Consider the following 120489-nt stretch of genomic DNA (forward strand, 5'->3'; position numbering starts at 1 on the left):
GAAAATAAAAGCATAATTAAATCTTGAAAAAAAAAACAATAAACGTGATAGTGAAATTGCTGAACAAAAACTTACCTTCCACTAATTTCTAATTGGGGAACATACTTGATATCCTATCTTTTCCATTCAGGGATAATTGAAATAAATAGATTATTTTATCAAATTGCTGCAAGTGCAATGTGGCTTATTAGGGGAATTAAGGATTTAATGTCCAATGAAGGGAGTTCAGGAGAAACATTTTAGTCCAAGTATACTAAAAAGCAAAACTAGTCACAGCAGATTGGAAAATTGGGCAAATTGGAAATGCAGGATGCTATTCTATAAATGATTAAAATATCCAAGTGCTTTGCTAATAACACTGGACAAAAGGAATATTGATGCTAGACAGTGTGGGTGTCTAGCCAATCAGTCTTTTGGGACAGAATGAATACATCAAAGTTTCATAGATTTTCTTCAGTGAACAGTTTTCAAAGTTAGAAAAGAAAATTGAAGTAACCAGTTTACAAAACCAAGTTGCACAGGTAAAATTAAGCACACAGTCTGTTTTAAATAGTTGGACACATTTTCTTAGTCTGCTTTCCTCCTATGCAGATCTGATTCTTAATCACATTAAACAGAACTATGTTTGTACATTAAAACTGACAATAGAATGTACTGTTTATCAAAACATAGATTTCTAAATCTAAGATCTGTGGCCCCTACAAATGAACGCAGCAACACTTAAGCTGTTTCAGTGGAGGTATACAAAATACCTCTACTCAAGATCTCTATTTGTTGTTTCTAGCATCACACAACACCATGAGCATCAACTCAAACTTTTATTTGTACAAAAAAATTACTTTGAAAGTAAATTGCATCATCAATACTACTGATGCCAGAAACATTACAGAAGAATCTAGTTCCTGGATTCCACATTTTATTGAGCATTTGAAAGGACATGCTTTAAAAAAAAAAACAGAATATGTTGCAGTATGAGAAAAAAAAATTCAATTTCCCCCTCTTTTCAATTACAAATTTCATAAATACAGATGAAATTCAAACCCCCACAAATTGTTTTCAACACTGAATAAATATCTAATCTTTCTTGGTAAGAATCATTCTCACCAGCATGAAACATATAGAGCACTGAAATGATATACAATTCTCACTCATGTGTAGTGTAGCATTCTTTTGTTGGTTTTAAGAGTCATTTTTAATTAAAATAAAAAAAATAACTGGAGATTGGTGACTAATTTTCCTTTAAATTAACAACATATTTCACAAAATAATAACACTGGAGAGCTCCTCAATTAGATTTATAAAAGTATAGCATTTACTCCATGTTTGGTGGAAGACACTACTATGCATGAATGTTACTTCAAAAAAGTACAAAAGTCTTTCAGTAAAACATTACTGTATCCAATATACACAAATTATGAAATCTCTACAAATTTATCATAGCACAATGCAGTTTCACACTACATCTTCCTGAGTGCTTAATAGAAAGAATTTTAGTCCAGTGCAGGTCGCATTTCAATGTTGTAAAACAAGTTATTGCAGTTCATAAGAAGGGCAAGGCAGCCTGTGGCATGATTCTCATTTTAATTTTGGAAAATGGAACATGACAAATTTTGCATGTTCCTAATTAAAATAACACCACTGAACAACCTTAAATTCTTGACCTTTTAGTAACTGGAGGTTGTGGTGGATGGTCCACATTGGCAGGTTTCATTGTCAATCCCAGTTTTTCTACTTGATTGTGAAAGAAAGCTTGAAGTTTTATCCCAGCTTTGGCTTCACTCGTGTTCCGAGGGTTGTATTCAAAGCAGTTTGTAAACATCAATTCCACATCATCAATAAAATCCGCTGAAAAGAAAAAAAAATTACAGTGAATCTTAACCCTTTTTAAGATATATGCATCAAAACAACGTTGAAAATACTCAGCAGGTCAAGCAACATCTATGGAAAGAGAATACTTTAGGTTGATGACCTTAAACTAAAAGTTAGAAATCAAACAAGCTACAGAGGAGGAGTGCTAGGAACAAACAGAATATTTATGATTCAGTAGAGGTTGAATGCAAGATGGCAATACTGACTGAGCAGTTAGTGAGGGCATTTTTTTTTTTACATTTCTAGAGGAGACATAAGACATAGCGAGGGAAGGACAAACATGTTGCAAGGAAATATAGTTGCAAGAAAAAGTTTATGAACCTGGTTTTCTGCATTAAATACTCAAATGTGGTCTGATCTTCGTTTAAGCCACAATAGACAAACACAATTTGCCTAAACTAGCACGCAAATGTACTTTTCATGTCTTTATTGAACACATTGTTTATCCATTCACAGCCCTGGCTGGAAAAGTATGTGAACCCTTGTATTTAATAACTGGTAGAACCTCTTTTAACAGCAATAACCTCCACCAAACTTCTCCTGTAGCTGCTGATCAGATTTGCAGAAAGGAGGAATTTTTGACCATTTCTCCACACAAACTGTTTCAGTTCATCAATATTTCTGTGATACCTTGCACGAACAGTCCTCTTCAGGTCTTGACACAGCATCTCAGTTGGGTTCAGGTCTGGAACCTGACTTGGGCCATTACAAAACACAAATTATCTCCTTTTAAACCATTCTGTTGTTGATTTACTCTTGTGTTTGGGATCATTGTCTTGTTGCATCATCCAATTTCTATTAAGCTTCAGGTGATGGATTGCTACCCTGACATTCTCCTCTGAAATGTCTTGATAAACAATTCTGAATTCATTGTTCCCCCAACGATTGCAAGCTGTCCAGGCCTGAGGCAGCCAAGCGACCCCAAACCACGATCACCTTCCGCCATCCTTCACAGTCGGGATGAGGTTTTGGTGTTGGTGTGCAGTGCTGTTTTTCCTCCAAACACAGCGGTATGCATTTCTACCAAAAGTTCAACTTTTGTCTCATCCATCCACAGAACATTGTCCCAGAAGCACTGTGGAACATCCAGGTGTTTTTTTTTTCAAACTTGAGATGTGCAGCAATGTTTTTTTTTTGGAGAGCAGTAGTTTCCTCTGTGGTGTCCTTCCAAGAACACCATTCTCGTTCAGTGCTTTTCTTATAGTGGACACGTACAGAGACTTTGGCAAGTTCTAGAGATTTCTGCAGGTCTTTTGCTGTTACCCTTGGGTTCTATTTCACCTCCTTCAGCATTGCACGTTGCGCCTTTGGTGTGATCTTTGCAGGATGCCCACTCTTATGGAGAGTAGCAACAGTACTAACAGTACTGCGTTTCCTCCATTTGTAGACAATTTCTCTTACTGTGGACTGATGAACAATAAGGTCTTTCGAAATGCTTTTGTAGCCTTTTCCGCTTGATGCATCTCTCCAATTCTTCTCCTAAGGTCCTCTGAAAGTTGTTTTGATTGAGTCATGGTGCAAGTAAACATACCTTTCTTGAGAAGAGCAGGCTTTGTCAGTAAAACTGACTTGTAAAACAAACAAAAAAAAAAAAATGCAGGGCATCTCTACAACCCATAGCTCTAATCTCATTTCATTGATTGGAACACCTGACTCCAAATAGCTTTAGGAGAAGGCATTACCCCAGAGATACACATTCTTTTTTTGAACGTAAACTGTGATTGTTTAAATGGTATACCCAGTACTGAGATGTCCAATTGTTTGTTATTAGATTAGGCAGATAGTGTTTGTCTATTATCGTGACTTAGATGAAGATCAGACCACATTTTATGAATAATTAATGCTGAAAACCAGGTAACTGCAAAGTATTCACAAACCTCTATTGCAACTGTATATGGTGGAAATACACATAAATACTGTGGAGTATGAAAAACTGAAAAATATTGGAAGTTCGATGCCTTCCATCAGAATTAGTCAGTTCTGATACAAGACCATAAGACAAAGGAGCAGAAGTTGGCCATTCGGCCCATTGAGTCTGCTCTGCCATTCTCCCATTTAGTCCCACTCTACCTTCTCACCGTAACCTTTGATGCCCTGGCTACTCAGGTTAACCTCCACTGTCGCCCATGGCAACAAATTCCACAGATTCACCACCCTCTGGCTAAAAAAAATTTCTTCGCATCTCTGTTCTGAATGGGCGCCCTTCAATCCTTAAGTCATGCCCTCTCATACTAGACTCCCCCACCATGGGAAGCAACTTTGTCACATCCACTCTGTCCATGCCTTTCAACATTCAAAATGTTTCTATGAGGTCCCCCACCTCATTCTTCGAAACTCCAAGGAGTACAGTCCAAGAGCGGTCAAACGTTCCTCATATGTTACCCTCTCATTCCTGGAATCATTCCAGTGAATCTTCTCTGTATCCTCTCCAACGTCAGCACATCCTTTCTTAAATAAGGAGCCCAAAACTGCACACAGTACTCCAAGTGAGGTCTCACCAGCGCCTTATAGAGCCTCAACATCACATCCCTGCTCCTATACTCTATTCCACTAGAAATGAATACCAACATTGCATTCACCTTCTCTACTACCGACTCAACCTGGAGGTTAACCTTAAGGGTATCCTGCACAAGGACTCCCAAGTCCCATTGCATCTCAGAACTTTGAATTCTCACCCCATTTAAATAATAGTCTGCCTGTTTATTTCTTCTACCAAAGTGCATAAGCATACACTTTCCAACATTATATTTCATTTGCCACTTCTTTGCCCATTCTTCCAAACTATCCAAGTCTCTCTGCAGACTCTGTTTCCTCAGCACGACCGGCCCCTCCACCTATCTTTGTATCATCAGCAAACTTAGCCACAAAGCCATCTATTCCATAATCCAAATCGTTGATGTACAAAGTAAAAAGAAGTGGGCCCGACACAGACCCCCTGTGGAACACCACTGGTAATGGGCAGCCAACCAGAATGGGATCCCTTTATTCCCACTCTCTGTTTCCTGCCAGTCAGCCAACGCTCTATCCACGTATGTAACTTTCCTGTAATTCCATGGGCTCTTATCTTGTTTAGCAGCCTCATGTGCGGCACCTTGTCAAAGGCCGCCTGAAAATCCAAATACACAACATCCACTGCATCTCTCTTGTCTAGCCTACTTGCAATTTCCTCAAAAAATTGCACTAGGTTTGTCAGGCAGGATTTTCCTTTAAGGAAACCATGCTGAGTTTTGCCTATCTTGTCACATGCCTCCAGGTACTCCGTAACTTCATCCTTGACAATCGACTCCAACAACTTCCCAACCACCAATGTCAAGCTAACAGGTCTATAATTTCCTTTTTGCTTCCTTGCCCCCTTCTTAAATAGCGGAGTGACATTTGCAATCTTCCAGTCCTCCGGAACCATGCCAGAATCTATCGACTTTTGAAAGATCATCGCTAATGCCTCCGCAATCTCCACAGCTACTTCCTTCAGAACACGAGGGTGCATTCCATCTGGTCTGGGAGATTTATCTACCCTTAGACTATTCAGCTTCCTGAGTACTTTCTCTGTCATAATTGTGACTATGCACACTTCTCTTCCCTGCCACCCTTGAGTGTCCGGTATACTGCTGATGTCTTCCTCAGTGAAGACGGATGCAAAATACTCGTTCAGTTTCTCCGTCATCTCCTTATCTCCCATTACAATTTCTCCAGCATCATTTTCTATCAGTCCTATATCTACTCTCACCTGTCTTTTACTCTTTATATACTTGAAAAAGCTTTTAGTATCCTCTTTGATATTATTTGCTAGCTTCTTTTCATAGTTGATCTTTTCCGTCCTAATGACCTTCTTAGTTTCCTTTTGTAAGCTTTTAAAAACTTCCCAATCCTCTGTCTTCCCACTAATTTTTGCTTCCTTGTTTGCCCTCTCCTTTGCTTTAACTTTGGCTTTGACTTCTCGTCAACCACGGTTGCATCCTTTTTCCATTTGAAAATTTCTTCTTTTTTGGAATATATCTGTGTTGCACCTTCTTCACTTCTCGCATAAACTCCAGCCACTGCTGCTCTGCCGTCCTTCCCGCTAGTGTCCCTTTCCAGTCAACTTTGGCCAGTTCCTCTCTCATGCCACTGTAATTTCCTTTATTCCACTGAAATACTGACACATCGGATTTCGGCTTCTCTTTCTCAAAATTCACAGTGAACTTAATCATTTTATGATCACTGCCTCCTAAGGGTTCCTTCATCTCAATCTCTCTAATCACTTCTGGTTCATTACACAATACCCAATCCAGTACAGCTGATCCCCTAGTAGGCTCAACAACAAGCTGTTCTAAAAAGCCATCTTTTAGACATTCTACAGATTCTCTCAAGATCCAGTGCCGATCTGATTTTCCCAATCCACTCGCATGTTAAAATCCCCCAAAATTATCATAACACTGCCCTTCTGACAAGCCTTTTCTATTTCCTGTTGTAATTTGTAGTCCACATCACTGCAGCTGTTTGGAGGCCTATAAATAACTGCCATCAGGGTCCTTTTACCCCTGCGATTTCTTAGCTCAACCCATAAAGATTCTGCACCTTCTGATCCTATGTCATCTCTTTCTAATGATTTTATATCATTTCTTACCAATAAAGCCACACCACCCCCTCTGCCTACCTGCCTATCCTTCCGATACACCGTGTATCCTTGGATGTTCAGCTCCCAGAGACATGCATCCTTTAGCCATGTCTCAGTGATGGCCACAATATCATACCTGCCAATCTGTAGCTGTATGACAAGGTCGTTCACCTTATTCCTTATGCTGCATGCATTTAAGTACAAACGTTTGTATAACACCTTAAGTCCAGTATTTGGTACTTTTTGCTTTGATCGCACTGCTACTCATCCCAGTGGCTGCAAATTTGCCCCATCACCTGCCTGTCCTTCCTGACATCTTTACTGCTCACTACCTTAGATTTATTTCTGTTTTCCCCTTCCTCTGCTCTATCATTCCAGTTCCCATCCCCCTGCCAAATTAGTTTAAACCCTCCCTAACAGCTCTATTAAAGCTTCCTGCCAGGATATTGGTCCCCTTCGGGTTCAGGTGTAACCTGTCCTTTTTGAACAGGTCATACTTCCCCCATAAAATGCAAAGTCTGACCATTTGAAATCCTTGAATTCTATGTTTGTTTAATATGGCTTAAACTAATATGGCAGGGGAATGGGACCAGTATGATAGAGCCTAGGATGAGCCAGTAGGTTTACAAGTAGATAATGGCTGTAACATGAATGTAAGGAAAGACAAGACAATGATTGGGTACAAATGCAGACAGAGCAAGGAGTTAAATTGTACCAGAGGCAAAATTCAAAAGGGCAAAGAATGCAGGGCTGAAGCTCCTATATTTAAATGCACGTAGCATTCAGAATATAGTGGACACTCGTACAGCAATTAGAGATTGGTCGGTATGACATTGTGGGCATCAATGAGTCATGGCTGAAAGAAGGCCATAGTTTGGAGATTAACATCAAAGGATATACTTTGTATTAAAAAGACAGGCAGGAAGGCATAGGCAGCGGTGTCTCACTGTTGGTAAGAGATGGAATTACATCTTTAGAAAGAGGTGATACAGGGTCAGAATGCTGAATCTTTGTGGGTGGAGCTCAGAAACCCCAAGGGTTTTTAAAAAAAAAAACAACACGTTATGGGAATCATAGATAGGCCTCCAAATAGTAGCCAAGGTGTGGGGCTGAGTTTGCAAAGGGAGCTGGAAAAGGCACGTAATAAGGGCAATGTCACAACTGTAATGGGGGACTTTAATATGCAAGAGGATAAGGAAAATCAGATCAGTGTGGGATCTCAAGAGAGGGAATTTGTTGAATGTCTTATATTTCGGTTTCCGTTAGTCTCATGAGACCATAGATTTACACATTGGGAAGCTTCCAGGGCACAGGCCTGGGCAAGGTTGTATGGAAGACCAGCAGTTGCCCATGCTGCAAGTCTCCCCTCTCCACGCCACCGATGTTGTCCAAGGGAAGGGCATTAGTACCCATACAGCTTGGCATTAGCGTCATCACAGAGCAATGTGTGGTTAAGTGCCTTGCTCAAAGACACACATGCTGCCTCAGCCAAGGCTCGAACTAGCAACCTTCGAATCACTAGACGAATGCCTTAACTACTTGGCCAGGCGCCAACACATGTTGAATGCCAATGAAATGCTTTTTAGAGCAGCTTGTGCTTGGTCCTACTCAGGGAAAGGCCATCTTCGATCAGGTATTGTGTAATAACCCAGATCCTATTAGGGAGCTTAACATAAAGGAACCTTTAGGAGGCAGTAGTCAAATGATTGAATTCATACTGCAATTTGAGAGGGAAAAGCACAAGTCATATATATCAAGAATCAGAATAGAAAAAAGGGAATTACAGTGGCATGAGAGGAGATTGCCCAGGTGGATTATAGGAGGATACTGCCTGGGGATGATGGCAGAGCAGAGATGGCTAACGTTTCTGGCCACAGGATAGGCTTGTGGAGGTAGAGGCTAAAATGAATGCAGGAAAATACAGAGGAGGAAAACCTGATGCAGTCTGCAAGAGAACTGTGACTTGGGAAAAGATTTGTTTTTCCAACAAGACAATGACCCCAAGCATAAAGCCAAAGCCACACAGTAAAGGCTTAAAAACAACAAAGTTCATGTATGGGAGTGGCTAAGTCAGAGTCGAGACCTGATCTAATTGAGAATTTTTGGCTGGACTTGAAAAGGGCTGTTCATTGACAACCTCCACGCAATCTGACAGAGCTTGAGCAGTTTTGTAAAGAAGAATGGGGAAAAGTTGCAGTGTCCAAATGTGCAAAGCTGATACAGACCTATTGACACAGACTCAAGGCTGTAATTGCTATCAAAGGTGCATCTACTACATACTGACTTGAAGGGGATGAATACTTATGCAATCAATTATTGTGTTTTATATTTGTAATTAATTTATATCACTTTGTAGAGATCTGTTTCCACTGACAAGAAGAGTATTTTTCTGTGTGATCAGTGTTAAAAAAAAGCCAAATTAAATCCACTGTGATTCAATGTTGTAAAATAATAGAACATGAAAAGATCCGGGGGGGGGGGGGGGAGGAGAGAGAATACTTTTTATAGGCACTGTTAAAGTGCTTTGACATGATAATATGCAAATTTAGGCATAACTTTGCTTTGCTTCAATGCCTATTATTTTCTGGAACTGTGCAGTCATACAGACAATATTGACAACCTGTCATTGATATAATTTTCTCAAAATAATGAGAACTTCTGGTCTTCATACATGCTGAGTTAGCAAGACAGATTCAAATTAATTTGGAAACTCCTCTGCATTCTTTAGTTTGATCAAAACGCAGTCACTGATGTTAACATGGAAACAATTTACAAGCAACAACATCCTAATAACAGAACAAAAATAACCTCTCTGTGCTTTCAAGTAGTGCTACGAATTTTTTTTTTTAAATACTACTTGAGAAAGGATACAGTGCTTCTGATAAAAAAAATCTCCCCCAAAAGTCGGCCACTTTAATAGGCCTACACTTCCTCTTAATTGCACAGGAGTGCTAACCTATATCATGTTAAACCTCTGCAGAACATTTATCTCTGAGGGGGAAAAGGCTGTCAATTGAACTGTAATAATCAAAATGCAGCAAATTTATAACTGTTGTTATTGATGTCTGCGTCTCCATAGGATGCAATTTGTAGTTTTCACATGCAGAATCAGTAACTTTTAATGTGAATTTCAATCTTCAGAATTTTAAATGAGAATTTCAGTAAAGTTGTCCCACCTGCAGGAAAAAGGTTTAACTGGGCTTCTGAAATGATTATTCATGTTAAAGTTACTCCTCAGAATCCTTTTGCTCTGAACATTTTGTTTCTACACTTTAAACTTTAATGCATCATTTCCTCAGGGCAATGAAAACAAAGATTTAAGAGTTTAAAAAAAAGGATTTCTTTAAAGCTTTTCAACTTAATGCAATTTAAATTTCATGAAATTGTTAAACCATTCTTATAAATTTGCACATTTTTCCTTCCTTATGTGAAGTTGTTTTAACCTGAACTGTTTGTGAACTAGCTTGATTTTATTATTTGTGGATATCACAGAAAGCCTGAACAACACACACAAAATGCTGGAGGAACTAAAAAGGCCAGGCAGCATCTATGGAAAAGAGTATAGTCGATGTTTTGGGCAGAGACCCTTCATCAGAACTGGAGTTTAAAAAAAAAAGATGGAGTCAGTGTCATAAGGTGGGGGGAGAGGAGGAAGAAACACAAGGTGATAGGTGAAGGATGAGCACTAGAGGGAGGCGATGGCCAGGTAAGGAGACTAGGTGAGAGAGAAAAGGGAATGTTGATTGGTATGAGGGGGGTGGGGGGGGGGGGGCGGAGGGGGCATTACCAGAAGTTTGAGAAATCTATGTTCATGCCATCAGGTTGGAGGCTACCCAGATGGAATACAAGTTGTTGCTCCTCCAACCTGAGTGTGGCCTCATTGCAACTGTAGAAGTGGCCATGGACTGACATGTTGAAATGGGAATGGGAAGTGGAGTTAAAATGGATGGCTACTGCATGTCGGAATGAGAATGAGTTACTCCAGCATTTTGTGTGTTGCTTGGATTTCCAGCATCTGCATCTTGTTTGTGACAGAAAGCCTGAAGATGACTTTAGGTTATGTCACACTAGAAAAATGGAAATCCACTATGGAAAGAGCTTTGATCTTTGCTGGTAACTTGCATGTAAATTTGTGAACCATGTCTTTCTGTTCCTGGAGACAAAAATAGTATGATGTCCACCAGCAATATTCTATTATTAATAAGTGAGGTGGCCAGCCATAATGATTTCATTTTTAGCATCAGAAGTCTGACTGCTGGCTCATTGGGACCCTAATTCCCTTTAAACTTACTGGTGCTTAACTTCCAAACTCACTTAAAACTTATCAGGACTACATTTCACTATGTAATCAGCTCTTTTCCAATACATAATAGATTGGCTGGAAAGTTACATTACTGTACAATATCTTAAAAGTGAAATAAAGTGTTTTGGGGAGTAAATTGAAATTGCATTGTAGTCTGAAAAATCTGTCAATCTGGCGTCATCCAAATCCTGAGTGTGTCAGATGAACTGAATTTCACTGTAAACTTAAATCTAATTTTCTGTTGTATTTCAGATTAAGTAAATTGTAGTCAGTGTCAGAAGTTAGTACTGCAATCAAGAAAGTCCCAAGGCTGGCTAGGTCACAAATGAAGGAGACAAGGTCTTTAGAATGATCCCACCTTTCCTCGTCAAGAGAAAATGGCTAAACCAAAGTCTGCAGCTCAAGTATTTCTTACAGCACAGATTTAGAGTGTTATTGCTGGATAGTTAATGAAAATTATGGTTATCCTAAAAGCAAACAAATCACAGGCATTTACTCGAAATACAGGACAATAAGAAAGCATGTAAACCCACAGCAAGCCTTAAACTTACATGCGAAGTTATATTCACATCTGTTTAGTTTCTCCCGTATGATATTTAAGGCAACTGGATTTTTAATAATGTCATAGTAGTCAGTAACCTGTAAAGAAAATAAAGGTACTGTTAGAGAAATTTTAGTTCTTGGCCATACGTATACATTCTGATTAAGACATTAAAACACATTGCAGCAAGTTTTCAATTCATACTGGAAGAATTGCTTAAAGTTTTTTTTTCCCCACTAAGTAATTACAATCCACTTTATACATTGGAACATTTCTACTGAAATGCCCAATTTCATTCAGCCTTTGACATACAAAATTTTAAATAAAATGTTATTCAGGAATGCATTTTTTTCATAAATTGAGGAACAGCTGGTCTAATCCTCATTTTCACAGACTATAACAAACTGGTGCATCAATAAATATGTATTTCTGTGTACCTGAGCTTTGTTTACCAATTTCAGGAATGGCCAACTGTCCTCATGCCGTACTAAATCCACTATCAGTTGTTCACAAAGAGAAAGCTCATGCATGCCAGAGTGCCGACTTGAACTCCTCCGGTTCCCTGTTACCTGTGGTACTTGTATTGTGGCATCTTTTTAAAGAAATTAAAATTGTAGCTTTAAATTCATGTGAACACAAGCTGAGCTTTCCATTTATTTGATAGCTCAGTAAATGTTAGACAAGGATTAATAAATTACGTTAGTATTTGATTATGCAGAGTATCCACAAAAGTATAATAATTTTATGAATCAGCTTTTTGAGTAGTTCAATAATTAGTGGTTTCATATTTACCTCACGAGTATCATGATACTTTAATATACCGAAATTTTAAGTATAACAAAAAATTGGACATTTGAGCAAATATTTTGAACATGGCACACAATGATCAATCACACTATGTGCAATAAATGTACAAGTTTCCAAGAGGCAAGCTAAGCCAATGGCATTCATCATCCTATTATGTACTTAGATAATTATCAGTTTACAGTAATAGACAAAGTAGACTACAATTTAGAGAAACAGTAAAAATCAGGTCATGGTAATGCTGATATATAACCAAGTTTACATGTAAAAACTGACACGCTTTTAGATAATGTTGCTGGTAGAAGAGTATAAAGACATAAAACAAAGGAAGAGAGCCAAGAGTAAATTCTAGTGGGACATGACTAGTAACAGCACGGGTAAAGGAAGAGCAGCTATTGGGGTTAATTCCCTGATTACAATTAGATAAATAAAAATCAAAGCAGGTTGTGTACACGTTCAGCTGGGAGGTTTTGGAGAAGGATGATTTGGTCAATTGTGTTTATGATGAGGTGGGATGCTCATTTCTGTAATAAACACAAAATGTCACGTGATTTGACAAACCAGGGGTACTATATCAGAGGTGGAAAATAAATCAGAGGGTTTTGAAAAAAAGTACAGCACAATAGGTTAAAATTGGAACAGCATTTAAACTTAAAAGAAAAAGTTCCAATTTGCAAAAATGTTGAGGAGAATGCAACAGAATACCACAGGTCTGAGACCTTGAAACGAAACAGCTGCCAGCAATAGAAATGGCTCAGTGGTCAAGACAAACTATATCAACACTTAAACATATTGGTCAGCTAGAAAGAAAAAAAAATGACTTCCTGAACATGGAACAAGCTGAATAATATGATGTAGAAGAGCTTCTTTACATGCAAGTTAAGCAACAAATTGGTTGGGCCAAGTTGCCTCTGTATGCTCTAACTAATGTGCAGGTATAAAATCTCAACATTAAAATGGAGGTAATGCAGTAATTTCCAAAGCCTTTCAAAAGAGAAACTCTTAATCTTTGCAGTAAAGAGTGAAGATATATATATATATATATATATATATATATATATATATATTATATAAAAAAGTGGCCTATTGCTATAAATGTTCTCTCCACATCTCAGCTATGGTGCACTTTAACAATTTAAATGCTGATCATCATTAACAGACTCCCCCTATTTCTCAGACCATTAGATAAGTGGACTTGATAACTTTTAGCTCACTCTTCAAAACTCAACTTAGAGTGTAACCTTATCCTTATGCCACGTTCACCCTCGTGTCATCTCTACTGCAGACTGCCAGATCAGCTCACCGCCTCTCACTCAGCAAAATCACCCTTGAACTTGATCAACCACAGAGACTTGTCAGTCTTCCAGATATCTGAATAAACTGATTAGAAGGCTTACCTTTCATATATATCTGCCTCATTTTTGCTTCCTTTTTGAATACCTCATTCATTTTACTTCACTGAACATCTTTCTTAATGCTTCCCTAATCCCCTTCGTTTCTCTCTTCACCCCATATATCCCCCCTTCTCCCCCAGATAAATTAAAATGACTCTCACAGACCACTGACTTCTATTGTCATTTTATCTTCCCTCCCTTATCCTGGTGTCGATCCTCCCTTTCCCAACCTGATGAGGAATTCATTCACTCAGACATTTGCTTTCACCTATGCGTCAAGGAACTCTTGATCATCTTATTTCAATTGTTATTCTCATTTCATGTACTCCTTTAATTATTTCTTTGTACACCTCTTTTTGTGTATGATATACAAAAGTGACCCCATTAACCCTACTGCCCATTTCAATAAAAAAGTTTTAATCCTGGGTTTTTCCATCAATTGCCTTATCCTTCAGAATTTTTACATCAGCTCAAAAGCATCTCCACTAGCTACTGCTGCTTTTACCCTTTCTAAACCCCATTCAAAATGGTTCTCCAAATCTAACATTTGTTTGATATTTTAATAGTTCAGTAACCAATGGGCTGCTGAACCTCCTAACTTCACTATTCCTACTTGCAATGAGGATTGCTGAACCAAACAGGTGACAACATTCAAATTTGACTGGCTTAATTGGCTCAATTTCTATTATCACCCTATTCAGAAGTCTGGTGGACTGCTGAAACAGGCAACCTGAGTTGTATCACAGTAAGGGATTACTAGAAGGTAAGATGATCTCAAAGCCCCCTTGATAAGCAATATTCTCACCAAATCGTGGGAATCCCTGAAGATTTTAAAGATTAGTTTTATGTGTCACATACATTGAAACATACAATGAAATGCATAGTGTTGCATTAACCGCCAACACATTGAGGATTGTGCTGGGAGCAGCCCAGAAAGCATGGCCACCAACTCTAACTGTACATCTTTGGAATGTGGTAGGAAACCAGAGCATCCGGGGGAACCACACATAGCCACGGGGAGAACATACAAACCCTTTGCAGACAGTGGAGGGAATCGAACTCCGATCACTAACATAAAGCAACTGTACTAATTGCTAGACTATTGTGCTACCCTGACTGACTGTGAAACACATGAGGATGACACTAACAGTTAGAGAAAATGCACACCACTTCCCATACCAGCTCATCAACATCTCCTACCACACTTGTGACCTATACATGTGAGCCTCCCTATTATGGCTGTTCACTGACCAAAAATGTAAATATGGGATAAAATTAAAAAATAAACAAATCTTCCCCCCTCCAATGTGTTCTTGACACACGTGCAGATGATGCAACTACATATTACAATAAACTGTGATAGGGACCTTTCAAAGAACACAACCCCCAACCCACAGTAATAATTTAGTTGCCTGTTTTTGTCTCAAGACACTTCAGAGCCAATAGAATTAGAGTAAAGCCAGTCACCTTTGACCTCAAGGAGCTCCTAAGAAAATGAGAACTGAATCTCAATCTCTGGAAGGGGTATGAATACCTAGAGAAGCCTTTTCATTATTATTTATCATCTATTATCAAAGTATGTATGTTACCACATACGACCTTGACAATAAATGCCTGTGATAAACAGGGGGGGGAAAGTAGAATTTTGCAAAAAAACAATACAAAGATTGACAAACAACCAATATGCAAAAGATGCCTAACTATGAGTTGTAAAGTGTCCTTAAAAGTGAGTCTGTAGGTTGTGGAATCAGTTCAAAGTAAACTTATTATCAAAGTACATACGTATATGTCACCATATAAACCAAGATTCTTGCAAGCATACTTAAGTCCTGTAACCATAATAAAATCAAAGACCACACCAACAGGACGGACAACCAATGTGCAAAAGATAACAAACTCTGCAAATACAAAGAAAAAGAGCTAATAGTAATAAATAAATAAGCAATAAATATTGAGAACATGAGATGAAAAGTCCTTGAAACTGAGTTCATAGGTTGTGAGAACAGTTCAGTGACGGGGCAAGTGACCTTGAGTGAAGTTATTCCCTCTGGTTCAAGAGCCTGATGGTTGAAGGGTAATAACTGTTCCTGAACCTGGTGGTGTGAGTCCTGAGACTGCAGTACCTTCTTCCTGATGACAGCAACAAGAAGAGAACATGTCCTGGGTGATGGGGATCCCTGATGAATGTTGCTTTCCTGCTACAGTGTTTCATATAGATGTGCTCAATGGCATGGAAGGCTTTACCTGTGATGAACTGTGCTGTATCCACTACTTTTTTGTAGGATTTTCTGTTCAAGGGCATTAGTGTTTCCATACAGAAGGAAATCTTGGAAATGAAAAGGCTTGATCGTTTACTGATGTTCCTTCACAAAGGGATGTCCCAGGCAGTGATGCAGCAAGTCCATATACTCTCCACCACACACCTATAGAAGTTTGTCAGCGTTTCAGATGTCATGCCTAATCTTTGCAAACTTCTCAGGAAATAGAGTTCAGAGTTGTGGTAAGTGAAGTTATCCACACCAGTTCAGGAGCCTGATAGTCGTTGGGTAACAACTGTACTTGAGCCTGGTAGCACGGGACCCAAGACTTCTGTACCTCTTACCTGAACGCAGTAGCGAGAAGAGAGCATGGACTGGATGGTCAGGGCCCTGGATGACGGGCACTGCTTTCTTGTGGTGGAGCTCCTTCTGTGGTACTCAGTGGTGGGGAGGGCTTTGCTGGTGATGGACTGGGCTGTACTCATCACTTTCTGTAGCCTTCTCATTCCTGGGCATTGTGGACTTGTTATGCACCCTCACAATACTCCATATGAGACTCTCCCAAATCTATCAATCACCCCTGTAATGTGCTACTTGCCCAAATCTCATCATGTCAATACTCATATATTCATGGTTTCTTTCTACAACCATGCTTTTCCTCCAAATTTATGACCACTCTTTCAATTCTCAAATTCTTTGAAATATTTCTCAGCTCCATATTGTATTTGTTTAATTAACCACACAACAATTACAGCATGGAAACAGGCCATCTCGGCCCTTCTAGTCCATGCCGAACTCTTACTCTCACCTAGTCCCACCGACCTGCACTCAGCCCATAACTCTCCATTCCTTTCCTGTCCATATAGCTATCCAATTTAACTTTAAATGATAACATTGAACCTGCCTCAACCACTTCTGCTGGAAGCTCGTTCCACACAGCTACCACTTTCTGAGTAAAGAAGTTCCCCCTCATGTTACCCCTAAACTTTTGCCCTTTAACTCTCAACTCATGTCCTCTTGTTTGAATCTCCACCACTCTCAATGGAAAAAGCCTGTCCACGTCAACTCTATCTATCCCCCTCATAATTTTAAATACCTCTATCAAGTCCCCCCTCAACCTTCTACGTTCCAAAGAATAAAGACCCAACTTCTTTTGGTCTGGTTTCCTTTTGATCATGATCGCAACATTTTGCTAACCAAGTAAACTAATGATTTAACTCTTTGCAACAGCTATTTTATTATACTTTTATTTCAGTGTCCTTATGCAGCAGTCAAAAATCTTTTAATGCACATACAAAATACCTGTTTATAGTCTCCAAGTGAATGGATGATTTAAAAAACTGCCAATAGGACAAGCAGCGAGATAAATAAGAATCAAATAAATACATTCAAACTGACTGAATTGGCAAAAGTTATTTAATAGCACCAGACAAATGATCACTGATGGAAGACAAGCCAGCAGTAAGACATGGCTGGTGAGACTCGACACATCAGAGAGCATCTATGGAAATGAATAAATCGTTGAAGTTTAAGGCCAAGGCCCTTCTTCAGGACTGGTAAGAAAGGGGGAAGATGTCAAAATAAAAATGGGGGGGGGGGGAGGATGGGTAAAAAAAAAGGTGATAGGGGATATGCAGTCCTCTTTCTCTCCCCACTTCTTTCATCTTCCCCTACCTGTCCAGTCTTGATGAAGGGTCTCAGCCTGAAACATCAACTGTTTATTTATTTCCATAAATGCTGCATGACCTGCCAAGTTCCTCCAGCATTTTGTGTGTATTGCTCTGGACTTCTAGCATCTGCAGAATCTCATGTTTATGATAACTAGAGAGATGCAAATACAGTATAAACTAACTCTAGGAATCCAGTATCAAAAACAGAGTACTGATTACTTTCATGTACTAGATACCACTTACGAAAAGACATGTTGGTTCTGGAGAAGGTGAAGAATGATACAGTAAACAGTAAAAAGAATTTTTTTTTTGCAGAAAAGGCAAATGTGGTAGAACCTCCTGACTCTTCTTGAAATCATGAACAAATGAGGTAATCTGGAGCACATTTGTGGAGTATTCTGCTTAAAAAATGAATTTTTTGACGTCCCTTTGTGAAGGGACAGCAATAACCAGTTAAGCCTTTTCATTTCTAAGATCTCCTTCTGTATGACGTCTCAGTCATATTAAGCTATTAAGTGCTGAAGAAATAGCGTGTTATAGATGCAATGGCAAAACTAATTAATGACTGTTCAACATTCTTATGCTATCATAGGTAGAAAGAAACCAGGCCAGAGTTTTTATAAAATCATTACATAATATTCTACCTGCCATCCCACAAAGATTTTATTTACTTAAAAAAAAAACTGACTGAGGAAATTATTGCTCAGGCCAAGGAAAATTTGAATCTACTAGGTAGCTCAGGTCAAAACAAAAAGAGTAACAGTGGGAATTTCAAAGATGCTAGACAAAAATACACTCCTAATTCCTGTTTGTTACTTGAGCAAATTCAAACAAAACATCATAATCCTGGCATCCACTGCCCAACAGTTGATTCTACATGTCCAGCCTAGCCCTCCTGCTCATTCTTAAATTTCTGCTAAGGAAGCCTATGGTATTGTCAACCAACTACTACTCAGAATGTCCTCCTCTCCGGCTGCATTAATACAGGAAATGTACTTCCTACATCTGTACCAAGTCATATTCCCCAATTTCTATAAATATTCTTCCCCAGTGCAACAAATTCAAAAATCTCTTCTTTTGGCAGCATTTGTAGCACTGTAGTGGTAGATTTACTATATCACCAAACTATATTTTCAAATTACATGGTTCAATATTCTGTAATACTTATTTTCTTCCCTAAAAGATCTCCATGGAGTGAGTTTTAACTTTGAAAGCATGGTTTTTTAGTGTTTTGCAAATACTTAACCAAACAGTGAAACATGACAAATGTTCAAGTTTAATATGACTGATCAGATTTTTAGCATAATGCAAAAAAAATCCTACCTTCAGATTTGCGCTTTCTGCCTCTTCTTCCTGTTTTAATCACTTGAGCTGGTTTCTGATGTATACGACGTGTATACTTCCTTTTTTTCCTTACAGGTTCATCCTTCAAGATGTCTAATTCAGAAATGTCAACACTGTGAGATCCTGAGGTGTTGCAGTCAGGGGTGCTGGTAATAAACTTCCGATACTTCCGTCGCCGACGGGGACGTACCAGTTCGCTGAAGAATTCATCTGTTTGGTCAGATTTAGCATAATGAAATGATCTGGACGTTGGTTTTATTTCAGAGTTTGGTGCAGATTTAGGCTTCCTTCCCAATCTTCTGCCACTATTCTTATCAAAAGATGTTGTTAACTTCGGAGTATTTGACTGGCTGCGAGGGGTATATTTCCTTTTACCTGCTCGATGAGTAACCTCTGCTTTAGGAGTGCTAGATTTACCCCTTTTGCCTTTAATCTGTAGTTTCAAAGGAGGTCTTCCTCTTCGTGGGCGACTAGTGAAGGAAACAGAACACATTGTTCAAAGCATTTGTGTAAGAGAAACAGTCATTTAAAGTATATTTGAAATGTTGGGGTGTGTATAAACACAAGCAGTTAGAATGTCTATATTTGTTTTAGATAATATTCAGCAATGAAATTCAGAAACATTACTTGTATAGTCCCAATATTAACTTCCAAGGCAAACATTCAGCCCATAACGGTAAGAAACTGCAGAGAGTTGTGGACACAGCTTAGCACATCTTATCATGAAAACCAGCCTACCCTCAGTGGACACTGCCCGTAGACCCACTGATGGGATCTATGATTATGATTGCTGCTTTACTGTTGAAGTATAAACAATCTCGTCTCTTTCCCATTGAACAGAAAATACAAAACCCTGAAAGCACATAATACCAAGCTCAGACACATCTTCTATTCCTTTGTTACGGTGCCTTAAGAAAGTATTCAGCCCCCAATTATTTTCACATTTTACTGTCTCATTTTCTAAATTTAAGATATATATTGAAGTAGGATTTTTTGAGCTGAGCTACAAACCATTGTGCATTATGCCAAATCAAAAGAAAAATTTTAAAACCTGTGAACAATTTAACAAAAAATTAAAAACCAATACTGTGAGGCTAAGAAAGTATTCATCCCCTATGCTAACTTCGCTCAGGAGTAATATACAACCATACCAACTCAGCCAATTTGTTGATGTAGAAAATTGGAGGATCACCTGTTTTCAATGAATTCATAATAAATACCTGTCTCTGTAAGGCCAACAGTATGATTGATTTTCAACAGACCAACCAAAATGAAGATAAAAGGCAATTCAGGGAAATGATAACAGAGAAGCACAATTCTGGGGAAAGGGACAAGACCATCTCAAAGGCACTGAACATACCTCAGAACTTAACTTAGTACAGCCCATCATGAAAGTGGAAAAAAAATACAAAACCAAAGCCACACAGCGTAGGTCAGGCCACCCATCTAAACTTAATTGACGGAGAAGAACGGCACTTGTAAGAGAGGCTATTGTGATGCCAATGGTAACTCTGAGTGAGCTGCAGAAGTTAGTGGCTGCAACTGGACATGAAGTTCATGGCTCCACAATCTCTAAAGCTTTGCACAAAAAGGGTATTTATGGAAGAGTGGTAAGGAAGAAATTCTGGCGCAAAAAAAACCTGTATCTATACCTGTCAATACTTTACAAAGCGCCACTTAAAAGGTGCTGAAAAGTTGAGGGAAAAGGTCTTGTGGTTGGATGAAACTAAAGTGGAACTTTTTAGCCTCAACACCAAGTGGTACATAAATACTGCACATCAGCCAGTTAACACCATCCCTACTGTAAAGTATGGTGGAGGTAACATTATGCTAGGCGAAAGCTTTTAAGCAGCAGGGACTGAAAATCTGATCAAGATTGATGGGAAGTTGAATGCTGCTAAATACAGAAAGACCCTGGATAAAAACCTGCTAGACTTTGCCAGAAAGCTTAAATTGGGGAGGAAGTTTGTCTCTCAGAGGAACAACGACCCAAAGTGCACAGCAAGAGCAACCATGGAGTAGCTTCAAATGAAGAAAATTGATGTCCTTGAGTGACCTAGTTGGAGTCCTGACCGTAATCTGACCGAACATCTTTGGTAAGACCTCAAGACTCCTTCCTGTCCACTACCGCTCTCCAACTAATCTGGCATAGTTTGAGCAATTTTGCAAGGAGGAATGGGCAAATCTTGCCCCATCACATTGTGCAATGCTAATAGCGACTTATCCAAAAGACTACTGGCTGTAGTAGCTGTGAGAGGTGGCTTAACTAAGTACTGAGCAAAGGGGGATGAATACTTTTGAACAGCTGACATTTTAGTTTTAGAATTGAGTTTTTCATGCTTTACAATTTTCCCTGTTTTTTTGGGCTCTGCTGAGGAAAAAAAGGAGCATGTGATTCACAAATAAAAATTCTCAGTTAAATTGATCAAAATTCCTGGTTGAAATACTCATTTATGTGAACAAAGGGTTGGGGGCTAAATACTTTTACAAGGCACTGTGTAAGACTACTGAATGCTTCCCTAATTGTTTGGTTCCTTAAGGTTGTCATAGCTGAGGCTGGGGGTGGGGTAAGAGAGAAGTTAAGTAGTGGGGATAAGCTCCTACTACCTATTAAGCTCCCACTGACATGCATCTCAAGTAGCTTCAGACAACTGAATCCAGCTTTTGGAAGCGCACTGGAACCTGTCTACTGACAGAAGGGGCAAAGGCGGGTTACTGGCACCTTAAAACCAATTGCTTCGATGAGATATGGCTCGTCACCCGTAGTTGGCAGCACATCTAGAAGGAAAACTCTGATCTCAAACCTCTATACTCACTCATGGAGAAGGCTTCAGGAGTAAACCCGGAGGAAAATTCTAGAGCTGGAATTCCTAAGGCAGTCCTACATAGAGTTCAATGCTAACTGGGAACTCCTCCGACTCCGCTGGTGCCAAACTGCATCAGTTTCTGCTGGTTCTTTGAATTCATCAGCTATGTAGAAAGGGGGAGCTGTTGCATGGCCAATGGCTTGCTCTCCATATCATACTGCGCTTGCTTGCAACTAGAATACAACATGCATGGTTGACCGTGAACAATGGAGGGCCTACAGATAGATTGAGGTCAAGAACGCGCACGCAGGTAAACAATAAGGTGGAAGATTACCATGAGATCTTGCCCTTTATTGTTTACTTCCATGTTTTCTGTAGCTGTTACACTTTATGTGGCTTTTTGTGACTGTTTTACCTTGTACTACCTCAATCTTCACCACTGTACAATACTCCAGCTGTGACCTAGTTTGTACCATTTCACTGGAATACAATACACAAGAACAAATACCTACCTCGTTCCTCCCTCAACCATTTGGAATAAAGGAATTTCCTCCCACCACCCCTCAGAGACCCATCATTTTTCCCCTCAGTTTATTGCAACAACCCCAGGAGGAAACAGTTATTTTTGACCAATTAACTGATTTTATTTTTCCTACCATATCCAAGCCCTGCATCTGCAATTTCTTGAGATATGGAACAAAAAAATTCCATTTACGTGCACTTAATTCTAGCCTTTGGCTAGTTTTTATTGATTTCTTTCTAGGATGGAGAGGATTTGGGTGGATCAATGATGCAGCAGATGATGTTGATGCTTCATGGTTCCAGACCCAGATTCTACCTTGACATTTGGTGCTCTAAGTGGAGTCTGCATGTTTTCCTTGTGAGCTTTCCCAGGATACTTCAATTTTCTTCTGAAGAACTGCTGGCGAGTAGGTTAATTGGTCACTAAGTTACCTCTTGTGTAGGTGAGTGGTAGGAAAATCAGGTTGGTGTTGGTTGTGAAGAGTTAATGTACATGTGAAATCTGTACATCTGGCAAGTTGATAATCACAGCAAAACCAAACAATACAAGTAAAACCAATAGTTTTTAAACAATTTGGTTACTAAAAATACCTCCTCTCCATTTCAATTTCTTTCTCAGTTTCATTTTCTTCCATTGCCTCGTTTTTAACTTTTTCACTTTGCATCTTCAACAACTTCTTGTCCAATTCAACCAGATCCTCCTCGTCCTCTTCCTCCTCACTCTCCAATGATGGTCTTTGCCTGGCCACTGTACGACGCAACCGTTGTTTTGGCCTGCATTCAGGGCAGAACCAATCATCTTCTGGAATGATCTAAGAGAAATTGACTACATTAAAGGATATTACTTTGAAAATGGCAGGAGACAGATTAAACAGTTTGCTTATTTTTATATATAAAAAGCAAGTTTTAGGCACAAACCTTGACCTTTGGTCTCAAGCAGTATGTGTGATGACCCCTATCACAGCCATCACACAAAAGCATGTTTTCTGCATCGCCCTTCTTGTGACAGATCTTACAGCGAGTATTTAGCAAAGATTTGGCCCATATAATGCTACGATCCAGTGTGGAGAGATGAAGAAAAACCTGAGCTAAGCTGGTGCATGCCAGAAGAGACTCTCTCCAACGATCTAATAATGTCTTCTGTATCTTCCCACAATCGTTAGCATCTAAAATGCAAGAATTAAAATCTTTAAATTAAATCCTTGTCTCAAGAATTTAAAATGAGTTTTCATTTTCAGGTTTCCAGAGTTGCAAAAGAAAACAGTTTTGAGATGTGGGCAACGTCGGCATTTATTGCCCACCGCTGACTACTTGGTGTGATGACTATGAAGCATCATCTCAAACTACTACAGTCTTTCACTGTTGCTTGGTAGGGAGTTCCAGGATTTAGATCCAGTAAGTGATGAGATATATTCCCAAGTGTAACCCTTACCCTAGGGTTTATGCAAGGTTATACGACAACGAGAAGAAAGATATAAATACTATTAGAACCACATGCAAGTTGCCATCGCTGACTACTTGGTGTGATGATTATGAAGCATCATCTCAAACTACTACAGTCTTTTCACTGTTGCTTGGTAGGGAGTTCCAGGATTTAGATCAAGTGATGAGATATATTCCCAAGTCAGAACGTTGTACAGATAACATAACAAAATCCTTTATCTACATTCTTCTACTTTTCATTGTATTCTTCAATTGCTAGCTATTTAAGCATTATTTCAATATCTAGCTCCTATAAGTAAATGTTTCCTGGACACCAATAATACAGGAAACCTTAGAATATTTAAAATTAAATTGGTTTTCTGAAAGATTTACATTCTCAAAAAATTGTCTAAGAATATTTATTTACTCATAATTGTAAACTATGGTCCCTGGCAAAGCATTACAACTTGTTTCTAACATTGGTAGAATTCTGTTAGCTGTATAATCTTCATGGCAACCCACTATTAGTTTCTCCCATGCTTTGAATATTGTAACCCTTACCCTAGGGTTTATGCAAGGTTACACAACAACGAGAAGAAAGATATAAGTACCTTTAGAACCACATGCAAGTTGAGTAGCATTTACTGAAAATTGAATGTCATACAAAACAATGGCAGATATTTACTTCCATAAAACACATTTACACCCATTAAATTGTGACAGTTCATTGCAAGTTGTTCAATTTAATCTCAGACCCCAACCTTTTCATTCTACCATACAAATTAAACAAAGTTTAACGTCTTTAAAGGTTCTAATGGAATATGACTTCACCATCCTTTCAGGAAGTTTCAGAAAATTGAAAAAACTCCGTGTGAAAACAATCCCCAATATTTAAACAATTTCTCCCTGCTTGCTCCATTAAAGCTCATTTTTTGAAATCTTATTAGGTTTTCCAATAAACTTGGGTTCTTCAAGCAAGTTATTTAATCACATACTTGTCTCACATCCCTGGGTTCTCTCTGGTAATCCTTTTCTATAGTTCAGAGATTCTAGCTCAAATATGCACTCTATCATGATCTAACCAGGAAGTTCGTAAAAGTTGAGCTCAACTTGTTTTTATAGCCGAGGCCATAAAATACAAGGTCATGAAAGCATTCAGTGTAATTGCTTTAGCTGCGTAATAAATTTGTATTTTCATATTTGCCTTTCTAGCTTTGGCACTCACTGCAATAAAGAGAAAAAGTACTGATTACATAGTCTCCAACTAAAACACACTACATTTGCACCAGCAAATTCTCCAAATCTGATGGCACCACTTCACCTTTCATTTAGGAATATATTTGATCAAGTCTTGAGTAAATTCAGAGTTATTCACCTTCCTTGACCTATACTTCCCCTTCCCCCACACTCCAAATATCAATATTTAAATAATGATATCCTTCATCACTGGTCCATTTTTGGGCTTTCAAAAATTTTCTTCTGACACACTTATCCATTTCATAAAAATCACATGTGGCACTGGGAGTAAATCAAAAGATTTCCAGATTTTCCAGTCTGCTTAAATAGCTGCCTGCAAGACCTCAACTTCTTTACTACCAACATCATAGATTTCAATTTTGATTATTCTCTTTCCCCACACAAGTGTTCATCTAGCCAGTCAGTGCTATCTGAGGTAATATGTAGTTCAGGATTGACAATGCCTACTGCAGCAAGTCCCACAAATCAACTATCAAATCCTTTACTACAAATGCAAGGGTACAGGAGGGGCAGCCTTAGAACCACTTCTGGGGAAGCTGGCAGCAGACTGAATACTAGTATTTTTTGCTAGGGCATAGTATGTAAGAGCAGGGACATTATGGTACAAGTGTAGAAAACTTTAAGTTACAGCTAGAGAATTGTGCACAGTTCTGGTCATAACACTTTAGGAAGTATATGATAGCACTGAAAAGGGTGTGGAGAGATTCACCAGGATGTCACCTAGGATTAAAAATTTCAACTATGAGAGGCTGGATTTCTTGCCTGTGAAGTAGAGATACTTAGGGGTGACAAATAAAATTTCTGCATGATTCAGTTTAGTTTATACCAGGTTCATAATATGGAACCAAACCATCTCCATTACAGCACATTTTCTCAGGCCTTTCAATATGTGCCAATTCTGCCTCATCTTGTCAAGGCTTTCATGAATTTACACTAGCACAATGTTGACGTCATTGGCCAGTGTGACAGCAAAATTCCTTAAACTATGCATCTGCCTCACCAACCAACAGCTTAGTAGAATAGAGCCTTAAGCCTGCATTTGCAGCCAGACAAATATTTTGTATTATTTTAAAGAAAGTTTTACAATTGTTGCAAATCTCTAACAAGCTCAAGGTACTTGCATTTCAATATACTGAGCATTCTTAGCAATTGATCCAATACACACCATCTTTATCACCAGCTTGATCTTCACTTTTTCTCTTATCATCTTTCTTCTTCTTGTCTTTTGGTTCCTTTTTTATATCATCTGCATCTCCTTTGAAGGAAAGGGATTTCTAATTATATAACTTTATAATATCTAGAGCACTTGAAAAGTCAAGACTAACAAGGCTGAAACTACAGGAAAAGAATTTGTTGACAAACAATTGCTTTGGTAAACAAGTTGTATTGCAGACCTCAACTTTCTAAAAATGCAACTGGAAATTTAGGACAAGCAATGCAGTTAAATCAACTGAACACCGGTGTTTCCATATCTCACAATTCTAAGAGTGCAATGAATTAAATTTGCACCTCGGCCATCACTTTATAGCTTTACATAAGCATATCACAGACATCCCACCCTCCAAAAACTCATTTCAGGGAGGTAGCACCATCAATTTGCGGGAGACTCCCGGAACTTCCAGGAGAGGTGGGATGTCTGCAATAGAGTAGCTCCTTAGTAACTAGCCAGCTAGTTTAAATAACGTTAGCTATGCTAATGAACGAATGACACCTGTTAAACTCACCTCAACATGTCTTTTACAGTCTTAACCCACCATAGGCAATAGAAAAGTCACTGTTGCAAACAGTGCAGCGAGCAACACTGTCATTATCTTTGACCCCTATTAGGCAGGAGTACACTTTAGTGTAGTCTGGGGTGACGTACGTTTCATATTTTCTTTTTCTGGAACTCTCTCGTTCGTGGTCGCTCTCTCACGTTTGCTTTCTCGCACTCTCTTCCTCACGCGCGCTTGCTTTCTCACTCTCTCGCACTTGCTTTCTTGCTCTCACGCACGCACTCTCTCTCGTGGTCGCTCTCACTCGCGCTTGCTTGCTTTCTTGGTCTTGGTCTCTCTCTCTCTCTCTCGCTCTTGCTGTCTCGCGCTTGCTTTCTTGCTCTTACGCTTGCTCTCAAAAAAATCAATTTCCAGGACATTGTATATAATTTACGGGCATTAGGGAGCCACTATTAATATGCGGGAGACTCCCGGAACTTCCGGGAGAGGTGGCATGTCTGATATCAAGGCCGGAAAGGAATCAAGTTGGGGACAGGGTTGAACAGAGAAAGCAGAAAATAGGAAAATGAACAGGAGAAGTAATTCTTGCTAGGAAACCAAAGACTGGAACTACGTTACCCAAAAGTTTAATACATGTATACAGATTTACCAAGAGAAGGAAAGATGTTTAATCAAGATGTCACAGCCAAATTGGAACCCCTCTAAACCTCACTATTCTAGTGTGTAAATCCTTAAAAGCTCATTTGCAATTCTGTAAATCAATAGCCAGAGTAATTTGGGACAAAAAAAAGTGTATGACAAAATAAACTTAAGACCTATGTCAGACTTCCACCAGAATACCGTAGCTGGTTTTAGTCTCATCATTTGGCAAGTGCTTGAGATTTGAGAATAAGAGGAGAACTTCACCAATCAAGACTAGATGAACGAATAAGTGTTCTGCAGTTAAGCAGCCAAAGAGTTCCACCTAAATGAGATTATGTGATCTTTTCACCAAAGACTAGACACCTAGCATAGGCACCAGATTCAATGTCTCCCTTTTTCAATTATAAGGTAACTTTCATGTGCTAAAAAATGTTAATTAAGCAAGTTCCCTGCAGAACAACTAATGATGAATCAATACAAAAGAATGAACCACTATATTCAGCAAGCACAAGAAGGGAAGAGAAATTTCAGGATAATTGGTAGAAAACTCATATTTAAAAATTGGGTGAAAATTTCCAATCTCATTAATTCTTCCATCATGACAACCAATAGCCCGTAATTACTTCTACAAATCTGGCATAAGATTCCAATTAAGAGTTGTGGTACAGAAATAAAAAATAATACAACAATACTATTGGTAGCTACAAGGCATTATGAATTATGCCCTTTTTTAGCAGTAGTTCTAAAATAACCACCTTTTGGTGAATACCAGATAAAACAAATTCCCAAAAACAATGCAAGGTTTTAAAAAGCAATGGGGAAAAACCTTGAAGTCTTAACTGAGAAATACTGACTCTAGCGATCTTATAAACTAGTATTGTTGAATAAGCGTGCAAGTCCTGACCAATTACCTAAAATAATAATTGTACAAAAAATAATTTGCTTCTTTCAGCAGGCTAAATTGGAGCATCGTCTCAATGGCTTAAATTTATAATGAAAAAGTATCACAGTTCCTGTAAATATTCTGCAAAGTTTGAACTCCTCTTGCATGAACACCCTTCTGACAACCTGTAAATATTCAGATACCTTGAGTTCCCAAATGACAGCATCTTAAGAAACAGTGCTACCCTTGGAAAACCATTTATGAATATTCTAATAAGTTAAACAAGTGTAGTATAGGGAAACACAAGTCAAATTACAATGAGGCCTCGAGAAATTACATAAAATCTTTACAAGTAAAGATTTAATATTAAATGCAGTGAGTTAAGCAAAGGATCGATTGAAATTCAGACCTGTTCACTGAATTATTAAAAGTACTAACCCAGTGGAGGCTTCAGGAATTTACGCTCAATTCCCTGTTCTAACTGAAGCAAAGCAACTGCCAGATAATGCACCACAGAGTTTAATTGTTGAGGAAAATTAGCACTGGAAGATATAGAACTTCTTGTTTCACTCCCCGTTTCCAAAGGCCTGCACAAAAAACAAAACTTCTGTATGTCAGTGTCACAAAAATTGAGCTACAGAGTATGAAAAGCTTTCCGTCAGTACATCAATGCCTTGAATTTACATCACAGAATTAAACATTTCTGTACAGTAATTCTCTGACAAGCAGCATTCAATTTTTCACAAATCCCGATGGCCCAAAATGTGAGCTAGGAGCCTGCAGTACAAGTTGAGTGCTAGTACTGGGTGTCTCAGGTGTGTGGCTGGAGCTGGGGTTGGTGTTTGGCAAGTAGGTTGGCTGTAGCAAAGCCAGAGTCCAGAAAGCTTGCTTATTTCCTTCTCTATTTAAACTTTATTGGATCACTAAAATATTATACTATTTTTCAACCTGTTAAGAAAGCTAAACTTAAAAAGTGGGCATTAATATCAGAAACATCTAATAATTCAGAAAATTTGCCAGTCCAGTACTAAGGAAGTTCCAACCTGTATTCAGTTTTACTTTATTCAGTTCATACACTTCCTCTATGGCATATCTTGCAAATTTTGTGTGACAAGTTTGGACAGATCAAAGTTTTAGAAACAAAGCTAACTATATGCATAAACAGCTTTCCCATATTTACTCTGGAGCTTAAAATACATGGAGTATTTAAAAACAACAAAAAAAGTAATTTATAGTACCATATACTGTGATAGTATATACAAATTCAAGAAGTGAAGTAAAATTATGTCAAATTCTTAGTGGAATTCTACTAAGTGAACTGTTAAGAACCAAATAATTAAACAAAAGCTAAAAGGATCCTCGGATTACAAAGGCCCAGAATATCCAAGCAACATTACGTTTGAAGTTTGAGGTTGCAAAATAATATACAGGTATGGACTTTGCTAGAACACCTGCATGGATATGCCAGTCATTGCCCCACAGTGAAAAATATTTTATGTTGAAGAGAGATTGGGCTGGTGAAAAGAAAACTGTAACCCCAAAAATCAGGCTGTGGGGTTTGACTTCAGAGGGAGGGGGTGCACGAAACACCTCAATGATTAGGAGAATCATGACGACACTCAGTGGGGACGGGCGGCGACACAGGGAGTGAGACAGCGTGGAGCAAGAGAAAAAAGGTGTCATGTGACACTCACTCCTCTCCTGAAGCATCCAAGTGAAGCACAGGGTTCAAATCCAGCATTACATTAGTACATCTAGTTGCCCAGAAACACCAATGATTGCTGATCCCAGAACAACAGCCTATTTACTTCACTATGTTCCAAAAAAAAATGCAAGTGCTAGAAATCTGAAAGGAAAACAAAGTAATGAAAATTCAGCACATCCAGCAGCTTTACTGGGGAGTAAGATTTTTAATTCAATGGCTCTTCTTCAGAACTGGGAAAAAGTTAAGCACACTCATAAGAACTTGCCAAAGATGGGGGAAATGAAGAAAGACAAACAAACAGGTACCAACTAGGAGAGGATGCTAATGTCAGCTATTCTCTGTTTGGAACAGAGGTAAAAGAAAATCTGCTGGAATTCAAATAATAGAGCAATGCATTTGATGGAAAATTGAAAAAGACTAGGAAAGCACATCAGGCGGCATTTGTGGGAGAGAAATAACTGGAGACACATCTGAAATGGCCAGGAATTGAGAAGCAATTTCTGAAATAAAAACAAAAAAAAACTGAAAAATAGAGAGAGAGTGAGCACGCGAGAGCGCGCTGCCATTTAGGATGCAGACTTATTCCTCAGTTTCAGCCTTTGTTATATTTTATAAGGTTAATGCAAGCTTATTAACATTCCGGAGCACGTAGGCAGCAAGTTTTAGTCAGCAAAATTTATGCTTTTTTTAAAAATATGTATTTATGAGGTGTTGGCCCCTGATAATAATGTTTTTGTTAATGATCAGATGATGTTTGGGCTAATAATGCTGGAAATTTGCTAATGTAAAGAAAAAAACATTAAAATATGTTCAGATTCAAGCAAAAACCACAGCAACATACCAACTAAAGAATGCAAATGCCCAGTTTTTGATGCCAATACTTAAACCTCTGATTATATTTGAAAAAAAAAAATCAGTTATACCCAGCTTTGTTGCTATATCCATTGCTCAAAACATCAAGCTCCTTGGATTCCTTGCCTTCAATTTTAATAACTCCATTTTCCTTCACATTATTTTCCAGTAACCGAATGCCATTTTGCGTAGGAAGTGCTTTGCCCAACAGTTCATACTGCCCTGTTTCCAGTGCTGCTCGCCATGCATACCGCTCCATCACCTGCTCATAGAAATGTTTTAGGCATGCTCTTTAAATCCAATAGTTTGATTCACTATCAAGGTCAGAATTTAATTTCACAATTGTATAAAAAGCTTGTTAATACATACACACTCCAGAAGCAATATTGTGCAAGGATGTAATTATACATTTTTCATATTGCATTAATTTGCAATTACTTTTGCTTTGTGCTACAACTTAATTGCAGGCAAGTTTAAATAAAGAAAACAGAAATGTTCTTTGTTTAAACATACCAATTAAATTGTAGCATTTTTATACTATCTGTTGAATACATTTGCTGCATACCTTAAATAGCCATGACACGAAAAGGAAAAAAAAGATGACATCATGTATTTGTATTTAATCACTTCATGGCAAAGTCTCCTGGATTCAAATTCCCAAGTACAATGTGCTGAAGTATGTCTTTTTGAAAATTCTTTAGGCATTGAAGCATGTTTTTACAGTCAGTACCATAAACTCTTAAAAGACCCACTTTCCTCACATTCAAAAAATTTTGTTTCTGACATTATTTTTAAAACCATCATGGTCCATTCTCTTATCAGATGCTGCTTCTTCAGTCTTTTACCTTCTCCACCCATCACATCCCAGGCTGTCACTTCATCCCCCCCCCTTCCCCTGCCCACTTGGCATCACCTTTTACCATCTAACTGGTACTCCTTTCCGCCTTCCCTCAGTTTTTTTATGCTAGCTTCTTCCCCCTTCCTTTCCAGTACTGATGACGGGTTTCAGACTGAAATGTTGACTATTAATTCATTTCCATAAATGCTACTGAGTTCCTTCAGCATTGTGTATGTATTACTCTAAATATCCTGCATTTACAGAATCTTGTGTTACTATCACGTCCTCTGGCTTTGACTTTGGCCTCCCCCCACCCCCCCCGATTTTTCTTGCTTTTGTTTCTTCTCCCAATTCAATCTATTTATCCTTCCATTTTTGGTTTGAAAGTCTCCTCCATTTTAATCCAAAATATTCACCTCATTATACATCCTAAATATCAACTTGCCCCTCCATGAGTAGTTTTCCAACAGCCCAAAGACATACACAAATATATAGTGAACTTTTTAGTTCTATAGCTTGTTCGGCATTGAGTGAGATTGTGACTGGTGTGTAACAACTCCATACACCTGCTTTGCTCCAGTCTCAAATATTTATATCAAATATAAATCAATCTTGTGTTTAAAACTAATTGACAAAACCTTTTGTCGTTTGCTGCACAGCAGTCCAAACCCAATCCATCCCTTGCATAAGGGATTTTTTTTTTGTTTAAAAAAAAAACACCATTAAAAGTTCTGATTAATATTTAGTCGTGATTGCATCGGGACCTGGTATAATAACACCAATGCCCTTGTATGGAAAAGCCTACAAAAAGTAGTGAATACGGTCCAGTCCATTGCAGGTAAAGCCTTCCCCACCAATGAGCACATCTATATGGAGTGCTGTAGCAGTAAACCAGCACCCATCAAGGACCCACACCACCTTGCCATCAGCAAGGTGGTACTGTGGGCTCAGGATCCACACCCCCGGGTTCAGGAAACAGTTATACCCCTCAACCATTAGGCTATTAAACCAGAGGGGATAACTTCACTCAGCGCATCACTCAACTGGACTCTCTTTCAAGGGCTCTTCATCTCATGATCTTGATATTTATTGCCCTTTTCTTTTTGCTCTTTTTGTATTGTGTTTCTTTTATTTACTGTGATTGCACCCAAGAAAATGAATCTTAGGGTCGAATATAGAAATATACACATACTTTGATAATAAATTTACTTTGAACTTGAACTACACTCTCTATCAGTTCTTATCATCTTTTTAACTAATCAAACAATCCTTCATTTTATAACCCAGGAATATAACCTCAACTTGTGTAACTTCTTCTGTCTTTAACCTTTGGAATTAAGTATGTTTCCCGTAAACCTACAATGTGCTTTACCAAAAGGTCAAGGTATCCTTTCTGAACGTGGTGTTCCTACAATTTCTCATAGTACTTCGATTGTGCTCCAAACAACATAACCGATGATTGTGATTTCAGAAATCTTGTTGCAAGTTTCATATACATTCAAATATTCAGGGAATGGAAGACCAAAAAATTCTTTTAAAAGATCCAAAGAAAGAAATGTGAAAACAAGCTTAAAAATTGTAATGGAAAAATTGACAGAAATAGACTGAAGAAATACCATACATACCATGCTGGTATGCACAAAGTAAATATCATTAAATTATTGAACTCAAACAAGCCTGCTTGCAATTTTTATTGTATTTATTAATACATACTTTAATTCCTCCTAGAGTTCCTTGCCAGGTTCTATCTTCAATGTCCAGAAGCAAATCCTTCAATCGCAGTTCAAGCTGCTTATCAGCAGGTAATTGGGAAGAATCATATGCACTGTGAACACCTTTCGAAGTATTTCGAGCAGGCTTGCTTTCCAATAGAGTTTTATCTGGAAATTAACATTGAATTTGTTTAATCAGTATACTCTTAAAGCAATTTATCAAGCCATTTTTCCCTTCCATTTTTCTTGCCACCAATTGTTACACCAACATTTTCTTTTCAACAGCTTAAAGTCAAAGATGCAAATTATTTGTGTAGCTTAAATACTGAATTCAATGCAGACATAATTAGAATTAAAGTATAAAATAGAAGCTTGGCAGAATAAGTGTTCATTTCAGCTACTTGGGTATGATGCCACTTGGCAATTGACAATTACTCTGTGAACAAAATGCCTATTATTTGCAATAGCATAGCACCCATGGTACAATTGTTCACGTGTCTTCAGTAATATGCAGTATAGGCCAGTGTGGAGATTTAAATTAGCAAGCCTTTTAATGGCATAATTTTCGAAAGATAACAAAAATTAACTCTTTGTAAAACAAGAAGGACATATTTGCATCCATGTTCATTATTCAAAGGATTAAACTATAGATATTCACCTGGGAACATCTCCAAGAGCAAGAATACTGAACATACTGCACAATTTTAACATAATTATTCCACAGTGGTCGAGAGATTAAAGTTAATGCTTCACAGCAAAGACATGGGTTATATCCTGATCTGACAAGATGTCTAGAGATTGTACATGTTCTCAGTCAACACATAGCCTCTTCAGCGCCCCCCCCCCCCCCACAAGGTGTTGTTTCCTCTCAGGTGCAAAGACTTGTTGATTGGTAGTTAATTGCCTAAAGCAAATTCCCCCTAGTGTGACTGGTAGCACAAATCAGGAGATGGGGAAAAGGGCTAATGTAAATAGGATGGTATGGACTCTAAAAGTCCTGTTTCTATGATATACAATGTGAATAGCTTGCAGTTTTTCTTGCTTTTGTTTAAATAAGTCAGTTTGGAGATTTTCACACTTCATTAGGTTATGGGTATGTAATACTACAGCTGCAGTAACTCCATGAAGCAAAACAATTTTTTATCTCTATGTTCTATGAACAACTTCAATGTTCTTTTTGGTTTAAACCATTTCCAATACTTCCGTACACTGTCTGAAAAACATGGCTCCTGAAAAGGCACAGTGTTGTTTTTTTGATCAGTGGGCAGTCAGCCGTATGAAGTGTGAGAAGACGTAGCTCACTCAGGTTCAACTGAGTACACAGCAAGATGTGGACACATGGAACAAACTACCTAGTTGTGAGGTTGACAGTAGTACCTTAGAAACTTTGAATCTAAACTTGGTAGTTATTTCAACACACTAAGTGACTAGGAATTTGGTAAGCTTTGTTGGGGCCGAATGGCTTGATCTTGTCAAAAACTTGCTAACATTCTAATATGGTACTGATTCCCAGCAGTTTGGTGTTTTGAGCAGCAGTTAATTAGATTAAGATTGATTGGCAAGAACAAATTAAAATAAGGCAGGTAAGAGGAGTGGCCTTTGTTGGATAGTCCTCATACAGGATGTGGGAAGGCAGGGAGACCAGCGATGTCCCTGACAAATTCACCTGCAAGAAATGTATCCAGCTGCAGCTTCTAACACTCTGCTTTAAAGAGTTGGAGCAGGAACTGGATGAAATCTAGATCATTCGCGAAGCTGAGTGGGTGATAGATAGGATATATAGAGGTAGTTACACCCAAGACGCAGAACACAAGAGACTGAGTGACAGGAAAGGGAAGGGGTTAAACAGCCAGTGCACCTGTGACCATTCCCCTCAACAGGTATACCACTTTGGATACTGTTTGGTTGGGAGGGAGAAGAGATGGTCTAGTAGAGGAAGGCTAAAGTGGTCAGAAGGGAAGGGGAGAGAAGAGACGAGCTGTGGTGATAGGGGATTTGTTAGTTAGGGGAACAGAAAAGATGTTCTGTGAATGAGATTCCAAGATGGCATGTTGACTCCAGGGTGCCAGGGTTCACAACTTCTCGGATTGAGTCCTCAGCATTCTTAAGTAGGAGGGTCCATAATGACAGAGGTAGGAAGAGTCACAAAGTTCTGTGAAGTGAGTTCAGGAAGTTAGGTGCTAAATCAGTATATAGAGGGACCAACTAGAGGGGATGCAATATTGGATCTCCTGTTAGGAAACGAATTAGGGCAAGTGACAGAAGTCTGTGTAGGGGAGCACTTTGATTCCAGTGATCATAACACCATTAGTTTCAATTTGATCATGGACAAGGATAGATCTGGTCCTAGGGTTGAGGTTCTGAACTGGAAGAAACCCAATTTGAGGAAATGAGAAAGGATCTAAAAAGCGTGGATTGGGACAGGTTGTTCTCTGGCAAAGATGTGATTGGTAGGTGGGAAGCCTTCAAAGGGGAAATTTTGAGAGTGCAGAGTTTGTATGTTTCTGTCAGGATTAAAGGCAAATTGAATAGGAATAAGGAACCTTGGTTCTCAAGGGATATTGCAACTCTGATAAAGAAGAAGAGGGAATTGTATGAAACGTATAGGAAACAGGGGGTAAATCAGGTGCTTGAGGAGTATAAGAAGTGCAAGAAAATACTTAAGAAAGAAATCAGGAGGGCAAAAAGAAGACATGAGGTTGCCTTGGCAGTCAAAGTGAAGGATAATCCAAAGAGCTTTTACAAGTATATTAAGAGCAAAAGGATTGTAAGGGATAAAATTGGTCCTCTTGAAGATCAGAGTGGTCGGCTTTGTGCGGAACCAAAGGAAATGGGGGAGATCTTAAATAGGTTTTTTGCGTCTGTATTTACTAAGGAAGCTGGCATGAAATCTATGGAATTGAGGGAATCAAGTAGTGAGACCATGGAAACTGTACAGATTGAAAAGGAGGAGGTGCTTGCTGTCTTGAGGAAAATTAAAGTGGATAAATCCCCAGGACCTGACAGGGTGTTCCCTCGGACCTTGAAGGAGACTAGTGTTGAAATTGCGGGGGCCCTGGCAGAAATATTTAAAATGTCACTGTCTACGGGTGAAGTGCCGGAGGATTGGAGAGTGGCTCATGTTGTTCCGTTGTTTAAAAAAGGATCGAAAAGTAATCCGGGAAATTATAGGCCGGTGAGTTTAACGTCGGTAGTAGGTAAGTTATTGGAGGGAGTACTAAGAGACAGGATCTACAAGCATTTGGATAGACAGGGGCTTATTAGGGAGAGTCAACATGGCTTTGTGCGTGGTAGGTCATGTTTGACCAATCTGTTGGAGTTTTTCGAGGAGGTTACCAGGAAAGTGGATGAAGGGAAGGCAGTGGATATTGTCTACATGGACTTCAGTAAGGCCTTTGACAAGGTCCCACATGGGAGGTTAGTTAGGAAAATTCAGTCGCTAGGTATACATGGAGAGGTGGTAAATTGGATTAGACATTGGCTCAATGGAAGAAGCCAGAGAGTGGTGGTAGAGAATTGCTTCTCTGAGTGGAGGCCTGTGACTAGTGGTGTGCCACAGGGATCAGTGCTTGGTCCATTGTTATTTGTCATCTATATCAATGATCTGGATGATAATGTGGTAAATTGGATCAGCAAGTTTGCTGATGATACAAAGATTGGAGGTGTAGTAGACAGTGAGGAAGGTTTTCAGAGCCTGCAGAGGGACTTGGACCAGCTGGGAAAAATGGGCTGAAAAATGGCAGATGGGAGTTTAATACTGACAAGTGTGAGGTATTGCACGTTGGAAGGACAAACCAACGTAGAACATACAGGGTTAATGGTAAGGCACTGAGGAGTGCAGTGGAACAGAGGGATCTGGGAATACAGATACAAAATCCCCTAAAAGTGTCGTCACAGGTAGATAGGGTCGTAAAGAGAGCTTTTGGTACATTGGCCTTTATTAATCGAAGTACTGATATAAGAGCTGGAATGTTATGATGAGGTTGTATAAGGCATTGGTGAGGCCGAATCTGGAGTATTGTGTTCAGTTTTGGTCACCAAATTACAGGAAGGATATAAATAAGGTTGAAAGAGTGCAGAGGTTTACAAGGATGTTGCCGGGACTTGAGAAACTCAGTTACAGAGAAAGGTTGAATAGGTTAGGACTTTATTCCCTGGAGCGTAGAAGAATGAGGGGAGATTTGATAGAGGTATATAAAATTATGATGGGTATAGATAGAGTGAATGCAAGCAGGCTTTTTCCACTGAGGCAAGGGGAGAAAAACACCAGAGGACATGGGTTAAGGGTGAGGGGGGAAAAGTTTAAAGAGAACATTGGGGGGGCTTCTTCACACAGAGAGTGGTGGGAGTATGGAATGAGCTGCCAGACGAGGTGGTAAATGCGGGTTCTTTTTTAACATTTAAGAATAAATTGGACAGATACATGGATGGGAGGTGTATGGAGGGATATGGTCCGTGTGCAGGTCAGTGGGACTAGGCAGAAAATGGTTCGGCACAGCCGAGAAGGGCCAAAGGGCCTGTTTCTGTGCTGTAGTTTCTATGGTTCTATGGTAAGTTCAAGGGCAGGATCTCCAGGGTTATGATCTCAGGACTGCTATCCATGCCACATGCTAGTGAGGCCAGAAACAGGAAGATCAAATAGTTTAACATGTGGCTAAGGAGTTGGTGTTGGAAGGTAGGTGCCAGAGTTTTGGATCACTGGGAAGGTGGAACCTGTACAGAAGAGACTGTTTGCAACTGAATTGGAGGGGGACTAATAACTTAGCGGGAACTTTTGCTCATGCTGTGCGGCAGAGGGGGAGTTGCGGGGGGTGATTTCAACTAGAGTTGCTGGGGGATAGGAACCAGAATGCCGGAACAAATAGTGAAGAGGATGTGGAGACTGATGTTGTTAAGACCTTGGTTGAGCATTGTGCAACTAATGTCCTGAGCTGTGTACATTTCAATGCAAGTATTTTAGGAAAGGCAGATGAACTTGGGGCATTAATCAACACATGGAATTTTGATATTGTAGCCATTTTTGAGACTTGGTTGCAGAAAGGGCAGGACTGGCAGCTCAGTGTTCTGGGGTTCTGTTGTTTTAGACATGATAGAGCGGGGAAAGGTAGCATTACTGTTCAGGGAAATGTCATGACAGTGCTCAGTCAAGCCACACTGGAGAACTCATGAGTGGAAATAAGGAAATATGACCACGTTAACGGGACTGTATTAGACCACCCAAAAGTCTGCAGGAATTAGAGGAACAAATTTGTAAAGACATTGTAGACTGTTGCAAGAAACAAAGTTGTTACAATAGGTGATTTTAACTTTCCACATATTGACTGGGACTCTCATACTGTGAAAGAACTAGATGGGATAGAGTTTGTCAAATGTGTTCAGGAAAGATTCTTCAATCAGCACATAGATTCCCAGTTAGAATCTGCTATTAGGGAATGAGACAGGGCAGGTGGCAGAAATTTGTGTAGGGAAACACTTTGCATCAAGTGATCATAATGCCATTAGTTTCAAAGTAAATATGGAAAAATATAAATCTGGATGATGGGTTGAGATTCTAAATTGGACAAAGGCCAATTTTGATGGTATCAGAAAGGATCTAGCAAGTGTGCATTTGGACAGGCTGTGCTCTGGCAAAGGTGTACTTGGTAAGGCCTTTAAAATTGAAATTTTCTCAGTACAAAGCTTGTATGTGCCTGTCAGAATAAAAGACAACAGGTTTAAGGAACTTCGGTTTTCAAGAGATATTGAGGTCCTGGTTAACCAAAAAAAAGGCCGTGCATAGCAGGAATAGGCAGGTAGGGACAAGTGCCACATTTACGGAGTTTAAGAAATGCAAGGGAACACTTCAGTCAGGAGGCTGAAAGGTGCATGGGTGCCCGAGCAGACAAGATGAAGGAGAATCCCAAGGGATTCTACAGCTATGTTAAGAGCAAAAGGATTGCAAGGGACAAAATTGGTCCTCTGGAAGATCCGAAAGGTAACTATGCATGGAGCCAAAATCAATGGAGATGATCAGAAATGGATTTTTTTCCCCATTTGTATTTACTCATGAGACAGACAGTCTATAGAAGTGAGGCAAAGTGAGGTTATGTACCTTCTATAGATTACAGAAGAGGTGTTTGCTGTTTTGAGGCAAATTAGGGTGTGTAAATCCCCAGGGCCTAACATGATGTTCCCTTAGACCCTGTGGGAGGTGTGCAGAAATTGCAGAGGCCCTAGCAGAGCTATTTAAAATCATCCTTGGTGATAGGTGAGGTACTAGAGGATTGGGGGAGATAACATTGTTCCATTGTTTAAGAAAAGCTTTAAAAAAAAATAAACTAGGAAATTATAGGCCAGAGTCTGACATCAATAGTGGGAAAGTTATTGAAAGGTATTCTAAGGGACCAGATATACGAGTATTTGGATTGACATGGACAGATTAGGAATTGTCAGCATGGCTTTGTGTGTGGTAGGTCATGTTTTTGAGGAAGTTACTACGAAAGTTGATGAAGACAAGGCAGTGGACATTGTCTACATGAACTTTAGCAAGGCATTTGACAAGGTCTCACATGGGAAGTTGGTCAAGCTGCCCAGCATCCAAGACAAGGTGGTAAATTGGATTGGACATTGGCTTTGTGGGAGATGCCAGAGTGGTTGCCTTTCTGACTGGAGTCCTGTGACTAGTGAAGTGCCGCAGGGATCAGTGCTGGGTCCATTGTTGTTTGTCATCTCTATCAATGATCTGGATGATAACGTCATCAACTGGATCAACAAATTTGCAGATGACACCAAGATTGAGGGTGCTGTGGACAGTGAAGACCATCACAGTTTGCAGTGGGATCAGGACCAGCTGGAAAAATGGCAGATAGAATTTAATGCAGACAAGCGCGAGGTGTTGCACTTCGGTAGGAACAACCAGGGTAGGTCCATAATTAATTGAAGGTGGTGTCACAGGTAGATAGGGTCGTTAAGAAAGCTTTTGGCACATTGGCCATCAAAATCAATATACCAAGTACAGGAGATGGGACGTTATGCTGAAATTGTGTAAGACATTGGTGAAGCCCAATTTGGAATACTGTATGTAGTTCTGGTACTCTACCTACAGGAAAGATGTAAATAAGGTTGAAGGAGTAGAGAAAATTTACAAGGATGTTGCCAGGACTGGAAGACGCAAGTTATAAGGAAAGACTGAATAGATCTGGACTTTAGCCTTTGGAACATTGAAGATTGAGGGGAGATTTGATAGAGGTATACAAAATTATGAGGGGTACAACTAAGGTAAATGCAAGTAGGCTTTTTCTACTGAGATTGGGTGGCTACAAACAAGAGGTCATGGGTTAAATGTGAAAAGTTTAAGGGGAACATGAGGGAAAACTTCTTCACTCAATCAAGGGTCGTGAAAATGTGGAATGAGTTGCCAGCACAAGTGGTGCATGTCACGCTCGATTTCAATGTTTCAGAGGTTTGGATAGGTACATGGATCGTAGGCATATGGTCCAGGTGCAGGTCAATGGAAGTGAGTAGTTTAAATAGTTTGGCATGAACTATATGGGCCAAAGGGCCTGTTTCGGTACTGTACTTTTCAATGACCCTATGATAATAATATTCAGAGACTTATTTAAGAATACACTGAGATTCAAGGGTGTAAAGAATTACCTGGAATATGAAATCTTTCCACAGGAAAGTTAGTAAGCAATTCAATGAGGCGGTCTTTCTCCTGGAGAAGTGTTTCTTTTAAGGAGTTCTCTCTGTTTCCCCTAGAGTTAAGTGCTTCAATCAGTTGATTCAATTGTTCTGGTGATGAATAAAAACACCATCTATTCGGTTTGTTTATTGGTCTGTGCAATTCTGCTGCAGGGGTGAAATCAAGAATTTGTTCCTGTTCTGAGGTAGATGGCTGTAAAGATCGTGAAGGAGAAACTGAACAGTTTTTGTCCTGAGCAATGGGCTTTTCATTGTATGGCTCATGCTGCCTTTGGTCCATCTTCCCTGAAGTTCCATTCCCTGAGGATTCATTACCTTGTGCTTTATCGTAAATTTTATTTCCCTGAGACTCCAAAGTTTTATCTAAAGTTTTAACAGGACAAGGCTGTAACATGTCCTCCATTAATCCTTCATAATCTTCTTCCACAAATAATCCAGGCACAGAACTTAAGACCCAGTATCTACGATACATGCGGTCACGTCCCAAAGGGAGAATATTGGTGCATGATGAGGCATTTTGAATTTTCCCTCCAAGTTCTCTCTCTTTTTTCAGCTGCTCAGATTTCAAAGCTTCCTCTTCCTCTGGACTTAAGATCTCCCTCTTTTCCACTGTTGATTCTTCAGCTTCCTCAGGATTCCGCATACTCTTAAACCCAATTTGATTCTTCTTTCCTATAGGTACAAATTAAAATCCAAAATTTCCATGAACATTAAATACCACAGAATATTATAACTTGAAAAGGCAATTAGACACAGTCTCAGAGCTTACACTCCAATTACTGACATCTATACACATCTCTTTCAAGTATCACATCAACTCTATCAACAAGTACAGAAACAAATAAATATTTGAGTTTTACAAATAAGTTATGAATCACCTTGGGAACATGCAATAACTCCTCTGCTGCTGTTGCGACACTGTTTTAGACACTTTTAATCTACATTGGAGAAAGCTGACAGCAACCAACTCAGAAGTGATCAAATTACCCTGTCAAATGCAGGGTAAAGAAAGGATAATATGGGGCAAATTAATAAACATGGTGAGGCTGATGGGTTCAAATGTGTTTATTTCAACACCAGGACTATAATACACGAGGATAAACTTAGTGCTGTGAACGGTACATAAAAATATGTTGTTGTTGGCACTGACTGCATGTGGGACAGGACTAGCAATTCAATGTTTCTCAGTCTTGTTTTATGAGATAGACAGGGTGGTTATAGAGGTGGAGTGGTTCAGTTCAGTTTTCGTTTGTCATTTAGAAATGCATGCATTAAAAAAATGATACAACATTCTTCCAGAATAATATCACAAGAAAACACGGGACAAACCAAGACTAAAACTGACAAAACTACATAATTAAAACAAGTAGTTACAACAGTGCAAAGCAATACCATAATTTGATAAAGAGCAGACCATGGGCACAGTAAAAAAAAAAAAAGTCTCAAAGTCCCAATAGACTCATCATCCCATGCAGGTGGCAGAAGGGAGGAACTCTCCCTGCCATGAACCCCCAAGCGCCGCCAACTCACTGATGCAGCACCACTGGAAGCACCCAACCGCAGCTGACTCCTAGTCCGTCCGAAAACTTCGAGCCTCCGACCAGCCCCTCCGAGCACCATCCTCTGCTGAGCGCTTCAACCCCGCCCGCCGAGCGACAAGCAAAGCCGAGGACTCGGGGCCTTCTCCTCCGGAGGCTCTGGACCACACAGTAGCCGCAGCAAAGCAGGAATTCCAGAAGTTTCACCAGATGTTCCTCGGTACTCTCATGTCCGCCTCCATCAAATCAGGATTGTGCATGTCACCCTACTTGACAAATAACAGACATCACCACCGGAGTGGCCGCTGCGACCTGCGTCGCACCGCCATCTTCCCCATCTTATCCCATCTGGGTTGCACTACAGATAGAGGTCATACTGGAGATCTCATCCACAGAGGCAATTTGGAGGGGGCTCAGAAATAAGAAAGGTGCAATTACACTGATGGCATACTAGAGGCTCCCCAAGAACCACTGGGGTGGAGGAACAGATACAAACACAGATTATGGAAAGGCGCAGAGTCAATAGGGTTGTCATAGTGGGGGAAGTAGTGGTGGGTCTTCTTGAAAATATTAATGCAAACAAGTCCCCACAGCCTAATGGCATATATCTCAGAATATTGAAAGAAATGAGATTGCTGGGTCCTTGACAAAGATCTTTGCGTCCTCAGTAGCAACAGGCAAAGTCCCAGACAACTGTTGTGTCTTTGTTCAAGAAAGGAAGTAAGAATAATCCAGATAATTATAGGCAAATGAATCTCAAGTCAGTGGTAAGGAAGCTATTGGAGAAGATTCTGAGAGAAAAGATTTACAAACATTGGAAAGCAGAGCAGGCAATTCTTTACAAACCTGATCAAATTTCTGAAGAGGTGAGAAACAAGTTTGATGAGGGCAAGGCAGTGGATATTATTTACATCAGGGGTTCCCAACCTTTTTTTATGACATTGACCAATACAATAAGCAAAGAGTTCGTGGACCCCAGATTGGGAACCGTTGACATACAAGGACTTTAATAAGGAGCAAAGATTGTTGAGGCTCCCTTCCATCCATTCCACAATTTCTTTGACCCACAACTGCCATTGAGGTGGTACAACAGCATCACAACTTGGACTGCTAGACTGGATAACAATTTCTTCCCTCAGGCTGAGGTCTTGTCACTAGGGCAGCGAGACATTTACTGCACTGTTTACCTGCGCTCTGCACTACGTGCACTTTGATTTATATTTTATGAACTTCTAGTGTTGGCGCATGGCCAAGTGGTAAGGCATTGGCCTAGTGATCTGAAGATCGCTAGTTCGAGCCTCAGCTGAGGCAGCGTGTTGTGTCCTTGAGCAAGGCACTTAACCACACATTGCTCTACGACGACACCGGTGCTAAGCTATATCAGCCCTACTGCCCTTTCCTTGGACAACATCGGTGGCGTGGAGAGAAGAGACTTGCAGCATGGGCAACTGTTGGTCTTCCATACAATCTCGCCCAGGCCTGCACCCTGGAAACCTTCCAAGGCACAAATCCATGGTCTCACGAGACTAACAGATGCCTAAGAAAGAAGGTAATATTTTGCTTTATGTGGTGTGTGTAAGTTTTACGGGTGCACTGTGGTCCAGAGGGTTGTTGTTTCCTTTGGTTGTATACACGTACAGTCAGATGATAATCTTGAAGGCATTTAATAGGTCTCTCATGGTAGGTCAGCTCACAAAATAAAGATGCAAAGGATTGAAAGCGAATTGTAAATTTGGATTCAGAACTGACTCGTCCATTGGTGAGAGAGAAGGGGTGGAAGGCTGTTATTCTCACTCACGGGCTATGACTAACATTCCCAATGTTCACTACTGAAACCTCTTGTTTATGATGTACATCAACAATTTGGATGAAAATGTAAATAGATGGATGGATTAGAAAGTTTGTAGATGACACAAAGATTAGTGGAGTTGTGGACAGTGTAAAGAACTTTCCAAGAATAGAGAAGGATATAGATCAGTTACAGATATGGACAAAGAAGTGGCAAATGAGAGTTTAATTTAAGCAGGTTGCGGCACCCCTCCTGCACGGAAAAGAAAAAGAAACAGAACTTGCAAAACCCAACCACTCCCTTGCACAAAAGCTAACAGATCACCCACCCGGACACGGCAGCTAAAACAGCTAATCCCCTTAGACCTTGAAAAGATTCATTACTCACTTAATTCGGACATGAATTTCCAAAAGGGGACCTTTTCTTGAATATTTTCATAATTCCCATTTATATTAAGGGTTTATCCCTTTTTTTTTTCTTTTGCATTTAAATCCCTTACTCCCAGCTTCTTTCCGTTAAGACTTACTGTTTTTTTTATGTGTAAACATATAGCTCAGGTAGTAGGCAATATACCTTCTTTTTATAAATACAGCTCTGTAGTGATAAAAGTTCTGATTAACTTTTCTATATATCGTAACGTTGCTTTTGGAGTTGGGTAGTGGGAGGGTGGGGTGGTAACTAACTTTATACAATTCTACTATGGGTGCTTTTCCTTAACTGTTATGAACTGTACATTTGATATGTTTGTTTTGCACTGTACAGTATAAACCTCTTACTGTTTTTTTTGTTGCATTGTAGAAACTTATAAAAAAAATCATAAAAACAGCAAATCCCTAACCTCACCCCCAAATCCACTCCCACACAAAGAAAACAATACCATCAAACACCAACCCCCTCACCCAAAAAAAAAACCAAATGTATTGCACACTCGCTAATTGGCAAAAAGAAAGAAAACAAAAAAAAATGAAGGAGACCAATATCAACCACAGTCCACACTGATAATCGCATACGACTTGGAATTTCAAAAACATCCCCCGCCCGGAACAATAAGAGCAACAGCTTGAACTCAGTCCTTCCATGGGGTATGACCTCCAGCCTGACGCAGCCTCCCGCAGAGAACGACATCCAGATCAGTTCCACAGTTCACTGAAAGTGGCTACGCAAGTGGATAAGATGGTAGATGTGTATGGCACACCTGCCTTCATTCTTAAGCACGTTGTGTACAAAAGTAAAGTCACGCTACAAATATATAAAACTTTAATTAGAGCACATGTGGAGTATTGGATACAGTTCTAGTCACCCCATTATAGGAAGGATGTGGAGACAAAGTGTGCAAAATGCTGCCTGGATTAGAGTACAAGTTGTAAGGAAGAGTTGTACAAACTTCAATCAGAATCAGGTTTAATATCACCAGCATATTTTGTGAAATTTGTTAACTTCGCGCCGGCAATGCAATGCAATACACGACAATATAGGGGGGAGAAAAAGGAAATCAGTTACAATAAATAATGTATATACACATATTAAATAGTTAATTAAAAGTAATGCAAAAACAGAAATAATATTTTGAAAAAGAGGTAGTGTTCAATCACAAACAAGAGAAAATCTGCAGATGCTGGAAATCCAAGCAACACACAAAATGCTGGAGCACCTCAGGCCAGACAGCGTCTATGGAAAAGAGTAAATGGTTGACGTTTCAGGCTGAGACCCTTCCTCAGGACCCTCGCACACCAGATAGCCTGTCAGAATGATCTCCAAGGTACATCTGAAGTTTGAGTGTTTAAGGTGACAAACTAAATCTTTTCAAATTCTGAATGAAATATAGCCACTATCAATTCTTCATTATAGCTGTATCAATATGTTGGGATCAGGTATGATTCTCAGAGATCTTGACACCCAAGAACTTGAAATTGCTCAATGGATCCCTCATGAGAATTGTTTAGTGTTCCCTCATCTTGCCCTTCAAGTCCACAGTCAGCTCTTTGGTCTTACTGATGTTGAGTGCAAGGTTGTTTCTGTGACTCCACTCAACTAGCTGGTACATCTTGGTCCTATATGCCTTGTCTCCATCTGAGATTCTACCAACAATGGCTGTATCATCAGCAAATTTTTTAGACGGCATTTGAGCTGTAACTAGCCACACAGTTATGGGTATAGAGGAAGTAGAGCAATGGGCGCCAGTATTGATTGTCAGCGAGGAGGAGATATTATTACCAATCCACTTCTGGTTAGGAAGTCAAGGGTCCAATTGCAGAGGGAGATAGAGGCCCAGGTTTCTGAAGCTTATCGATCAGGACTGTAGGAATGATGGTATTAAAGGCAAAGTATGGTCAAGAAAAAGCATCCTGACATAGGTGTTTGTATTGTCCAGGTGATCTAGGGCCATGTGAAGGGCCATTGAGATTGCATCTGCCGTAGACCTATTGTGGCAATAGGCAAATGGCAGTAGGTCCAAGTCCTTGTAGAAGCAGGAGTTCACTCTAGTCTTTTCGTCATTGTAGATGTGAGTGCTACTTGAATGGTTCTCCCTAGATCATTGGGGGCTGAAGTGAGAACTGATAGGGGTTTTTCAAATTATGACAGGATTGCTACCCGTACCACGTGCGAGTGAGGCTAGAAATAGGAAGATAATGCAGCTAAATATGTGGCTAAGGAGTTGGTGCAGGAGGGAGGGCTTCATGTTTCTGGACAATTGGGCCTTATTCCAGGGAAGCTGGGCCCTGTTCCGATGGGACAGGTTGCACCTGAACTGGAGGGGGACTAACATCCTTGCAGGAAAGTTTGCTAGTGCTGCTCTGGGGGGTTTAAACTAGATTTGCAGGGGGAGGGGAACCGGAGTGTTAGAGCTGATAGTGAGGTGGAGGAGGATAACGGTCAGGAGAGAACTGCAAGTATAGAGCATGGAGTAAAGCCAGATCTAACATATAAAGAGGCTTTGATGAAAGGGAAACAGAATAAAGTGTGTAAAGGTAGTAAGGTAGAAGGGCTAAAGTGCGTGTAATTCAATGCAAGAAGCAACAGGAACAAAGGGGATGAACTGAGAGCTTGGATACATACATGGAATTATGATGTAGTGGCCATTGCAGAGACTTGGCTGGCAGCAGGGCAGGAACGGATTCTCAATATTCTTGGATTTCAATGCTTTAAAAAGGAAAGAGAGGGGGGGAAAGGGGAAGAGGTGTGGCATTACTGGTCAGGGATACTATTACAGCTACAGGAAGGGTGGGTAATGTAGCAGGATCCTCTTTTGAGTTAGTATGGGTGGAAGTCAGGAACAGGAAGGGAGCAGTTACTCTACTGGGCCTATAGAATACTCCCCCTGGTAGCAGCAGAGATACAGAGGAGCAGATTGGAAGGCAGATTTTGGAAAGGTGCAAAAATAACAGGGTTGTTATCATGGGTGACTTTAACTTCCCTAATACTGATTGGCACCTGATTAGTTCCAAGGGTTTAGATGGGGCAGAGTTTGTTAAGTGTGTCCAGGATGGATTCCTGTCACAGTATGTGGACAGGCTGACCGGGGGAATGCCATACTAGATCTAGTACTAGGTAATGAACCGGGTCAGGTCACAGATCTCTCAGTGGGTGAGCATCTGGGGGTCAGTGACCACCGCTCCCTGGTCGTTACCACTATCATGGAAAAGGATAGAATCAGAGAGGACAGGAAAATTTTTAATTGGGGAAGGGCAAATTATGAGGCTATAAGGCTAGAACTTGCGGGTGTGAATTGGGATGATGTTTTGGCAGGGAAATGTACTATGGAAATGTGGTCGGTGTTTCGGGATCTTTTGCGGGATGTTAGGGATAAACTTGTCCCGGTGAGGAAGATAAAGAATGGTAGGGTGAAGGAACCATGGGTGACAAGTGAGGTGGAGAATCTAGTCAGGTGGAAGAAGGCAGCATACATGAGGTTTAGGAAGCAAGGATCAGATGGGTCTGAGGAGCAGCTGAGGAGAGCAAGAAGGGGGCATGAGAAGGCCTTGACGAGTAGGGTAAAGGAAAACCCCAAGGCATTCTTTAATTATGTGAAGAACAAAAGGATGACAGGAGTGAAGACAGGACCAATTAGAGATAAAGGTGGAAAGATGTGCCTGGAGGCTGTGGAAGTGAACAAAGTCCCCAATGAATACCTCTCTTTGGTATTCACCAATGAGAGGGAACTTGATGACGGTGAGGACAATATGAGTGAGGTTGATGTTCTGGAGCATGTCGATATTAAGGGAGAGGAGGTGTTGGAGTTGTTAAAATACATTAGAACGGATAAGTCCCCAGGGCCTGAGGGAATATTCCCCAGGCTGCTCCACGAGGTGAGGGAAGAGATTGCTGAGCCTCTGGCTAGGATCTTTATGTCCTTGTTGTCCACGGGAATGGTAATGGAGGATTGGAGGGAGGCGAATGTTGTCCCCTTGTTCAAAAAAAGTTCGTACGGATAGTCCAGGTAATTATAGACCAGTGAGCCTTACATCTGTGGTGGGAAAGCTGTTGGAAATGATTCTTAGAGATAGGATCTATGGGCATTCAGAGAATTATGGTCTGATCAGGACAGTCAACATGGCTTTGTGAAGTTCAGATCGTGTCTAACAAGCCTGATAGAGTTCTTTGAGGTGGTGACCAGGCATATAGAAGAGGGTAGTGCAGTGGATGTGATCTATATGGGTTTTACAAGGCATTTGACAAGGTTCCACATGGTAGGCTCATTCAGAAAGTCAGAAGGCATGGGATCCAGGGAAGTTTGGCCAGGTGGATTCAGAATTGGCTTGCCTGCAGAAAGCAGAGGGTCGTGGTGGAGGGAGTACATTCGGATTGGAGGGTTGTGACTAGTGGTGTCCCACAAGGATTGGTTCTGGGACCTCTACTTTTCGTGATTTTTATTAACGACCTGAATGTGAGGGTAGAAGGGTGGGTTGGGAAGTTTGCAGACGACACAAAGGTTGGTGGTGTTGTAGATAGTGTAGAGGATTGTCGAAGATTGCAGAGAGACATTGATAGGATGCAGAAGTGGGCTGAGAAGTGGCAAATGGAGTTCAACCTGGAGAAGTGTGAGGTGGTACACCTTGGAAGGACAAACTCCAAAGCAGAGTACAAAGTAAATGGCAGGATATTTGGAAGTGTAGAGGAGCAGATACATGTCCACAGGTCCCTGAAAGTTGCCTCACAGATAGATAGGGTAGTTTAGAAAGCTTATGGAGTGTTAGCTTTCATAAGTCGAGGGATAGAGTTTAAGAGTCGCGATGTAATGATGCAGCTCTATAAAACTCTGGTTAGGCCACACTTGGAGTACTGTGTCCAGTTCTGGTCGCGTCACTATAGGAAGGATGTGGAAGCATTGGAAAGGGTACAGAGGAGATTTACCCCAGGCAGAGATTGAGGGAGCTAGGGCTTTACTCTCTGGAGAGGAGGAGGATGAGAGGAGACATGATAGAGGTATACAAGTGTACAAGTTTCCTTTTATATTTTATTCTCTATTAATTATAGTTCCAGTAATATCTATAAACTGTAAATCATTTAATCGTATCTGGTGTATTGTCTGTTATTTGGGCGGGGTGGGGTATATCACACAGCATCCACACAAACTAATTATCCAGTTTGGCGGGGCCGAGGGCTGTTTCCCTAGATGACAGCGAGCCGAGCGACCCCGAGGCTGGCCAGGGGGGCTACACAAGTTATTAAGAGGAATAGATAGAGTGGAGAGCCAGCACCTCTTCCCCAGGGCACCACTGCTCAATACAAGAGGACATGGCTTTAAGGTAAGGGGTGGGAAGTTCAAAGGGGATATTAGAGGAAGGTTTTTTACTCAGAGAGTGGTTGGTGCATGGAATGCACTGCCCGAGTCAGTGGTGGAGGCAGATACACTAGTGAAGTTTAAGAGACTACTAGACAGATATATGGAGGAATTTAAGGTGGGGGGGTTAAATGGGAGGCGAGGTTTAAGGGTCAGCACAACATTGTAGGCCAGAGGGCCTGTACTGTTCTATGTTCTATGACTAGCTTAGATAGAATTTCCCCCAGGTAAAATGTCAAACACCAGGTAGAAATGTCAAACACCAGAGGACAAACATTTCAGGGTTTGGGTGGTGGGGAGACAGGAAGTTTAAAGGTGATGTGAGGGGCAAGTTTTCTTTTTACATGCAGGGAATATTAAGGTGCACAGAATAGATTACTGGGGTTGAAGTTTGGTGGTGTTTAAGCAGTTTTTAGAAAGACACACGAATATGAAGAGAATGGAGGAATATGGATAATACACAGCAGGAAGATACTTAGTTACAAATTGGCATCAAAATTGGCACATCATGAACGTAATCATGGCTTATCCAGTGCTGTACTGTTCTACATTGTCATAGTGAAAAGAAATGTAGGGAATTGCAATTCTCAGACTAACCTTTTTGTCCCTTTTTACATGATCCCAATTCTTCTTCATCTTCTGTGGCTGTATCACACCCACGATCTCTGTGTGCAGACTCCTGGCTTTCTGTGCTGGTGCTGAGCTCTTCCTGAGTTGTGTTCCGAATCATATCTTCTTCACTTTAGAAATAACTTATATTGACAAGCAAGCCAAGATATTCCCATAATAATTCAGTAATCCCTCCCACTAAATCTATGACTAGTCATATTCCACACCAAGTCAGGTTCCTTGGCCAGATCCCAACGTACCTTCAAATTGCTTTGATCAAGTTGATTAAACAATACAACTTTATCTATGGTAATTTTTTTTGGTCTGGATAAAAAGAAACTGACTTGAATGGACAACAATTAGTTTATTTGCTGCTGTATGGCATCATTGCCTCTGTAACGATGACTGAAGTTTAAGTGACGAATACTTAAACTAAATAAGCATACAAATATAAACAAAAATTATACAGTAAATCTACATAGACCATGACATCCTTCTTCTTGAAAGCAAAGTAGACCAAGAAACTCATCAAGGGGAGAATGAAATCAATGAACAGTCCAACAAAGAGACTGATTTGAGAGAACTAGATTTTGGTGAACAAGAGATAACTTCAGAATGCTGATCAAAAGCAGTGTTCTATCTTTTAAAATAAGAATGCAACAGCCAGCTAATATGGAACAATGCCACTTTATCCACTGGTCCTGTGCCAAAATAGATGCCCAGGTAATCATTTTTGTCCTTCTTGCATTATTAGAAATGCAAATAAAACATTAAATGGAAGCCCCAGCTGCCTTTTCTGATGGCCAAAACCATATCTAAAGTTTGACTACAAGAAAGCTCTTCTGTCCCAACCTACATTCATTTCTTAGAAGTATTGGAAAGTAATCATGGCCTGCGAATTTGAAAGACTGTCATGTGACTGTTTTTTTAAAGTGATAAAACATCTAAAATAAATTTGTTCACTAGAATATTTCAAGATATTTAAGGTGCTACATAAAATCCCATAACTTTGAAATCTATCCCATTATTCTATTTATTTAGGGTCCATATTTTTGCTCATTTCTGGTTTGGCAATGTTGCCAGCTCATCAATCGCACAACTTTGGTAAAGGTGATTAAATCAAACCCTCTAAGTTACCAATACGTTACTGATGAAAACATTTTACATTTCTTCACAATAAAGAACACATTTGCCAGCTTTTTTGGGCTTCCTATAGAGGTCCAATTTATTCTCGGCTAACAATTCAGTCTTCCAGACTAACAGACGACTGATGCTACAATCTGGAATAAACAAAATGTTAGAAGAACTAAGTGGATCAGTTAGCAACTGGGGAGCCAAAAGATGAAAGTTAACATTTTAAGTTGAGACCTTGCATCAGGACTGAATAGGGTCTTGACTTGCACTTTTTGCTTCCACACATGCTAACTGATCCAATGTGCTCTTCAGCATTCTTTTTTTAAAACCTGACTTCCTCCCAAATCATATTAGGATGGAGTTGAAGACACATAACAAACTGGAAGAATATGGCCCACCTATGAAAATGAGGATTGATTACGATGATAGACCAAAGAAACAGAAAAAGTAGATTTCCTTCTGCATTCAAAATAAAACCACTCCCTTGAACTTGTTGCTTGGGTTACAGCTGAAATGAGAGTATGTCTGAAGAACCAAAAAGAAACAATTCTTCACAGAATAGGGAAGCCAGATAACAATTTTAAATATCGGGGGAATTTGAAAACACACAATATGATTGAACAAACAAGTTAAAAGAAAATAAAGAAGATTTTTGAACTATGTTAAAGAACTTGCTATCCAAGCGCCATGATAATCTGTGTAGAAGCATTGCTTAGAGTGGTGAAAAGTAGCAAATTTGTATAAAAATTTGAAAGGCATGGCAGAAGATAACTATCAAGATTATATGCTTAGACCATCAAAACATAGAGGAACCGTCACTAACTTGCACCGATAATCCTGTAATTTCAGTCTCTGAGGTTCAAATGGGGTACCTGTCCAAATAGACCTGTGCCCTATCAACTGACTGAAGTATTCACTGAGACCTTTAACTTCTCACTTTGGTAGTCTGAGATACCCACCTACCTCAAGCGGGCTTCAATTATACTGGTGCTTAAAGAACATGGTAACCCGCCACAATGGCCATCGCACAGAAGCACTTACATCCAAAGGGATGAAGTGTTTTGAGAGGTTGGTGATGAAACACATCAACACCTGTCTGAGCAGCAACTTGGATCCACTCCAATGTGCCTATTGGCACAAAAGTTCCACAGCACATGCCATCTCATTGATACTCCACTCAAATGGAACAGCTGGACAGTAAAGGTACATACATCAGAATACCCTACAACTACAGCTCGACATTCAATACCATCATTCCCTCAAAGCTAATCAATAAGCTTGAAGACCTTAGCCTCAATACCTCCTCATGCAATTGCATCCTCTATTTCCTTACATGCAGACCCTAACCTGTTTGGATTGGCAACATCTTCTCCACCACCTCCATCAGCACAGGTGCACGACATGGTAGCATGCTTATCCCTCTGCTCTATCACTTTGCACTTACGACTGTGTGGCTAAGCATTGCTCCAATGCCATATTCAAGTTTGCTGACGACACCACTGTCGCAGGCTGAATCAGCATATAGGCGAGAGACTGAAAATATGACTGAGTGGTGGCACAATGACCTCTTACTCAATGTCAGCAAGACCAAGGAACTGATTATTAACTTCATAGGTCCATGAGTCTGTTCTCATCAGGGAATCAGAGGTGGCAAGAGCCAGCAATTTTAAGTTCCCTGTTGTAATCATTTCAGAGCACCTGTCCTGGGCCCAGCATGCAAGTGCAATTATGAAGAAAGCACAGCAGCACCTCTACTTCCTTAGGATTTTGCAAAGATTTGGCATGACATCTAAAGCTTTGATGCCGAGCATACTGACTGGCTGCATCACAGCCTGGTATGGAAACACCAATGCCCCTGAAATGAAAATCCTACAAAAAGTAGTGGAGTACAGGACCAGAGCCATTAAACGTTCGAGTTAACACTTTCATTCCCAGAATCATTCCCGTGGACCTCCTCTGGACCCTCTAAAATGCAGCACATGTTTCCTTAGGTAAGAGGCCCAAAACTGCTCACAATATTCCAAGTGTGGTCTGACCAATGCCTTATAAAGTCTCAACATTACATCCTTGCTCTTATATTTTAGTCCTCTTGAGAAGAATGCTAACAATGCATTTGCCTTCCTTACTACAAACTCAACCTGAAAGTTAACCTTTAGGGAATCCTGCACAAGGACTCCAAAGCCCCTTTGAAACTCTGATATTTGAATTTTCTGCCAGTTCAGAAAATAGACTATGCTTTTATTCCTTTGACCAAAATGCATAATCATACACCTCCCTATACCAAGTTCCATCTGCCACTTCTTTGCCCATTTTCCTTCTGCAGACTTCATGAAAACATTGCACCCACACCACCACCAGCCCCTCCACCTATATTCATATCATCTGCAAACTTGGCCATAAAGCCATCAATTACTTCACCCAAATTATTGACATACAACAAGAAGTCATCCCAACACAGACTGCTGTGTAACATGACTAGTCATGGGTAGCTCGCCAGAAAAGGCCCCTTTTACTCCCACTCTTTGCCTCCTGCCAGTCAGTTTTCTATCCATGCTAATATCTTTCCTGCAATTTATCTACCTTCAGCTTCCCAAGCACCTTCACAACAACACTCACTTCTGCCCCCAACACACCCAAATTTCTGGCATACTGCTAGTGTCTTCCACAGTGAAGACTGATGCCATTTCTTTGTCTTCCATTACTACCTCTCCAACATCATTTTCCAGTAGTCTGATATCCACTCTTGCCTCTCTTTTACCCTTCATACGTATATTTTGATATCCTGATATCATTGGCTAGCTGACCTTGATATTTCATCGTTTCTCTCCTTTTGGCGTTTTTTTTTAAAAAGATGCCTTCTATTGGTTTTAAAAACTTCCCAATCATCTAACTACCCACTAATCTGCTGTATTAAATGCCCTCTCTTTCTTTTATGCTGTCTTTGACTTCCGTATCAGCCACAGGTTGCCTCATCCATCCAAATATTACATTTTCTTTGGGATCTATCTATTCTGCACTTTCCAAGCTGCCTCCAGAAACTCCAGCCATTGTTGTTCTGCCATCATCCTTGCTTGTGACCTATTTCAATCAACTTTGGCAAGCTCCTCTCTCATGCCTCCAATTCCCTTTACTTCACTGATATATCTGACTATCTTCTGCCTATCAAACTGAAGGCAAATTTTATCATATTATGATTACTGTCTCCCAAGGGTTCCTTTACCTTAAATCTGGCTCATTACACAATACCTGAACCAGAATTGTCTTTTCCCAAGTGGGCTCAACCACTCTAAAATGCCATCTCATAGGCATTCTACAAATTTCCTCCCTTGGGATCCAGCACCAACCTTATCTTCCCAATCTACCTGCATATTCAAATCCCTCAATCTCTAACTGCACTACAAGATTATCTACCTTATTCAGTACTGCGTATATTCAAATATAACACCTGCAGTGCTGTATTCTTCACCCTTTTTGATTTTGCCCCTATTTTACACTCCAACTCATCCCACAGACTGCAATTTTGCCCAATCAACTGCCTGTCCTTCTTCACAGTCTCACTACACTCTGCATCTGCTTGTATACCCACTGCCCATCCTCCGCCCTATCATTCCGGTTCCCAAACTCCTGCCAAATTAGTTTAAAATTGGGTTAATATGAAATAAAGCAGTATTCATGTATATTTTTGTACGGCAGAACCAAAAATATGGTCTAGGCCCTGCTGTTGCTACATAAAACATTTAACATTGTACCCACAGCCATAAGAAAAATTAGTTGCGCCAAGTTGCTTTTGAACCATTCTTTACATATCAGAACTCAAGGCTTTCAAATTTGGACTTTTTAAAAGCATGAAATGACTTCACTGAGCCGTCACTAAAAACTTACACTGAATTTCCCTTCAAATTTCTCTGTTCTTCTTTCAGCTGATCATGCCTCTCCTTGAACCTTTGTTCTTGCTCTCTTAGTCGTTCTTCTTTTCTCTTGCGGTATCTGCCAGGTAATGTGAACATTAAATAACAACATTAAATGTACAAGAATATCAATAGTAGTATGCAATTTAGCTCTCAAGACATAATAGATATAAAAATCCTAGCTAACTACAATCTGGGCCATAGAAACCAACCCTGCAGCATACACGTTTTTTCAACTATGTGACTATCTTCCAAAGTCACATACTGCATGATGCAAGCACATTAATTTTACTCAAACCAAATTTCTATTCCTGCAGTATAATCAACAGAATGAAATTCAATGGTGGCATTCTTAAAAATACCTTATTTAAGGCTATCCTTAGTAAGCAATGATTGTGAAAACTAGATCAGTGGATATAATTTGGTAAAAATCAATGATAACACTGGAACTAGGCAGGCTTCAGTTTCACAGCCAAGGTCTTATGGGCATTTATGTAAAACGATGACAGCACAATTTGCTTGTCTGGCATAGCTCAGCTGTCATAACACATGCTTCAAAGCAGACTTGCATTACTTAAGATACCACAATGGTGCATTGTGGATGAAACCTGTCTGCTAGGCTGGGATTTTTCCACTGAAGAGAGGGATTTTTGTCAAATTTGGTTCCTTAAATAACTACAACAAAAATGAAACTAGAGCTTGTTACCTGGAAGACAAGACCATAAGTCATGGGAGCAGAATTAAGCTATTTCTCCCATCAAGTCTGCTTCACCATTTGATTGTGGCCAATTTATTTTTCCATTTTCCTGCCTCCTCCCTATAACCTCTAACGCCCTTACTAATTAAGTACCAATCAACCTCTGCTTTAAATATACACAATAATTGGCTGCCACACTGCCAATGAACTCACAAATTCACACCCCTCAGGCTAAAGAAATTCCTCAGGTCTGTTCTAAAGGGGCATCTTTCTATTCTGAAGCTGTGCCCTCTGGTCTTAGATTCTCTCGCTACTGGAAATACCCTCTCCAGATCCACTCATCTGGGCTTTTCAATATTTGGTAGGTTTAAATTAAATCCCCCCCACTTCATTCTTCTAAACTCCAACAGCTCCAGTCCAGAGTCAAACGCTCCTTAAACATTAACCTTTTATTCCCAGGATCATCCTCAAACTTCCTTTACACTCTTTCCAAGGCCAGCACATTTTCACGAGGCCCTAACCATTATGTTATGCTGTTAACATAAGTGGCATAAATTTGCTCCAAAAGGGTCACTTGTATATGCTTGCATAGTTGCAGCACATTTTTTTTTTAAAAAAAAACAAAACACTCACAGAAATGTAAGTGAATTTTATCCCTCAACTATGGAATTGAAGCTTTGAATGAGATATGATAATACAGTTGGTCCTCCTTATCCGCGAGGGATTGGTTCCGGGACTCCTCGTGGATACCAAAAAACGCGGATGCTCAAGTCCCTTATTCAACCTGTCTCAATGAAATGGACCTTAGGACCCAGCGGAACCCCAGACCTTATTTAACCTGTCTCAGTGCGGTGGACATTAGGACCTGAATCTGCAGTGTTTCTGTTCACGAAAATAATCATGATTGAAAATAAAGTGGAAATAATAAGGCAATCGGAAAGAGGTGAAACGCCATCGGTCATTGGAAAAGCATTAGGCTACAGTCGGTCAACGATCAGAGCAATTTTAAAGGATAAAGTGAGAAAGGCCCTGCCCTGATGAAAGCTACAATTATTACTAAGCAGTGGTTTAATTATTGGGTTTTGTGTTTTTGATCCTCCACATCAACGTGACACGGATGGACAGCACACTCAGGAGTGGTCTGTCACTGGATTGAACTCAGGAACTTCTGTTCCCAAACCCAGCACTGAAACATACGTTTCTTAAGTGTTTTATATGCATAGAAAGGTAAAATATAACTGACGCTAAATAATACCAGATGTACCTGTTCCGACTTACTTAGTAAGAGAATTTCTGTTTTTTTCCCAATCCTGATCCATGATAACCTACGCACATTCTCCCGTATACTTTAAATCATCTCTAGGTTACTCCTAATACCTAATACAATGTAAATGCTGTGTAAAATAGTTGTTATACTGCATTGTTAAGGAATAATGACAAGAAAAAAAAGTTTGTACATGCTCGAACAACAAGTGCTGGAAGAGCACTTCCGGGTTTTCTCGATTCGTGGTTGGTTGAATTCACGCATGCGGATGCGGATAAGCAGGGCTACCTGTACCATTTATAGGCCTTTCTGCATCATTCTAGAAATTTGAGAAGAACATTTTGGTTTCACTTACAGTTGTGGCCACGATGCCATTCCCATGTCAGATGCATATAGGATTATTTCATTCCCCATACAATGCTTTTTGAAACACTGCAGGAGAACTTAAACCATATGTCAAGTTCTCCTGCAGTGTTCCAAACTGCAGTTGCTCCCATGTCATTTCCCACTTTGGCATATAGTCTTAATGAAACCTGCAAATAATGACGTCAAATTTAATGCATTCCCACCCTAACCGTTGATATACTGATGACGCCATGTGACACAAAGTATTGATCATTAATTGACCCCTCAATATCTGCCCTGCCTGCTCTTAAATATTCTACCTGAAGTGGACCACTGATATCTATTCCCTCCAAATCCTTGAAGGCTATAGCACAGAACTGTTAGTCCAATTTCCAAGTTCTTGCAACCCTTCCAACACATCTGTAGGCACAGTTCTATGATAAATTATCATTGTCTACTCGGTCCATACCTTGCTGCAGCTTCCTCTCGCCCTCTGCGGTGCTGCTCAGCTTTTAGTTCTCTAAATTCTTGCCTAGTCTGTTTCAGAATCTCTACATTATCTTCAATGAAGTCCCTTGTGGAAACCAGAGTTAGTAGCTGTCCACACAGAGCATGCAGTACCTTCAGTTTTTCCGCTGGCAAAAAGCAAGCAAAGGGATTATGAATGCATGTGCAGCAAGTTGTGCGCCAAGACTAATTTATTCTTTACTTGTTAATTGTTTCAGTGATGATGCATACTGAGAAGTTGTGCTCCGATTTGTACACTTCAGTTTCTTTGAAACTTTTACTGAATTGCCAACATTTGATTTGTGGTCAAAATAAAATAGTCAAATGTTTATTATAAAAACCTTTTAAAAAAACATGCAATCATTGAATAAACTTTCTCCTTTAGGAGGACTGATAATGACTAAACTGCTATAGGAGCAAAAGTTTTTTTAAAAATGTATACATCGTTACCTGATGTCAAATCATACACTGGGATATTCGTTAGTTTTTTCAGAAGTTCTGGATTATTCATCCTGAATTCAACACAGGCATCATCAGAAGCATCAAATCCACCTTGCTGCTGGTATCGATACTTTGCATTTGCTGGTGTTACGTCAGTCCCCGCTGCCAAGATGTGAAGCCGGAGGATTTCAGACAGTGTGCAGCTATCGAGATCCAAATTACGCAATGAGCAGCCTTCAACAAATAAGCAGGTAAACATTTAATGATCATTAGGCTAGTAAAGCAAGTTTTCCCCCAATGAAAATTCAAACTGCAATTATAAGTAAAGGACCTTGGTAGAGCTGGGGCCATGCAGCTGCAAAAGCTGCAACAGCAGAGACTGCACATTTGGAGGAATCTAGATCTTCATCCAAAGCATCTGTGAATTGAATAAAAAGTCAGAGGTTTGTTGTTAAACACAGAAACAATGTATTAAAGATACCTCAAGGACAGCTTCCAATTAAAAGCAGCACATTTAAAGTATTAACTCTCTAAAATGACTGCTCAGTTTTGCAAAGTATTTGTTAGATTGTATTTCAATACTGTCCACTTTCCCCATTAAAAACATAGAATCTGCCAAGCACCAGGATTGGAATCAGTATTGGGAAAAATAATAACCACATTTCTTTGAATTTAATTCAGCCACGGCCACCAAAATAAACTACTGAAACGTTCGCTATTAAACAATTTTAGGTCCCCCACCCTCCATGCAGAATTGCAATTCATAAATTTTCAGTTTTACACGGCCAGTGGATTACACTGGAAATGTGCAATTTGACCAAGGGCTTCTTGTGCTTTTGTTGACTTTAATTTTATACTTTCCACACCTACAACACATTTTCTGTACCTTCAAATTCATTAAGAATAAAAACACACATTTCATATTTTATTAAAGCTGCATCTAATGTGCATATTTCTGAGCTTCTGAAGAAACACTTCAGAAGAAAAATGATTATGGGTTGAACTTTTTTAGGTTCAGCTCAGGGGTTTATTATAACTACAGGAAAAAGCATCAACTTCCAGTTTCTATAAAAAATTACAACTAAATCAGTCATGACAACAAATAAACAAACTTAGTTATCTACCTTTTATCCCTCCCTTGTGATGAACATTGTTAATGCACAAATGCAATTGATCAACTGTTTATACAGTATTTGACAGCTATAAACTGAATTACAGGGTGATGTTATAAAACAATGCTAATTGGGTTTTAACAGTGCGAAAGAAAAAAAAGCCAAGTAGATTGCAAGTTAAAAAAAACTCATCATTCCTATATACAGTTCAATCTTAGTATTCCCTGGAATGTATTTCTTGTTTAAAATCACCAGCTTGTATGTTAGTGAGATATACGTCAAGAGATTTTGTCTTAACTTATTCAGGAAGTCCAGCAACAACAAGTATAATTTGCTGATTACACCACTAATCTATATCTTCAAACCAATCTCTAACCTTTTGGATCTGGTTCCTTTAATTGTTCTTTGGCTACTTCTTCCTCTTCCTCTGCATGTGCCTGGAAGATTGCAGTTAGGAAAAAAAATAGCAATTCACAGAGTGGCCCTTCCGTGTCATTTCCAACAAGTGCTTCCTCTAGACTTTCTGTGAATTAATCAGAATCATTCCATCAGATCAGCAATTTCTCTTTTTACATTTTTTTATTAATTTTCCAAAATTATAAACAGTATAACAATGTTGATACAGAGAGATTGGAATAATCTTATTGTTGATAAGCATGTACAAAAAAAGATTTCAAATAATACCAGTATTATTTGAACTTCCAAACTCTTGATATAATTAATCATAGAGAAAAAAGAAATAAAAAGAAAAAAATACAAAGAACCGCCCCCCCAATAAAAACTAAACACTAAACCCAAAAGAAAAGCAAACGGAACAAAACAAGGCTAGATCATTATCTTAAATCGAACACGTTCAGTAATGTTGCCAACTCTGCTCCTCTATTCATATATTTTAAGTTAATAAGAAGGATTCGGAAAGGTCAAATTACATCATATGAAAATGTTGAATAAATGGTTTCCAAGTCTCTTCAAATTTAACCGAAGGATCAAAAATGTCACTTCTGATTTTTTCTAGATTTAAACATAATATAGTTTGGGAAAACCATTGAAATGTAGTAGGAGGATTGGTCTCCTTCCAGTTAAATAAAATGGATCTTCTGGCCATTAAAGTATCAAATGCAATCATCCGACAGGCTGAAGAGGATAAAAATCTATGTTCTGCCCTTGGCAAGCCAAAAATTACCGTAATAGGATGGGGTTGTAAATCAAAACGCAAAACTGTTGAGTAATATCAAAAATATCTTTCCAGAATTTTTACAAAAGAGGACAGGACCAAAACATACGAGTTAAAGAAGCCACTTCAGAGTGACATCCGTCACAAATAGGGTTTATATGGGAATAAAAATGGGCTAATTTTTCTTCAGACATATGGGCCCTATGCACTACTTTAAATTGTATTAGTGTATGTTTAGCACATATAGAGGAAGAACTAATTGAAAAATTTTATCCCACTTCTCTATGGGTAGGGAAAGTTGAAGTTCCCTTTCCTATTCATTTTTAATTTTATCAGCTATACCTCGCTGTAATTTCATAATTATATCATAAATTATTCCCTTCTGAAAGGGATTTAAACCTAAAATTTTATCAATGATATCAGTAGGGTACGAGGTTGGGAAGGTAGCAATTTCTCAACAATAAATCTTAAAATCTTAAATATTCTGAGAATATTATTGCACATCTAAAATAGTAGAAAAATTCTGGTTTACTTCAAACAATTAGGCAATTAACACCTGCAGATCAGTTTCATTATCAATTTATAGTCTTTTAAATGAGAACAATAAAATACATTTGTTGCCACCTATTAAGCTGCCTCAGTTCCAATTTAAAGTCCTCCATCGTCTTAAGTGCTCCCTTGAGAAAGTGGGAAACTTGCCTTTGTGCATTTTTGTGGGTCCCGAGGTTACTGGGAAAGCCAATGTGAAACCGCAAATTCTTCTACACAACAGGCCCTAGTCTGATGGAATCAGTGATCAGGAAGTTTTGCGAGAGATGTGCTCCTTCTTTCATGTTCAGTACCATCCAAAATACTAGTTCTCCACTCCTGAGTAGAAATGAATCAGATCTACAGGAATGAGTGGGAATATTGGATTTCAGGTGGCTCTGAGAAGATCACTTGTATCTCCATTCCAGGAATCTAATTCCGGGCAAGCAAAGTATATTTCCATATCAATAGATTTGACTAAGTGTGATTAGATTCTCAAAGCTAGGGATTTTGTCTAGGACGGAACACTGTTAAGTTGCCTTTGCATTTGGCATATTTAGAGACTATTTGGTAGCATTTCTCTAGTTGTAGGTAGAACAAGACCCAAAATAGATAGAAAGGCAGGCATGACATTCTTTGGTTCATGACCAACAGTAATATTTGTTTAGTATGGAATGACATACAGATCATAAATAGGTACAATGATGGTTAATAAAAGAAATCTTCAAGATGTTATTATATTATTGTTGAGTGCAAGAGCTAGGGAAAAAGTTCAGGTATTTTGATGAGCAACTCGCCTCGACTTTTTTTTTAAAAAAGTACACAATTTGCAGCAACACACTACATACTCAAGATCTTGTGGAAGTCCAGCTTCTTGGACTTATGATAATGACATCACTAAACCTGTATTTTAGAATTCTCCGTCTAACAATAACATAGAAACAACAGTGTAAGTAATACTCTGTCATGAAGTCTATTAAAGATAGCAAGAGTGTCAGTAGCATATCCCGGGTCCCAATGTAAATTTATCTATACTTGAATCCACCCATAAGCAAACTTTCACTAATCATTATCTTACTTGCACAAAGATCTAGTTTTACAATTCAAAATAATTACCTAGACTCACACCATCTGGAAACTCATCCTGGAGGTCAAATAGCTCTCCAAATGCATGCAAAAACTCTAGAACCATCAATGCATCACCAAACAGTTCTGATGGTAATCTAGTCTTCACAGGTGTTGGAGAAGGAAGTTCCTATGGATTAAAAAATATTGACAATGGATATTATGCAATATTCATTCAAAAACAATTACAAATTATTTTAATATTGCGAACATTTATCAAAGTAAGAGTTCTTAGTGCATGTGCAAGTAAACAGATCAGATGGTTATCTAATCACATATCAATTTAAAACACTCCTTAGCATTTTTAGCATCTACAGCTCAGAATTTAGGATCATACATTAACATTAAACATTGTGAACTGTCAATATGAAAAACATCAGCTCAAGACAGTCAGCAGCAGTTTTGTGATTCTTGAAGTCAGGCATTTTAGATTTCTTATACAACCAGCCAATATATTATCACTAGACCTTCAGATAGTTGCACATAAATTAGATAATGCAAACAGAAAATTAGTAACGACAGAGGTACTGAGATAATGTATAGTACATTATTGGAGTGCTCACAGATGCAGGAGAGAGTGCCATTTTCTAATCCAGATGCTAACTAATTTAAGTGTTTGCTGTGACATGCACGCGCAGCATATTCCATGTGGATTTCCTGTGCAACTGCTTCTAGTTAAATCAAAGCACATGGTCTCTTAGTTATACCATCTTTGTACAGCAAATTGATCTTTATCCAGTTTCTCTTCTGTACCCTTCTCGTCTCCTTTCCTTGAGAGATGTCATGATACAGAACCAATCTCTGAGCATCTAGAGTGGGGAAACTGCAGTTTAAAATTCAACTGGCTTCTTCTCATTATTGCCTCATTGAGTCATATGCCCATTACTCTAGGTTCCCAGTTTGCAGATCCATTCCATTTAACTCTCTGCAGTACATCCATCTAACACAATCACAAACCACTATGTTGATAGGCCTATTCTTGATACATCAGTCTGGCATTTCATACCCAACCAATGCTTCTTCGTCCCCTTACCCTCAGCCAATTCTACTCATTCAACCTTTATATTACCCACGAAGTGCACTGAAGCAAATCGCCAAATCTCAGCACAGGACAAGGACAAGATCAACGGGTCCATGGAAATACAACCACTTTAGGAGACCCCTTCAATTCGCACAAAACCCTGTATTGTTGCTAATCACTGATTACTGTATCTTTGGTTGAAATCCTTGAACTTTGTACTTAAAAGATTCAAGCGATTAGATCAATTTATCAATTGCAATTATGGACGCATTATAGACATCCTACCCCGCAAAAACTCATTTCAGGGAGATAGCACCCCCCCCCCCGCCCCAGTCGACCTCCAAGGGTGAATGTAATACTTTGTTTAGTGATTTTTGTCTAATCTGTAAACAAAGTTGGGTATATGCAGAAAATGTGACATTAAAATATGTACTTATATTATCATGGAGTCATTTTTTTAAAATTCTATTACAACTTTAAGCAAGTCTACAGGGAGTTGACCTCATCACGTAGGACATCAAGAGTAGCTCCTTAGCAGCTAGCCAGCTAGTTTAAATAACGTCAGCTATGCTAATGAATGAATGACACCTGTTAAACTCACCTCAACATGTCTTTTACATTTAAACCCACCATGGGCAATAGAAAAGTCACTGTTGCAAACGGTGCAGTGAGCAACACTGTCATTATTTTTTGAGGTTGACTGTAAAACTCGCCCACAGAGAAAATTGATAGGTCTACTTTAGCACGAAGAGAGACCAATCAGGATGCTCGTTCTCACTCTTCTTCTTAAAAAAAAACAAAAATCGATTTCTGGGATATTGTATGTAATTTGCAGGCGTCAGGGAGCTGCCATCAACATGCGGGAGACTCCCAGAACTTCCGGGAGAGGTGGAATGGCTGGCATTAAAAAATGTTTTGCTTGCTCTGCCCACGGCCATTGAAAAAGCAATACTTTCAAGAGGAGGGGAATAATGAACCGTACAGAAAATAAATAAAAATGGTCGTATAAAAAGGAAGAATCAATTATGGCTATGGTTTTGACAGCAATTTTTGCAAATGTTATTACCAGATGCAATTTAAAAGATAGACCTGAGAAAATCATAACACAGGAAGAAAACGACGCAATAGAACATTATGTGCCAAAACTGTTACGACAATTTCTAATGGCATGGCTCACGATTAGTCAGAAGAAACAGCATTTGAAGTGGCAGAAGTAAAAGTATACCACCATCTTGTGGAAGGACTCAAGAATTACATCCATTATTATCGCATTTTCTAAATGGCTGTTAATAACACACATGGATTTCAAGAAGTTATTCATAGAAAGTACATAAACTTTAAAAACTGCACAGCTACCTTTAAGTCCTCACATTCCATATCTTCTCGGGGTTTATTCCATTCTTTAAGATATTCAGCATACTTTTTCTTTTCTTCTCGTAGTTTCTCTCTTTCCTGTTTTAAGGAGACTAAATTTTAATTATGCACACCTAAAATCAGTCTTCAATAATTACATAAGTGGAAATTAATTTTAATGGCAACATCTCTGGTGAAACAGAAGCCAAAATCAAGATAGTTAAGGTAAATTAAGAAAACTTCAGGTTTCAATTTCCTCTGATGATACAAAGGAATCAGCTGAGTGACATGTAGGTGGGAGGACAAGGGAAAAAGAAAGAATAGGCAGTTTAAAAATAGTTAAGATATAGGTGATAAAACCATGTGCAGTTTTGCAATAAGAGCATGTATCATTCAACTGAAAATAAATCAAGTCATAAGTAATGAATACACTATATTGAAAACTAGTCTGGATTTTAATTGAGTCAAACTATTATTCATTACCTTCTCTTTCTCCAATTTTAAGCGTTCCTTTTCTTCTTTCCTTTTCATTTTCTCTTGTTCTAATATTTTCTTTAATTCTTCTTTTTTCTTTTCTTTGTCCTCTTTTTCTTTCTTTTTAGCTTCCAAAATCTCCTTTCTTTTCTTTAACTCATTTGCTAGTTCCTCCTCTTTCCTCCTTTTGGCTTTCAGAGGAATAAGAAATTAATTAATCAAGCTGGAAAGTATTCTGAAAATGCAAGTTAACAAAAACATAACTTTGGCAATAATCTTGACTATTTATGGAATGCACCAATTTTTATTTTCCAGATTGTTTTTAACCCCACACTGAAGCTACTTAGCAGATTCTGACCCTTTTAAGTTCTCAAAAGATCTCAAATACAACAAACTAACTTTCTGAAACACCTTTCCAATGTTTCTGGGCACTATTGTCCATGACAAGCTTACCAAACATTTCAATTGTTCAAAAGCATTATCACATGAAACAATGCTGTTTTCTTTAATTGATCTATATTTTGTCTCTTCTGTCTCACTGTTACAAGTGCAACATTGCCAGCAAATAAACTGCAACACCTTCTCTTGTATACCATTATAATTTCCAATTCTATACGCTTTTCAAATGATGCACTCAGATTAACATTCAAGCCCCACATCCATCAACCATGATTACCTATACTTGAATTTCAAGCATGTAGCAACTGCATTAAGGCGGGAAAATGAAAATGGAACCCAAAAACTACACAAATAATCCCCTTTCCTTTTACAATCTGGCAATAAAAGGAAGCTTGGAAATTGACTGTCATTGACTGCTCTTCAGGCTGGAAAACAAAACATGGTTTACCTAGTGCTCTCATTTCTTTTTGCCTGTGCAACTTTTCAATTTCTTGTGCAGGTTTGGTTTTGTGCCTCGATGCATCCTCCCCATCAGTAGCACTATCAGACCGTGACTAGAGAATAAAAGTAGGTTAGTCAGTATTTCAATATACTTAGTTATTTTCCTTCTTTTCACCACCCAGATTCCCACACCCTTTTCAAGTGCAACACAAACTTATCCATATCTCACACATTAATACAAATTTCACCATATATAATGTGGTTTTCTTTAAACTGGAAAGCAGCATTTTGGAGAATGCTTTCAGTGCATCAGGAAATATGACCTAAATGTTGATCAACTTCCCCGTTCCACTTCCATACTGACTTAAGTCCTCAGCCTGCCATGTTGACACAACATATAACTTGATAAACAGCATTTTATCTTCCAACCACCCTTCTGGACACAAAAACCACGTGCAATTTCAAAAATGATTATGTTGCCACTTACACCCTAGAAGGAAGTCTGAGAATCAGAGCGGGAGTGCGGAGGAAGCCATTTTTGAATCCCCCCCCCCCCCCACAAATTGGCGTTCAGAGAGGCGGGACTGCGCAGGCGTGTGACGTCGGGCAGTAAAGCGTGGAAGATTTAAAAGGACAGAAATCCTGATTCGGGTGTAATTCAAAGAAGGAAGTCTGAGAATCGGAGTGGGAGTGCGGAGGAAGCCATTTTTGGATTTTTTGGGTTTTTTTTCGATCAGCGTTCAGAGAGGCAGGCTGCAGATTGAGCCGGGAGCAGAGTGAAGGCTTAAGGGCTTCAGCTCAACAGGGTCAGGCGGAACCGGGTGAGGTGAAGGAGGTTTGGTTATTCATTTTTTATTGTTATTTGAGGAGAGGGGAAGTATGAGTGTGAGGGCAGCTTGTTGTTCTCGGTGCCAGATGTGGGAGGTCGTGGAGTCTCCAAGTCTCCCGGACGTCCACACCTGCGCCAGGTGCGCCGAGATGCAGCTCCTAGGAGACTGCATTAGGGAACTGGAGCTGCAGCTCGATGACCTTCGTCTTGTCAGGGAGAGTGAGGAGTTGATGGAAAGGAGTTACAGGCAGGTGGTCACACTGGGGCCACAGGAGGCAGATAAGTGGGTCACGGCTAGGAGGGGGAAAAGGAAGAGTCAGGTAATAGAGAGTACCCTGGTGGCTGTGCCCTTTGACAATAGGTACTCCTGTTTGAGTACTGTTGGGGGGGACAGCTTACCTGGGGGAAGCAACAGTGGCTGTGCCTCTGGCACAGAGTCTGGCCCTGTAGCTCAGCAGGGTAGGGAAAGGAAGAGGAGGGCAGTAGTAATAGGGGACTCGATAGTAAGGGGGTCAGATAGGCAATTCTGTGTACGCAGTCGGGAGACCCGGATGGTAGCTTGCCTCCCTGGTGCCAGGGTCCGGGATATTTCTGATCGTGTTCAAGATATCCTGAAGTGGGAGGGAGAGAAGCCAGAGGTCGTGGTACATATAGGTGCCAATGACTTAGGTAGGAAAAGGGGAGAGGTCCTGAAAGGAGAATATAGGGAGTTAGGAAGGGAGTTGAGAAAAAGGACCGCAAAGGTAGTAATCTCGGGATTACTGCCTGTGCTACGCGACAGTGAGAGTAGGAATGCAATGAGGTGGAGGATAAATGCGTGGCTGAGGGATTGGAGCAAGGGGCAGGGATTCAAGTTTTTGGATCACTGGGACCTCTTTTGGCGCAGGTGTGACCTGTACAAAAAGGACGGGTTACACTTGAATCCTAGGGGGACCAATATCCTGGCGGGTAGATTTGCGAGGGCTACTGAGGTGACTTTAAACTAGAATGGTTGGGGGGGTGGGAATCAAATTAAAGAGACTAGGAGAGAGGAGGTTAGTTCACAAATAGAGAAAGCTAGTAGACAGTGTGTGAGGGAGGATAAGCAGGGGACAGAGATCAGGAGCACTCAGACCAAAGATGTACAGGAGAAGGAAGAAAAAGATAACAAAGTTGTTTGCTCCATTAAGGATAAAAAGAGAGTAAGAGGTGGAGAGTTTCTTAAATGCATCCATTTTAATGCTAGAAGCATTGTAAGAAAGGTGGATGAGCTTAGAGCATGGATTGATACCTGGAAATATGATGTTGTAGCTATCAGTGAAACGTGGTTGCAGGAGGGGTGTGATTGGCAACTAAATATCCCAGGATTTTGTTGCTTCAGGTGTGATAGAATAAGAGGGGCAAGAGGGGGAGGTGTTGCATTGCTTGTCAGAGAAAATATAACAGCGGTCCTCTGGCAGGATAGATTAGTGGACTCGTCCAGGGAGGCTATTTGGGTGGAATTGAGGAATAGGAAAGGTGTAGAGACACTTATAGACCACCTAATGGGGACCGAGAACTGGAGGAGCAAATTTGTAAGGAGATAGCAGATATTTGTAGTAAGCACAAGGTTGTGATTGTGGGAGATTTTAATTTTCTACACATAGACTGGGAAGCCCATTCTGTTAAAGGGCTGGATGGTTTGGAGTTTGTCAAATGTGTGCAAGATAGTTTTTTGCAGCAATACATAGAGGTACCAACTAGAGAAAGGGCAGTGTTGGATCTCCTGTTAGGGAATGAGATAGAGCAGGTGACAGAGGTATGTGTTGGGGAGCACTTCGGGTCCAGTGATCACAATACCATTAGTTTCAATATACAGGTGTCCCCCACTTTTCAAACATTCGCTTTACGAAACCTCAGTGTTATGAAAGACCTACATTAGTACCCTCTTTTCGCTTTCAGAAGGTGCTTTCACTGCTACGAAAAAAATTCAGCGCGCGCCCCGAGCAGCCACTCTCCCTGGATTCGGAACGGCATTGCTTTAACACGTGCCTGTGAGCTGGATGGGAGACACCAGAGAGTAGTGGTGGATAACTGTGTGTCAGATTGGAGGACGGTGTGTAGCAGTGTGCCTCAGGGATCTGTACTGGGTTCAATGTTGTTTGTCATATATATTAATGATCTGGATGAAGGGGTGGTAAATTGGATTAGTAAGTATGCAGATGATACTAAGATAGGTGGCGTTGTGGATAATGAAGTAGGTTTTCAAAGCCTGCAGAGAGACTTAGGCCAGTCAGAAGAGTGGGCTGAAAGATGGCGGATGGAGTTTAATGCTGAAAAATGTGAGGTGCTACATTTTGGTAGGACTAATCAAAACAGGACATACATGGTAAATGGTAGGGCATTGAAGAATGCTGTAGAAAAGAGGGATCTAGGAATAATGGTGCATAGTTCCCTGAAGGTGGAATCTCATATGGATAGGGTGGTGAAGAAAGCTTTTGGTATGCTGGCCTTTATTAATCAGAGCATTGAGTATAGGACTTGGGATGTAATGTTGAAATTGTATAAGGCATTGTACTGATATTTTAAACATTTCTAATGAGTTTTCAAAAAACTGATTTTGGCCCCTTCAGTGGTCTTAACGAAAGGTGACAGGATTTTCTACGGAAAAAAGTGAGTGGGATAAAAAGTGCATTTCTCAATTTTTATACCTACTCCTGAACAGCACACAAATTTGGAAACCAGAACAAGCAAATGTTATGATGGATAAAGAATGGTTGATTGGAAAAAGACCATAAGAACAGAAGTAAAGTCATGCCTCCAATAGCTACAAACTGCTGTGCCCTTTTTCAACCAACCAGATAAGCTAAACAGGAATACAGAATCTCCTTACAGTCTTCCCTAACAAATGACAAAGACAGCTACAATCTATTCACAACTCTTACATCCATCAGTTTCATTTTTAAAAAAAAAATCAGCTACCTACTTTTTGGGGTAGAGTGAAAGAAAGGGGAGGGAGGGAGGGATGCAGGGAGCCCAACTTCCAAACCAAAACACCCAATTACAGTAAAGTACAGCACAGGACAGATCATTGTTTATTACAACCAGGAAAAAAAGGTTAAGTTTGCACTAGAATCAAATTTTTGACGACAAAATTAATTTATGATTGATGAAAAATTTGATCAGCTAATCAATATTAATTGCCAGGTAAATAGACAGTGCAAAGCATTTGACATACTAACAAAACAAAGTTAGGCAGGAAAGCGAGTTGACAGTTAGCAAAGGGGTAGTTTTACACCAGCTGAGTATATAAGAAGGTGGCAGATGGAATAATGAAGGCATTATGGGCAGATGTAGTTTGTAAATAGTGGATTCCAGTTAGTTGGACCACATCCGGGACCAGTACATTTTGGTCCAACTAAGCAGTTACCTCAATTAGCTGAAGCTCGTGGAAATAGTTAAAAAGGTATTAAAAAAAAAAGACAAACTAATTTTAAACTAGATAATAAATTGAATATTTAAATAACAAAAAACAAATTAGACTAGTAGAGTACAGTACTTTAATGTGTATATTAGTTACTAATAGTTATTGGAGGAATTCATCCAGTGTATACTGCTGTGTTCCTTTCACTGACTGTAAACAAACAAAACCAATGCAGATACCTAGTGCAGATAATGGAACACCTTCATACAATGCTTTTGTTGATTGCTTTGTCCAAATCTTCATTTTCATTGTAACATTCAAGATAATCATCAATACCTTCAAATATTTTTATAGTTCCGAACCTGAAGTAGTGAAATTGTTTTCCTTTCATTCCCAGCCATTGCTGGCATATCCAAGCCTGAATACTTTAAACCACAGCGAACAAAACAGTTTCGAATTATTTTATTGGTTACTTCTCACCAACTATTCATGACAATTATTTAAAAACTGTTCGCTCTCAGCATGGTGCAGTATTTAATGAAGCTAGTTAGAAACTTTTCTGCAACAGTCTCCAGTCTTAATTAAGCAGTACAGTGTCCCAAATAAAGGGAATCCCAGGTATTTTTCCCCCAATTAGTTTTTGCTCTTTAAAAGTTGTTCCAAATAAGCAGCTGCTCCGATTAACCAATGGGCCTATTAACTAGAATTCACTGTATTGATTAGTGGGGAGTCATTAAAAACAATATCAAACACTAACTTCTACCGTAGCATAAAAAGACCAACAGGCTCCAGGACAGCTTCTTCTACCAGGCCATCAGACTGATTAATTCACACTGACACAATTGTATTTTTAAGCTATATTGACTGTTCTGTTGTATATCTTACTATACACAATATTGATTACAAATTACTATAATTTGCACATTCAGACTGACATGCAACATAAGGATTTTTACACCTCATGTGAAGGATGTAAGAAACAAAGTCAATTCAATTCACAGAAATGAATTTAAGATATAAAAATGTCAGTCTTAAATTTATATTCCACAATTAACTATGCATGCTACTTAATTATCAAGCAATTTGGAAACACTTGACCAAAACTAAGAAAGAGTCCAGAGACAGAAAGGATCAGCAACCCTGACCAGACAGGGCTCAAAACCCAACTGAATATAGCAACAGTTATCTGCATCAAAGTCAGCACAAAGATAAGGATGAAGGACAACAGGTGGATAATCTGCAAAAAGTAGTCAGTCAAGACACAATATACGTGAAAACCAGAGCTCCTTATGCCACTGAGACACAAAGATCAGTAGGATACACTTTCAATTTTTGTCTCTGCACTTTGGAGTTTAAACACCCAAAGAATTAGAATTAGTCTAAGAAATACATGAGAATTAAGGATCAAGGATCAATGGTCTAAGATGTGAGAAGATCGGCTATTACGTCTAGGGAGATGAAAGAATGGGAGGCTATCTCCTGCAGATGATTTCATGAAGAGTATGGAACAGTAGACATCCCTGCAGTGAGTCAAAAGAGATGCTAACATTATTGCAATTTATTCACCATCTTTGTTGACATCACTAAACCTTTTGAGGTTTGTTTGAGGTCCTATGGAAGGTCACTGCAAGGTTGTCCTGAAATACTGACAATTGTCCAACAACGTCATGACAAACAATGGCCAGAGTACTGGATGATTGAGTCTTCAGACCCAGTTCTGGTCACCAATGACATGAAACAAGCTTGCATGACAGCTTAAACATATGAAATCTCTACTTAGAATACTTCACATCAAGTGACAAAACAAGGTATCAGATAGATTCTGAACAATGCTCACCACAATATACACACTACAGAAAGAATCACAGATCAAATAGTCAGAAGAATGGCTGATGACAGAATATCAAAGAAACTACTTTACGGAGTACTGACTGAGAGCGAACAATCAAGTGGTAGACAGAAAAAGATTCAAAGACTCTCTTGGAAGAATTTCAACACTGTCATATACCACTGAGAACAAGCAGCACTGGATTGCCCTTTTTGAATATCTGCATAAAAAAGTGCTTGCACATATGAGGAAAGTAGGAAAGAGAAAGCAAACCAGAAAAGGGAATCTCAGAAAACAATAACCATTGATGCTACAGCATCCCACACCTTTGTCATTTGTGTGAAAGGAGCTTCCAGGATCAGACTGCTCCAATCAGTCATCTTCATCGCAACACCGCAGACCAAATGTCATAGTCTTACTTGAGAAGGGACCAACAAGATTTCTGGTACCAGACCAATTCCCAGGATAAAAGGACGATGACAGTCTAGGCTTAAAGGGCTATATGGCCTACTACAGCTAATTCTATGAATTTATGATGGAGATTAACAGGGCAGATAACAGGAGGCTATTTCCTCCAAATAGATAATAAAGGGGTACAATTACAAAAGGATCTGCCATTTATTACTGAAATTAGGACAAATATCTTTATACAGAGATACAAATCTTTGGCATCCCTCATCTCAAAGTTGCAAATACTTTGTCATTGAACGTAAAAAATCTGAGATCAACAGACATCTAGGTTTAAAAATTGAATCAGATGGCTGTCTAGAAGCAGAGACACAAGATTAAGGCAGGGACCTTATGGTTTACCCCTGCTTCTGTAAATGTTCAATATTGTTTTAAGTCACTTGAAACCAGTTTGCACACAATTCCAATGTAAAATTCAATAGCATGAAATTTAAAAATCAGATAACCAAGCAAAAAATATATTTTCAGAAACTACAGCAGCATCTTTAAATCCCAAATACTTCATTCAACAATGCAAAACGAGGAAATCTACAGATGCTGGAATTTCAAGCAACACATAAAAATTGCTGGTGAACACAGCAGGCCAGGCAGCATCTCTAGGAAGAGGTACAGTCAATGTTTCCGGCTGAGACCCTTCGTCCTAAGGTTCTTGATACTCACATTTGTTAATGAAGAACAGTTCTTCGGAATCCTTACTCGCCCTTTGTTAGAACCCAAGGTAAATGTTGATAGATCATCCGGAAACAAATGTAAGAAGTTCTGCTCTGAAAGCTTGTATTTATCTATTGTTGTAGACTGAATAAAAGCAAAGACATTGGAATTAAATGTACCCATAAGCTGAACCATGTACAACACAAGCAACCTTTTTCTCTCAACTGAATATAACCAAATGTATTTTAAATATGCTCTTAGTGAAAAGACATTTGAACTGGATTTTAGAAAAAGAATTTCTGGATAACATAATTAATCCTCAAAACTTGGAATTGGTAAAGCATGCACAATATACTTATTGACAATCAAGGATGACCTAGCATGGTTAGGAACGAGAGATAAAGATCATTTTTAACGTCTTGAGAATATAGAAGTAGTAACTCTACAGAGGAAAGTGTGTCCAAATCTTCATAGATACACGCTGGTTCAGACACAGCACGTCAATGGCAATAAGGGCAGATAAATTTGGATTGCTGTTGTTCCTTTCTGCACCTTGTGGTGTATCAGGTGGCAACTTTGTCATTTCTTTAGCGTGTCGGGTTTTCTTGTACAAGATTGAATTGCTAGCTCAATGCTCAACCCAGCACAGATGGAAGCGAGAAAGGAGCTGGCTGGATTCAAACCGGAGACCACTCACCTCGAATTCCGGTGCAGATGCCACTACACCACCAGCCAGCAAAAAGAATTTGGATTCGGCAAGGCATAAACAGATAGTTTGAATGGATACAGTTCCCCAATAGTGCTTCCATGTACTAGATTATATGAATTTTGTATCTCAATAGTTCACATATATGAATAAAAACAAAATTTTAACAAGGTCATTAACCAAAAGCACTAACCCTATTTTTCACCCTGCACGAGCTGGTCTGATCTGTTGAATATTTCTCACATTTTCTGACTTCAGATTTTTATTACCTGCAGTATTTAGCCTCACACTTCATAAACAGGGTTACGATGAAAACTTAAAACTAAGATACTGGAGAAAGGCAAAGAAGTTGTTCACAATTTGTGGATCTAGTATGGGGTTATTAGTTTTGAAGCAGTAATACCTCAAAACTATCTTTCTCTTGTATTTAAACTTTCAAATGACTTATGATTCAATGTAGCATCCATTTTGAAATTATAAAATTAGATATTGCTTAACTACCACTTACAAGGATACAACTCCTGCACCCTCTAGTGGCAGGTCAAAAGGGAAGTCAAAAGCAGCAAAAACAAAAATCTAATAAGAAAAGCAAAGTGAAAATGAATGTTATAGGACACCATGGATCACATCTCAGTTTATTCTTTATCCTCAGCATTGGAGCAATATAAACCAAATCAGTATCCAAATGTTCAACATTTGAATTTACCATTTTTAAAATATAGGATTCTTTAAAACTGTATTTATATCAGCACGGAGAGTTCATAGGCCTAACTTAAGCAGGATAGTTCTAGTGGAAATAAACTGCAATGAGAAACGGAAGGCTATTGTAGGTTTTCTTCAAGATCTAATGCAGCATACTTGGTATCATTTCAAGATACATACAGTTCAATGTAAAAACTGATTAGAAAGAAAGCCACCAGTGGATGAAAGCGCAAAGCCTGCGCTCATTCTCCAACAATTATGTTAACAGAACATAGAACAGTACAGCACAGTACAGGCCCTTCGGCCCACATTGTTGTGCCGACCCTCAAACCCTGCCTCCCATATAAGCCCCCACCTTAAATTCCTCCATATACCTGTCTAGTAGTCTCTTAAATTTCACTAGTGTATCTGCCTCCACCACTGACTCAGGCAGTGTATTCCACGCACCAACCACTCTCTGAGTAAAAAACGTTCCTCTAATATCCCCCTTGAACTTCCCACCCCTTACCTTAAAGCCATGTCCCCATTGTATTGAGCAGTGGTGCCCTGGGGAAGAGGTGCTGGCTATCCACTCTATCTATTCCTCTTAATACCTTGTATACCTCTATTATGTCTCCTCTCATCCTCTTTCTCTCTAAAGAGTAAAGCCCTAGCTCCCCTAATCTCTGATCATAATGCATACTCTCGAAACCAGGCAGCATCCTGGTAGATCTCCTCTGTATCCGCTCCAATGCTTCCACATTCTTCCTACAGTGACATGACCAGAACTGGACACAGTACTCCAAATGTGGCCTAACCAGAGTTTCATAGAGCTGCATCATTACCTCGCGACTCTTAAACTCTATCCCTCAACTTATGAAAGCTAACACCCCATAAGCTTTCTTACTACCCTATCTACCTGTGAGGCAACTTTCAGGGATCTGTGGACGTGTACCCCCAGATCCCTCTGCTCCTCCACACTACCAAGTATCCTGCCATTTACTTTGTACTCTGCCTTGGAGTTTGCCCTTCCAAAGTGTACTGCCTCACACTTCTCCATGTTGAACTCCATCCGCCACTTCTCAGCCCACTTCTGCATCCTATCAATGTCTCTCTGCAATCTTCAACATTCCTCTACATTATCTACAACACCACCAACCTTTGTGTCGTCTGCAAACTTGCCAACCCACCCTTCTACCCCCACATCCAGGTGGTTAATAAAAATCACGAAAAGTAGAGGTCCCAGAACAGATCTTTGTGGGACTAGTCACAACCCTCCAATCCAAACATACTCCCTCCACCATGACCTTCTGCCTTCTGCAGGCAAGCCAATTCTGAATCCACCTGGCCAACCTTCCCTGGATCCCATGCCTTCTGACATTCTGAATAAGCCTACCGTGTGGAACCTTGTCAAATGTCTTACTAAAATCCATATAGATCACATCCACTGCACTACCCTCATCTATATGCCTGGTCACCTCCTCAAAGAACTCTATCAGGCTTGTTAGACACAATCTGCCCTTCACAAACCCATGCTGACTGTCCTGATCAGACCATGATTCTCTAAATGTCCACAGATCCTATCTCTAAGAACCTTTTCCAACACTTTCCCACCACAGACGCAAGGCTTTAATAATACAAATATTGCCTTGAAAATCCATGATCATCCAGTACACCAACTTGATCAATCTTACCTTAACCTTAAGTCTGCCATGCCGCAATTCACAATGCTGTTTGAGGAAGAGCTTTAGTTTATCCCGGGAATATTGATTTTTCTTGCGACTGGTAAAAGAAAAGAAAATCTAAATCATAGCTACTTAGATACACACACACACACCCCCAGTGGGAGTAGACACCTGCCCACCACCCATCCCTTGTATCTCTTCAATTTCTGAAATCCCATCATGGCAGATTAATTCCAAGTTCCTTAAATTTCACTCTATTTCTTTCAATTCAACAATTTTTCAAAATTAATCATCTCATCTCAAAAAAATGTTCGATCTAGCCTTCAATCCTCAGAATTCTAGAGAATAGCAAACCCCTGCAAGAAATTCCCAAAGTTATGTTCAATTTCAACATTTAAGAGAAATTTCAGTTAGAACATGGCTGGGAGGTATTTGGACGACTATAGCCAAGGTATGGGTTGATGGGACTAGGCAGAATAAGTTTGGCATAAACTAGATGGGCCAAAGAGCCTGTTTCTGTGCTCCAAGCCCATAAAACAAAAACAGAATCAGGCCATTCGGCCCACTGGGTATTCACTGCCATTTGATCATAGCTGATTTACTTCCCCTCTCACCCCATTTTCCTGCCTTCTCCCCATAATCTTTGATACTAATCAAGAATTTGTCAACCTCCATTTTAAATATACCCAATGAACTGGCTCCCACAGTCACCTGTGGAAACGTCTTACACAGATTCACCACTTCCCAGCTGAAGAATTTCCTCCTCATCTCTGTTCTAAAGGGATGCCCTTCTATTCTGAGGCCATGTCCCCTGGCACAGACTACCTCTAATCTTGTACTTGTGTCCTTGATTGAGACATTCTCAGAGGGCATGGTCATGATCTATTCAATTTTGTGTTTCCACCTCAACTTTTCACTTTGCTGCTTATGACAGAGCAACACTCCCATCCCAGGGATTAGCATTGTAGATTTCCTCCAATACTTAAGTATTCTTAAAGACTAAAACTGTCCACAGTATTTCAGGTATGGCCTCGCCAGCATGCTCCACAAATGCAATAACACGGAAAGAATCCTTGCTGCATTATATCATTTTTCTTCCCCAGTGACCTTGATAACTTGATGAGTCTAATCAATATGCACACTGCCAATATTTCCCCAATTTGCTTCCTATTCTACAAGAACACATCAGGGTCTTTAAACACCACCCCTCACCCTTGCCTTTTTTTAACCCTCCCAGAGCTTACTTTCATTACATCCCACAGCACAGCACTCACCACTGCACTGATATTATAGGCATCCATTAGTCTCGTGAGACCATAGATTTGTACCTTGGAAGGTTTCCAGGGCGCAGGCCTGGGCAAGGTTGTATGGAAGACCAGCAGTTGCCCATGCTGCAAGTCTCCCCTCTCCACACCACCGATGTTGTCCATGGGAAGGGCATTAGGACCCACACAGCTTGGCACCGGTGTCGTCGCAGAGCAATGTGTGGTTGGTTAAGTGCCTTGCTCAAGGACCCTCACACTGCCTCAGCCAAGGCTTGAATTAGCGATCTTCAGGTCACTAGACAAATGCCTTAACCACTTGGCCACGCGCCAACACTGCACTGTTACCTTGCCTGATTAATAATGTAATCTCACCAACTTTCCCTTTGGATTATTGAATAACTAGGAGTATTGAGGAACCAGTCTTGGTCACTGTGAATCACCATCAAGGCACCAAAAGACAATAGGATTTCCAAAAGATACATCTTTCAGCAAATATTTCAATATTCATGTAGATTTTAAACTTCTAGTGAAACATCCCAGATACTCACTTCATCTGGGCAGCTTTAATTATGATTTCATTTCCTTCAGTTTTAAGTGGTTTCACCTTGTACTTAAATAAAGATACATCAATCTTGCTTTTTTCCCTGCAAAAACAATATCAAATTTTAACAATATTGTGCTGCTTAACTTCGCAAGCTTTCATCGTTTTTTGTTAAATTAAATACACCACTGTTATAAAATGCAAGTACAAGCCTTTTTGAATTTCTTTTCTAAAGTGGACTGCTGAGCCACACCATTATCCACCTTCTCAAATGATTTGTGTAGGGATTTCGAAAAGAAACTTAAGCAGTTACCAGACTTAGTTTCTACCCAAACCCTGTAGTTCTTCCCTTAGCTTTACTCCAGACTCTCAAGTACTTAAATAAATTTAATGTTTTATACATTTTTGTCAACTGAATTGAAGTAGGTTTGGACCTATGATACAAGATTACACCTAACTGACAAACAGAAACTATAGGGTGACTACTATGAGAAACATGAATTGCTTAATTCAAGATACTAGATAACTGGGCAAATACTGTAATTGCCTCTGTAATTGTTTTTGCTGCACTCCAAAGAGAGAGAGTTTTAATTTTTCAGCATAAACATCCATTAGGATGCCCATGAACAAATATCAGCAGAAGAAACCCAATTTCCTAGAAAGCAAAGGTGCACAATTCACTTTCTCCAAATAAGAAATACTCTTAACTTTTCCATGTTCATAGTCAAATATAAATTTGCCCAAAATGTTTACTCACTGCTGTTTCATTTTCTTATGGCATGGGAGACCACTTATTAAGCCTATGCCAGCTGTCATAGCATATTTATCAGGCATATTCATCTACTTAATTCCCTGTAATGTATTTTCACGCATGTGCCTATCAATTCCTCCCAGTTATATGACTACCCATGTACATTATGGGCAATTAACTTGGGATGTGGGAGGAATCCAACAATCACAGGTGGGATGCGCAAAATCTTTAAGGCCAATGTTGCTGCTTTGTTAATTTATAGATCACAACAGGCAACATTATATTATGCTTGATTTGATATTTTGTGCTATAAATCTTCGATCTTGTTAACACACTGGTTTTGCCAACAGAAGAAAAAACTTTAGAAATTAGTCTGCACATTCAATTAGTCTGACAAAAATTGTTGTCAAATACAAAAACAAGTCTACAGTTAGAGCTTACTGCCATTTCCAAATATGTTTTTCATCAAATTTCCAAGCTCATCATCACATCCAATACTGGAATGCAATATGTGCCATTCCAACAGCAATGTTAACAGCTCAGCTCATCTATTACTTCTGATGGATAGCCCACTCCAAAAGCTCTAATATTCTGCTAATCAGTTTACTTCGCAAAAAAATGTTTCACTAAACCATAATTTTGATTTTCAAGGTAACAGATCAGACAAGTTTTAACTTGTAAAAAGGCATTTGCTGTAAATTCTAACTGTTCCACTTATCACCTGCTCAAGGAAATGGCACATGTAGTTAAGAAAGCCAATTTAAAATTTAAAAAGAAAAAAAAAAATGAGAAACAGCTTCAAAAACATAACTTAAAGCAACAAGAATCTCTACATAAAGTGGGAGAAAAGAAATTTCAGCTGCAAGATTATGGAATTAAATGGCCAAACTAAAAATAAATGAATGAAATTAATAGAAAAAAAATGAAGTAAAGAGTTGAAAGAAAGTGGGCTATTCAACTGGTTTAAATTATTCACATCAAACCATTGCTGTTTCCACACAAGAGATTAGTAATTATTCTAATCTCTCACCACATTATGATGCTTCTCAACTATCTTATTTATAACCTAGCAGTGCCAGTAGAACAGACTAAAGACACAAATTAGTCTATCTAGGTGCAATGTAAAGATTTACCCAATTGATGGAGAAGCTGTCGAGACTTTGGATTGTTCCTCAATGTCACTTTCATCACTAATGACAATTACAACATCTTCAGTTCTGTTACTTATGTGTCCATTAGCAGTCCCATTTAGCATCGGTGGGGTCAGAACTTCCAAAACCTTACATGTTTGCCTACAAAAAAAAAAAATTTCAATTGAATCCAAAAAAAAAAAAGAGAAACTTTTCATCAAATACAGCTAATGAAAACTTAACATAGGCTAGCTGGATTTGAATAACTGCCCAAATATTTGGCACTTCATTTGTTTTTGAATCCAGAAATACAAATTTTAAATGGTACTCCAAACATATGCAGTTCTTTTAAAGAAAATGTTCGAGTCATTTTCATGAGGAATCATTTAAGCTTATACATCTCGATTCTGTCAATGGCATACAATGTACATTCATTACTCGTGTAAGTGTGCTCTAAACACAAACTGTCAAACACTACAATCTCAACATCAAAATGCAGGTGCTCTTAAAGTCTTCAACAATATACTCACAGGGAAAATGTGCAGTTCTGCACATGTGTTGGAACACACCACCCCAAACCCTTTCCTTCTATTGGGATGGGGTTGTTTAAAAAAAAGTTCCATCTACTTAATCTGAAAATTACTGTTTTCATTTACTACTGAGAATATAGACATTAACTTCAAAGTCTGCATTTACTGTATGTCTGATTAAAGTCTGACTTAATAAATACATTATAATCAATGTAAACTAAATATTTATGTTCCATTGCTTCTGCCCTTTAAGACTGTAAGGGAAAAAATGGTCAAATATCTGAGAAAATGGGGAAACCAACTTCAAAATCATGTTCTTATTTCTGGGATGAAGAGTATACAAAAATGCAGACTTGCATTTTTAAAAAAAGCATCTTTCACATCTGTAGGATGCCCTCTGGCATTTACAGCTAGTATGCTACTTAAATATTGGCATGACAATACAGCAACTAACTCACTTGAGTGACTCTGGGACTTGCAATGAGACCTGTAACCAATTAATTTGCTTTGGTGTTATTGGTGGTAGATCAAATGCTAGGCAAGGTACAACTTGTTTTCATTTGACTGAAACTAGCAAAGTATCACTTTCAAATGCAAAGTTAAAGCCTTAAAAAGCTGCACTCATTCAGTATGGTATCAAAATAACTCATGGAATCATTTTGGAGTGGGACTTGAACTTCTGACTTTCTTACTCAGTAAAGCAAAACAGCACCCTGATCCCTTGACATTGCAGATCCATTTGTACTGTCATTCACTTCACTATGCGTACAAGTTAACATACTTTAATTGTGGTAGCAAAGGGCAAAAAGAACCTGTAGCAAGTAATATTAAAAAAAAACAGCACTATGCTTTGCTGAAAATTGCCATCAGGTAAAAGGATACACTACTGTGCAATCCAGCTTAATGAAAAAGCAATGTTGTCAAATTCATATGTAAACATCGTTAAATTGATCAAGGTAACATCTATAGCAGGGATTCCCAACCCGGGGTCCATGGACCCCTTGGTATAGGTCCATGGCCCACAAAAGGCTGGGAACCCCGGTCTGTAGCATCACAGTGCAGGAAGTAATACATTGAGAATTGGGAGTAAAAACAGGAAAAGTTAACTTGTGACACACCACTTAGAAATACAAATCCATCCCAAGTGCTTTTGCGACAAGTATTGGAAAAAGTGTGCAGTTTTGAGGACGTCAAAGAAAAAATATTCAGTGGACCACAATGTAAGATGGCAGAGGAATGCAAAGAGTTATCCCTTTCAAAGTGCTAATATTTTATATTACATCAATACCTGAGACCATTAAGACCAGTTACTTCTACTATCTCTCCTGCAAAGTATCGATGTTGCGTATACACGTAGAGATCTTCACAGAGCTCATGGAGTCGTGAGCAATAGGAAAGTGACGCTAAGTAAAGGATGGGCATCACCAGTGGATCAGGGAAATTTTGAAGATTCTGTCTGGCCTTGGCTTCCGACTCAACTGCTTCCTGGTAAGTTAGCCCTGGCTTTCCTGTAATGGCACAGCTCCAGACCAGACTGTTGCAAAGTATGGTTCTTTCAAAAAAGTCACTGCAAAGAAAAAAAAAGCGGTGTTAAGTAGGGAAGTTCCTTGGCGTTATCTTTTCAGTGGACCTATCTTGGGACCACACACAAGTCCCATTACAAGGATGGCACTATAGCACCTCACTTTCTTAGAAGTTTGTGCAGATTCGGCATGTCATCTAAAACTTTGGCAAACTCCCATAGATGCACAGTGGAGAGTATCCTGACCTGTTGCATCACTGCCTGGTAGGGAAATATTAATGCCCAAGACCAGAAAAGCCTACAAAATGTAGTAGATACAGCCCTACCACAGACCACACCTACAAGGAGAACTGTTGCAGGAAAGAGGCATCCCTCAAAGATCCCCACCATCCAGTTTATGCTCTCTTCTCACTGCAGCCATTAGGGAGGTGTTACAGAAGACTCAGGACCCACAAGTTCAGGAACAATTATTACCTCGCAATCAGGCTCTTGAACAAGAAGGGATAACTTCACTCACTCCAACACTGAACTGATCCCACAAACTATAGACTCATTTTCAAGGACTCAGTATTATTTTATTTTTCTCTTATGTACTTGGACTTTTTTTTTGCCTTTTGCATTGTTTTTTTGTCCATCTTTCTTTGGGTACAGTTTTTCATTGATCCTATTTCTTTGTATCTACCGTGAATAGTCCACAAGAAAATGAATCTCAGGTTTGTATATTGTGACATATTCATATTTTCATAATAAATTTACTTTGAATTTCGAGGTATAAAATACAGTGAATTTAGTTACACTTCTGCTCTTACTTTTCTCCCCACTTACAAACCCCAGAACTAAGGGAGTCCCTTTGTTCACATTTCTACCCACAAAGGCTCACAATTATTACAACGACATTTACAATTTCCAGCATCTTAGAATCATGTTTAATATCACTAACGTATGTCGTAAAATTTGTTGTCTGTGACGTCTTTACATCCTTTCAGCATCCTGAAGTATCATCCCCTCAGTTGCTCTAGTTTACTCTTCCTTCACTATCAATATGTATGGCATTTCCTAAAACATCTCATTACGCAGGCACAGGAGATACAATGCTACCCTTTTAAATCTTCACTTCTTACACATCCAGCACCAAGTATTTTTATGGGAAGTAGCAATTTTCACTTCTGATTTAATATAGCTCGTAACTATGGGAAAAGTAAGTGCACTTTAAATAGCTCAAATATGTTCGCAGGCTCATTGTTACGATTCTCCTTTAGATTACAGTCCAATCTCTCTGAGTTCTGATACAGTTCTACAAATTCCAATGCAAATTTGTGGACCAGTACGATTTCTTCCAAAAAATATCTAAAAGCTTCAGGACCCAGTAGAAGTTCAATAATCACATCCAGAATTCCTTTTAATCATGAAAATGGCCAGTCTACATCTAACTCCTTCAAACTAACCTTTTATTTCCTCTTTTGTGCTATTACTGCTTAATTTCATTCAAATTGGTCATTTACTGTCTCTCACCATTTCACAAACTCTTCCACAAATCTGCAACTATACCCAGTTCTGATGAAAATACACCCATCTAAAATTGAAACAACTTATCTAAAGATGCACATGACCTGCTGAGTATCTAGCATGTTCGTTCTAAATTTTAGATTAGTATAAATGGCATCTTAGTTTCATTTCATATTAGAGGAATGAAATGAACTTTAATCTGTTACAAGTAGTTTATGATGTAGATGCTAATTAGATGGGACCAGACAAATACACAAGTGATGTCATTAATTGAAAAATTGAGTGCAAGCAATTTCTGACAATCTCAGATATATTTAAAATTCATCCTGAATTGCAAAAATATAGTTTTCTCCACTAAAAGTATAAAGCACACTTCCACATTAAACACACACCAACTTTTACGAAGATGCTTTTATGCAGTGACATCTTATTCTTTCTATAATAAGCAACTAACAGACAGCCAATGAAATTGCAACCCAAAATAAAGCAAAACTATTGTCACATTTAACTGCAGATCACTTTTAGTATAGAATCTGCAGGAATGCAAATGATATTCAGTTTAAGCTTTTTTTGCACTGTACAGAAGATTACAGGTCTCAGCAACAGTAAACGAAAGGAATCCTTCAAGACAGTTTTAAGATTTAAATGGAGGTCCACAGACAATTTGTTAGTACAAATATTTGAAATTATTGTCACATGTTGTATTCACTATCAATGCTATCAAGGGGATGAGAATTAACAACAGAAGAGCAATCCTTTTTCTGTGAAAGGGAACTTGGCCTCCATTTTTAGTGCTTGCCAACAATGACATGGGTGTGACTCACTCTCATTCGATAGAAAGATCACCAGCACAGATACTTCCTAAAGGACTGTCAGGGAACATCTGAAGCCATCAACAGGGGTTAAAAATGATACAAAATCAAGTGAAAGGCTTATACTGCTGCACAAAGAGACCCATCTCCTGAGAATTATGAGAGAAAAAGAATCAGAATTCAACTGAGGACCAAGGCAATCCCAAAAATTTGGCATCAATGAAACAAATGAGAGTAAAAAGGAAAAAACAAACAAGACTTGATAATATCCCCTTTGCCAATCACCTGTCCAGCTCTTGGCTCCATCCCTCCCCCTCCTGTCTTCTCTTATCATTTTGGATCTCCCCCTCCCAAATCTCTTACTAACTCTTCCTTCAGTTAGTCCTGACGAAGGGTCTCGGCCTGAAACGTCGACTGTACCTCTTCCTAGAGATGCTGTCTGGCCTGCTGCGTTCACCAGCAACTTTGATGTGTGAGGACTTGATAACTAGTATCCTAGTGCTTAAAGTGGATCCACTAATTATCACCTACCAAAATTACACAAATTCAAGAATGGTTCTCACCGAGATGAAGGAAGCAAATACATCCTCTAGAGTTATAGAAGGAAAAGAAAACAGGCAGCTACAGAAGTGTTAAGGTGAGACAGGCATTGATGGAACTATACACATGTTGATTTGTTTTGAGATTGCAATTAGCAGAATTGTTCAGAGTGAACCAGTTGAAATGGCATTCCAACCACCAGAAAAAAAATGAATAAAGTGATGAACATTAGATTATTAAACAAAACTAGAGCACAATTTTGGGGGTAATATACTGGCATGGACTGAGGCTAGGTTAATGGAAAAATCTGGCCTCCCCACATCCCATAATCTTGGGTGCTTTAATGACAAATTATTTAATGTTCAAATAGGGCCATCTTGCCAACCCTGTCTTCTCAGTCTTAATTAGTCATTCTTGAAGGAATAACTGAATCATTTCCAGATTGGAAGGCTATGATCAGTGGGGTACTACTGGGATCTAATCTGGACTACTACTCATAACACAGAAGATATAAAGCCAGCTGGAAGAATGGACTATTAGCACAATGTTAAAATGTGTTGAAGGGATATAGGCAGTTGAAGAGCAAGTAAATGACAAGTAAAATGTGGAAAAGTTGAATGTCATCCATTCTAACAGAGAAAAAAGATCTTATGAAAGTGCGAGAGTAAAAGGTATTACCTTTAAATAGACCTGGCATCTCTACAGGAATCACTGAAATTTAACATGTAGACAGAGCAAGTAATTAGTAAGACAAATGGTATGTTTGTTAATATTGCAAAAGACTTTCAGCACAAGAACAGATGTCTCATCTCTTTTTAATGCAAGTCTTTCATACAACTCTATCCAAAAATGAAGGTCTGACATCCTCATCTGTTTACTTGTGATTGAATGAGTGCAACTGAAATTCACCATATTGATTTAAGAGATTGTAGGTTTGTTGCACAGAGATTTAACTGACTGCAGTACAGTATATTCTGAGTTTAATAAAACAAGAGGGATTCTTTTCGGATTTCAGAAGGTTAACGTTGATTTGATGTCTTTGATGTTGATGTTTCTCTTGACAGAGCAAGTTTAGAATCACGGTAACACTCAAAATAAGCAATAGCCATTTATAAAGGGAACAAATTTTAGGAGGCCCATGATTCAGTGCAAAGTACGTTCAAAAGATCATTATGTTTTGAAGATACAAGTGAATCAAAGGATTAAGGGGTCGGTAGGAAAACTGTGTGGAGGTACAGAACAGTCTTAAGCTTAGAGAATGGAAAAGGCAGAGTCAAATAAGCTGCTCCTACTTCCATTTCTTACAAGTTAATGGATGAGATTTCCTAGTCTTTGGATGGACAATCACCCGGCACAGATTGTGGAACAGTGCAATTGCACACCAGGGTGGATATGGTACAATATTCATTAAATATTTATAATTTAAAGTGTGGTTGACCAGTAAATTCATCATTAACTGGGGGGGGCAACAATCTGCTTACATGATGGCAAGAAACTGGTATCAACAAATAATCCATATTACTTGTTTTTAAATTTTGCAGGTGTTAATCTTCACATATTCTATCAAGTTCATTCCTTGAAAAGTGATCATTTGATTCCCATCTACAAATGTCAACAGGTCAAACTGAAACACATTTTCTAAAAAGAACCTTCTTAACTACTTAAATAAAAGCAAATTTCGACATAAATGGGCAGTAATCTCAAAGTTTATCAGCATCCATACAACAATTAAGCCTTCAATGCGATGAATACAAAATTGTCAGTGGTGCTGCCCACTAAATATAAAAAACTTGCAAAACTTAGAAAAGACAAGATTCCAATTAAGGAACTCCTAGGCTTTTTAAAAAAATCTAGTCACTCCAAGAGGTTATTTTAGATCAAGTCTTTTAATATACCATTTTGTGACCATTTCCATTAGCCTTTCCTCTTCTATCGTCTATCTTAGCGGTAATAAGTGAATCATTTTTAAGGCAAACAAATCGTGGTTGTTATATTGTCTTTAAAAAAAATTCACGAACTAGGTCTTCGACATCTTAAAATGACACTATGAAAATAACTTTCAGTATTGCTGCATAGAGATGAGCAGTCTCTGGCTCTCTAAACTAGGCCCATTACTGAGTCCTTGTACAAAAGAGGCAATTCGGATAACCACCAAAACAACCCACGCTCTCCACATGTCGCCCAGAAACTCAAGTTGTCCCTCCGCGTTAGAGGATTATCCAAAATGAAGCTCTGACCTGGCACAATGTAAACCAGAGAATTGAGGACCAAGCCACGTTTGGCTTGGCGCAAATTCGTTCAGAACTTAGTGAATGCGCGCATATAGAGAAGGGAGAAAAAAGCAGACATCATGGTATATGAATAAATTTACATGATCCGACAGTACAAGGCCTACTCACAACCGACACGAGTTTATTACCACTTAAGAAACACCCGGGTTTTGTCGAGCCTAGGACACGGCGGCCGTGGGAGAGGTTGCTCACTAAACCCCGTGCCGTTAACGTAGATTTCGAACCATTATTTGTTGATTTAAACAATAATAATAAGTACGGCCGCGTAAGGGGCTAGAAAGGCAGCGCTAGTATCCCCAGCCATCCGACCCGCGGTTATCAGCCAGAGCATCTGCGCGGAAGAAAGTTTAGCGACCGGTTGACGAGGTGAAATCGCAACTCACTCGTAACTCCTGAAGATTTCCCTGGTCACCCGACAGTAGAAAACTTCTTCGTCCGGCTTCAGGTCGGACGGCGGCTTTCGTCTGACGAACGGCTTACGGTGGAGGAGCGGCATCTCCTCGTTAGACAGGCAGAGCTGTCAGAGAAGGAGGGAAGAACAAAGAGAGAATAATATAGAGAGGGGGGAAAACACAAAATAAAATCGGCGCCCGGAGCCGCAGCCCGAGAGCAGGGAGCCCGCACCCGGCCGGCAACGTCTAACCGGCCAGGAAACTTCACCACCAAACTTAATCGTCGCCGGCGCCGTTCGATCCATCACTGGGGCGCCGCGGCTCCCTGTCGCCGGCAGCACGGCCGAATCCGGAGTCAAGCGAGGCAGACAATGTGCTCGGCAGTCGCGGTTCCGCGGTGTCGGCACGGCCGCACCAAACGCGGAACAAGTCGCGCCAAGTGTCTCCCAACGAACACCTGGCCGGTGCCGGACGTTTCACCGCCGTCCGACTTACAGGAGTTGGTGGTGACCGACTCAGTGACCACCACCGGCTGCCTGGTCAGCGCTCGCCGTACCTGCTCAGTTGCCAAACGCTTCCTTTCCTTTCCGTTCCTTCCCCGCCCGCCGAGCCGCAGCCTCTGCCGCCTCCTTCACTCACTCCGACGCTCGCTTCCCTACCCAACCCAACCCAACCCCCTCCCCTCCCGTGACGCCGCCTGCGCACGTACGTCATAAAGGGGGGCAGAACCCACACGCCAATACTTCTCTTCCCATTGGCCGCGCCGGTGAAGAGGAACGAGTACAGCTCGCTGTCTCGTGCTGTGACGTCGCGTGTGACTGGGATCTGCGCTGGTCGCAGGGCGCTGTGCGCTCGGCCAAGTGTTCGCTGCTCACTTCGTTCCTTCCTTCCAACGTGGTCTTTTCACATTGTGCGCACTTTGAATTGCTGCCGCTTGGAGCCTTCTTCAGCTGTGACGGATCCAATTACAGCGCGAGCCTTGCTCGAACTTTTTTTTCCCATTCAACTTGCCGCCGGAATGGGGAGAATGAGTTGATGGTTTCGCAGAGGTGGTTTCCTGACCACGACTGTGTTGCGATTTGGAAAACGAGTGGGGTAGAAGACCGGTTGCTGCCTACCATTCTAAATTATTGTCTAACCTACTCAATAGAAAACAGACTTTGTTTACAGAAGCTCAAGCCGTTGTGCGGTTGTCCGAGTCAGAAGATAACATTCCAGTACTGGACCTGGCCATATTTACCTTCGTTGGCAGAGGTGCTGTCTTCAGATGAAACGTTAAATTGGAGTGAATATCAAATATCTCTTTGTGTTATTCAAAGTTGAGAAGAGTTCACTAAACCAACGTGATTAAAATAGGTAATCAGATCATTATATCGTTTTGTGACGTTTCATTATGTTTACACAATGCCAGTAAAGCTGCTTGCTTGACAGTTCGAGAGACCCGCGTTCAATACTATCTAATGTTGTTATTCTCATTCACTTTATTTTGAATAAGGACTGAGAGTCAACGCATGATTTATTGTAAATAACTTTATTTATTGAATAAGGACTCAGAGTCAACGAATGTTTTTTGTAAATAACTATTTTGTAATATTTCTGAATAAAGTACATTTTTGGGGGGAAAAATCTCATTCACTCTGCAACTAATGTAGCTTTGACCACAGGGTTCCCAACTTCCTTACATACCTCAAAGACGTGCGGGTCGATGGGTTATTTGCCACTGTAAATTATCCCGGCTCTGTAGGTGAGTGGCAAAACCTGGCAGGTCTTGAAGTATTCAAAGGAACCGGACGTTCAGTCCTTCCAAATGTGAAACCATGCGTGTCACAGGCAGAGAAAACCAGGTAAAAAAACATCATATAAAATCCTAGGTGTTGCCCTTGAAGAAACCAAACATATCTAGTATCTTGGTATCAAAATCCAGAATGATCTATGCTGGAATAGTCAGACCCATCATTCAACAGGAGTCCTAAATTTTTAGGATGCAATTTTCATCATTGTTCAGTTTCAGTTAAGGAGAAGTTGTACCTCACCATTGTTAGGCCTCATTTGGAAAATGCAGTTGCTGCATGGGACCCATACACAAACAAAAACACTACTTCCATCGAGCAAGTCCAAAGACAGACAGCCCAATTTGTCACAAATACCTATGAGAGAGTTGCTCAACTTTTAAATTCATTAAAGTGGAACTCTCTCCAAGATAGATCTGAAGCACACCGCCTGACCTGTTTTTACAAAATGTTAAATGGTCAACTCGGCATAGACTACCAATCCCACATCAAACCCCAACCTATTAGGAGCAGACGAGGGCACTCAACTCAATTTGAAATATTAACTACCAGGTCAGATGTATACAGCAATTCATTCCCCCCCCGCCGCACAATTAAAGCGTGGAATAATCTTACTACAGTCACACAACCAAACCCAATTAAATTTAAGGCAGCTTTTCATCTTCAAAAATCTCCTCCTTAAGCCCACCCTCCGCCACCTCCAGTTTAAATTCCATGTGGAATATTTTGGAGGATCAAGAACCAAGAACCAAGGACCTCAGCCCTCCGTGTCCATGCCAAACACCAAGTATTCATATACCTAATCCCATTTACCGACATTTAGTCAGTGGCCTTCGTGCACTGCCATTTCAAGTGCTCATTTAGATGTTGTGAGAGTACTTGCCTCTACCACCCCATTGGGTGTTGAAGAAAAGGTTGGAAGAATAATGTAAATGGATCTACATACCTACCTACCAACCAACATACATATGTACATAGATACATCCATTAAGCAATCAGCTCTTCAAACTGTGCTACCCAGCACTCCCCCATTTTAACTTACCTAGCCTAATTGGGACAATCACAAGCAAGAGAAAATCTGCAGATGCTGGAAATCCAAGCAAAACACCCTAAGAAAATCCTGAAAGGTCTCAGCAGAAAATGTCAACTTGTCGTGGTCCGGTCCATGACGTCTGTATTCCGGTTCACGGTCCAGTCCATTGATTCCTTATTCCAGGTTTTCCTGCTTTCCCTTGTTCCATTGGGTGCCTTAATTGAGGCACCTGATTCTCGTTTTGGGCAGGACTGTTCCCTTCCCCTATCCATCTGAATCCCTGGCAGTTACTTTGGCTGTTTATCTCAACAGTTACTTTGGCACTAACCTTCATCTGTAATCTTGGTCTGTTACTTTAGCCTGCTACCTTGACTGCATCCTCACCTGTCTCGCTATCTAGTTCAACCGCTGGAGTGGGACTGGAGCCTTGCCACGCCAAGATAAGGAACTATCTATCATTGAGTTTGGAACTGTCTCTTTGTGTCCCTCTGTTTAGTGTACGTGTCAAAGAAGAGCCCCAGCCCTAGGTCCTGTTCTCAAGGAGAGGTCCTGACTCTAGAGTCTCGGCCCTAAGTCCTGTTCCCAAGGAGAGGTCCTGGCTCTGTGTTCTGTGTTCCTGTGTTCCAAGTTCCAGGCGCCGTGTTCCAGTCCTGTCCCAAGTCAAGGCTTCATGTTCTCATCCTGTCCATGTGCCTCGTCCAATCCAGGAGTCCCTTGGCAGTTTACCTCGGCAGTTCCCTCAGCAAGTGTTCTCGGCAGTCATCCCGGCTCTGCGTCCAAGAAAGGGTCCCGGCCCTGCGATAGCATCCCGGCCCTGTGTTCCAAGGACGAGTCCCGGCTCCGTATCTGAGAGTCTAACCCAGCCGAGTCCAAACTTAGTCCAAGAGCCTCGTCCTGCCCTGGAGTACCTCGTCCAGTCCACATCCAAGGCTCTGTGTTCCTGTGTTCCAAGACCAAGTCCAGGCATTGTGTTCCAGCCCTGTCCAAATCTGAGATTCGTGTCCCAATCCAGTTCTGGTGCTCAGCCCCTGCTGGAGATTCCTCATCCTGTGCTGGGGTGCCTTGTCCTGTCCTGTAGCCGCGTCCTGTCCTTGCCAAGATCCTAGTCCTGAGTCCCAACCTAGACCCAGGTTCCGAGTCCCAACCTAGACCCAGGTTCCGGGTCCTTGTCCAGACTCTGGTTCCAGAGTTCTGAGTTCCTAGTCCAGGCTCCTTGTCCCTAGTTCCCCATCTGGGTCCCGTGTCTCTAGTCCAAGTCCTAGCCCAGACCCTGAATCCTAGTCTTGTCCAGGGCCTGCGTCGATGTCCAGCATTGTTTCTTCCCTTGCTTTCTTGACAAACCTAGTCCTGTTCCTAGTACTTCAGTGTCTGTGTCTTGCATTTGGGTCTGCCACTAACGTCCCCCTTATGACACAACTGTACTCTTTTCCATAGATGCTGCCTGGCCTGCTGACTTCCTCCAGCATTTTTTGTGTGTTAATAATTACGGGACAATTTATAATAACCAATTAGCTTACCAACTGTACATACTTGGACTGTGGGTTGTTAGTGAGTTCTCAGTCACGTTACCCTGGAGTATGACCCTAAAATTGACTTGTAACAGCAATGCACACAGACCTCAATAATCTTTTCAAGATTATTCCCAAGGGGCCTTCTTAACTATTAGGGATTGTTTTATGTACACTTAACTGGCAAGAGTTAAATTGTCAGAAAACAGAATTACAAAGAGCTGTAAGTGTGAGGCATAGTACTGGAATGAGAAGTTTATATTGAGAACATTGGAGTGCTTTTCTACAATTTGTTCAATGGCTCAAGAAAATACAAGGAAAATAACTATAATTATGGACTGATTGGGTTAAATGACCTCTTCTACTGATGTGGTTTCTATGTAATTTTGCGGAAGGCAAATCAGTTGAGTGTGTGTGGCTTTTGGGAAGCATAAGAAATTACACATTATGAAATGGAAGTGGTGAATTCCATGTACTGAAAGGACAGCATTTAACAGGAAATTATCTGTCCAGCCTTGCCACCATCCCAGACAAGAAGTTGTGGGTGATGGTGGTGTGTGTGTGGGGGGGGGGGGAGCAAATGCCATCTGAAAAACAACAATGACTCTTCCGTGCTACTTGGCAGAAAGGAACTTCAGTTACAAGTTTGCAAACTCATTTCTTAAGTCTGGCAAAAAAGGGTATCAGGGGTTCTCAGAGATGCAATAATTATGAACTTCAGGAAAGACAAATCTGATTCAATGCTAGGAGAGGATTCACTGCAGTTTGCAACAGCCAAAGTTGCCACTGAAATCCTCCTCAGGTGGTGGCCAAAAAGCCTCTCCCTGAATTACATTAGATTTCATCTAAGCGGAAGCACGTCAAGATCCTCACCACATGCCAACTTCATGAAAAATGCAAGAAGCAGCGCAAACCGCTAAACATGTTTTTTTGTATCTTGCAAAAGCTTTTGAATCAAGAGGAACTATGGAATACCCTTCTCAAATTTGAAATTCATCTTTATCTCCCATCTGTTGCATGACAGTATACATGTTGCAATCAATCCACAGGAGGCATATTAATATGGGCTGGTATAATAAAGATTGCATCATCACCCCAGCGTATTTTGCAATCTTCTTCACCACAAATTTGCAAATGAGCATTATATGGATTTTGGAGTCTGAGCTTCAAATCATTCTCAATATGTTACCTGAAGCATATGAAATAGCTCCTGCACTCTATTTGCAGCACAAAAGCTGTGCAACATAGGTCTACCAAACTGGCTTTGCTGTACGATATTACTCCTAGATAATAAAATCAAACAATGAAAATCTGCAAAATGTAGAGCATTTCTCATACTTCAAAACTAGCACAAAGCTCACAGCCAGTTAAGCAGTAGTGCTCCCCATGCTCCCATATATTTGTGAGACACAGCCCTCGGGCAGTCACCTCGAAGCACAGGTGAGGTACCATCACAAAATGCTCCACGTCATTAGAAAGATTAGCAAACCAGCATTAATGCTCTTTTACTGGCCAACATACCCAGCACTGAGGCTCTGATTATACTCAGTGAGCCCTGATGTGTCAGCCACAATGTCTGATATCAGAATCCTGAAATGAGCACTCTAATTTGAGCTGCATCATACTGTTGTGACAGTGACAAAGTAACTGGAGAAACTGATGGAAGGGAAGTCTTTATTTATCATGACAAGCAGGTGTTCTCTTTGAGACCTTCTCAGTAGAGATTCCCAAACTCAAAATCCATCAAATATTTTTGCTCTAAGTATAAATGTAACAGTAGGGCAGGGCCACAGTGCCTCTTTGTGTGACTGAATCCTCGGTTTCTTCTCTTGCAGACCCCAGTCCAGATTGGATTAACAACATCTCCTTCACAATCCATCAGCACAGGTGCACTACAAGGCTGTGTGCTTAGCCCCCTGCTCTACTCACTCACTCAACACTAATGATTGTGAGGCTAAGTACAGCACCAATGCCATATATAAGTTTGCTGACCACACCACTGTTGTTGGCTGAATCAAAAGTGATGGTGAATCAGCAAGTAGGACAGAGACTGAATGGTGCCACAACAATCTCTCATTCAATGACAGCAAAACCAAAGAGGTGAGGAGGAAACTGGAGGTCCATAACCAGTCCTCATCAGATGCTCAAAGGTGAAAAGAGTCAGCAACTTCAAATTCCTTGGTATTATCATTTCAAAGGATCTATCCTGGTCCAGCATGTAAGTACCACTACAGGAAGGCACAGAAGCATCCATACTTCCCTAGAAGTCTGCAAAGATTTAACATGTCATCTAAGACTTTGCCAAACTTCTATTGATGTGCAGTGGAAAGTATATTGACTGGTTGCATCATGGCCTGATATGGAAACACCACATGTCCTTGAATGGAAAAGCCTACAAAATGTAGTATGTGTGGCCTGGTTCATCGGAGGTAAACCCTCCCCACCACTGAGCACATCTACAAGGAACACTGATGCAGGAAAGCAGCATCCATCATCAAGGACCTTCACAATCCACGACATGCCCTCTTCTCACAGTTGCCAGCAGGAACTATGTACAGGAGTCCCAGGTCCCAAGCTACCAGGTTCAGGAAGTTATTAACCCTCAACCTTCTGGCTCTTGAACTGGCGGGGATAACTTCACTCACTCCAACATAACTGATTCCACACATTATGGACACACTTTCAAGGACTCCACAACTTATGTTCTTAATATTTATTACTTATTTATTCATTATTATTACTTTATTTTGTTTCTCTCTTTTGTATTTGCACAATTTTGCACATTGGTTGTTTGTCTGTCTTTCTTGTGTGCAGTTTTTCATTGATTCTGATTTCTTTGAATGCCCGCAGGAAATGAATCTCAGGGTAGTAAATAGCAAAATATATGTGTAACCCTCTCACTGTGGCTCGTAGCAAGCTTGGTTCATTAGCTACAGTAACTATGGCTAACAGCCATGTGACTCAGCAGTGCATGGGTAACGGTGATAAAGTCACTGTCAATAAGCAACACGCGTCTTGGGTCAGTATGATTTGGGTTCAACCTAACAGGAAAGTTGGGATAGTCCAATGAGGGAATGAAAATTGTGGTGAATGCTGCCCCATACAAAGTTATCACTCAACAGGAAATAACAGACCTCACACCAGCGTAAAATTAAAGTGGAAGTATATTTACAGGTATTCTGACTTTAACAAACAGTTAATGGGGGTGAGGGGGAGTCCAGTACAGTTAAACCGGTCTAAATGTGCACATAAACGTTGGAGCTCATTTCTGAAGTAGTCGGGATGCTGCACTTTGATTATTCAAGTGCTGAACCCACATCCTGCATGAAAGACACCAGCCACTGTTTGAACCCTCAAAGGTCATTTCAGATGGACTGGCTAGCTCAGAAGCATTGGCACTTTCTCCTTGGAACCATTTGTCTGCACAAAGCACTTCTTACAGAGGGCTCTCTCCTTAAAGTGGGATTCTGCAAGCATCTTCCCTGCTGCTCCACTCTGCATCACCTTCATCTTCCAAACCCCTGTCAATCAAAAACAAAACAGACTATTGTCCTTCAGAAGTCTGATCCCACCCAGCTCTCTCGAAATGTTCCATGGCATCCCACTGGACAGAATGTTACAGCATGATACCAGACAAACCCAACTGGCTGGCACAACATTCCTAGGCTGAGCAGCCAAAGCCAAAACACTTGTCTACGAAGCTTAACAAACAGAACGCACTGTGTTAGCAGGAAAACTGCGAAAATAAAAATACCTCACAGCATAGCAGTAGAAATGCAATACTGTAAAACAAAAGACCGTAAGATAGAGAGGCAAAATTAGGCCATTTGGCCCATTGAGCAAATCTTAACCAGGGCATTACATATTTACAGTAGATTCTGGTTTACTGGGGCAGTCGCTTATTTGGGATGACCATTAACTATTTGAGAAAATAACCAGGATCCACTTCGTTTATTTGCGACACCATGCCACTTAATTGGGACCAAGGATTTTTGCTGAACAGTTTCTAACTAGCAACAGTCATGTGTACTTGTGGGCCATTAGATACTATACCGCAAACAACAGGAATTCTGCAGATGCTGGAAATTCAAGCAACACACATAAAAGTTGCTGGTGAACGCAGCAGGCCAGGCAGCATCTCTAGGAAGAGGTGCAGTCGACGTTTCAGGCCGAGACCCTTCGTCAGGACTAACTGAAGGAAGAGTGAGTAAGGGATTTCAAAGTTGGAGGGGGAAGGGGAGATCCAAAATCATTTCCACCTCCAACGGGATCCCACCACTAAGCACATCTTTCCCTCCACCCCCCCCCTGCATTCCGCAGGGATCGCTCCCTACACAACTCCCTTGTCCATTCGTTCCCCCCATCCCTCCCCACTGATCTCCCTCCTGGCACTTATCTGTGTAAGCAGAACAAGTGCTACACATGCCCTTACACTTCCTCCCTTACCACCATTCAGGGCCCAAAACAGTCCTTCCAGGTGAGGCAACACTTCAACTGTGAGTCGACGGGGGTGATATACTGTGTCCGGTGCTCCCGATGTGGCCTTTTATATATTGGCGAGACCCGACGCAGACTGGGAGACCGCTTTGCTGAACATCTACGCTCTGTCCGCCAGAGAGAGCAGGATCTCCCAGTGGCCACACATTTTAATTCCACATCCCATTCCCATTCTGACATGTCTATCCACGGCCTCCTCTACTGTAAAGATGAAGCCACACTCAGGTTGGAGGAACAACACCTTATATTCCGTCTGGGTAGCCTCTAACCTGATGGCATGAACATCGACTTCTCTAACTTCCGCTAGGCCCCACCTCCCCCTCGTACCCCATCTGTTACTTATTTTTATGCACACATTCTTTCTCTCACTCTCCTTTTTCTCCCTCTGTCCCTCTGAATATACCTCTTGGCCATCCTCTGGGTCCCCCCCCCCCCCCCCGTCTTTCTTCCCGGACCTCCTGTCCCATGATCCTCTCATATCCCCTTTTGCCTATCACCTGTCCAGCTCTTGGCTCCATCCCTCCCCCTCCTGTCTTCTCCTATCATTTTGGATCTCCCCCTCCCCCTCCAACTTTCAAATCCCCTACTCACTCTTCCTTCAGTTAGTCCTGACGAAGGGTCTCGGCCTGAAACGTCGACTGCACCTCTTCCTACAGATGCCGCCTGGCCTGCTGCGTTCACCAGCAACTTTGATGTGTGTAACTTATGTCACTGATAGTTGCCAAGAAATAAGCATTAAAACAATTGGGAACTTTTTACTCAGAGGTTTTAAGCATTCAGGGTTGGAAATGCTAGAAATGGCTGGGAGTGAACTACGAAGAATTTGAAGGTACAGTATTGACAATTATCTCATAAAATACAAATTATTGTTTAACTGAGTAACAATTTATGTATTTAAATGAAATACAGATCAAATCAGAACACTACCAACCAAGTTCCCTCTAATTTTTAGTAGTCATTGTGCGCAAAAATCTTCTGTTGTGTAAATTTTTTTCCTGTGACAAAAGTATGTGCGCACTGAATGCACACATGGCACAGTTTATGTAGATTTACAAAATATTTGACATAAAATGGCACAGAGTAACAACAAAATAACATACATATTTAAGTCACTCAGTTATTTTTTCTCTCTCCTGTCTTTGGCATTTACCCATTCTTTGTAAACTCTATCTAGACTAATAGAACTTCCATCTAATTGATAGCTTTTGATTCTCATTAACATATCCAAATGACATTCACCTAAACGGTTTCTCAGCTTGCTTTTGAGTTGATTCGTTAGGCTAAAACCTCGCTCACAGTCCGCACTAGATGCAAGAAAGGTTCCCCCTATGTCCATCAGCTGTGCAAAGTCGCAAAACTGTTCACTTTGAAGTACAAATGCCACCATTTGAGCAAAGTTTGAAATCGGTTTGGATTTAATTTTTTCTTGCATGGAAAATTTGAAATCATTAAACTGTCTAACTATTACAGTATTTTCAGCTAGAAAATCATGATATTTTAGTCATTAGGCATTAACTTGTTCATCGCCAAATGTGAAGTCACAATCTGCAATTGCAGTGAAATCAAAAGCTGACCATTCTTGTACCTCATCTTCAGGAAACCTTTCTTCTAAATGAACACAAAGACTATTTATAAAAGTCAACAGTGAACTTGTATTTACTATGACGTTTTCTTCACGTTGTTGGCTTAGCAAGACTTTAAAACTGTGTATCAGTTCCTGATGGTTATTGACGGAGGAACTCATCCAGTGTATGCTGCAGTGTTCTTTAGATTGACTGTAAATGAACAAATCAGCACAGGCACATAGTGCAGATAATGGACTGCCTTCATACAATGCTTTTGATGCTTGCATACTCCAAATTTTCATTGTAATATTCAAGATGATTGTTAATACTCATTTTATTTTCACTCCTAGTTGTTTCTGAAACTGCGGTGAACAAAACAGTTCTGAAATGTCTTGCTGCTTACTTTATGCCGACTACCAGTGAAAAAAATCACTGCTTTTTGAACAACACACACATCTGACGCTATCTAAAAACTGTTTCTTCTAAGTACGATGTAGTGTCTTAATGGCCATACAAATCCACATGACCAACACTAGTTAGAAACTTTTTGGCACCAGTCTCCAGTCTGAATTAAGTGGCATAGTGTCCAAATAAATGGATCCTGGCTATTTTCAGGATTAGGTTTTCTTCCATAAGAGTTGTCCCAAATAAGCAACTGCCCCGATTAATTTGGAATCCACTGTATATGGGATCTCTTAACTTCTAGACATTGAACATCTAGTTGTGAATTTCTATACTGGATTTCTTATTATGACAAACTATTAATGTATACCAGACTATGTCTATGTGAATATATTAATTGTCTTTTAAGTGATTCAAGCTATTGCACAACTTACACATTGGTCTCACTTTAAAAAAGTCAAGGAGTTTGATCTTTCCATCTTGGATCCATGAAATAATTGAATTATTGTTATGCAGGTATTTGTCAGGTTTATTATAAACAATTCTTTTGTGTTTGAAGCACTTGTCACTGCTTTGTTATATTTTTGAATACAAGAGCTAATTTTCAATTGTGTTTAGTTTCCAGGCATACCACTTCCACCCTGCCCAATGAACTATTCATAATTGCCAATGTTTTACCAACTTCCTTTGCCACTCCAGGATAAATGATACAAAACTCGTTTCCATTTGGAACATGAAATGGATATGCAGATTGTATGGATATAGAAATCCAAAACTGCCTGACAGGTGTTTGTGACTATTTTGCTGAAAATAGTTAGTAGTCGGAGAATTGAAACAGCAACTTCTTTCATATGAATGGAGGTTGCAATAGTGCATGTCATATATCATAAAAAGCTTGCTGATGAAAACTTCTGATTCTAGCAAATTTCTATAGAATCTAACTGGTTGTCTCACAATTTAGTGTGGCTGGGCCACAGCATAGGATCGTAAAAAGCTGCAGCGGGTTGTAAACTCAGCCAGCTGCCCACCATCCAGAACCTGTTCAAAAAGTGATGCCTCACAAAGGTGGCATTCAGCATTAAGGACCTCCACCGTTCAGGACATGCCCTCAACTCATTACCACCAGCAGCCTGAAGAAACACATTTCATGATATATGTAAGTGATAAACCTGATTCTGATTCTGGCATTTAACTGTGAATATATGCTTTTCACAAGTTTTTGTCAAATTTCCTCCATTTTAAGAGTACTGATTTCCTCATCATTATGTATGTATTACCACAAATTAATGTTTATTATTATAAAAGCAACAAATGCTGAAATTTTTGTACAAACTTTACACTGAACCACATTATCATGTAGTATTTCCCAATAACTAGGTTCTTAATAACATGTACAATATAAACTATGAAAACTATACATAAATAAAGACTTACAAACGAAGACTGGTGGACTGTGTCCATCACTTTTTGTAGACTTTTCTGTTCTTTGGCATTGGTGTTTCCATTCCAGGCAATCATGCAACTAGACAGGATACTCTTCTCTGTGCATCTACAGAAGTTTGTCAAAGTTTTAGATGACATGCTGAATCTATGTAAGCTTCTCATAAAGTTTGTTGTGCCTGACCTAGGTATTTCTATTGTCCAGATGATCCAAGGCCGTGTGGAGATCTGGTGAGATTGCATCCACTGTAGACCTATTGTGGTGATAGGCACATTGCTGCAGGTCCAGGTCCTTGCTTAGGCAGGAGTTGATTCTAGCCATGACCAACATACTTCATCACAGGAGATTGGAGTGCTACTGGGCAATAGTTGTTGAGGCAGCTCACCCTGCTGTTCTTGGACACTGATATGATTGTCGCCCTTTTGAAATAGGTGGGAACCTCTGACTGCATCAGTGATGGACTGAAAAGATCCTTCACACTCTCACCAGTTGGTTGGCACAGGTTTTCAGAGCCCTACCAGGTACACCAACAGGGTTTGATGCATTGCGAGGATTTGTCTTATTGAAAGATATTCGGACATAGACCCCCGAGACAGCGATCACAGGGTCACTGGATGCTGCAGGGATTTACACAGGTTTAGTTTTATCCTCCCTTTCGGAGCATGCATAAAAGGCATAAAATGCATAAAAGCTCATCTGGGAGTGAAGCAACACAGCCATTTCGTATGTTAGGTTTTGCTTTGTAGGAATTAATGGCCTGCAAACCTGCCAGAGCGGATGTGCATCCAATTCCATCCCTAACTTCAACTGGAATTGCTTCTTTGCCTTAAAATAGCCTTCTGTAGGTCATATGTGGTCTTGTATAGTTCTGGAACACTGGTTTTGAATGCCACAGATCTAGCCTTCAGAAGACTACGAATCTCCTGATTCATCCACAGAGTTTGGTTAGGGTATGCCCGGTATATTCTTGAAAGCATACACTCATCCACACATCTTGATGACAACTGTAGCATATTCATTCAGACTTTAAGATGAATCCCTGAATATTGTCCGTTCACTGACTCAAAGCAGTCCTGTAAGTGTTCCTCCGCCTCCCTTGATCATACCTTTTTGCCCTCACTACTGGTGCGGTGGTCTTTAGTCTCTGCCTATGGATTTGGAGTAGAAGTACAGCCAGGTGATTGGACTTTCCAAAGTGTGAGTGTGGGATGGCATAGTAAGCATTCTTGATGGTTCCACAGGTGTTATGTTGGTTGTAATTGTTTCAGAGACTTCTTCAAGCTGGCCTGGTTGAAATACCCCACAATGACGGGGAAGACATTAGGGTGCACCATTTTGTGACTGTTGATCGCAGTACTTAGCCCCTCCAGTGCCTCTCTGACATTGGCCTGAGGTGGAATGTACACCACTACTGGGATGATGGTGAAAAACTCCCTCGGCGGATAAAATGGATGACATTTGACTGCTAGATGTTTCAGGTCGGGTGAGCAGGACTGAGACAAAACCGCCACAATGAGTTAATCATGAGGCGTACTCCACTTCCTCTGCCTTTAAAAAACTGAGCTGTCCTGTCTTTGCACAGAATGGTGGAATCATCGAGCTGCAGCGCTACATCCGAATTGATGGGGGATATCTGTATTTCCATGAATCAAAGTACACAGCAGACACTGATGTCCCTCTGGTACTGCAATCTTGCTCTGTGGTCTTCAGTGTTATTTTCCAGAGACTGTACATTCGCCAGAAGGATAGTTGGAAGTCGAAGACTAGGGCCGCTGCTCTTCAGTTGTACCTGTAGACCAGTGTGGTGTCCCCTCTTCTGTTTTCTTAAAGGGGAACAGCACTCCCAACCCGAGTCTGCCTTCCGAGATTCATTGATTTTGAGTAATGATAGATTTTTTTTTAAACTTCTTAAAATGATGCTGCTTATTGAAGTACTCATGGCTGTGACTGTGAATTTCAGCTGTAATAGGCTTAAATGTGAAAACTGATGATTCCGATCAGAGCTGCATGCAAAGGGTCACCATCTTACTGTGTTTTGTACCTCAGGCTTCTGTACCTCATGCCCAATGGTAGCTCAAAAGGTGGCATGGCCCTGATGGATCTTTGATGATAGATGTTGCTTTCTTGAAATAGTGCCTCAAGTCGATATCACTTGATCTGGGGTGATCCCTATTGACATCAATGGATCTGGGGTTGAGAGGGTAAACAGCTTCAAGTACCCCAGCTGTGTGCTGAAAAAGAAACGACAGCGCCTCTTTCACCTCAGACAGTTGAGGAAGTTTGGTATGGGCTCCCAAATCCTAAGAACTTTCTACAGGGTCACAATTGAGAGCATCCTGACTGGCTGCATGACTGCCTGGTATGGTAATTATACCTCCCTTAATCACAGGCTTCTGCCCAGCGCATCTGCAGTTGTGAACTTCCCATGCTTCAGGACATTTACAAAGACAGGTGTGTAAAAAGGTCCTGTAGGATCATTGAGGACCCAAGTCACCCCAACCACAAGCTGTTCCAGCTGCTACCATCTGGGAAACGGTACCGCAGCATAAAAACCAGGACCAACAGGCTCCAGGACAGCTTCTTCCACCAGGCCATCAGGTTGATGAACTCACGCTGATTTGAGTGTTCTGTATATTACATTGACTGTTCTATTTATTATAAATTATTATAAATTACTATGATTGCACATTGGTCATTTAGACAGAGACGTAACATAAAGATTTTTACTCCTCATGTACGTGAAGGATGTAAGAAATAAAGTCAATTCAATTCAATTCAATAGTAGTGAAAGGGATCTGCCAAAAATGTATTGGGGACAGTCCACTAGTTTGTTTTATCTGTACTGGTTGAAAGAGAGATACCTAATTTAACCCTGGCTTCCAGAATTTGATCTGTAACCCAGCAGTTTACAGCTGTTGAAGAACACATTAGGTACTTTTTAGGCATTTAGGGATTCTTCTAAAACTTTAATGGTGAAAACAATTTCCCTCAACTTCAGTACAGTCCTGCCAATTCTTGAAATCAATGCTTCAAAGTTTGGACTCTCAGCTAAACAAAATAAGTTATTTGTATTTTACTTTTTCTATATGCTTCATGATCTTATACAGCTTAATTAAGTCTTCTTAGTCTTTTCTATTCCAACTAAACAAAAAAATAGCCTGTTCATTCTTTGTATGTGGCTATAATTTTCTAGCCTTAGCACCATTCTTATAAATTTTCTATGTGTGTTCTCCAGTTCAAACACACTTGTGATCTAACAAGTGTACATAATTCTAAAATAATCTTTGTGCTGTCTCAGTTAATAAAGGGAGGAATCCTTTTTAGCCTTTTAGCCTCCTTCTCTGCCTGTTCTAAGAACACTCTGCTGAAGGAGCTCAGCAGGTCAAGCAGCATTTATGAAGGTGACTGCAGATATTGGAATCTGGAGCAAAAATTACTGCATATGTTAAAGGTTCTTGTGTCTCTGTCTGTCATGGTTTCCTTAACAATCTGTGAACATACACTTTAATACTTCTCAGTCCTTTCATACCACTGAATACCCTCTTACTTATTGTCTATGCCTTTTCTTTGTTACACTTTCCCAGATATTATCTTGCTCTTCTCTGGGTTAAATCACACTTACTACTTTTTTGCTTAGCTGACTCCCAAAATTGAAAGCATACCTTCTCCCTGTCAACACACTTCTCTATCATACATCTTAAGATTAACTCTATTAATCTTTACAATAAAAAGCAAGCTGCTAAAAATGGAATCTTATAGAATTTTATGGTCATGGCCTTTCAGTCATAAAAGTTAATGTTAATTATTCCTTTCTGCTTTCCTTCACTTAGTCAGTTTTGCCCGTCTTACAGTACCTGTTTTTGACCAGTCCACTTCACTGGATCTCGTTAAAGATCTTGCTGCAATTTATATAGAAGGCTTCAAAAGTTTTGCTATCATCATCTCATGCAACTCAATTTATCAGACATGATGTTTCTGTAAATCCATGCTGGCTGTCCTTAATCTATGTCTTTCTAAGTAAGTAATGAATTTCCTATTGTTTGTGAGCCACTGAAATTAAACATGTTGGCTTGAAATGAGTCAGTTTATTCCCTTCCTCCCTTTGTAATAACAGTGCAGCATTAGCCCTCCAATGCTTCAGTCCCATTCCTGTGATCCAGAGATGAATGTAAAGTTCGTTTTCTCAAATGTTATCTTTACAATACCACATGACACAAAACACACAATTTTTTTAGAAAGGCATCAGTGGTTTGTCCCTGTATTCAGCTTCCAGGAAGAACACAGCAGAGCAAGTCCTTCATTATTTGTATTTTAAAATCTAATTTACATATCAGAGTGCTTGAAATTCATGGAGCGGAAATTCTTGTTACATGCAATCCATTCAGCATAAAACAATGCAATTTGGCACGCAAAGTATTTGTTATGTGTGGGTGTTTGCTTGATACTCTTTCAATTTATCTGATGGAATACACAGAAAAATGAATCATAGATCTGTTGGACTGTATGATTACAACTGACAGAAACTTTAAAACCTACATGTCCAGACAGCAGAACTCAACTTTTCAGTAATCAGCTTTTTATGTTGATACCGTACACAGGGATCTGAAGCATCACAATTGATTCCCAATTTTTGTATATGTGGAAGGAGGAGTAGCCAAGGAGCAATGTACTAATATTGTAGAAAATGCAGATAATAGTATCAGATCAATAATCATTATACACCCTGTTCCACATACTCAAGCAGAAGGGAAGGGCAGCAGAAAATGTTCTGATTTGCAATATTTATTTCCAGTTGCATATAGTATAAAAGGATGACCAATTTCCTATTTGTAAGTGGATCAAAGTTACATTAGAAGTAATTCAGGAGACGTAAATGCTTATATTGATCATCATTTGTTAAAATGCATAGACATCAAATAAGTTTGATAGCAATAATAATTTTGGAAACTGTCAGTACTTTAAAATGGAACAAAGGTAGAGACTTTAACAATTATAATTACTCTTTAATCCCAATGTTAAAGAAAGCCATCTGTATCAAACATCATGGGCTTTGTTGTGACTTGTTCTGAAGCAGCATCAGTGGGGACCCACCAGTAAAAGAGAGTATCGCATGACAAATCCTAACAATAGCTTAAAAAAAACGTTTACTGGAGTTATGAAAGGAAAACATTAATATGATCATTAGTTTCTGAAATCAAATTTGTACATGAATGTAGATGGCAAGTTAAAAAAAACTTAAGAAATAACACTACAAATAACAGAATTAAATACCATTGTTTATTGTATTGAAATTCTGTTGCAGACTCTTCTCAAGTTGTCCAGATGAGTCACAGAGGAAATCAAGTCCACTGTATCAAGTTTTATCAATTTTTGAGGGTATTTCCACCTACGCGCACCAAAATCTCAATGAATTTCTGTTTACTAAAAATAGAACTAGCGAAAGCAACATTTTACAATTGGCAATTCAAAATTAATTATACTCAATTTAAATTAGCTTTTAAATGTACAGCAGCAGAATGAAGACGTTTAAAGAAACTTCACCACCTTGTGTGTTGGAGGTTATTGATTCTGATGGCTATATAATAATTAATTTGCATATAAATAAACAAGTGTACTTAAATTATGCTTTCATTGGATCGGTATTTCCTCCTCTTACCCTTTATAAAAGCACCATTAAACCTCATTCACTTAATCAATGTCTTTCTCAGTCTTGCTACATCCTTTGTCTTTTGCATTTATGCTCATCTTCTTAAATCAGTGTTTGATAAATGGAGGCAATGTAAAAAGGACACACGGAAAACACTGGAAAGAATCTAATCTAATCTAATATAAAATATTTACCAAGACTGGACATGAGCTTGACTATGCATTGACCAGTAAGCAAAATATTGGAGAAAATCAGCATAGATATAGTAAGACAAAATTAAAGGATTTGATGAACAAAATTAACTGTAGCTGAATCTGAATTCAAGGTTCTAAATCTGTTGTTGAAGCTTGAAATGCCAGTTGGAGATTTCCCTGGAGTATATAATTGCAGTACAGTTTAGCAAAATTATGCTTAGAGGCTACAAAGAGGAGTACAGTAGAAGGTTTAAACTGGAGCTATGGATGGTACCTCTAATTTGTTATCATATGCCTGGGGGGCCTTTTGGCTTATCAGGATCTTCATGAAAAATAAACAGTGGGAGAGATTGAAGGGACAAAAATTGTGCAGAGATTTCAGATAGCCCCACAGAGCATATTGTAGAGAGCACAATGAAAATAAAACAGTTCTTGAAAAGTTAAGCTACTTTTCTCTCTTTTTTAAAAATCAATGGAGTTCAGATTTAATGTAGTTCACTTCTGAGGGGTGCATTTTTAAACCTGCTTAGCCAGCCTAGTTCATTGGCAGGTACTGTACAATTATGTCATCTTGGGTTACAAAATTAAATAGAACAGACCCATATCACAGTTTAACAAACACAAAGTGCTGGAGGAACTCAGCTGGTCAGGCAGCATCTATGGAGATGAATAAACAGTCAGTGTTTCGAGGTGAAACCCTTCATCAGGACTAGAAAAGAAAGGGGAGATGCCAGACTAAAAAAGGTAGGTGGAGGGGAAGGAGGGCAGGTTACCAAGGGATAGGTGAAGGCATCATATGTCTGTCACTTGCAGGAGGAAGATTAGTGGGGAGGGATGAATGGACACAGGGATCATGGAAGATGCAATCTCTGCGGAAAGTGGAGAGTTGGGGGAGAGAGGTAAAGATATATTTGTTGGTAGGTCCTTGTTGAAGATTGTGGAATACGACGTGTTAGATGCGGATGCTCCGTGGAGTGGTAGGTGAAGACAAGAGCTACTCTATCCCTGTTAAGGTGGCAAGGAGATGGGTGAGCACGGATGTCCAGGAAATAGAGATGCCAGTGAAGGCAGCATTAATGATGGAGGAACGGAAACCCTGTTCTTCGAAGAAGGACATCTCTGATGTCCTGGAAAGGAAAGCCTCATTCTGGGAACAGATGTGTAGCCCCCCCTGACTGGCCTCAGGGTCGCTCAGCTCGCTGTTGTCTAAGGAAACAGCCCTCGGCCCCGCCAAACTGGGTAATTAGTTTGTGTGGATGCTGTGTGATGTACCCCACCCTGCCCAAATAACAGACAATACACCAGATACGATTAAATGATTTACAGTTTATGGATATTACTGGAACTATATAATTAATAGGAAATAAAAATATAAAAGGAAAATAAAAGGCGCCACACTTATCAAAGTTCTATCTCTTTGTGCATAAACAGTTGGAGCTCAGGACCCTCCTTCTTCACCCTGCGATCCCCTTGGACCACCTCGACCTGCCGCCTGGGACCAACAACGGTAGTTGATCAGACGCTCCACACGAGTCCCTCTCCGTCTCCTCTCCTCGCCGAACACTCTGGACCTCGGACTCCTGCTCGGGGTTTGACCCCGTTAGTGGACTCACAGCACCTGGTTCATCCTCTCTCTCTCTCTCTCGCCTTCTCCCCAAAAACCCACACATCACAATATCTTACAGACACACAGAAAGCATAACAACTATCCCAATTGGTTTGTAACACCTTCTTATCAGTAACATGATCCAAACAAACTGCTAGCGGGAGGATTTTCTCAGCAGTTAACATAACAAAGAAGCCATTTTAATTAGACTACGCAGTGACATATATAAAAAAAAGAAACTCCTTACAGACGCAACGGAGACAAAAAGACTGAGAAAAGGGATTAGCATTTTTACAGGAGATAGGGTAGGAAGTATAGTCAAGATTGCTCTGGGAATCAGTAGACAGTTTGTCTCCAGAGATGGAGACAGAGAGATCAAGAAAGGTGAGAGAGGTATCAGAAATGGACCAAGTGAATTCAAGGGCAGGGTGGAAGTTGAAGGCACATTGAAGAAGTTTAAAAAGCAAACGTGCCCAAAAGGCTCTGAGGCCTACATATGCTAACCATAAATTTTAATTGAAGATCTTCTAAATGGCAGAAAATCATGTAGTGAGCGGGAGGGGAGAACCAGTAGTGGGGATAGGCAAGCTTGAAGACACTGAAAAGAGGGGTGGTACATGGCAGCTGATTGGGGAAAAGTCAAGCAAAGACTGAGGAAGGCAGGTGAGATTACTGGGATATGCAGAGATGATAAGAGGATGGGGTGAGGAGGATGCAAGGCAGGGAATATTACAAGTATTAAATAGCTGGGGAGCGTACTGTGGAAATTTTTAACAATTCATGACCATAGTCCGTTTGGATTGGCAACAACATCTCTTCCACAATCACCATCAGCATATATGCACCACAAGGCCATGTGCTTAGCTCCCTACTCTACTTGGTTTATACTTCTGACTGTGAGACTAAGTACAGCTCCAATGTCATATTTATGTTTACTGATGACACCACTATTGTTGGCTGAATCAAGGGTGGTGATGAATTGACATAAAGGAGGAAGATTGGAAATCTGGTTGAATGGTGCCACAACAACGTTTCACTCAATGTCAGTAAAACAAAAGAGCTGATTATTGACCACAGGAGGAGGAAACCAGAGGTCCACAAGACAGAAACTTCCTGAAACTGGTGGCATTGGATCCAGATGGCAGCAGTGAGAAGCAAAGATGGCCTGGATGGTGAGGATCCTGATGATGGATGTTGCTTTCTTGTGGCAGCACACCTTGTAGATGTACGCAAAAGTGGGGAAGGCTTTTTCTGTGATGGACTGGGCTGCATCCACCACCTTTTGTAGGCTTTTATTTCTTATTTTTATTCAGATACAGCACAGAATAGGCCCTTCCAGCCACGCTGCCCAGCAATCCCCCAATTTAATCCTGGCCTAACCATGGGATAATTTACAACGATCAATTAACCTACCAACCGGTACACCTTTGGACTGTGGGAGGAAACCCACGCAGTCACGGGGAGAACATACAAACCCCTTACAGGCAGTGGTTAGGTACCTCCTGTACCTAATAAAGTGGCCACTGAGTGTATATTCATGGTCTTCTGCTATTGTAACCCATCCATTTCAAGGTTTTACTTGTTGTGCGGTCAGAGATGCTCTTCTACACACCACTGTTTGTGGTTACCTGATTTACTGTCACCTTCTCAGCTTGAACTATTCTGGCCATTCTCCTCTGACCTCTCTCATTAACAAAGTGTTTTTACCCACAGAACTGCCCCTCACTGGATTTTTTTTTTTGTTTTTCTCACCATTCTCTGTAAACTCTATAAACTGTTGTGTATGAAAATCCCAGGAGATCAGCAGTTTCTAAGATATTCAAACCAACAATCAAAGCCACCTAGATTACATTTCATCCTCATTCTGATGTTTAGTTTGAACAACTGAACCTCTTGACCATGTTTGCATATTTTTATGCATTGAGTTGCTGCCACATTTGGCTGAATGGATATTTGCATTAACAAGCACATGTACAGTAATGTTCCTTCTAAGGTGTGTGCATGTGCGTGTGCTCACATCTTTTGCTACTAATGCACAAAGGAATTTAAACTGCACACAAAAGGTTGTCATCCTCTACTTCGTTGGCATGTTAAGTGAATTTCTTTTTCTGGTTTCTGATGCAGACGGTGTTGACAACGTGGAGTTTGTGATGATTTGTCTGCAGATTTTAGAACTGGCTTATTTATACTGATCTTATTCAAGAAATTATTGATTCACTATGTTGAATTCGAGAGAAGCAAAGAGCGTGAATCGCCAAAGAACTGCTAGTTCATTTAAAGTGGAATGGCTTAATGAAACAGTAGAAACTGCTACACCAAAAGCCCATGAGTCCAAGATATACAGCTACAAGAAATATTTATGTACAATACAGAAACTGGTATTACCTGCATGTACCGTCACGATGCAAAAATTGCTGGTGAATTTGCAAGTGGGAAGAAGTGGAGTGATATTTGGAAACTTGACTTTTTAAAGCATCATTTAACAAGTGTATCACATATGGATGGTGTGCAAAAGCTCTGGCCAGAAAATCCTTTATTACCCTCTGCAGGGCTGCTACGTATGTTTTATGAGGGTGCAGATGAACGTGGGTGAAAATGATCAAGTACAGAAGAGATCAAAATTCTTATTGACAGTGTTTTGTTAGCTGTTAAAATTAATATCTCTGTATATAAAATTCAATGCACACATGTTTTGTCACTGGGAAAAAATTGCACAGCACAAGATTTTTGCGCACACTGTTCATTACAAGTTAGAGGAAACATTGGTGTACAGGTGTACCTAATAAAGTAGCTACTGAGTGAAGCACTGTTAATAAAAATTTCCTTCACTTGGTTGATTGTGTGGTAATTATCTGGGCTGGATTTGCTCCACTCTTTTATGCATCAGTAGATGTAGCGTATTCAGAGATATTCAGTATGTTGTCACATAAATGGTTTCTACACTTCTTGAATGCACATACTTAGAGATAATATATTGGCATTGATAGGGAATTGACTGACTAACAGAAAAAACAGAGCATTAATAAAAGGACATTTTCAGATTGGAAATGGAATGCTATCAGTATCAAAAAACAACTTGCAGATGGCAAAGACTCCACTATTTACAATCCATGTTAAAACTGGCAGTCCGGTGAAGCCTACAGACCACTTCTCAGCATAATGTATTTAATACATAACATAAAATACATAGGATTACAAAAGAAACCAATTATATAGAAATTGTTATCAAAATAAAAAAAACAGATTTGTGATATAGTTATATATGTGCTTCTTTATGAACACATTAAATAACAAGACTAAACTTTTATATATATTTAAAGTATAGGCAAGTTAAAAAATATATTTACTTTTTAAAGACATATCAGTGTGAAGGTTGTTGTTGCTTAGCTTGAATAAGAACATTAAACTGCGGGGCAAACTTTGACAAAGCTACATTGACATGATGGAGATCCAATTGATTTCGATTTTTTTGTTTTAATAGTCACAAGTGTTTAAAATCATGATTTGCAAAGATATGTTCTTGCAAATGGAATTAAAATTTCCATAGCTTATTTAACTAGGTGAGGATAGGCTTCTCTCAAGGAACACCAGAATTCTTCAAGGTTCTTTGAGTTAAACTAATATCGTAGTAAGTTTTTGTCCTAAGGTTTTCATCTTTGGCTAGATCAACATATTTGATACAGTTTATATCAGGAAGAAAAGGATTGTGGATCAATTGGTTCAATTTTAATGCCATCAAGATGGAAATAACTTTTGACGGAGTCTTGAGGTGATTCCAAGTGTTCGCAGATGTCTCTCTTCAAAGAAATTGACAGAGAATTTTGTATCTCAACTCTATCTTGGTAAAGCACCTGCTGCAGCATTTGAAAATTTGCAAAGATGTCAGCGTCTACTCTCTTCTTCATATAGGCAGCTTACCCAAAAAAGTTTTAAATTTTTCAATAGCATCCATAATGGAGACTTCAGATCTGCCAGGTAAGCCAATCCATGGATACAATCCTTTTTTTGAAAACTGTTTGAAGAGTGAGTTTCTTTTTCTTTCAGAAAGAGTGAAACTTCTGTCCTTGGTTCAAACAGGTGCTTCAAGACTTGTCCTCTTGAAGCCAGTGAACTTCTGTGTGGTAAAGAAACTTCATATTCTACACCCATTTCTTGACAAAGTCTTAAAAATATGATTATTCTGATTGAGATCTACTTCTAATAAAGCTGATGACTTTTATGGCTGTTGAGAAAACTTCTTTCAAGGTTGTTGGAAGAGTCTTTGTTGCCAGTGCATGTCTGAGTAAAAATACAATTAGTAATGATGACATCAGGAGCTTCCTTTTTCACTAAAGTAGCAAAACCAGATGTATTAGCAAGCATTGCAGGAGTTCCATCTGTGCAAAGAGTATGAATTTTTTCCTTCCAGTCAAAATTTTATTTGGTAAAAAAACTTTTTACCATTTCAAAAATGTCAATGATCTTTGTAGTTTCTAAAAGGGTCTCACAAAATAAGAATTCTTCTTTGATGGCATCAGCATGCACATAATGAACAAAAACAAGAAGCTGACTACATTGAGAGATGTCTGTAGTTTTACGCAGTATCATACTGGATGGAATTTGCCACTTCCTCAATAACCTGCTTTAAACCGTTAAAAGCAATATCTTGAATGTATCTAGAACGTGTCACATTATTTGATAAGGGAACTGCTTCCAGTTTTTTTCTCTGTTTCTGTCCACAAACCATCTCGGCCATTTCCCATGCACATGGCTTTACTAAAGTTTCTCCAATAGTGTGGTGCTTCTTTTGTTTGGCAATCTGGTAGGCAACTTTATAGGATGCTTCAAGAAAAGGTTTTTGTGAAATGGCAAACCCAAGTTTTGGAAGTGTCCCAATTTTTTCAAATTAAGCTTTCTTTGCACAAAAAAATCCGCATCTTTAGATGTATTTTCAGGATGGACAAACGTGAGGTGCTGTTTCAGTTTTACTAACGTCATACTTTCATTATTAAGAATTTTTCTACACAAAAAACACTGTTGATTTTGTGTCCCATCACCTCCATCAATGAAAGTGAAACCATAAAATACATAGTCAATTTCCTTCGACATTTCAACTTAAATTGGGCCTGCAAAAAGAATAAAATAAAGTTAAAATAAAATATTTAATTCAGTTGACTTTTTTGAAACTCAATATTTTTGTATAGTTAAGTAATTTGTGTGATAAGTCTACAAAGAAATAAGTAATCTGTATGTTAATTAAGTAAAGTGTAAGATATTCAACAAATTTGTATGTCAAGTTAGTAAAATAAGGCAGGTTTTACAACTTACCCGAAGTTTTAACATTTTTAATGGCTTCAGGCGCCGTGTCCTTCCTGAAATTTGGCTAATATTGCCCATGGAGTTGCGTGGCTTTCTGTGCCTTCCTGGAAATCATGGTTCTCATTTCTGATATCATTTGCAGTTTTCTCACAAAGTTGTTTTTAAGATGGTTTTTTAACGGAATAATAATACACAAACAACGCTTGTAAAACCTACTGCATGTGCACATCTTTACTTCCAGAGACAGACAGTGTACAAAAAGGAAGTACAAAGAGAAAAACAAAAAGAGAGAAAGAAGCTCTGCTACTCACAGAACTTACAACACTGTGCATGACTTTGCAATCTATTAGCAATAATAAGATGTTACTCTAACTGGCACACTTCAGCAGTTATCCCAACCTTCAGGTGCACTTGAACTTGCTTGGTCTACACCGTAGCCTGCACCCCTATCTGTATTACAAAGGGCCACACGGTCTTATGGAGACATAGGATTTCTTATTTGAACTGTCCAGTTTTGCAAAATTTTAACAAACAACAACAATGACTCACCTCCATCTATGCATTGATCAACATCAACTGTAGATAGGGAATACTGTAATGCAGAGCAACCTAGATGCCTTGGACACAAATCTGAGAACACGTGATGTCACTGTTTTGTGAACGTCCAGGGCTGCCCGATAGTTGGCTAGCTATGTTGCACGAGTGTTTGCAGACAGGAAACCTGTGATCATGTTTGATCTAGCGGCAGGTCTAATAACTACCATAAATATCTGTGATTTCTATTGGTGACAAAGTCACAGGTACTGCTGCTGCAGTTTGTTGCCTACATTCATAATTGAAGGAAATACTAAATTTCAGTTAGAGGTTAGTGAAAATAAAGACGTACTTTTTTCCCATCCAAGTTCACGGACCTCAGGTTAAGAACTCCTGATTTAAATGCAGTGGGATTACAAAACACAACAGTATAAAAGGATCTATTTGGTAATAGAGGTAGGAAGGCTTCACAGAAGTGTAGAGTATGGCATGCAATTTTGCTTTCCATATTTAAGGGGAGTGTTGGCGCGTGGCCAAGTGGTTGACATTGGTCTGGTGATCTGAAGGCTGCAAGTTTGAGCCTCAACTGAGGCAGCGTGTTGTGTCCTTGAGCAAGGCACTTAACCACACATTGCTCTGTGACGACACTGGTGCCAAGTTGTTTCGGCCCTAGAGCCCTTCCCTTGGATAACATCGGTGGCGTGGAGAGAGGAGACTTGCAGGATGGGCAACTGCCGGTCTTCCATACAACCTTGCCCAGGCTCAAATCCATGGTTTCATGAGACTAACGGATGCCTGTATATATTTAAGGGGAGTACTTGAACACAGCACAGGGAAGGCTAAGTAGACTAAATACTGGGGTAAAAGGATTGACTTATAAGGAAATGTTAAATAGGTTGGGTGTCAATGCAATGAAGTTTGGAAGGGCAAGAGATGATTTTATTAGGACGTGGAAGGAGAAATATGCCAGGAGGATGTTGCCGCTTGTATGAGTTTATAGCAGAGTTCAGAGTAAGGAATTACCCCCTTAAGATAAAACAAATAAGCGCTTTTATTGCAGAGGGCTGCATAAGGCAAGACAGCGGCTATACTTTATTAGGAGTTTGAAGCGATTTGGCATGTCAACAAATACGCTCAAAAACTTCTACAGTTGCACCGTGGAGAGCATTCTGACAGGCTGCATCACTGTCTGGTATGGAGGGGCTACTGCACAGGACCGAATAAAGCTGCAGTAGGTTGTAAATCTAGTCAGCTCCAATTTGGGTACTAGCCTACAAAGTATCCAGGACATCTTTAGGAAGCGGTGTCTCAGAAAGGTAGCATCCATTATTAAAGACCTCCAGCACTCAGGGCATGCCCTTTTCTCACTGTTACCATCAGGTAGGAGGTACAGAAGCCTGAAGGCACACACTCAGCGATTCAGGAACGGCTTCTTCCCCTCTGCCATGTGATTCTGAAATGGACTTTGAAATTTTGGACACTACCTCACTTTTTTTAATATACAGTATTTCTGATTATTTAAAAAAAATCTATTCAATATACGTAATTGATTTACTTGTTTATTTATTGTTTTATTTTATTTATTATTATTTTTTCTCTCTGCTAGATTATGTATTGCATTGAACTGCTGCTGCTAAGTTAACAAAATTCACGTCACATGCCGTTGATAATAAACCTGATTCTGATCTTAGGTTTTCCTAACCCAGGGAGGCACAGGCATTGAATAGATTTACATCAAAGGTTAACAGATAGTGAACTACAAGGGAATCAAGGGCAGAGTGAGGCTAAATAAAGATCTAGAGCAGGGGTCCCCAACCTGCCATGGACTCCTATCATTAACCAAGGGATCCGTAGACCCCAGGTTGGAAACCTCTGAGTAACAGTACCTCTCATTCCACTTGGCTACTCCACAACTCAATGGAATAAATATTGAATTCCCCAATTTCAGACAACCAGCTCCCCTCTATCATTTTTCTTCCAGTTCTCTTACAATCACTGCTCCCCTCCCATCCCGCCCCCATTACCCTGTTTCTTTATGCTCTTCCACCTACTCCAACTGCCCATTCCCCACACATGCATCCCACTGGGTCCCCTCCCCTTACTGTTCCCATCTACCCATTCCATTTCTCTTATTTGGTTCAATGCTCCACTTTCCTTTCCTATCATCTTTCATCATCTGCAGCACTTTGTTGCCTCCATCTTCACCTCCCAGTCTCTCTCACTGTTGCCACTTTTCCCTCCTCCCATCAGCCTATCGTCCCTCCTCAACTGGATCCATTGATTGCTTGCCAGTTCTTGTTCTATCCCTTCCCTTCACCTCCAGATAGTGGCTATCTCCCCTCCACTATCTTTTATCCCTGTGAAGACCTCGAATCGAAATACTCACTGTCCATTTCCCTCTGCAAATGCTGCCTAACTTGCTGTGTTTCCACCAATTTGTTTTGTTTTGCTCCAGATTCCAGCATCTGCTTTCTCTTCTGTCTCCATAAGAATACTGATGATGGTTTACAAATTTCTAAGTACAAAAATAAATGTCTATGTAAACCTCATGAGGTTTCCTTCCTGCATTAAAATGTACTTTAAACCTATCTCTTTGACCAAACTTTTGGTTATGTGTTCTTCGATTTATCCCTGTAGACTGGTGCCAAGTTTAGTTTCAAAACAGAGTATTCATTAGCTTGATGAAGGAAACTTAATTTTGATAGAAAATCATTACAGTATAAATATTAAACTCACCAGAATATCGAAAAAGGAACTGAACTATGTTCATGTTCTCATCTATATTCACACATTGGCTCCTTATTTTCAGTTTCTATAATTCTGGGAGAAAATGATTATACTTGCTCCAAATCCCTTTTTTTGCCGTTAAGACCATCCTGACCAAGCTTTTGTCCGCAACATAATGTAATTTTCTTTAAGTTAGTGTCATTGTTTTTTTGATTCCACTCCAGCGATCGTGATATTTCCCCATATGACTGTGTAAGTTGCAATGTGCGCATCAGCTCAGATGGACCATTGTAAAGCCACAAACACGAGGAATTCTGCAGATGCTGGAAATTCAAGCAACACACATCAAAGTTGCTGGTGAACGCAGCAGGTCAGGCAACATCTCTAGGAAGAGGTACAGTCAATGTTTCAGGCCGGGACCCTTCGTCAGTACAGTCCTGACGAAGGGTTCCGGCCTGAAACATCGACTGTACCTTTTCCTAGAGATCATCGTAAAGCCAATTGGTTTTAGTTTGATTGTGACTCTCACCTGAAATTCAAAACTGAACTTGTTTACTTGTAAATAATTAGTATGACCTTTTACAATCAAGATGCCATTTACCTCATGTAGCCTTGCATAAACCTTCAAGTCTCTCTTAAATCGTTTACATAATGTTGTGGGAACAGATTAATAAAGAATTGTTCACAGAAATTGCGTGAAAGCTGATATGGCATTACATGCAACAACTACAGAAAAATAAAGGTCAAGGCTCTTTACTAACTCCTATTTATCGCTCATTTTACAAAAGTTGTACGAGTTTTGACAGGTAAATTTTTCACAGAGAGAATGGTTGGTATGTGGGACAAACTGCAAGAGGAAGTGGTAGAGGTGAGTACAATTATAGATTAAAAGACATTTAGCCAGGTACACAAATAGAAAAGGTTTAGAGCAGGGGTAGGCAACCTTAAGCGCAAATGATTTTCTAGCAGGTGTTATTCATTAATTTGAGGCAAAACATAACTGGATGCATTTAAATGGATAATTCCCATATTTCAAGTTTTTATGGCATTTATCTAGCCCACCATCCGCTCATTAATATGCGAACTGGCCCACAGAGGCAAAAAGGTTACCGACCGATGGTTCAGAGGATATAGGCCAATAACAGGCAAATGGAACTAGCTCAGGTTGGTAACTGATTGGCATGAATGAGTTGGACTAAACAGTCTGTTTCCATGCTGTATAACTCCATGACTTTCTTGGCTAGCAGAAACTATAATCAGCTGAGGCAGTATATTACAGACTTGGTAGCATTCATTACAAACACAAGGTCGGACAAAAAAAAACATTGTGGATGCTGGAATCTGGAACAAAAGTAAAACGGAATATTGGAAGAATTTAGCAGTCAAGAAGAATCTGCGGACTTTCACCGTTTGCCTCCATGGATACTGCTTGATTTGAGTTCTTACAGCATACTGCTTTTTATTACAAATATCTCATTAGCTTAATAAAGCTTTGAATTTTAAGGGCTATCAGAATTACAAGCATCAAGTGCAAAAAGAGAAATAATATTTCCAAACTGTTTTCAGAAAAGTTGACATCATCCAGGAACAGCTTAAATAAAAACAACACTCCCCTCGCTAGTGTTTCTTCACATGGTTACAAATTACCAGTCCAGTGGAAAGGAACTACAGTATCTTCAATCATTTAGATGTTGAAGTTAGTGCAGCTAGTTACCTCTTTTGCTCAAGTACGATAACTCAAGTTGAAACAAAAAGGAGCCTCCATGGTTTTTATCTTTTTGAGGTACCAATCAAGAAACCAACTTTTCTCTGGCTCAGAAAAGAGAAGGAAGTGGCAGGAGGCACTGCTAATAGTTCTCATGAAGGATTTTCTTCGTAAAATAAAGACTTTGGGGATAAATATAAATAAAGCAAAATACAAAGCATATGTTTCAGTACTCTCACTTTCCATTGTATTATGGGGTCTTTAACTTCACTATCTCAGTTATCCAGGGATTTTTCAGGAAAAAAAAACACACTGCAGAAAATCTACGGACCCTTCATTTTCCTCCACTATTCTCGGCTTTGCACCAATCCTAAATTACTGACTTGCTCGATATTGTGATGGTCCGTTGGTGATTCCACAATCCAGGATATTGCAGGATCTTTCATGATCTTCATGACCTGGAGTATCGATTGAAATCGCCCCTCACAATACCTATGGTCCAGAGTATTAAGGGACTTCATGGGCAGAGCAGTTGTCGTACCAAGCTGTAAGGCATTTGGATGGGATGCTTTCTACAGTGCATTGATAAAAATTGCTGGGGGTCAAAGGGAACATGCCAAGCTGAGGAAGCAGAGGCACTGGTCAGCTTTCTAGGTCATGGCATGTACATAGTTGGAACAAGACATGCCACCAATAACGGTCACTCCGAGGCTGTCCAGGTTTTTGAGGGTCTTTCACTGCCCACACAATTTGGCATTAGAGAACATTTCGTCACTCTGATTATCCAGTGTATTGAGGGCCTTTTAAGTATTTCTGCTGCCTAGGTTATTAAGGGCAACACACACAAAATGCTCATAGAATTCAGCAAGTCAGGTAGTATCAATGGAAAAGAATAAACAGTTGACATTTCTGGCCGAGACCCTTTATCAGGATTGGAAGAGAGGAGGAAGAAACCAGAATAAGAAGGTGGGTGGAGGGGAAGAAGTATAAGCCAGAAGGTGATAGGTAAAGCCAGGTGGGTGGGGGGAGGAGGTCAGAAGTAAGAAGCTGGGAGGTGATGGGTGGAAAAGATGGAAGAGCTAGAGAAGAAGGAATCTGATAGGAGTGGACCATGGGAGAAAGGGAAGAAGAAGAGGCACTTGGGAAGGTGATAGGTGGGTGAGGAGTAGAGGTAAGAGGAGAGCCAGAGTGGGGAATGGAAGAAGCTGGAAGGGGGTGGGGGAAAATTACCAAAAGTTAGAAAAAAAAATCGACGTTTTTGTGTTTAGGTTATTGAGGGCTGTTTACACGCTGTCAGGATACTAAGGGAAATTTTACCCTTGAATCAGGGAATTTGGAGGCTTTTCAGTACTCCATGTCCTGAGGTACTAAAAAGCCCCCTAACCACTCCCACTTATCACTAGTATTGACATATCTTTCATTTCTCCCATGTTCCAGAATATTGATGAGGTTTTAACCATCTTTTTGTCCTGATATTCAGTAGGCCTTTGCACATTTATTGTGGTGCCTCTTTATTCCTGTTCTCCAGGATTCTTGGGGTCTTTTAAAGCAGAACTTACATTAACCAGCTGTCTAGCAATATAAGATCCATCAATTCCTATTAGCTACAAAATCCAAGTGCATTACACTATGTGCATAGAAACATAGAAAACCTACAGCACAATACAGGCCCTTCGGCCCACAAAGTTGTGCCAAGCATATCCCTAACTTAGAAATTACTAGGCTTACCTATAGCCCTTTATTTTTCTAAGCTCCACGTATCTATCCAAAAGTCTCTTAAAAGACCCTATCATATCCACCTCCACCGTTGCTGGCAGACCATTCCACACATTCACCACCCTCTGAGTAAAAAACTTACCCGACATCTCCTCTGTACCTACTCCCCAGCATCTTAAACCTGTGTCCTCTTGTGGCAACCATTTCAGCCCTGGGGAAAAAGCCTCTGATTATCCACATAATCAATGCCTCTCATTATCTTATACACCTCTATCAGGTCACCTCTCATCCTCCGTCACTCCAAGGAGAAAAGGCCGAGTTCACTCAACCTACTCTCATAAGGCATGCTCCCTAGTTCAGGCAACATCCTTGTAAATCTCCTCTGCACTCTTTCTATGGTTTCCACAGCCTTCCTGTAGTGAAGCGACCAGAACTGAGCACAGTACTCCAAGTGGGATCTGACCAGGGTCCTATATAGCTGCAACATTACCTCTCAGCTCTTAAATTCAATTCCACGATTGATGAAGGCCATTACACCATACGCCTTCTTAACCACAGAGTCAACCTGCGCAGCTGCTTTGTGTGTCCTATGGACTCCGACCCGAAGATCCCTCTGATCCTCCACACTACCAAGTGTCTAGGAATGAGTGGCCTTTTACTATCTCCAATGTTGTCAGTATTGTGGGGCTTTTTACTATCCATGGTATTTGGTGTATTATCCCTAACATTGTAGTACTCCTTCTCATCAAGGTGCTGACGGTGTTTTCCCTCCACTCTCTGTTCAAGGTATTGAGCCCTCGCCCCCACCTCAATACTGTATTAAGGTAATAAGGCCTTTTGATCACTACCCCCCCATT

General features: G+C 39.9%; 1 protein-coding gene across 1 annotated transcript; it reads right to left on the minus strand.

Moving 5' to 3' along the window:
• Positions 1-805: 805 nt before the first annotated feature.
• On the minus strand, positions 806-88627 carry baz1a (bromodomain adjacent to zinc finger domain, 1A). The gene is made up of 28 exons (XM_072267523.1): positions 88526-88627; positions 87961-88094; positions 82195-82473; positions 80380-80538; positions 78503-78598; positions 76699-76786; positions 73627-73761; positions 66467-66572; positions 65629-65810; positions 65149-65244; positions 62763-62901; positions 60321-60467; positions 59164-59250; positions 58842-59066; positions 58354-58519; positions 55553-55657; positions 50525-50667; positions 40771-41490; positions 33137-33303; positions 30657-30847; positions 28467-28615; positions 25954-26043; positions 23028-23275; positions 22701-22921; positions 18760-19250; positions 11748-11902; positions 11321-11408; positions 806-1845 (listed from the first exon to the last, which is right to left on the minus strand). Exons 2-28 carry the CDS (start codon positions 88071-88073, stop codon positions 1649-1651), a joined length of 4983 nt encoding a protein of 1660 aa, XP_072123624.1. The 5' UTR covers positions 88074-88094; positions 88526-88627; the 3' UTR covers positions 806-1648.
• Between the last annotated feature and the right edge of the window lie 31862 nt (positions 88628-120489).

This window comes from Mobula birostris, chromosome 1 (genome assembly GCF_030028105.1).
Source record: "Mobula birostris isolate sMobBir1 chromosome 1, sMobBir1.hap1, whole genome shotgun sequence".
Lineage (NCBI taxonomy): Eukaryota > Metazoa > Chordata > Chondrichthyes > Myliobatiformes > Myliobatidae > Mobula > Mobula birostris.

What these genes read in the sequence shown, in the direction of transcription:
- baz1a (XM_072267523.1), bottom strand. Translation starts at nt 88,073, where the DNA reads ATGCCGCTCCTCCACCGTAAGCCGTTCGTCAGACGAAAGCCGCCGTCC. An exon ending in ATGTAAAAAGGGACAAAAAG is followed by an intron (nt 41,491 to 50,524) that starts GTTAGTCTGAGA and finishes TTGTACCTATAG; the next exon opens with GAAAGAAGAATCAAATTGGG. An exon ending in GGAAAGATTTCATATTCCAG is followed by an intron (nt 33,304 to 40,770) that starts GTAATTCTTTAC and finishes GTTAATTTCCAG; the next exon opens with ATAAAACTCTATTGGAAAGC.